The 120,231-nt window shown below is 41.9% G+C and overlaps 3 protein-coding genes across 6 annotated transcripts; 2 read left to right on the top strand and 1 right to left on the bottom strand.

The window, feature by feature from the left end:
• The first annotated feature begins 12,828 nt into the window (after nucleotides 1–12,828).
• Nucleotides 12,829–62,133, top strand: tnfrsf21 (tumor necrosis factor receptor superfamily, member 21). Of its 2 annotated transcripts, none has more exons than XM_079180519.1 (6): nucleotides 12,829–12,977; nucleotides 34,295–35,012; nucleotides 37,553–38,134; nucleotides 48,367–48,632; nucleotides 57,182–57,470; nucleotides 59,747–62,133. In XM_079180519.1, exons 1-6 carry the CDS (start codon nucleotides 12,951–12,953, stop codon nucleotides 59,974–59,976), a joined length of 2,112 nt encoding a protein of 703 aa, XP_079036645.1. In that variant the 5' UTR covers nucleotides 12,829–12,950; the 3' UTR covers nucleotides 59,977–62,133. The 2 variants fall into 2 exon arrangements, with proteins under 2 accessions (XP_079036645.1, XP_079036646.1); XM_079180520.1 differs by lacking the exon at nucleotides 12,829–12,977 and adding an exon at nucleotides 17,805–17,873.
• Nucleotides 62,134–70,319: 8,186 nt separating this feature from the next.
• On the top strand, nucleotides 70,320–104,320 carry LOC306711253 (uncharacterized protein). Of its 3 annotated transcripts, XM_079180098.1 has the most exons (35): nucleotides 70,325–70,422; nucleotides 72,522–72,700; nucleotides 72,854–73,011; nucleotides 74,030–74,124; nucleotides 74,215–74,266; nucleotides 75,915–76,067; nucleotides 77,082–77,246; nucleotides 78,232–78,363; nucleotides 78,450–78,620; nucleotides 78,758–78,799; nucleotides 78,939–79,091; nucleotides 86,156–86,326; nucleotides 86,514–86,558; nucleotides 86,645–86,785; nucleotides 87,194–87,364; nucleotides 89,230–89,274; nucleotides 89,446–89,490; nucleotides 89,573–89,662; nucleotides 90,239–90,283; nucleotides 91,142–91,258; nucleotides 91,835–91,879; nucleotides 92,738–92,854; nucleotides 93,431–93,475; nucleotides 94,334–94,450; nucleotides 95,599–95,705; nucleotides 95,795–95,859; nucleotides 95,950–96,089; nucleotides 96,168–96,380; nucleotides 98,824–98,963; nucleotides 99,799–99,972; nucleotides 100,072–101,442; nucleotides 101,572–101,613; nucleotides 102,519–102,578; nucleotides 102,772–102,838; nucleotides 102,914–104,320. In XM_079180098.1, the coding sequence occupies exons 4-35, from the start codon at nucleotides 74,032–74,034 to the stop codon at nucleotides 102,982–102,984; spliced, it is 4,605 nt and encodes a 1,534-aa protein (XP_079036224.1). In that variant the 5' UTR covers nucleotides 70,325–70,422; nucleotides 72,522–72,700; nucleotides 72,854–73,011; nucleotides 74,030–74,031; the 3' UTR covers nucleotides 102,985–104,320. The 3 variants fall into 3 exon arrangements, with proteins under 3 accessions (XP_079036225.1, XP_079036224.1, XP_079036226.1); XM_079180099.1 differs by lacking the exon at nucleotides 72,522–72,700 and having other exon boundaries at nucleotides 70,320–70,422; XM_079180100.1 differs by lacking the exons at nucleotides 90,239–90,283; nucleotides 91,142–91,258.
• Nucleotides 104,321–108,949: 4,629 nt separating this feature from the next.
• On the bottom strand, nucleotides 108,950–109,798 carry LOC306711039 (trace amine-associated receptor 1-like; the record flags this gene model as incomplete). The annotated part of the gene is made up of 1 exon (XM_079179809.1): nucleotides 108,950–109,798. The coding sequence occupies one exon, from the start codon at nucleotides 109,796–109,798 to the stop codon at nucleotides 108,950–108,952; it is 849 nt and encodes a 282-aa protein (XP_079035935.1).
• Between the last annotated feature and the right edge of the window lie 10,433 nt (nucleotides 109,799–120,231).

The raw sequence follows: 120,231 nt of genomic DNA, 5'->3' as shown, positions 1-120,231 counted from the left end.
TTAAAAAATATATATTTTTTACCAAGAATCAGAAGACAGAATTCAGGTTCAAACGTTGTAGTGAGGTTTGTTGGTCTGGGTGAGAATCAAAGCTGCTATTCCAGTCAGTTACTTAATATCTCAGTGGCTCCATATAATATATATATATATATATATATATATATATATATATATATATATATATATATATATATAACATATGATGCAGAATTTCTTCAATGACTTCTGGCATGGTCATAAAGGGCCCGGCATGATCGGGCACAATGGTATCCTCAGCGTGCTATTCTAAGCGTTCGCACCACGCCCCAGACTACGTGATTGCTGGGAAGGAAACAAAGAGATAAAACTGCTCATAAAACTATCCTACACCTGAGCCTGTCTGAAGAATCGTAAAAAAAGAAATTGAAATCCCTGGATTGCCAGAAAAAAGCCAGTCATTGCTGCGCGGTAAAGGCATGGGGCCTCCCACTGCAAATTGCCCAGCTTATCTCTGTCCAACACCAGAGAATGAACTGTGAAAATAGGAAGTAGTTGAAGGCAAATTCATCCTGTCAGGATCCATTTAAGCAAAGTGTCAACAGTTTCACAAAGCAGCGTAAAACACAACTTCGAAGCAAACGTGTTCGACGGCGCGAGTACCACAAACACACACATACACAGAACATGGTTCATTGTTGGCCAGTGTGAATGCCATGCAGTGGAAGTCCAAGTGCTTTATGGGGACCACAGCAGTCCTGATTTACATCTGGGATTTATGGCATGGCTGCCCATTTGTTGTCTACACGTCTGCATTTCTTCACCAGAAGCATGTCTTTAGAATGTCTCCATTAACCTGAATTAATACGCTTAGATAGTTAAAGATAGCATGACGAGTGTAGGTTCATCTCCACTAACGGATGAGAGTGGATGTGAAGGATTTTGTTGTCAAACTGACATCAAGTACACTGTAAAGAACTAGGTACTACATCTGGGGAAATCAGAGACAGTGTCGTGTAACTTGAACATTATAAAAAAGTGAAATTAGTTTAGAGACAGATGTGAAATTCAACACGTTTGAGGACAGCATGACATTTCCAATAAAAACTTTGTAGTTCAGTGCTAATTGTAAAGAAAATGGGAATGCCCTCTTATAAAAAAGCTATATTGCAGCGATGTTCATTCATTATTTATTTATCATATGGTGGAAACTTTAATGTTTGGTCATGCGTAATGTTATTTGTCTTCAATTCCCTAATCATTGTCTTGAAGTCTGCGAAAAAGCTCTCTGTAGTTCAGCTTTAATTGCAGGGAAAAAGAGACAATGTCCAACTGGTGCACTTCCAATTATTAATCCCAAATGACTGCAGACATAACACAATAGAAACTGGTTATTTATTTGGGTCTAAGTAGCAGAGGAACAGTAATTCCTATGTTCTACATAATTAGTAACAAATTACCTCCAAAGACATGTGAGCTGTAGGGTTCTTTAAATGCCTCAGCAGTACGGAGGCCCAGAGCGGCAATACTTGCAATTATCTTTTATTTTTTCACATGATTAGCTAATCATTAAGGAGTGACAAAGGAGTCACGACTGACGTGACAAAATCGCAATGTTTACTTTAGTTTTGCACTAGACATGAACAGCGGTCTCCATGATGAAAGTCTTGTTTGACCCATCCAACACAACACACACTTTGTAATCTTGAGATAACAAAGAGACAAGAGATAAGATAATCCTCAATTAGTCCCACAGCAGGGACATTTGCAATAATGAACCCTATATCACTCGAAAACAAACGGTTTCTCTCGACCCGACTTGGTGAAGTCAGCGAAAGGATACACGTGGGACTACGTCCGCGTTTGCAGTTGTTATTATTTCTCTAAACGTTAATGGTAACAAAGCTCATTCTCTTGCGTTGACGACATAATTAACTTATGATTCGTTGAGCAAATAAAAAATAAAAAAATAATTGTAAGTATGGGCGTTCTTGGCTTCCGTACCATTGTATCTGTTTGTGTGTTAAAAGCTATTATCAAGGAGCCTCCAATGAAGCTGTTCAGGGCCCAACAGTAACAGGGAGCACACCCAGGGTCTGACGGGGCTGGTAGCTCCCACGTTAATGTAAAATGTATTTGCACTGAGCTGTCCTGTGACTGTCTGAACAAACAAACTACTAAATCACATGGAAATGCAAGGAGCAGACACTGCTACAATGAATGGTAACTGAATGAAAATACGTTTATGTTTATGTATTTATACTGCAGCAAAACATATGAACTATAAATCCCTCCAGACCTGTCTGTTGCTCAATGGGACTTGGCTTCACTGTGTAATCGAAACTGTAAATTGAAACTGCAATTGTATCCTATGGTGCTGTATGCCTATAAGTTCATATGTATAAAAAGATGGCTGGCTGAATAGATGGATGGATAAAGGGATGGAGGGAAGGATGGAGGGATGGATGGATGGATGGATAGATGGCTGGCTGGTTGGCTGGATGGATGGATGGATGGATGGATAGATAGATGGATAGATGGTTGGCTGGATGGATGGATGGATAGATGGCTGGTTGGCTGGATGGATGGATGGATGGATGGATGGATGGATGGCTGGTTGGCTGGTTGGCTGGATGGATGGATGGAAGGAAGGATAGATGGCTGGCTGGTTGGCTGGATGGATGGATGGATGGATGGATGGATGGAAGGAAGGAAGGATAGATGGCTGGCTGGTTGGCTGGATGGATGGATGGAAGGAAGGATAGATGGCTGGCTGGTTGGCTGGATGGATGGATGGACGGATGGGAGATAGATAGATAAATAGATAGATGTACATTTGTAAATTGATTGTCTGCCAAATTGTGTTCATATTTGAGCTTGTTTTCCAAATAAACAATTATAAATAAATAAGCTGTCTTTTGTTTTTATTATTTAGACTCATAGAAGGTAAAACGATGGTGAACCTACGGACCTCTGAGGCCTGTCGTAGTTCAGAAAGTGTCCAACAGGGCAGCAGCAGAAACACATATTTAATCCACCAGTCTCAGCCTCGACGGCCTCTTCCTTTCTCTCTGCTTCAACGAATTCCAGAGACACCGGACGCTTTCTTTCCATTCAGCTGCAGCCGTGTTTAAAGAGCTCATCTAACTCTTGAATCTAAAGGATTAAATCTGTTGAGCTGCCTCTTGTTGCTTAGCTGTGACTGTTTCTGAAGTCATGAAATGAGTTGGACTGATTTGTGTGACCCCTTTTACTCTGTTGAATGTGGCCTACTAGTAAACCAGGAGGTGGCAGCAGAGTCAAAGTAACTAGATCTATACAACAAAGATTTGAGTGAGGACCCTCAGAGCCGGGGCCTCTCCTGATAGATGCCCATCTAATGTACATCCTAAAGGCTTCAATGTGTCCTTAACTAGAACATGTTTCAGTTTGAATATGCAAATTAGGCATTCTCTTCTATGTGCTAATTTGCATACATTTGCAGTGAAGAAATCAGAACATTGGACAAAGCCAGGTTAAAGGTTCTCGCTTTTATTTTGTTGACAGAGGGAAGTTTGGATATCTCTTTGTATCACTCCATAAAACAGAAAATATTGTCAACAGCCATAAAAAGATACATTTTCACCATGTTGTAATAAAATGTTTTATATATCAGGCTATGAATGATATATGAACAAACCTCAGTAAAAACCTTCAGAATATAGAGAGGAATGAGAGTGGAGGGTTTGGTGTTTGTGAGTGCTGCTGAAGTGGAGATTTATAACCTTGTTTTGTAAAACAACAGACATTTTGAAGACACTAAAAGTGAATAGGGTAAAAAAAATGACGAATAGATATCACCATGAAACGACCCCAGTTGATTTTAAGACAATTGTTGTTTTCTATTACAAGTTATATTTAAATATGCAAGTGATGCATTATCTGCAAATAAGGCATTATCTAATGGTAACTTCTGGTAAATGTAGGAGAAATCTACAGACACAAAAAGACAACAAAGTAAAATAAAAGTTGTCTTTCCACCAGTGTGAAAGAAGACGTGTTATGGAAGTAAAATAGCCCAAAATATACATAAATATCCTGGTCACTTTGGATCCAAACATGAAGAGGCAAAACAAATGGTTTGGTGCGGTGCTGTAAGTTGTTTGTCCAGCAGAGATCAGGCTAACCTTGTTATTCAGCAACACGTTTTCTCCCTCAGCTGCTTCCACACGTTTAAAGGGCCCATGCTAAACCCCCCAAATGAGTGTATTCAAGCGTCTATATTTGGATTTGTTCCAAAAACTATTGTAGTGTAAATGGATATTGTTCTATGACTTAATATACCTCCTCGTGTTGCATCCGGGAGTCAAGGATCATTTATTTGTATTATGTTACACGGGGTGGCACAAACAAATGCAGTTGTAGTCCATTTGCTAAAGAAGAAAAACATGATCAAACAAAACAAAAATAATAATTCAGTCCTGCACGGCATTCAAAAACAATTAGCATGAAGCGGAATGTAACAGCAAAAAAAAATAAAAACATCAGGGAATGATAACAGAGATGTAAAAAGTCACATTATATGACTTTGAACGTTACACATTGTTATACATATATATTTATATATATGCTTTTATATATATATATATATATATATATATATATATATATATATATATATATATATATATATATTGTTATTATTATTAAATATGTCCGACAGTGATGTTAATATGTGACTGAAAACAAACTATGTCTTTTATGAAAGAATATTCAATTTCCTTTTTAATTTCACAACAGTGACTGAGATTCAGGCAACGTTACTGATGATGATACATTCTTGTTAATGTAGAGGAACTAAAGAAGCATCTGTTACTTGTGTCCCAACAATGACTCCTGACACGTCAAAGGACTCGCTTCTGTGGAGGAAAACTCTGACACGGCAAACCTCAGGATTGTGTTAAAGGACTATAATCTGTCAAGTCATCACGACTGTGACAAATTAACCAATAAACACAACTTGTCATAAATAACAGACCACTAGAGTGAATTTACTTCCCGTGATCCAGAGAAGCTTTCCTGGTAAAACACCACAACACTATCCACGCCATGTTTGAAAGAAGTGTTGCGCGCTTATACGTGCTGACATGCAGAGGGAAGTCAAGTCATCATGTGGATTTGGTTTCAATTACAAAACTTTCAAATACAAATCTGTTTTTCCAAACGTGATGGTGCAGTCGGGTTAACTCTGAAATCTGCCACTTGCGGATGCTAGCATGAGTGTTTCCCCTTTAGGCCCTCCTGTGACGGAGGAGTCTGGGCTGGAGTCTGGTCTGTTACCAGGAGACTCCTCTCGACAGCTGCTGCTGAAGCCTCCAAGCTCCAAAATGAGGGAGACGAGCTTTTGACATGAGTTCAACAGGGATACACAAAATGACAAGTGGGTGACAGGTAGCTTACATAATGACATATTTGGATTATGAAACAAAGGGCTTTCATGGAGTATTGACTTGTGGAGAGTTATGGAGTGTGTGAGACAAGTTGTAAACTGTCAGTGACGTATGTTAGGCTCATTTTGTTTGAATTGCCAGAAGACCTACGGCATCAACAAGCTTGTAACTTTACATATATGTGGTGGAGCGTCCATCTTTCTCAGGGCAAAGACAAATCTGCAGGTTTTCCAGAGGACCCACAACAGAAGAATAAAATACTAGAAAAAATTGTACAAAAAAGGATAATGCTTCATGTCGAGTCTAATTCAATTCTTTACAGACACCAGTATGGTTTCCGTAAAAATCATTCAACTTATATGGCTTTACTTTACGTTGTTGATAAAGTTATTTCTGCACTTGACAATAATGAATTTACCTGCAGTATTTTCATAGACCTTTCCAAAGCCTTCGATACAGTAAACCATAATATTTTATTGGAAAAGCTGCATAAATATGGATTCCATGACATTGCATACAAATGGTTAAAAGATTATGTCTCCAACAGAAGACAGTTTGTTTGTGTTAAAGGTTGTTATTCAAACAAAGCCAGTCTAATATGTGGGGTTCCACAGGGCTCCATTCTTGGACCATTATTATTCCTTATTTATATCAATGATTTGTCTAATGTGTCAAAAAGCCTTTTTCCGATAATGTTTGCAGATGACACAACCCTACTTCTTTCTCATTCAAATTTCAATTCACTGATTATGGAAGTTAATGCTGGTTTAACTGCCTATGCTACATGGTTCAAATTAAATAAACTATCTTTGAATATCAAAAAATCTAATTTCATTATTTTCAGTGGCAAAAAATCTTACTCTAAGGATTTATCTAAAATTAAAATTGAATCTGTTGAGATGCCTCAAGTGTCATCTACAAAATTCCTAGGAGTTATTATTGATGAGAGTTTAAGTTGGAGTAAACAGATTGACTGTGTTAGTAGAAAAATAAACAAATCTATTGGAATAATAAGTAGGGTTAGACATCTTGTCTCTGCAGACTGTCTACTTATTCTTTATTACAGTATCATTTATCCTTATCTTTCATATTGTAATATAGTTTGGGCAAGTACTTTCCCTACTTCTCTGCAAAAAATGTTGGTCCTCCAGAAACGTTTTGTTAGGATCGCAACCCGATCACAGTCACACTCATCTTCTGCTCCTCTATTTCGGAAATTGCAGATTCTCAATATTTATAACATCAACACTTCCCAAACTTGTGTTTTCATTTATAAGATACTTTCTGGTGAAGGGAATATTCCTGATCATTTCAAGACTTACTACAAATTTAATTCACAGGTTCACTCATACTCAACTCGCCAATCTTCACATCTTCATCCTCCTAAATTACTGACTAGCAGAGGTCAATTTTCAATAAGGTTCAGGGGAACCAAATTATGGAATGACTTTTCCCACTTAACTAAAAAATGTCTCTCTGTAAAATGTTTCAAAAGGTGCCTAAAAGAACATCTAACTGCGGTCTTGTAACAGTCTTTTATGTATTATTGTTCATGTCTTTCTTGTTTTGGCTGCTACATTACATTTGCAGTTGTTTCACTCATAGGGACTTGTATTGCCATTGCTTATGAGCTACTGCAGGTGTATAATTCAACATCACTGAACAAACACAGGACAATGCTCACTCTCACATCCACACACATGCTCGCACACACTTGACACAATTACATTATTTTTTATCTTATCTTTCATTCTTTCTTCCTTTCTTTTGTTGTAATGTAATGTCTTATTCATACTTTATGTTTGTAATTTTGTAAAATTTTAATATTATATAGGTGGAGGCTTCAAATAAGCCCAGTTGGCTTTCTGCCTCCTCCTGCACTGTGATATTCATTTATCTCTGTTATGTTTGTTTGTTTTGAATTTTCATTGTTTGAATTGTGCAAATAAATAAATAAATAAAAAAAAAAGACCCTCAACAGAGGACCCCCAACAGAAGACCCCCAACAGAGACCCGCTGCCGATGCGAATACGTCACAAAGGAAGCGCTGCTCTGAAACGTGCTCACGTACGTCTCTGAACACCCATCGTTGACGAGGTGACATTTGTGAGTAGGAATGTGTCAAAAAAAGGATCACAAGTTAATTGGGCTGCCATTTAATCAGTGGAGAAACGCCTTAGGGTAAAAACATTGCTTTTCATGCTCTGGTCAATTTAGAGATTTGGGGCTATTTTGCTTCCATGACAGGTGTTTTTTCAGACCAGTGGAACGACTACTTTCATTTCACTCCTACTGGGGAAATGTCATGATATCATCTATTTATTCATTTATCTTTTACCCTATTCACCTGTAGTGTCTTCAAAATGTTTGTACATTGACAAAACGTATCATTAAAAGCCAGAAATCTCCACTTCAGTAGCGCTTACATACACCAAACAGAGGGGTTTGTCTATATATCCTTCATAGCCTGATTTATGCAACATTTTATTCATGCAAACATGGTGAAGATTTGTTTTTATGGCTGTTGACAGTATTTTCTAATGTATGGAGTGATACAGTGATACAGTGATACACAGAGATTCCCTTTACAAAAACCTTTGACCCTGTTATGTCAACAATAGGAAACAAGAACCTGCTTTAAACAAGGTTCACATGTATGTTGTGGAAATGTGTGCAAATCAGCGCATAGTACAGTCCAATAGGTTCATCTTGGGGTTATGATTCCACCGTTTGCCGTCTAATTAAGTTCAAGTGACCTGGGGGAGTGTTAACAACCGACATGCTCCTCTGACTGCTCACGTGCCTGATCCCTCGCCTGACTTCTTTTTACCAATGTCGCCTAAAAATACAAAAACCCAGTGGTAATTAACCGGAATTAACTTTTAAAAAGAATTACGGATAAAACACACACTGAACTTGATCCACCAAGCATTTCTTTTTTTTTTTCCAAATCTTCATTTTGTAGGGCTATGGCACTAGTAGGCAATATAGAATTTCCTGGTGAAAGAGGTTCATACAAAGTAAAAAATGAATGCAAAGCTACAACTGAAGATGGAGACTTTTTTTTAATGAAGGTGGACCTGCGTTCCATTGTACCTGTGAGGGTTTAAACAGTTAGATGTGGTGTTGTAACAAAACGGTGGTGTACTATAAGGACTACCATTGCTCTATTCTAGTTTAATTGTATTATATGTATAAATGTACACACACATTGTATATGTTATTTATTAATGTTTTTTCTCCCTCTCATTAATATTCTTTTTTGTGTACATGTGTGTAGTTGTGTACGTATATATGTTTAGGTGTATATATATTTAGATATGTATTCACTACTTATTATTAATACTATTATTATTGCTATTATTTGTATCATGTGCCTTGTTTTTAGGACTGTTCTACTTTGTTAGAAAAAAAACGACCACAGCAGCTATTCAAATGTTTGCCAGGTTGCACTTTTGCTTGTCGGGTGGGCTGCTGTTTGTGAGTGCTGGTAGTAGATGGTTGCATGCTTACAGGATTTGAGCTTGTGTGTGTGTGTGCATGTGTGTGTGTGTGTGTGAAGCTCTTTAAGCATGTTGGATTAAAGACAAAAGTGCACACACTTTTTCTTTGTTTCTTGTTTTCCTCAACACATAGCCCAAACACTCTTTTCCCCATAGCCTGTTTTTTATTTCTCCTCTATGGAAGGCAACTTCACAGAGTAACTGCAGTCTGAGGACATGAGTTGGCCCCACAGGGACCAACTCTTTGGCCCACTGAACACTCTGCTCAGCTCTGCAGCTCTATGAGCGAGCAGCGGCAGTGGGACACATGTGCCCTAATATCCAGAAGGATTGCCCTCACTCTTATTTCCTCTTTTGTTTCCCCTTTCCTCTGCTGTCGTCCTGCTGAGTCACTGACCCACTTCTACCCCCCCCCCCCCCCCCCCAACCGGCTAAAGCAAAGTAGCACATTTCATCCCTTTATCTCTTCCCTTTCTTTTCCCCTCCATCCCTCACTTCCCCTCCACGTACTGGGGCAGATGGCGTGCTGCTCTTTTTTTAGGCTGCTGCTATTTGCGGCGACGTCTGAGGCTATGAACGCGGCGCCTTGAGGCTCTAGTGTCCTGCCTGACGGGGCCAAAACACTGCCCGCATTGTGTGTGTGTGTGTGTGTGTGTGTGTGTGTGTGGATGTCTTGACAGCGAGGGCGGTAACTGGATGGGGGACGGCTTCGCCCAAGGCGCTATGTTTGATTCATTGATATATACGGGACAGTGGCAGGCCTAATATCGTGACTAAAGAATAGCCCCGTGGAAACACTTGTGAAGTAGAAATCATGCAGGTTCACGAGAAACTCCTTCAGCTCGGCCTCCAGCGGGGCCTCCGGCAGCGACCAGTCTCCAGATCCGGGCTTTGCTGAAGCTTTCGACCTGCAGTCGGAGCCCCATGGCGGGAGGAGGAGGGCTCAGCTCCTGGCCTGGAGGAGGAGACACTTCTGCCTGGAGCAGAGCTTCGCCTCGCTGTTCCTCCGGTCCCCGCTGGGAGCCGACACAGACACCACGCTGCTGGAGACCCAGACCCAGGCTGTATTGCTGGGCCTGCTGGAGGCACAGGGAGAACCAGAACCAGGACTGAGCGGGGCAGACTGTCAGACCCCTGCTGCAGTAAAAACAATTCTTTAAAGGAAGTCTGGTGTGAGGAAACACCACAGCTTTTGTCTGCTAAAATCGACACAAAATGAAACTTCTTCGAAGTAGCTTAAAGATTGCCAACACCTCACTTGATTTGATCTTTTCCAACAAGTCCTCATATTTACATAGAGCCATATAACTGTTCCGTATAACTGAAATGATTTCTGTTCTGGAAGTATAGCCTACTAAATCTACTTTACAAGATGGTAATATGTCAATCTGCCATTCAAATGGTAATGGTAAATGGACTTGTACTTAGAAAGCGCTGTTCTAGTCTTCCGAACGCTCAAAGCGCTTTAACACTAAATGTTAACATTCACCCATTCAGACACTGATGGCAGGGGCTACCATGCAAGGTGCCAATCCACCAATTTAATTTGGGTTAGGTGTCTTGCCCAAGGCACATCGACATGAACTAGTGGAGCCGGGGATTGGACCACCGATCCTCTGGTTGGAGGATGACCCTGCTCTACCACTGAGCCACAGTCGCCCCTGGAAGGTTTCTAACATGACAGACCGGGTAAATAAGTTAGTTGCAAAAAGTGAGTAAAATGTCAGAGAGCTAATTCATTTGTCCAGCAAGCAGACGTAGGTGGTTGTTCATCTTTCCATTGGCCATACGTTTGTCGTCTTTTCATTTTCCTTAACAAAATGACTACAGTACCTCAGGTAACACTACAGTAGGTCAATGGGCACAATTCAGGGCACATCAAAAAGGCTGTTAAATTATTCATACGTTGAGCATGACTCTGCACTTTCTATAAAAAAAAATCCAAATACACAGAGAATGGCCTAATGCTGTGGGGGAAACTGGATGACGAGGTTACTGTAATGGCTTCGTAATGGAAACCCCGGCTGTATCACACTTCAGGGGAGTGTGATGGGGTAGCCTATACATCCGAGCTCAAAAAGCCATTACCGCTTTGTTATCTGCATTCACAGGGGCAACCTTAGAAGCAAGTAAAGGGGACATTAATTAAGGGAGAATGGAATACAGTAGTACTGTATTTCACAATAAAGGTAAACCACATAAGGCTTTTCTGGAATCATGTTCTCCTTGCAGAATTAAGGTGAAGTGCTGGCTCAAATGCAGCTCCAGTATAAAAACCTGCTATCACTCTCAAACTGAATGGCTGATTGTCTTAATACAGGCAGAGATGTTAAATAATAATTCCGTCTAAGTGACTAAACTTCCTTGATGTTGCTGAAGGTTTATTAGTGTCAGTAATGTTTGTACATACAATGATGCAACTGACCAAAACACTACAGTAAACCGATCATATTCTTAAATGTTATAACTGAAATAAAGATAAAACAAACTTTTAATTAAAGGCTATTTTAAGAGCCTCGTCATGTTGGGGCCTGAGGTCCATTATTCTATTCAATGTTAGGCCCTTTCCAAGAAAACCCCCGAACCCCCCCCCCCCCCCCCACAAAAACACGTAAGATGGAATAAGTAGCCTAAGCTTTTAATGGAAGATGTCATTTTATCCATGAGATAAAACTCCCAACATGCCAAATAATGCACAAACACAAACTTTTCGTGAGTCACGAACGAGTCCCGAAAATTTTTTTTTAGTTTTTGAAGCATCGTGAGTCGTTAGTCACGTGAGTCGTTTGTCTCCAGCTCGACTTTCGTCCAGGAGACCGTGGTTCCCGTACGAAACTAAAAGTAAAGTTGATATTATGTCACCTGAGTCGTTAGTCAATTAACTCATTATGTGTCGTTAGTCATGTGACTCATTAGTGGCATTAGCCACGTGACTTTTTTGCCCCTCGCTCAACTTTCTTCCAGGAGACCACTTGTTGACAATTTGTCAAGTGAGTCGTCAGTCATGTGAGTCGTTAGCGTAGTTCGTCACGAGTCACTAGCGTCGTCAGTCACATTAATGTAAACCACGCTCTTCCTAAACCTAACTAAGTTGTTTTATTGCCTAAACCTAACTTCCTGTGGAGAAGGAAGTTTATTTTGAAAGGACACTCTGCATGTAACAAGCATATAGATTGGTAGACCAAGGTGTATTGTTTTGCCAAATCGGTGTGAGAATGTGTTGATAATCGACTTGATTCTGACTGAAAGACGTGGAATCATTCGTATTTAAAAGCAGAGTATTCATTTTAATTTGTGTTGGTTTTACAACTTTATTGAAATAAATACACACGTTTTTAACATCTTGTGTACACCACACAAAATAAAAAATGCCATGAAGGCTAACAAATGTAAGAAAAATAAAATAAAAAGTTAAATAAATATCGTGTTAAGCTTACAGTTACAAAAAAAAATCATACTGTTATGTCTCAAAGCACACCAAGGACATGATGTCCTGGGCCTGAACCCGGGTTCACCTGCAAGAACAACGCCCCCCCGTCCCGATATACGACGGGGTTCAACCACACACGTGCACGGCTCTTACGAAGCTGCGATTGGCCAAGGCGCGTCGCTAACGCCCGCCCCCCCTTTGCCTACGTCATAGCAGCAGCGCTGTGTGGCGCTACGCAGCACCGAAGAGAGAGAGAGAGGGAGAGAGAGGCGCACTGCACACTGACGAACCTGGGCGAGGCGAGGTTGCGATTCCCCCCCAGCGTGGCCCTCATCCATCATCGCAATGGGAATCACCAACACAGCGTTCCTTCTGAGCCAAGCCCTGGTCCCGTACTACCTGAAACCGGTCCACCTGGAGACACGGACTATAAAACCCTGCAGTTGAGACTGTCGCTGCACCAGATCTCCTCTCCTCCAGCAAGCCGCGGAGGAGGATGATGATGATGATGATCAGGAGGAGGAACATCTAGGGATGAGAAGTGTTTCTCCAGCAGGCAACTTGGACAAAGACGTTTGCTCGACCCTCATCTGTATTTAGCACACCAGGACGATGTCTGCCCTGTGTGCGTCCGCAGTGGTGAGTACACCCAACCTCCCTGTTTGTTTTTTTTATTCTTTATTTCTAAGGACTCCACCAGCAGGTTCTCTATTTAAAGGGACAGTGCCTGTTTTTTTTTTTTTTTTTTTTTTGGTCCCAGACTGAACTTCAAATCAAGTATCCAGAAATAATATTCAACTTTGCCTGTTAAATAAACTCCAAGAGAGACATCTTTCAGGTTTAAAACACCCCAGCAGTGTGTCTGCCATTCATTCATTCCCTCTGTGGGTGAGCGACACAAAAGGGTCTCCAGTTGGAAGGATGGAGAAAGTCAGCGGCCCATTGTTCACCCTGTAAACACTCTGTGTCGGACAAACAAGTGGAAATGTCAGTCCTCTGGCCCCGTCTCAACAAAGACGCGGTTTGATTTGGAGCAAGCAGAGAGAAAGGAAGTACATTTAATACAGTCACGTGGGTTTTAATCAGCAAATAAATTGATACTGTGATGAAAAAAAGTGAGTTTTTTCCAGTGGAAAAGGACGTTTTACCATCAACCATTAGTTTAATTTATGAGTGGGTGATGGGTGGATGCCTTTGTGCCAGTAATTAGACAGGATTTCCTTCATTCACACGGTGGAGGTGTCCCTTTGTTATGCCAGACGTGTTGAATGTAGTTGGATCTGTAAGCTGCTTGAGCTCTCTTCACTCTCAGACTTTGCCTTCGTCTCCTCACTGTCACGCAGATGTCAAATTCACTTCCTCTTCTTTTTTTTGACAGTTTGACAGTGTTTTGGGGTCAGGACAGGATAATGGGATAAAGATATAATCAAAGAGGCTTGGCTATGTGGGGATTATTTCAACTTTTAATTTAACAGCAAGGTTTGTTTATGGCCTCACATTCGTTTCACCAGCTTCTAAGGACTTGATTTATTAAAAAAAACAACTTTGAATTTGAATGTCTATTATTTGAACATGTCTGCCAAAGCAAAAACACCCAATGTCGTATAACTATATTTTAGACCATATCTGAGACTGAAGTAGCGTTCTGCTACTCCATCCGAAATAAACGAGACAGAGAGTAGCCAACGCGTCGCATTTAAGCTGCCAAGATAATGGTCAGTTATAGAGAAAATAATGGGAAAGTATGGCCTCGGGTCTCAACCTGGTCTCACCTCTAGCTCGTCAAAGACCGACGCTCGGTACCGAGGCACCCTTTAGCATCTTCATGAGACACTCCAGGCTTTCAACTAACTCTAACATAAACCCGTCTGTTTCATTATTAGGCTCTCAGAGCATCTGAGGCAGTATAAAGAGCGAGGAAGGCCGCGTAGGAGGAGGTTAGGGTGGAAGGTTTCGTCAAACAAACACAGGACTTTCACTCAGGAAACCCGCGTGAAACCAAGTCAACGTTTACTTATTGTACCATACTTGTTACGTAAGTTACGTACTGAACTAACGCCACGTACGTAAGTTACATAACAAGAGTACTTATTTTACTGAACACACCTACTTTTCCTAAACCACCAAGTACTTTTGAGGACTAACCGTAACCGAGTACTCTTGAGGCCTAAACCTAACCAAGTACACCTAAAAACTAAGTAATCCTACGTTGGAAGTTTATTTTGAAAGGACGCTTTGCATGTAGCGAGCGAGAACTGTCCTAACCTGACCAGCCAAGTTGTGTGTTACACGGAAACCATTTGAGAAGCCGTCTTTGGAAACTGTGAAAAATGGACAGGCACTTAAAAAACAAAACATGTGGCAAGTGATTGGACGAACCGTCTGTCATTTAAACTCTTGCCTAAGCCAGTCTGCAGAGTGAGAACAAATTTTTCACGGAGAAAAGCCTTCAGTGTCCTTCTCTGCTACTATTTTTAATAAATGAATACTCCCCAGTTCTGATAGAACCGATGCTAATGCAGCAGCTACGCTAACCTCTTCCTCCTCTCCGCGTGGTGTCACACACACCTTAGCCACGCCCATAGCTACCAGTAGCTCCTCAACAGGATGCTGATTGGGTCCGTGCTCTGGCTCGCCGGACGAGATGGATTTTGCTCCTATCGCTTAAAGAAATGCATGACTCAAGAGAATCCGCCCGAACCGCCAAACCAAGACTGCAGAGGCCGACGTTGTGTGAGTTCTACATTCACAGCTCAGTTCCAAGTCGCCAGCAGCAGACTCAAAATATCTACTCCACGCATAAATAATCTACTGTCAGCGATGTCTCTCTCTGTGAGCTGAAATGGGCCCGAGGACAACACAGCAGCAACAGGTGCTGCTGCGCTGCATGCCGTGCGTGTGTGTGTGTGTGTGTGTGTGTGTGTGTGTGTGTGTGTGTGTTCCTTTTAATGGATAGTAATTACAGTTAATGTCTTCTGCCACACACGGATACACAAACATCCCACCCACACTCAAATGTTTGTATGCACACACCTCATTATGTAACACACGTGTTCCAACACACACACTCACACACTCACACACACACGAGACTAAACAGTAGCTTGATTGTTTTCTGTCGTGTACAGTGAGTCGAGTCGTCCCGGGGGGAAAAACCTGCAACAATTTCTGAAAGAACCACAATATTGAGCCGTTTGAATCTCCTGCTCGGTGCCTCAGTCTACTTACTTCCTGCTCTGTGGTGAAGCATGTTGCCCACTAAGCACGAGTCACTAAGCCTCGTCACGGGGTTTGTGTGCAGCGGATGGTCACTGCCGGGACGCGCGGCTCTTCCTTTGGGGCGCGGCGGCCCCTCCGTCCACGTGCACATTAACCGCTCATGCCGTCCAGAAATGTAAAGACAGGTGCTTCCGCCTGTTGCTCATATCAAGTTTCAGGCGGGTGGGCTAAGTTGTCCTGTGTGCTGTGGTCATGATAAGACTCAGTTCCTGTAAATGTTCGGCAGTGGTTAATAATGCTGCATATGGTATTCTAAAATCATTCCAGTATTACGTTGTTATTTAGTACAACAGGGAGGTGTCTCAGTGTCTCACAGCAGCAGATGGTAGAAAGAAAAAAGTCATGATTCAGCAGTTTTGATAACAAAAGCGTTCACACATAAAACCCTCCCGGGACCCTCTTTAGAGAGGTCTAAGTGAACACTTTAAACAAATGAGGAAAAAGAGCAGCATTTGCTGTGAAATAAGAGAAGGGTTTTGTGGGAAATGTGGTTTTATTCGACAGGGAATCAACCAGCTCTTACTGGACCCAACCAGCAACTGCCCTGGCTGGATGTTAAGGCACAAATAACTACATTAAAGGGCTGCTCCAGTGATTTAGTGTGGCACTTCCACAAAGTTGGGAGACCTGCAAGAAACGGATTCAAAAATAAGAATTGTCAAAAAGAAAGCAGCAGAGGCTGAGATATGTCGACTTTTAGTCCCTAATGTGGATCAAACTCCAAAAACATTTGATCCTACAACTTCCAGAATGCAGCTCGCTAGTGTCTTTTGTCTCCCATAAAGTCCCCAATGCCAACTTTTGGTTAAAAATGATATATTATACATTTGTTGCTGAGATAACCCTGATCATCTGGGTTTTTATAAGACATGTTTCTCATTACATGCATAGTGTCTTTACAGAAATAACCTTCCAACGTTCACTTACTTTCTTTGTTTTCTTACGCAACAAAAGCACTCGGTTAGGTTACGGAAAAGATCGAGATAAAATGAGAATGTTTTGTTGAGTGGCCAATAAGTTATTTAACAGCTAGGTAAAATAAGTCAATGATGTCTTGGTTTCATACAGTACACCCATCTCCTGTGTGAAATCAAAGGGAAAACCCTCTACTTCCCTCTGTGAATACAAAGTCAGCAAACTTATCCACAGAAAAAATGGGACCTTGAGAAGTTTTAATTTCATAAGTAAGACTCTCAGAAAAGATATGTTGAGGCTTAGAACAATAATCTTGAAGATTTCCATTCAAATAAATGCCTGTTAAGTCGCTTTCCATCGCCGAATGAGGTAACACATTGAGGATTGAGCCTATGGCCCACTGATGAAAGCCTGTGCGTTTGCAGTGTTACGGACTGGGTGTCTGTGGGGACATTCTCCGGGAAGAATCACAAGCTACGATCTCAGAGAAGTGAGATCCAAAAGCAAACCTGCAATTACTGCTTATCGCCATAAGAGTCCTCTGAGATTGTAACTTTAAAGAAGGGCATTGTTAGCTTGATTCCAGTTGGTCACATTCTCATGTGGTGGTTGCCATCCCAGCTCGGCTCTGACCAGACACCACTCGACATTTCCCGAAATTGGAATATTGACGTTCAAGTACTTGAATAAACGATGGTGGAAATCTTTAAAAAGGTAAATAAAGGATTCATAATGTGCCCCCAGAAACTGATGGGTGACGTCGCAGATGCTTTGCCCCAATCCACACCAACTCCACTGTCATGAGACATTGGCTATTCACCGTAATTCTACTATGATGTGAACGCCTTGGTGTTTGGAAATGCACTCCTCCATAACATCGGTCATAACAACAACTGTCTGATGAAATTAGGCGCACAGCCGTGGCCCATCACATGCCAAAAAATGCAGACGTCTGTCTGACTGCTCACATACAAAAACAGGGAAGTGGAAAAAAGGGGTTCAGCTTTAGGACGCCTGTCACCTAAAAAAAGATTTGACCTATCGAGTCGTGCTCCTGCTCCGATGCCCACGAGCAAACTGGGTCCTGGGCGTGTCTCCGGATGGCCTGTGGCTGCAGCCTGGGGGGTAGAATTACAGAGCGTTCTGCACAAAGTCGGGGGGGTTGAGGTGTTTGTTTCTGAGTGCCTGCGTGTGTGTGTGTATTGTGGGTGTGTGTGCTTAACAGGATCACTGCTCTGCAGTGGTGCAACGGTGCCACAGTGTTGCCTGTGTGATGTAAACAAGAGCTGCCTGGCTGACGGCTCCACCCTGGGATCTCTCCCTTCACTCTGTCCTCCGTCAGTGAGTCACAGCGGCCCATTTCTGTCCGTGTTTCTGTCTTTGAACTTTAACCCTTTCACAGTGTTTTTCAGTTCATGAAAGTTAATTGTTACATGAAAGACTTCTTATTCAGCGTTCAGTTGTACTGTTGGGTTCTTTGTGTCATTTGTGGTTGCAAACAGCCAAGATGGCGACGGTGAAAATGCCAAACTCGGGGCTTCAAAATGGTAGTCCACAAACCAATGTGTAACATGTGCTTCTTCTTTTAAGGTATAAAAGGAATTTAAGGACCAGTTGTAAACAGTTATAGATTCTAGGTTTGTCTACGGAGCCCAATGCTCGCTAAAGGAACCACCACTGAGTCACAGATAAGTTTGACTAAGAGTTGTATTGTGATTATATTCCAAACAAAAATTAATTACATACAAAAGAAATAAACAACGTTTCAGAAAGGTCAGTTCAGTTCATTTTCCATATAGTTCATAGAGTCTCCGTTCAGGTTGTTTCTCATATTGTTCTCCGTTCAGTTAGTTTCTCATATAGTTCATCGAATCAGTTTAGTTTGTTCCTACCACACCTCTTGTGGGAAGGAAAAGGAATTGTGGTCCAAAGGAATCTCCATTTGTAGCTCGCCATCCAAACCTTTACGTGCTCCGGAACTCGGTCACAAAAACCTGACCTAAAAGGCCACAAGGAATGATAAATGAACATGAACTTTTAAAGGATAAATACAAATATCTGTCATGTTGAAAATCATATTAAGACATCAGTCACTTAATTATCAACAGGTTTTAACAACTGCACAGAATGAATTGAATTGCTTAAACAAAAAGAAACCCAAAATAATTACAGGGCTAAAATAAACAAACCTCCATAATCAAATATTAACCCAGCTATGCTAAGCGCTAAGCGCTAAGCTAGCGGGAGCTAGCTAAATGTTAAGCCAGCTGGAGATTACATTTAGTCTTTGTTCTACTCACCGCTGACTGCAGATTTAGTGCGCAAACCCACACGGTCTAGTTACGACACCGATCGTAGCCGCTGCTGCTCAGATGCCGTCCGGCTGAACCAAAGGTAAACAGGAAGTGACCTAATATTGACCCGGATATTTATGGCAGCTGGCGGTCCGTGATTGGCTACGTAATTAAAAATAGTTTCTGGATCAGAGGGTTACATTTTCCCCCCCTAATCTCATGTACGTCCCGTAACATGGAACGGGTTAGGTGTTAATTGCTTGCTGTGGTGTAACACAGGAGGGACCCTCGGAAGCTGTTAGAGCATATGTAAATACATTAGTTAACTCCTGCAATAGTGACTGAATAGTATTCAATACTGGGTGTCCAAGTTTTGTATACTGAAGTCGCTCTGGTGGCTTCCTGGTTCTAGTCGAATGTCTTAGAGGAACCTCGTAATTACTGTCAAGTGAAAGGTTTGAATCATTGTCTGTAGGATGATACGCTGTTTCATCTGCAGCATCGTTAGTTATCAATTCGGGTTCTGCGTCTCCTGTTGCGACTGAGCCCTCTGGGCTGTTGGCTGCATCAGGTAAGTCAGCCAGCTGCTGAGTAACCTTCCCTTGGTTTGGATCATCAGCGGCTGTGCGTTGTGGGGTCTCTAAGGTTGCAGGGACTGTGTTGGAAGGGGCCATAACAGAATCTGTTGGAATGCCAATTATGGTTGTGAATCTGGCAAGTTCTGAGCTGGGTGGCCCACTGTACCAGTAGTTCGGAGTTAATTCTTCGTCATCCGAGAATGTGGTCATATCTATAGGATCATCAGGAGGATCATGATTCGAGCGAAGGTTTGGTTTTGGGGTTTGCTTCACAGATAGAGTACTTTTTGGGGCAGTCAAGTATCCACAAGGTAGCAAAAGATCTCTGTGTAGTGTTCGTAGAGGAATGCCTCTATTCTCAGGTCTAACTGTGTAGACCGGAAGATTACCAGCTCTCTTTACAACAATGTAGGGCTCAGATTCCCATTTGTCAGCAAGTTTATGTTTGCCTCTGAGACGAACATTTCTGACCAACACACGATCTCCCACAGCTAATTCAGAGGCAGTGACATGCCTGTCGAATCTGGCCTTGTTTCTTTGCATGACTTTTTCAGCACTTTCTGTTGCAATTCTGTAGCTCTCTTTCAGATGAGATTTAAGATCTTTAACATACTGTGAATGGGATGTATGTTGACCATGGACAGGTAGTCCAAAAGCTAGGTCAACTGGCAATCGTGGTTGGCGTCCAAACATGAGTTCGTAAGGAGAGAATCCTGTGACATCATTTTTGGTGCAATTGTATGCATGTACAAGTGGTTTCACAAAATCCTTCCAGTGTGTTTTGTCCTGATCAGTTAGGGTTCCAAGCATGTCCAACAGTGTACGATTGAATCGCTCAACTGGGTTTCCTCTCGGGTGGTACGGAGTAGTCCTTATTTTATGCATTCCAGCCATTTCACACAGTTCCTTTATAGTCCACGACTCAAAGTCTGGTCCTTGATCACTGTGAAGTTTTTCCGGAATTCCATAGTGAATGAGAAAGTTGTCCCATAGACATTTCGCGACTGTCTTGGCTTTTTGATTGGGTGTGGGAATGGCCACTGCATACTTTGTGAAATGATCTGTGATTACAAGAATGTCCTTGATTCTGCTTCTGTCTGGTTCCAGTGATAAGAAATCCATGCAAACAAGTTCCAGAGGTCTTGTTGTTTTTATGTTTACAAGGGGTGCTGCTTTCTCAGGTAGGGATTTCCTTTTGACACACCTTTCACAAGTTTTTATCTTCTTGTAAACATCAGCAGACATTCTTGGCCAATAGAATCTGGTTCGAACCAGATCCAGTGTTCTTTCGATTCCCATATGACCCAACTGATCATGTAGACTGGTCAGTACTTGGTGTCGCAATTCCTGCGGCAGCACAAGTTGATAAGTGCAGTGAGATCCCATTTGCCTCTTCCTAACAAGAATGTTGTTCTGGAGCTCCAATCGTTTTAATTCTCGAAGGAGGAGAGGCAGATCAGGAAGTTCATTTCTCAACGTAGGAGGTGGTGTCCTTCCATCTTCCAATTGCGATATGACATGTCTGATGGTTTGGTCTGCCCGCTGTTTTACAGCCATCTCAGCTGCTGTAAGCGGAGACATGATGGAGGTTCCAAACTGACTGTCATTCACAAAACTGTCAGGAAGTGCATCAATGGAATTTGAAAGTGATTGAACAAGGGCCAACTTTTCGTTATTAGAATCTATAGTTGCACTATAAATGAGCTGTCTGTCACAGATAGCCTGAATGGTGTGTTGATCCATAGAGACTAAAGCAGGGTCAGACAGATGATGTTTAATGAATTTCCCAATTCGCTCGCTCTCTTTCTTAGACTTAGCATCATCCGACAGATCACCATGAGGTCTGCGAGAGAGCCCATCTGCATCGGCACTTTGCTTGCCAGCACGATACAGTATTTTAAAGGAAAAAGTGGATAGTGCAGCAAGCCACCTGTAACTGGTTGCGTCCAGTTTAGCAGATGTCAGGAGGTAAGTAAGTGGGTTGTTGTCTGTTACCACTGTAAAATGATTTCCATACAAATAGTCATTGAACTTTTCTGTCACTGACCATTTGAGAGCAAGGAATTCAAGCTTATGAGCAGGATAACGGGATTCGCTACGAGATAGCCCTCTGCTGGCATAAGCAATGACTCTGTCTTTTCCGTCTTGTTCTTGATATAACACAGCTCCAAGACCAGTGGAGCTGGCATCAGTATGCAGAAGGTAAGGCTTTTGAGGATCAGCAAAAGCGAGAATTGGTGCAGTAGTGAGTTTCTGAATTATGGCTTCAAAAGCCTGTTGACAAGCAGATGTCCATCGACCACCAAACAGCTCTTTGGGGTTTAAGTATTGTCCTGGTTTCATTATTGGGTTAAATTTCTTCTGTGTTAGTGGATACCCAGAGGTAAGGTTATGAAGAGGTTTGACAATAGCAGAAAAATCCTTTACAAACCTTCTATAGTACCCAGCGAAGCCAAGAAACGACCTCAGTTCTTTCAAGGTTTTAGGTACTGGCCATGTCGTGAGGGTAGCAATCTTTTCCGGGTCAGTTTCCACACCATTTCTGGAAACCACATGTCCAAGGTAACGAACCGATGATTGGAAGAATATGCACTTCTCCACAGACAGTTTTAGGCCAAACTCCTTTAGCCGATCCAGCACTTTCATTAGCCTTGCTTCATGTTCTTCTAAGGTGGGTGCAAAAATAATCAAGTCATCAATGAAGACAAGGACTTCCTTCAGGTTCATTTCTCCCATGCATTTCTCCATAAGACGTTGGAAAGTGCTTGGTGCATTAGTTATCCCCTGTGGCATGCGATTAAATTCCCAGAATCCTAAGGGACATACAAAGGCAGTTTTAGGTTTGTCTGCTTCCTCCATTTCAATTTGATAGTAACCCGATTTTAGGTCGAGTACTGAGAACCACTTGGATCCAGATAGTGCTGTGAAAGTGTCCTCCAGTTTAGGTAGAGCATAAGCATCTTTGATGGTTTGCAAGTTCAGCTTCCGGTAATCTATACAAAGTCGCACACTGCCGTTCTTTTTCCTCACCACCACGATAGGTGACGCGAAGGGAGATTCAGATTCTCGAATCACTCCGGATTCAAGGAGTTCTTGAAGATGTTTACGGACAGCGTCAATGTCTTGGGGATGAATAGGTCTTGGTCTGTGCTTGAACGGGGTTTCATCTGTAAGTTTGATGTGGTGAGTCACTTTATCAGTTCTGCCAAAATCAAGATCATGTTTGGAAAAAACTTCTGGAATACTGCTGAGTTTTGTTGTAATGCGATCTTTCCATTCAGGTGAGAGTGGTGAGTCGCCAAAGTTGAAACTCATATGTGGCTTTGGGGATGTATGATCGGATTTAACTGGGTTAGTCACCATTTGTTCCTTGGAAATTATAGTCTGAATTGCACTCATCTCTGCAATAGCAGATCTAGCAGGGATGATGATGTCATGATCAGATTCATTGGTTATGACAACCGGCACTTGACATGGCTGAAACCTGGGAAAATCAATAAGACATGACTTGACCATCAACCCACCAGGCAAGGGGAAGGAGGATGGATGCTCAATAATGACATCTCTTTCTGACTGCCAAGAGTGTGTAGCTGCAATCCCTTCCACAACAACAGTTCTTCCTGCCGGAATAGTTTGAGAGGTTTTCCCATGCATCCGGATAATGCCATGATGACTGTTAAGTGTCTGTTTATGTCTAAATTCCAGAATGTTCAACACTGCTCTGTATCCATAAGGAAGCGGGTGACTAACCGATAGGTTGTCTTCAACGTATTTCTCATAAAGGACATCAAGTGTGTTAGTGCCAATAAGCACAGGAGACTGCGACGTCCTAACATCAGGCACCACCAAGGCAAGAGTATGTACATCAACTGATGTACCAAGGAACTCAGGTGGAAAAGCAACATCAAGCTCAATGTAGCCCATATATGGCACAGCTTGACCATTAGCCCCCTCCACTTCCAGGATATTCATTAAAGGTTTGATTTCTTGATCAGATAGATGACTACAGTAAAAAGAATGTGGGACTGTAGTCACCTGTGAACCCGTATCCAATAAACAATTGAATAATGTTCCTTTCATCTCCACTTGTGCTGTGCTTTTGGTGCCAATGAGTCCTTTTGGTAACTTGCACAGATATGAAGTAGACTGTGATGGAGGCCATTTTCTGGGACATTGTTTCACTGCAGCCTCTGTCTGTCCCTCCGCAAAAGCTGCACTTAGTTTGATGGATTGAAGGAAGTGTTCTTCACATTCCACATGTGTTGTTTTTCTTGTAACGCCTTTCGTTTTGACATCACCAGAGCTGGGTTGGCTGCATTAATGCATTGTGTGGAGATGTGACCATCCTCGCCACACTTAAAACAGTACCAAGGCTTTGGTTTAGTTAACTGTTTTGGTACGACAGTTCTTGCAGCTCTAGACTTCGATGCATTTACTTGACACGGTTCATGCCTTGGTGCAGAGTGTGTCTTCCTCTCAGAAATCAAGGCTGTTAGTTGGCTCTGCAACTTGTTCATTTGCTTCCTGAGATCCTCGATTACATTTGAATCGTACTCTGTTTTTGCACCACAAGCACAAGCGGTTTGCGAACTCAAATTAATTCGTTGCTTGGATGAGCTCATGTGTTTCTTCATGCGGCTCTCTTTTGATAGTTGCCTGTCTTCTTCTGTGCGCAACAAAAGTAATAACTCTGCAAAGCACGGAGGATTGCTTTTTCTCTGTTCAAGTTGTAGGTTTGCAATGACTGTGTTATCCCAACATCCACGGCAGAATTGTTTAATTAGATGTTTATCCATTTCCCTTACTTGAATGCCTCCCCTTTTCACCACGGCAGTCCCATTGAGCTGCAGTCGCTGGAGGTAGGCTGAGGGTTTCTCACCCGGGTCCTGAAGTGTACTTAGGAATTGAGCAAAAAGCTCCTCTCCATCTTGGACAGTAGCAAAGGCTGAATCAAGAACCTGTAGGTAGACAGTCGGCAAGGCATCCGGACCAAGGCCTTTGACGACATCAGCTGCAGGGGACAACAAGCTCTCCAAAATCCTTCTGGAGACATGCAACGCAGACAGACTAGGATCAGTGAGAAGTAATTCAATGTGAGAGCGCCAAGTTTCATAGTCTGTTTCATTACTGGGTTTCGGACATCTCCCAGAAAAAGAACGGAGTCGGAGTGGAGACAGTGAGTGAGCACTTATGTCTTCATTTCTCACAATATGTTCAACCACAACTTTTTGTATGCCAGGTGGGTTTAATTCATCTACAGAGAGAGAGACAGTTCTTCTGGTATTTGGGACTCGCGAATTTGGTTGCTGGCCAAGCACCGATCCTTGTGGTAGTGCGGGGTCCAATATTAGAACTGATGGCTCCTCTTCATTGTCACTGCTAGTACTTCTTCGCTCCTCCAGTTCCTCACCAATTCTACTCATCATGTCCTTTAATATTTCTTCAAAGTGTTTTCCACTATCCTTAGCTAGTTGTTTTAACTCATTAAGGTAGTTTGTTGTACAGCTACCACTGATTGCAGCTGTATACTCATCTGTTAGCGCATTTACGCAAAAAATAACATCTGGCTCATCCTGTGAAGGATGTGTGTACGGCAACAGCGGCCCTAAAGCTACTAAAGCAGAACTAGTTGAAAATTCAACGATCAGGTTTTTGTGATATCTACTGCTGGAATCATCAATTGGAATAACTTTCCTAATAGACCCATATCGTTTTAGACACTCAATAATTTCCCCTTCGGTATCTGTACTGGTACCACCACTAATAATCACAGACCTAGTTACATCCACCCCAGACTGCTGAACGTAATCCATCTTGGTAACCAATACTCATTTAGCACAAACTTATCAAGACCACATAACAATGGTTCCACACATATTGGGCTCCTAGCTAGCTCGCCACTTTTGTAACATGTGCTTCTTCTTTTAAGGTATAAAAGGAATTTAAGGACCAGTTGTAAACAGTTATAGATTCTAGGTTTGTCTACGGAGCCCAATGCTCGCTAAAGGAACCACCACTGAGTCACAGATAAGTTTGACTAAGAGTTGTATTGTGATTATATTCCAAACAAAAATTAATTACATACAAAAGAAATAAACAACGTTTCAGAAAGGTCAGTTCAGTTCATTTTCCATATAGTTCATAGAGTCTCCGTTCAGGTTGTTTCTCATATTGTTCTCCGTTCAGTTAGTTTCTCATATAGTTCATCGAATCAGTTTAGTTTGTTCCTACCACACCTCTTGTGGGAAGGAAAAGGAATTGTGGTCCAAAGGAATCTCCATTTGTAGCTCGCCATCCAAACCTTTACGTGCTCCGGAACTCGGTCACAAAAACCTGACCTAAAAGGCCACAAGGAATGATAAATGAACATGAACTTTTAAAGGATAAATACAAATATCTGTCATGTTGAAAATCATATTAAGACATCAGTCACTTAATTATCAACAGGTTTTAACAACTGCACAGAATGAATTGAATTGCTTAAACAAAAAGAAACCCAAAATAATTACAGGGCTAAAATAAACAAACCTCCATAATCAAATATTAACCCAGCTATGCTAAGCGCTAAGCGCTAAGCTAGCGGGAGCTAGCTAAATGTTAAGCCAGCTGGAGATTACATTTAGTCTTTGTTCTACTCACCGCTGACTGCAGATTTAGTGCGCAAACCCACACGGTCTAGTTACGACACCGATCGTAGCCGCTGCTGCTCAGATGCCGTCCGGCTGAACCAAAGGTAAACAGGAAGTGACCTAATATTGACCCGGATATTTATGGCAGCTGGCGGTCCGTGATTGGCTACGTAATTAAAAATAGTTTCTGGATCAGAGGGTTACAAATGGGTGACGTCACGGTGACTACGTCAACTCCTTAAATACACTTTATGGTTTTTACCCATCACAATATGGGGACTGTTTATTAAAGCTACTATAATGTGTAAGTCAGTTAGTAAACAACATCTAGAGCTCGATGTAGCTCCGTTCAAAAAGCTTCGTTCCAAGTGGCAATAGCAAATAATGCACATTTTGTCTAGTAGGAGACTGTCAAAAATACATCTCTTAACCCCCCCTGCCTGCTGGGGGTTTAGGGTTTAGGGTTAAATAATAATCAACAATATTTGTAATGATTGTTAAACTTTTTATAGTCATCGAAATGCTTCTGTTTGTTTTACCGTGACACAGAAGTGAGTCAAAGCACATTGGCACTTTTTGGTGACTATAAAACCTTTAACCATCATCCAAAACATTGTTTATCATAATTTAACCCCAAACCCGCTGGCGGGCCGGTGGGTCTGAAGATGTTAAGGGGTACTGCAGCAATTTGTTAATGCACTTCCATAACGTGGAAACAATCAATAATGGTCAAAAATCAATGCAACAGAGGGGGAGACATCCAGACTTTTCTGATGCTCTCACAACAAATGGGATGGAAAAGGAAACCAGCAGTGTTAGCAGTGACAGGGACCGCAGTGCTGGACACACCGGCGTGGGAGCCAAGAGGGATAACGGCATAGCCCAGTTCTTGTCCCATCGCCTTGCGTCTGGCTGTCTGATTGGCTGCTCGGCCTGTGCACCGGGCAGACGATGTAGTTTATAGGCAGTGCGGCAAGACACAGAGACAAAGTTGGCATAATAAGAGGAAGGCTGGCAGCACTGAGACTGAAATTGATTCATGCTTTGCTGAGCTGCAGAGGTGGCTGTGTAGAGAGCCTGTCTGTCCTGTGTGTGTGTGTGTGTGTAGGCAGTTGTGTACAGACAAAGTGCCAGCGCTGCACTTTGTTTCCATCTTCTGCTTTTTTGTGTCTTTGTTGGCATTTTATTTTCCTAATGGCTGCAGTGACAAAAGAGTGGTTGCATATGTCTGATTGGGAGGGAGTGGTGCTTACAGGCACAACCAGACACGCTCACCGTCTCAGAATATGAGCCTCTGGTTTGCTGCACGTTAGCTTTCTGCACTCCCTCCCTGACGCGCTGAATGGCAGCCGTCGCAGTAGTTACCCTCATTGGCTTAGAATCGTAGCTGCAGACGGAGCTGGGTCGTCTTAGGTCAGTCTGCTTCCCAAACAGCTTCATCTCAAGCCACAGAGACGCACACAGAATGACGTTAGCTGGGTGGAATAGCATGTGTTGCTTCCTTTGGTTGTCCTGTCTTCCGTTGGCTTCAAATATCATAATGTTGTATTACATTGAAAGGGAGAAGAAAATGCATCATTGCATATAAACACTGGGTAAAGTAACACCAAATGGGTGGGACAAGGTACCGTGTAGAAAATATAATATATGAATATGAATAAAATATATGATTAATAATGGACATCTATGTGCGAAGTTGCAGAGAGTGGGGCTCTTGGGGGTTACCGTTGCTGATTTGCTAAAATGAAAATAAAAAAGTCCAGCTGGTCAAAATATAACTTGAAACTAACTTCATTTCATTGTAGACTGTGCTGAGTAAACGAAAAAACCCAAAACAAACTAGAGAGAGCACAGATATCCGCCAGCTGTGTCTGCAACCACCACAGCTGTTTTGTGTGATTGAATGAATAAAATCCATAATACGTCAAGACACCAATGGGCTTTGAGACGTCGTAAAACGTACTTCATTCAAACTCAAAAACAAGCGGCGATGTATGGAAGCAATCGGCTCAAAGTCCATGGATAAGACATTTCATGTTATCTTGCCCAAAACCAAAATAAAACTCATCAAGCTGTCTGCCCACATAGCACTTTTAGCACTGGTTGTTCTGTTAGCTGTTAGACGTCAGCCAAACACACCATCCAAAAACGTACTTACTTACTGTATTCCCCCACTGTATCTGTGGGCGCAGGCTAGCGGCTGGGGGTCAGCGTTGCACTCATTTTCAAGTAACTCAACTTAAAAATAATGACCTTACTGCTGCACACATCAGACCACTGGCCCAAAGCTAATGTGGGTGGGAGTAATGGACGTTTTATTGGTGGTCCTCATCTGTAGATATACACTTTTTAATGACACAGCACCATTTTATCATTTAAAGCAAATTATTTTTGTGGGGCCCCTGACAGCGTGCCATGGACCCCACTTTGAGAATCACTGGTCTATAAAATATGTTTGAGAAAAGTGGCATTCGCTGCAACCATGAGAGGTCCTTGACCATGAAGCCATGAATGAGCATGATGTTAGGCTGTATGGTCCAGCAGTATGCGAGATAAGCTGTTGACAGACAGACACGCGTGAGCACACACGACCATATACATAATCTCCTGGCAGATAATAATTTGTGAGTTTTAGAGGTGGTTATGGGAAGATACATTTTTTTGCCATTAAACAAAGTCAGGCTAGCTGTTTCCCCCTGCTTCCAGACATAACGCTAAGCTAAGCTAACCACCTGCTTCATTGTTAGCATACATACATGTAAGTGGTATCAATCTTCTCATCTAACTCTTGGCAAGACAGCAAAGTCTACTGTGCAGTACCATTTGTTCATGAACTTGCAGATGCAGAAGTATGTTTCAGGCTTTGGAATGAGAATGTTTACCTATAAAATGACTTATTAAGCTCCTTTTGTTGACTTTTGGGAATGGCCTGTTATTTTTCTATGAGCCCGCTTCCCCACACAAAACCAAAAATCTGCACCTCGGGTTCAGTCTCGAAAGCAAGGGTCCTGTGAAGTTCCTGTTTAATACTAGCACGTCTTCTCTTGATGCACCTCAATTACGGTAACGTCGATGAGGGCATGCTATTTCAAGAATACAACTCTACAAACGAGCAAAAAGAGCAGACGGAGAGGGGACCGTCCGTTGTCCCGTAAACAAGCAGAATGTTCCCATTCACTGCTGCGTGCGTCCTCTACCAGCGTCACAGCCAATGTTGCGTCAGTAGGATCAAAGCATTCATTCACATCGACGTGCAGAGTTATGAGCAGCATGTCGAGAACATGCTCCTCTGATGTTTATGGATGAGGGTTCTGGGAACGAGCACAAAGAGCCGAATGGGTGGTGTGCGGTGAAAGGGCAACGGAGCGGCAAAAGAATGGACTGCTTTATTCTTATTAGCACTAATTACAAGTTTGTCTTCTTTTGATTGTTTAATGAAGGGAAGTTTGTGGGAAAAGTTTCTTTATATCCTGTTATCCTCCTTGATGTCTTGATTTTCTCTGCGGTGGATTAAATCATGGTGTCCAAATAATTAAAAAACACAATTCTTGATTTGTACGTGGGGCCAGTTTATTGGCCTCTTAACCTCTCCTCTTCTGAAGGAAACATGATGCAGTGATGCTTTACTGGTATGACCCTAAAGAAATGCTTTTGTTCAGTGCTCATGGATGACCAACATTCATGTGCATCATCAGCTAAATTCTCCCCTCAGTACATCACTTCAAACCCAGCAGAACTGTTGCTTCTGCACAGAAGGGCTGCTAATCTTCATTCACATTTGTCTGAGTACACACACTCGGGGAAGGGAAGAACACTCATAGACACACATTTTTGCACAGATCCACCCGTCTCCATCCTCGTTTGTGCTTCTCTCATACCGTCTGTCGCTGTGTGTCCTCTTCTTCCACTTCTGTGTCGGATCAGACAATCGTAGAGTCGTAAATTCTCGGCGTGACTTGGCTGTGAGACATGGCAGAGTACCCGTTAGGCCTTGAAGTATGTTGGTAGGGATGGAAATCGATCATCTTTATTGATAATGCTACATTGTGAACAAGTCATCCATGTTGAAATCGGCAGGAGGAGAGCTAGTTAACGTTAGCTGTTAGCGGCTAGTGGGCAGCACAGTCCTGCTTGGCTAAATAACAGAGCTAACAGCCAATGATATCGGAGGTTGCATTGAGTTACTTTATGATGCGTTCAAGCTCTATTCAGTAAAAATGAGTACTAGGCAAATATAAATTATACGTTATGTTGGCGTTCAAATGTAAAGACAATTTTGTTTTTAGGGAGAAACTTTTGGACAGTTCATTTTGACCTGTTTAACTTCCTAACACTAGCTCTGAACAGCTTCGAATGCATCATTGAGACTACTAATACCAAGAATATTTAAATGAAAATACAATCATACATCTCCTAATAATTTGAATTGTGTTGTTATGCAGTTGAATACTATAGATGATAATAACAAAGTAGAGGGAAGTATTGGGAGTGTGGTAAAAAAAGTTAGTCTGGTGACGGGCCAGTATGTACTCTTTTCTACACAACAATTTATCAGCAATCAATCGATAAAGAATTGGATTGATGTGTGGTGGTTGTCCGTGTTTCCGTCTTTGAACTTGCCTAAAAAGTCTCTTTTCAGCGTTTTACCTAGCTCCACCCTCACATGTCACTTCTGGTTGCAAGAAACCAAGATGGCGGCGACCAAAAATCAAGATGGCGACAGCTAAATACCAAGATGCTGATTCCAAACTCAAGGCTTCAAAATCGTAGGCCTCAAACCAATGGGTGAAGTCACGCCGACTACGTCCACTTCTTATATACAGTCTATGGTCATAAGGCAAACAAACAATGGTCTTTCACTACGACACAATACACAAGGTAAAATGAGCAATTATCCCTCCCAAGGCTCATTTTCCTTCTCGTCACCACATGTCTGTTGGGTCACGCTATCATTGGGCTGATACAGTGTAGTCAAACGTTGACATTAGCCACAGACTCGGATCAGCAAAGTCAGCCCTCCAGCATTATTGGAGAGGTGGCTGCCTGAAGTTATTGCTCTGACATGACTCAATCACTTTGTGTGTGTGTGTGTGTGTGTGTGTGTGTGTGTGTGTGTGTGTGTGTGTGTGTGTGTGTGTGTGTGTGTGTAAACTTGAGACATGTGTGGATTATTCCCCTAAACCCAGTGAGCTGTCAGCTTCCCAGCAGAGGTGAGAGGGGAGCCAGAAATACACACACACACACGAGGAAAGCCAGACTCATACTGTTTGTCTGTTAAAAGTCTCATTTGTGGTTGTAAAGTGAATGTGCACTGTTAGCAACTCAAATGAAGAGGGGGACGGGATGAGTCATGAAATGAGGCTGGATTAAATGGGTATTTTCCGACAAATTTCATCAAAGCAGACTCATACATTGGGAACCTAAATGGCAGCACTGGTAATGGGACTTTCCAGAATCCATGTAACCCAAAACACACTCATCTCTGCCAGCCTGGCCCATGATGTTTGATACCAAATCCTACAATGAGAAATCTGAGCATTAGTCTTGCTCACTGTGCGTCTGGAAACAGTTTGATTGGATGTGTCAATGCTTTGGTGTTGTGGGTCCTAATTCGTGACCTGATCAGCGTACAAATCCAACATCAACAAAAATGTATGTGGGCAAACGAGAGTGAGAAGGAGTCTCAGTTAGGTTGGGATGGGGCGCTCTTGGTCCTTCTGTCGCTTGCTCCATCCAGCCAGCTGTCCCATCTGTCTGTCCAATCAATCCAGCCATCTGTTCAGCCCCTTTGATCAAGAACTAAACGCTCTTCAGAACTTGTGGTCAGCTTATTATTCAATCTGTGGTTATTCAGGAATAAGGATTACTACTAATGTCGGTCTGCTCTTGATTGCTCTTCAAGCTCTACCCTTTGGCAATAAAATGTGATTTCTGCTTTTGGTTTATTATGGATTATGGCTTGGAGGATCGTGACCATAATGGGATTTGCATGCACTTGCTCCTTATTTTAACATTTTACACAAGATAACTGACAGACACTTTTCCTTGATATTTGCTGTGGATTCTCATGTTCCCTGGAGGATTAAACCCTTGTGAGTTTGGTCGTATTTTGGCATTTTGGTACATTAACACGGCTCTAAGCATTCATGCTCCCAGGGGGAAGAACCATTTAGAGTAATCATTTGGAGAAACGGCGTGCAACTTTCCTAAACGGAGAGTACATTCTGGACTTGCGTTCACCTAGGGCAGAGGTCGGCAACCCGTGGCTCCGGAGCCGCATGCGGCTCTTCAGCCCCTCTGTTGCGGCTCCCCGAGGCTACATCCACACTAATATGTTTCCGTTTTAAAACAGAGTTTTCAGCATCGTTTTCTAAATGATCTCCGTCCAGACTAAAACGCCTGAAAACGAATTACACGAGACTATTCACGTACACTGGGCATGCGGGTGTGTGCCGATGTAAACCGGAAGTAGATTGGTTGCTTCGTTAAAACAAATACGACAGAGTAATAAAGTAGTCTTTAAAAATGAAATGATGTTTGATACTTAAGATCTTCTCTAAAATCTTCCTCTATAAACTCAAACAGACACATTTAGTGGAAAGTTTTAGACGTTTTATTTTTCAGACTTAGTTACAGCGCTGCGGGACTTGCTCTATCTCTCTTTCTCACATCAAATTTACTTTAAAATCAACACTTACACATAAAGATTTACTAGATTATGGGTCATAAATGTGGTCATCACACGTCTCTCACTCCTTTCCTCGGTTTCATTGTTTCTGTTCTCATTCGTAGCTCTGCTGGTGTCTGAAGTCTCTGTCCTACTGGAGAGCAACTACTGCTTTTGTTCCTTTACATTTCATCTGTGGACTTCACAATAGTACAAAAATAACATTATTAAGGAAAGGAAAGTCCTCCGTTTTGTGTCCATCGTCCTCAAAGCCGCTAACCGTGACTTCAGACGTACGGAGCAGACGTCTGAAGTCGGACGTCTACCAGCGGCGTGATCACGCCGCTTGCTAATCGCTCCAATAACAGCTGCTTCCTCCGCAAAAATGCTAGTAAAGACAGAAAGGTGTCGTTAACAAGGTTAGCGACACCTGTAACCAGTTGTTCATGTTGAATTAACCTGGTAGTTGATCGGTAATCAAGGCTGTTGTTGTTTGTGAATTTCCAGGTAAGGGTCACATGATGGGGTGTGACAAACCAGGGAAGGACACGTCGTGACTGCTAAGAGCCAATCAAGTAGCAAACACGTGATCGTTTCCAAATGTATGCATTTACGGCGTCCACATGACAAAGCAACCTCGGAGTTTCCAAATGTATCCGTCTTTGGGATTGTTTTCAAACTCCTCCGTTTTCGGTGCTGTGAAAACTCCAGCGTAGTGTGGACGCTCAGTGTAAACGTAGCAAAACATGCGTTTTCAAATGGAAACGGAGTAGTGTAGACATGGCCTGAGAGGCTTTGACAAAATATAAAATAAATAACGTTTATTTTAATTTTAATTTTTGCACAGTGGACAATCTTTCAAAGGTGATACTGTCACTGACAATAGCAATAAAATGTCACGAATTGTCTTTATACTTGTTCTATAATTTCATAAATACAACAAACTATAGTTTTTGTATATATAATATAACTAGATATAAAACTTTATAAGCTGTGATATCAAATAGCTTTTGCGGCTCCAGACAAATTTTATTTGGTGGAAAATAGGGCAAAATGGCTCTTTGGATAGTAAAGGTTGCCGACCCCTGACCGTATTGTAGGTATTGTGGAACATGGGGCTCTATGTACTATACTATATACTATACTTGTACTATAATAACCCAGTACCAAGTAGTACTCAAACCTCTTCAGTCAAACAATACCTGCCTCAGTACCTACACCAGTGTATCTGTATGGTTTAGCTTGCAGCCAATCACTGCAAGAATTCCCCCGTTTCAATGCGACATGTGATTGGCCTGCCGGCAGTTACAACAGCAAGATGCAGTATAGTGTGATGCTGTGGCATGTTGAAGTTGAGTGGTTTTGGCATTTTACGCAACTGAATGCATCCATTCACATGATAGGTATCGAATGAAGTAGAAAAAAAGGAATCAATTGAAGAACTCTATTAGTATCGGTATTACTTGAGGGTGCTGGTATAATTATACCCAGCTCTAATGGGCCTTCAGTCACATTGCATAGAGATATTCTTCTATCTAAATACTATTGCCTATTTTTATTTCTCTTTAACTTCCACACTTTCTTTTCCTCTCAGCTCTTATGTGCAGTGATGGTTGACATCTCAGCTCGGGTTTTGACCACAACCAGCCCAGCTGACCAATCCATCCTCTCACCCCGCCACTATCAGCACACCGACCCAGACTCGGGCACCCACCTGGTCTGTGACAAGTGCCCGGCAGGCACTTATGTATCCGTCCACTGCACCCTGGTGGCCGTGAGGGAGTGCAGCCGCTGCCCTGAAGGCACCTTCACACGGGGCGAGAACGGGATGCAGAAATGCCATCCCTGTCGAGCTCCATGTCCTGGACGCTTCGTCGAGAAAACCATCTGCACTCCCATCCAGGACAGAGTCTGCACATGTCCCCCCAACAGCTTTTTGTTGGGGGATGGCGGCACAGAATGTAAGCCCCACTCACTGTGCCCGCCAGGGACCAGGGTGAAAAGGCGGGGAAGTGAAACAGAGGACGTACTCTGTAAGCCGTGCACCAAGGGGACTTTCTCAGATATGGAGTCGAGGGTGGTGAAGTGCCGGACCCACACAGACTGCCAAGCTCAGGGGCAGGTGCTGCTCACACCAGGGACAAAAGAGACAGATAATGTCTGTGGAGCCCCTTCTGCAGCCCCCTCTTCCTCGTCGTCTTCGCCTGTCTCCACAACCACCCTACTGGGGCCTGCACAGGCTGTGCTTGTACAGGAACCCATGACTTCTTCATCCACTCCATCATCATCCATGCCTGGACCTGCACATAAAGGTGAGAGACACTGATTGAATGCAAAAACTGTCTGTTTATGACTGCGTTTGATATGGCTTTTAAGATAGCGCATCAAAAAGTGGCGTGATGTCTACTTAGGCTATACCTTGTTGAGATGGGCTGATTTAGGCTAGCGAGGGAGGGAGGAGGACAGAGAACAAGAACAACAAAAGGGAAAGGGGAAAGTAGGGAGGGAGTAGGAAAAAAGAAGGGTGAATGAGGAAGAAATAGTAACATTCCGGAGGTAGGGAGCTGCCACCAGTTTGTTTCCATGCCTACAAATGTCTCTCGTTTTAGGATTCCCACAGTGTCCAACTGGCAAATTCAGCAATAATGCGTAGTAATGCTTCCACTCCTTTAAGCTAAGCTCGGCTGATCCTGACTTCCAGCCCTGTAATAAGTGGTATTTTCTTATCTACTCTCACATATTTGCCTGTTTCTCAAAATGTTTAACCATGAATGCCAATTAAATTAAGGAGGAAAGTACACGCATACTTCAGCTCTTACTAGCCCTCTTACATCAGTCTTGTCTCAGTCAGTCATTTCTCAGAATCAACTATCTATAGTCAGTATAGACATTTAACAAGTGAATGGACAGATTTGTCTCAAAGTATGTTGACACTTTTAATGAAGCGCAGATTTAAAAAAAGTATAAATCTGTTGAAACATTTTTAAAAGGCTGTCAAAGGCTCTCTCTCTATATGCTATTCAGAGCATTAATATAGCAGCAAACAACTATTTGTTAAAGTTTCTCACAAAGAAAACTAATTTCACAAGAATACATTTAAGCACATCATGATAGCTTTACTAGCCGTCCTCCCAATTCAACACAGATTTATTGTTCACTATGTCGAATTATCAGGTCAAATGTTCTGTTGTCCCGGGGAGGAAGGTACACTAGTAGTCTTGAGTCCTGATGCCATGTTCAGGGTACCGTCAGTTCTCGTGACGTCCCTGGAAGTGCATGTGAGCGTGTCCCCCTGGCAGGCTCATGGCCGCCGCTCTCCACTGCACCCATACGGCGGTTACAGCTGATAACGCCGTCCAGACCAACAATGTCATTAGTTTATTACTATAACAAGTTGACTTCTTGCTGCCAGCCAAAACAACAGCCCTAATTTGGGGATTAGACCCGCCTCTGTGTACCTGTCTGCTGATAAAAGGATGAGAGGGATTACCAGCCATCCAAGTGACAATCCTAAAAACAGGCAGCAGCGCATTCATGATTTAATGGCATTATACAACACCTAACCCATTAGCAGCAGTACATGGGCACAGAGTGAGCAGCAGGGATGTGATGGCAGCCACACCGATAATCAACAGCAGTTAATGACGCACCAATATTGACTGACCATTACAGTTTGTTCCCATGTCTGAAAGAGCTGTTGGGACAATCCTAATTGTACTTGTCCCACATCAACAGATTTGTTCGGCTGCGACATAGTTAGCCCATCCCAATCCTTTCTCCTTTTTACGTTTTTTTCAAATTATTCCTGCACTGGAAGCCTAAATGTGATTACTATTGCCCTCGCTTAAGCTTAATCAAAGGGCAGACTCTGGGGTGAGCAAATTCAGAGCTCATCTGCTGTGAAAGTACAAGGTGGAGCACAGTTGTGCCTAAGTGTGGGGGAAGGAGTACAGCTGGATTGTACTTTGTTTAGGGAATACACCAAGATTTTCACTCAAATAAATACATGAAACAAACCAAAAGTATCGTATTTCCATCATGTTTTCTAATGTTTGACTGGAGCTCTTTTTATGTCTCGCTGTGCCATCTTCTTCTGCAATGGTTAAATTGCACCTGACTGGAGAATACCACCAGCTGTTTATCTTGAAAAACCAACTCCTAATATTGGCAAAACAGTAGTGGATGGAAAACTATTACTTAAAATTTTCTTTTGGCAATTTTCTGAAATTTGTTTAAAACCTGCTGTACATTTGGATAGAAACCTGGCTATTGACAACCAACTAACTTGTAGTGAACATGTTGCATCTGTCATCTGTTCCTTGTGCAACTCAATTCCTTGTACATGTCATCTCTTGCCTGGACAGCTGTAAAATCCTTCTGGCAGCAGTAAGGATGCATTTGGTCCAAAATTGTCAAGTCATTAATGCCTATCTATAGAGTGACACCCACCTATTTGTACTCCATCCATCATTTAGGTTTATTTGCCATCTCATTCACCACTATCAAGCAATGAACGTCAAAAATATTGGTCTTCAGTTTGGTATACACTGGGTGGACACCCAAGGATGGAGGGTGTCAGCAGGGAAGCAGATGACTGAGATCACAGGGGGGGGTATTCTTATTCTTGAATACCCCACGCAAGATTGCTTGCGTGGATTAAAGTGTTAGGTTTCCCTTCCGTGATGCCTTCTCTTTTCATTGTCTGGGTAAAGCAAATCTCTGATCACCCTCCCTTTCTTGTCTCTCATCTCTGCACTATCTCGTCTCTTGTCTCTCTGTCCTCTCTCATCGCTCTTCCTCTTACTTGCTCTATCTTCGTCGTCGTCATCGATCCCTCTGTCTCTCATCACAGGCACCTACAGCCAGTCAGCAGCCATTCAACTGAGGGGAAAACCGGGTGGAGAAGACCACCAAGCAGAGGGGCTACTCCTCAGCCTGTCTGGCACTCCCACCCCACCAAATCGCGACCCCCCACAGATTCCACATCTCCCAGCTCCCAAGCAACACATGGACTTCGAGCACCAACGCTTGCAACCCAATTCTGACCCTGTGCCAGGCCCCATCAAGAGTGCGGTGGAGGGTCTGGAGGGTGCAGAGGTAGTCAGGGTTGGTATCAGCAAGGTAGCCGGCCAGGGGAGTGGGGGTGGTGGAAGTGGGGTCTCCAGCTACTACAGGCCCACTCGCAGAGGGTCCCCAAGGCCGAGCACCCATGATCACTTTGACATCAACGAGCACCTTCCCTGGATGATAGTGCTGCTGCTCCTGCTGGTGCTGGTGGTGATTGTGATCTGCAGCGTGAAGCGGAGCTCTCGTGTGCTGAAGAAGGGCCCCATGCAGGACCCTAGCAGCATCATAGAGAAGGCAATTCAGAAGAAATCAACTGTGCCTCCATCGCAGGTCAAAGAGAAATGGATCTACTACTCCAACGGACAGGGTAAGCCTGCTGTTTCTTTGATTTCAACAAGAGTGATTCCATTAAAAGAGTGTATGAGGCTGCTAAAGTGTCTTGGACCACCACAAGCCTCTAGAACAGAACAGATTCAAAGGTTGTTTTCTCAATGGAGTGACGTATAAGGCTGTGCTAATCCACTATATAGAGGATTCTATACTTTCCCTTCCACACTTTAGGACAATGAGTTAGATTTGGCTCAACTTGGAATTCATTGGCTGATTGTCTGATGACGATTTAGCCTCTGAAGTGCCATGGCCAATGTTTTCGGGGGTTCTGGTTTAGCTGGACCAAAACTCCGTGCTGCGGTCTTTGTTTACGTTCCGATAAGCAACTTGGGAATGCGGGAATGGAGTTGGAGTTGAGAGACGACGTGTACGACCAGATTGTTGCACAATTGACCAGTTACCAAGCTAATTCTAAGCTATTGAAAAGAAAAATCGTCGTCAACGGAACACATTGGCCCAAATTAATTCGGCCAATGTGTTCCGCCTATTTTGTGCTCTAAACAGACTGTTTACCTGCAATTTACCCAATTGGTACTATTACTACTCGGACTACAAACGGAAACCAGAATGCTTCCTGTAACAAAATCTTGTCCCGTTGCCCACATATTCTGCATTCATAAGCAGATATCTGTTTATTGAGAATAGATCATGTTGGAAGTTTACCTGAACAAACAGGTACTCAAAAGCACATTCGCAGTATTTCGAAATAGTTTCTCATTTACATCGTAATGAAAATTCTTGACTCTGGTGTTCCAGGTGTTAGTATGAAATAAGATGCTGCAATGGATCCGACTAGAGTACACTGAGATGAATGAGCTGATAGCAACACATTCCTCCCACTGTCCACATACATTTTCACAGTTTGTCCTATTTTTATATGAGCTAGAACTATATTTTAAAGGTGTTTATGTATGATTTTGTTGTAAAACATCTCACATGTCTCAATAGCAACCATCTTTATGAGACTTCTACCAACCTGGTATCACTCCCAGCTCATCATGTACCGACGGTTGGTCAGTGCCCCGTGGAGTCTAATGTCAACGCACTGGGCTTTCAACTAACTCTACTGTAATACACCTACAGTGTATGACATCATGTTTATGACAATGTCAGTAGCATTATGACATCCCTGTTATTTTGTAAGGCATATGCCCTCAAAGAACGTGTCGTAGCAGTAACCTGCCGTGATGTTCTGTAATCTCAGGACTAGTGGTTCTACATGGTCTACATCCGCAGCAAACACGGTACCATTCGGGTGTGGTGACATGCGTTTAGTTCTGCTCCCGAGCCGTGTAGAGCCTTCAGTTGATGCCATCGAGCCACTGTGGGTTTCTGATCCAATCGATTGTGCCGCGCAGCACATGGCGTGGAGGCCAGTGGTTACATAAGCAAGGACGTGACCCTGTTGTAGTACCACCCTGCTGTCACTACCATCTAACCCCAACACACACACCCAGGTTGCATCACTGCTCTCAGTTCTCCAATTTCATCTTGGTTTCTATTCCCTCCACTTACCTGTCTTGTTGTAACTCCTTGTTCTTAGTTGCTTCTCTCTTCCTTTGTCATTTCTTTGTACCTTTTATTTCTGAACATTTTTTCTTCCTGTTTTGTTGTTTCGCTCAAATCGTGTTGTTTCTTCCTCTTATGTTTCACTCACTAAGCTTTATTTTTGACCTCTTCCTGTCTCCAGCTAGCTTACATCCTCTATTTGCCTCTTCTATGTGCCTCATTTAACGTCCTCTGTCTGATTCTTGTTTTGGAAATTTGGGATTTCACTTCTCTCCCTATTACTACTGTTACACCCCCCCCCCCCCCCCCGCACTCGTCTTCAGTGCCCGTCTGTTGACACTGTGGCTATCAACAGGTAGAGTACATGTTGTCCCACAGCTGAGCTCTTGATTTCAATCAGAGAGAAAGACCCAGACCCAGGGGACACCTCCTGCCTGAGACACTCGACTCTCCATTTTGAAACTCTGTATGTGAGTGTGTGTGTGTGTGTGTGTGTGTGTGTGTGTGTGTGTGTGTGTGTTAAAGCCGAGCCACCCGCCACCCTCTCTCTGCTCCCTCAGTGCCTGGCCACAGAGAACTGGAATAATCTGGTTTCAGCTGCATCAGGGTTGTTGTTTGGTTGGCAAGGCACATTAGTGGGTCAAGCGGGTCTCTTACAGGACGACAAAGAGAGATATATAGACAGAAGGAAATGAACAGAGAGTGAGAGAAATGGTGCAACACTGGTGTGTGTTTATGTTGGAAGTGGGAAATGTTGTATTGTGATGTTGCTGGCTAACCACACTGGGGTTTCCTGGTCGTTACCTAGCAGCCCCTGTTAGCCCAGATACTGGAGATGCCTGACAAAGAGAGGTATGGATGTAAAAAGAGACAAGTAACGTTGAAGAAACTTCTTGCACCATAAGAGATAAAGTGCAGGTTTCCGCCAACCTATGGACTGTGCTCTATGCGTAACTTAAGTTTCTGTATGTTGAATACAAATGCCAGAAGAACTACTTTCTCTTAAAGCTGCACTGATTATTCTTATCTTAACAGTGGAGAAAATGACTATATTTGAAAGGGATCAACCCACAGAGAATTATCACTCAACTCTGCAGTTCCTCTCTGCTCAACATCGCGTTTTAGCATCTCTCAGCTCATTGTTTTGGTTTCCCGGCCCACAACTTTACTTGTCTTTTTTTTTTAAATAATGAGATCAAACCCACAGCTCAAATACACAGACAAAGATAATGATATGCTCATCACCTCATGCTTAGTACAGTTGTTGTTGAGAGAAATGTGTAACCCAGAGGATTTTTCCTGGGAAAGACTCAGTATTTGTTCCTCCAGGCTGCCACTATGAGTCAATGATTGTGGAAACATGTCGAGCTGAAACCCATTGCTGTGTAAGGATCAGTGCTGAAGCCTTCATGGCATTTAAAGACCCGTTTTTAAACTGACTTTTGTACATTTCAGTGTGTGTGTGTGTGTGTGTGTGTCACGTTTTTTCTCCCAATTGAATGAGTTATTCTGCGCCCATGTGAATGCATTTACGTGGAGATGTATGTATGCACATGCAACTCAAATAGCCATTTTACACCGCTGTTTACTCTCTGGAGCATAAAACAAAAGAGCTTCTTAATCCTTCCAAGGTGCGTGGCTGGCTCCCCTTGAAGGTTGTAATGCCCCTTTACTAGCGCAGTTAAAACTCTCAGGCAACAAAGGAAAAACAGAAAGGGAAACGTCAAAGCACAGATCACACACATACAGGACTTGGCGTTTGCTCTGAGCCGGGTCAGGAAGTAGTGAAAACTGCTAGTCCTCCACCGCACGGCCAGGGCCACGCGCCAGATTTGTATTGCGCAGGATCTGAACAACCTATTTATTTATCTGGAACAAGGGGCGCAGCAGTCCAATGAAACAAAAGGGAATCACAAGAATGTCGTACAAAGGTTAGCTTGAGGCTACAGTAAGCTGACCTCGCTTTTATACCCTGTGGTCCTACATTTTTTTTTGTCCTCAAACAACTGTGTCATTTGGTTACTTATGGTGTTTTTATGTAGCTATTTTGCAATAAGATGATCATGGCCACTTTAATCATTGATCGGCCAGGTGTGCAGAGGAGAAAAAAGCAGGATTTGATCCGTCTTAAATTGTTTGTACAACCAAAGTCTGCCCCCGCGAAGGCCTTCAGGGAGAGAAGTCCAGAAGTGTGCTCCCCTATCCCCATTTATTTATCTCGTCAAGACACATTATTTGGAGTGAGAGCGAGGAGGCGATAAGACGCCGCACCCAAGAGGAGGCTATGACCGCAAGCGTTTCGCAGCGCCTTTGAGCGTGGCTGCACAGAACAGATATAAACAGATTGGCCTGAAGCAAATTGAACCTTTAATGGCACATAATGGTGGTTTTACCTTTTTTCGGTATGAGATTGGAATCCAATACAGTAAACATTTTATCGTCCCTTTGTTCTTGGTCAAAGTTACTTGCTTGGTAATGCAATTGCAAGCAGGAACTGTTTCGATAGCCCTTGTTGTTGGTGGAGGAATCAGAAACTTGAGAATCTGCTGCTAAAAAGGTATTAGATTGTTAAAAACTAGAAGTTAAATAGTAAGTAAAGGTGTACATAACTGGAATTTGTTTCATTTTTGCTTCAGATTAGCCTCGAATTCTCATGAATACAAGGTAAAGATACAGCAATTACTTGAAATTATATCTTTTATTTAAAGTTTTAAAAGTTGATTTTTACACCTCAGTACAATTGAATTGAAACCAGTGGCAGTCTTGAAGGTAGCACATCAATCCAAGACTTCATGGTCTTCTTTGGAGAATGTTAATGTAATGTTTAGTGAATTCACTTTGAACCATAAACATGGAAAAAACCATATTGGTCCTTTTGAGAGAACCTCAGATAGAGCCAGGTTGCGCTTGGTGTGTTCACAAGGCGTACCATTCACAACATACTGTATATTGCCAAAGTCAGATTCAGACTGTGGAGGAAAACATGAAGGAAAACAACATTCTACCTGCCCACCATCCTCCCTCGTTAAACATCCACACCGCTAATAATGCCAAGTTCCACATCCAAGCCTAGCGGGGAGCCACATGTTAGAATATACTGCGCTGTGCAGCACTAGGGTGGGCCGAGGTAGCCTGCCCTCGGTTCAGCCTGGGTTTGATTGTGAAGAGCACAGTTTGGGGCGGGCTGTTGCCTGGTTGGAGGTATACCGCACTTGTTATGATCCCACAAAGCACACACACACACACACACACACACACACACACACACACACGTTTCACCAATTTAATGTTGTGTGTTCCGAAAGTGGAAGAAATGTGAGCGGACTATGTGATGTGATAAACAGAATGGTATTTGTGAGGATGCACACGGCGCCCTGCTTTACATCATGTTACACGCAGTAAGAAGGCGCTGGAGTGAGACGACTTGTTGGATCCATAGGTTCTTATTTTTTATTCACGTTATTCGCGTGTTTAATTTTTACGATGTGTTGGACACTTATGCTGCAGCACCCATAAGCCACCGCTGCTGTTATAAAGAAACGGAAGAAAATTGGATGTGTTCAGAATGCTGTGTCATTGTCATTGTAGTCATCAAAGAAAACTATCCTATCTTCCTATTACGGAAGCAATTCTGAAACTCATCAATGTGTCCTGTCCTAACTCAGACGTCCTATCTTATCTTAACGAATGAAATCCTAACTACGTCTGTAGATTCCGTTCTTCACTCAGCACGCGTCCTGTCATGCCTGTATCTATGTTTAGAATGTAGGCCTACACAAGACTGTAGCTGTAACCTCAGTCTGGAGGTCAGCCAAAAACAAGTGCGTTTCTGATCTGTTGACCACCGGCAGAGCCCCATGCCTTCTTGTTGGCCTCTCCAAAGCCAGACGTAGCGCGTCGATACATGATCCGGGAAATTGAAAGCGTCGTTATACTGTTTGAGTAGCTTTTCAGTCATTATAGTTCAGTGTTTATGATATACTGTATATATATATATCTATATATTAATATATATAGATATATATATGTGAAGAAGACTACTGCTTGCCTATGTTTGGTGCTGCAAAAAAAGACGCTTTACTCTTTAGTTTTAATGGACAGATGGAAAACGCTAATCAAGTGGTGTCACAGCAGAAGTCCTTATCACCTGCACTGCCAAACAAGATGAGTCATTTTCAACTGATCAGGTTAGGACACAACACTTTGTTTTTCGTTAACATTTGTTGTGTTGGAAAGTAACACCAGTGTCTCATTCTGTGCCGTGTGCAAAAATGACACTCGCGTCGTGTAGCGCACCCTCAGGACAGCTCGCAGTGTGTCCCCTCCAGGCAGCGGTATCCTGCTTCATATGACATTGTGATAAAACACGTCAGTTTGAATAAATACCAGCAACAAGCAGCTGTTTGACAGTTTTTTTTCTGCTGAGGAGTGCACACGCTAATACACACGGATAATTCCCTCTGCAAACACATAAACACATCCGCAGGCCGACGCACTGAATCATCACGAGACTTATATAGGTCATTTAAATGTGCTCAGCTCGCAGTGGCAGCGAGGCATGCAGAGCGGGGGGGGTTCTCCTCTGTCGCCGTGTGTTATGGCGAGCGAAGTCGACAGGCTCCCGGCCAAGAAGGCCGGCACGCGAGGTCCTCTGGGTCCCTCCACGGTTCGTGAGAGTTCATTAATCTTGAGCTGGAGGAGGGGATTGTGTGTGTGTGTGTGTGTGTGTGTGTGTGTTCTTCAACACCTTTGAGTATTTAAGCAATTTTGAGTGAGGACACTTTGCAAAATGAGATAAAATTAAGTTGGTTTGAAGTCCTACAAAGGGTCAGTTAAAGACCGGGGCTCTGGTTTAGGGTAATTTACTTTCAAGGTAAGGGTTAGTCGTCAGGTTAGTTTAGGATTATGACTTGGGTTGAGGGTTAAAAATAGGATTAGGTTTAGGTTAAATGTTGAAGCTAACCATGTAGTGATGAGGGTTCAAGTTGGGATCAAAGGTCGAGAAGAGGAGAATGAGTGTAAACGGTGGAGTTGTAGTGTGTGTGGCATGTCGGGGTATTGTCTAAATGGGTGCCAACGCCATTGGGCCAGAGTAACGGGAGTGATTCCTCTTCTTATGCAGTGCCACTTTTCATGTAATACCACCTGTATAGTGGCACGGAAGCAACCACCAGTTCTGAAAAGTGATGGCAGGGCCTTAAACCTGCATTCTCTCTAATGGCCATCAGGGGGCAATTTAACTGGTTGCAAAAAGAAGTCTGATTGCGTAGAAGTCTATGAGAAAATGACTCTACTTCTCTCTTGATTTCTTCCCTCAGTAAACATTGTAAACATGAGTTTATGGTCTCAATCTCTAGTTTCAAGTCTTCTTCAATACAGCATGATGTTCATTGAGTAACTTCTCTCTCAGCCTATGTGTGCTTCTCTGTGTGTGTATATCCATGTACAGGCAATGTGTTTCTGTTTCTGTCGAGCCATGAATTACCACTACTGGCTTACATCCATTTAATCTCTCTGAATCATCCTGGATTTATACACTTAGCATGTTTTGCCCCAGCAGACATTAATCAGGGATCAACCTGATACTTATCAAAAGTGGTGGCATGGCATTAATTCTGTGCCGATGCTCTGGAAGTGTAGCGCCACGTAGTACGCAGCAGGAGGCTTCAGTGAATTTACAGAACCAGAAAGAATTTAAGAAATTGACCATTTGTCTGAGCTTTCCTACTGCAATTACAGGCATCAACCAATCACGTTGTGCGGAATATTCAAAAAGGTTTGCTACAGTACTTTATTAGGAATATAAAACAATAACACGGAGGCTCTGCGGTCCCGAACCAAGACGGCAAACCGTGGCTTATGCATGCACGCACAGTGTCACACAAAACATCCGAGGCGCTACCTTTTTGCTTGACAAACACACGAGTCAGCATTTATATTGCCAGCCAAGTTATTGTCGAGTCACGCAACAGTCAGCGAGGAAGTGGAGCAGAGAGTGCCCAAACAGGGAGCAGAGCGTCTGAGGGGGGGGGGGGGGGGCCTGCTGGAGGACAATCAGTAGTCACAGCTCCAAGAGAAACGTGGTGATGTGTGTATGTGTGTGTGTGTCACGAGAGAGATCGTGAATGGCAAGTGTGAAGGTATGTGAGATGCATGAATTTACTGTGACACACTTACAGTAAGATGAACAGAAAAGTCCTTTCCAACACATTCTGCAACAATAACTTGCTAAAATAGCGCAGGATTTCCATGGCAACTTGCACCAGTAATCAGATACCTAAAAAAATGACCAACTTTATTTAAAGACGTTGAACTAACAACGAATAAAGAGAAAAACTCAACCCAAGTGCAAAGTCCTCCTAATAGTGTCTTACTGCAGAACTTCAGGCTCCATTAGCACTATAGTAAAAAAATATCACATGGGTGTTAAATTAGACAAACGTTTCCCTTCCTTATCAATACATAGTGTTTACATGCCACTGTATTGTATTGCACAGCATATTGTTTCATCATGCTTATTGGTAATTAATAAAGTAGACTACTGAGCATATATTTAATGCAATGTATCGCGTCCATTACATAACCCACATCAATAACACTAAGGCAAACAATAAAACCTTCATATTTCGATGTGACTGCAACTTGTAAACTTGTGTAATGTGTAATGTAACGTTAAGCAGCAAACAACTTCTCTAACCTTTTGAGTTTGTTAAGGTTTCGCGAACATATGCTAGCTATGCTAATATTGTTAGCAAACTAACGTTAGCACAACGACAACAGGAGAAAAAAGAAAAAAGCTCATTGTAATCATTTAAGCCAACGTTTTGCATTTACATTTTGTATTTATTATATATATATATATATTTTACTGATTAATGGTAATTCATTTGCTCACATTGCACAGATAATGTTTGATGTTGGATGTTACAGTGATCAGATCCGTCGTAACAAAAGTAAACCTTTTTTCCCATTTTTTAGATAATCTATAAACATCTATTCATTGGTTTTAAACACGTTCCTTGACCCCAGAGGCTGATCGCTGTCCGAACAATAGCCAGTGGCTTCCAAGATTTTCTAGGACAGTTTTTCTATCGCAATATAGTTAATCATAACCCCGCTATCATGATACGTATCGGATCGCCAGATTCTTTCAAGTACTGAATGCAGTCTTACCTGGTGCCAGTGGCGGGCCGTGCGTTTTATACCTTCACTGCTGTCCTACAGCTGAAACACAGCTACGGTTATTATTTGTTTATATTACGGCATTTGGTCAGAAAGCAAAGTTTAGTGTGACCTCATTATGGCAGCAAATGAAAACAATGTGTCCAAGTGCAATAAGATATGCTGTATGTCAGTGGTATTTTATTCCTGGGCCTTCAGTGCTGTCCTACTACAGTTGAACCAGCTCCTAATAACCTCAGCTACGGGTTATTTGATTTCTGTAAAAAACGCATATTCACGTAACAATGCAACATTTATCAAGTGAAATAAAATGTTACATGAAGCTCAACACCGATGAGGGCTACAAATACACTAACTGCAGATTGTAGATACATGAATACGCGCATGATGGGATGCTTCGTCATTAATGGACAATGCATATAGTCAAATAAATCCAGCAAAACTGTGGTGCTGAAACATGCAGTCCTCCACACACTACAGAGCACGGGACTAAAGAGATGACACACTAGTTGCACAAGCTGAGACAGTGTGATTCCAGACACACTCTCATTCACACGCCTTATGGAAGTTCAGTGTAATTGACAGAAAGAGAACAATGGTGTATTGTGTGGCGCATAGCATGAGGGCTCCATTAGTTAGAAATGAGGCAATTGTTTGCTGCTGCATCCTGTTAGTTAGCACAGCGTACAGCTACATTCTTCAATTAAGAGCAAATCCAGCAATCATCTGAGTCTCATTTTTTTATACTGAATAGTGGTTCAACAAATGATCACAAGCCTTTCTTCTTTCAACCTTAAAGGGCGGCTTTATTATTATAATGGGGGTTTTTGTGAGTTTTTTTAATCATTCTATAATTTCCCAATGTTCCTTCATGTTTTCAAATCCCAACATTTTGGTTGAAGTAGGGTCTGAAAACTTTTCCCCACGTGACCCGATGTAGGTTTACGCATGGAGACGCTGCTACATATACAGTATATATTCGTCCTTATAGTCAATGTACCGGGAATTACCCACAAATCATTGCAATGTGACGTTAAACACGGAGTAACCAGTGACGGCTGAGGACGGCTCACGTGTGTTCAGCCTGGAGTATTACATTTACTCAGAAACATTAAGGATTAAAGATGGAACACAAAATAAACAGGAAATCAGAAAATATTTATTAATTTATTCATCAAATATTTGATTTTGTCATTGAAGCTGTTTTGACAAAAACCAGTAAATAGATTAAATGAAGTTAATTCTCATCTTGTGAGGAAAGAGCCTGAAGACGTTCAAATCAGGGAGTACAAAGCAAAGCGCTGTCCCGTTCATATTTACACCATCTCAAGCCCTCACAGTCTCTCACACTCACCCACTCACCAGGTGACGTCAGTGAGTCCTTGAGGGTTCAGGGTTTGAGGCTTTAGGGGGGACGTTGGGATTGGGCCTGAGTTTCCATTTGAAAACCCTGGAAAAGAACCCAAATGTGGTCAACTTTTTAAGCCTGCGTCCTCTACCTTTTCTTTCTCTGCTCAGGAGTGGATATCCTGAAGCTGGTGGCGGCCCAGGTGGGCACCCAGTGGATCGACATCTATCAGTCGCTGGCCAATGCCACGGAGAGGGAGGTGGCCGCCTTCTCAAACGGCTACTCGTCGGATCACGAGCGGGCGTACGCCGCGCTGCAGCACTGGACCATCCGGGATGGCGACGCCAACCTGGCCAAGCTGATCAATGCCCTGCACAGACAGCGCCGCATCGACGTGGTGGAGAAGATCCGCTGTGTCATGGAGGACAACCCACAGGTAAGGCCGGATGGATGTGTGGGCAAGACTGTTTTGAACCAGCCTGTTTTCAGAAGTGTGGCAGGGGAATATCTTTGACCTCTCCCTGTGTACACATCTTCTCCATCTTCAGCTCCGTCAACATCGCTGGCACAAGCTGTAGTACACGCTGTTCTTTGCATCTCCCTCCAACTGAAATCTAATCTGTGAGGAAAGCTGCGTGTCCCGCTGGAGCCAGTCCCTGTGGTTTAGCTGCATTCCTCACTTTAAAGCAACGGCGCACATTGGGAGAATGATTTGATGTTGAAGCAGTGATTACACTAAGTGTTGCAGCCGCTCTCTCTGCAAAAACTACAGAGTCATGGAAAATGAGTGTTGGGATGAGTGAGGTCGTGAGGGAGGAAGTGGTGTGACTTTATGTCTGTTTGAGGACAGAATGGACAGCCCAATGGGACATTTGAATCAGTTTTTTTCTGTTATCAGTCCGTTTATTGAGATACACTACATTTCTCGTGAACATGTGTACCGTTAGTTAGCCAAACACACCGTCCAAGACACTCTGGGCACTAAACAGCAGACGGGGGTCGGCGACTACCCTCTGATGTGTTATCAGTAGCGGCCCTTACCGTTAAGAGGAGTGAGTGAGGAGTCAGCAGGCAGGCGATAACAAAAGGTGTTTTGAGAAAGTGTGAGTCGCCGCAACCACGAGAGGTCCGACAGCATGCAGCCATAACTTGGCCACCCAAAATATTATACAGTTTGCTGCAGCAGAATGCGAGATTAGCCGTGGACAGACACATAGTTGCACACATTCACTCAGGGACGCACACACACACATATGCAACCGATCGCATGATCCTCTTGCGGAGATAATTACATAGTTTCCACATGTAAACAGTTTGGTTTCATTTTGAATGCATGGCTTTATATTTGACTGGAAAGTGCTTTGAGAACTCCATTTTGGCCGACCGTCTACCGTAAAAATATGAAGCAATTTAATCCAGCAGTCTTCAATTCCTTTCTAGCAGCAAGGCCACGGAGATGGCGCACATCAGGACTCTCCACGCTTCGCGACCGTAGGTCAGTTTATGCGGAAGTTAATGTTGAAGTTAGTACGTCACAGTTCTTTGCAATAGCACACATAAATGAGTCCGCAGCTCTGACCACATCCGCTCTACTCTCATTCTATTTCTATGCTCCAAACTAAAAGTAAAGGTTGATTACTTTGGTTGATCAGTGATAGTGTTTGACCACACAAACCACCAACGTTTAGACTTGCCTCCTCTATTGATTGCCTCTACAGGGGACGAGCTAGTTTCACAAACACAAATCTCGTACTTGTCTTCCTCCTGCACACATGTGTTGACATGATGCAGCCTGGTGCATGCGTGTAGCAGGATGACTGCTATTGATTACACAACTCACATGTCCAACCTCAGTCATGGGCCGTCTGGTATCAGCCTCGTACTGTAATCTGCTCAGAACACACACACACACACACACACACAAACAAAAAGCCATAAACAAAGGGGATACACCAAATCCTTCATCACCATTTACTTACTTCTTACTCTGTTAACTTTCCAGTGATTCATATCTTGGTGTCCTTGACGGCACTGTCCACGGTCAGCGATGCACAGTCACAGCCTTGTTTTGAAAAAGCTCCAGCTGTCTCAGTGTCTCAGCTCTTTAGTCATCCGTTGTAATTTGTCCTTTCATCGCAGCTTAATAATGAGCAGATCATCTCCGGCGATATTTTTTCTCTCTTTGGATAAGATAGCAGATAATGAAAATGTCTGGCGAGGGGGGGGGGGGGGGGGCATGGTGATTAGGGCCCACAGGAAGTTGGAGCAGCGCTGTTGGAACAATATTCATGTTTAATCAACTTGATTTAAGACGGACAGAAACACAGTATGGCCAATAGTATGTGGACACCCCATGTGTCTCACACAAGACGGTGTGTCTTGTGTGGTCTGGGGCTGTTTCTAATGGTTTGTGTTTGTCACAATGCTCACATGCACCAAGCCAACTCCATCCAACACCTTTGGAATGAGCGAGAACACTGACTAAGAGCCGGGCCTCATCACCCTACATCGGCTTCCAAAATCTGATTTGAAAAGCCTTCCCAGAAGAGCGAGGGCTGTTATAGCGTCACATTACTGCCCGTGGTTTTTGGAATGACCCATTGAACTATTACAGTACATGTGGACGTAATGTTCAGGCGATTTTCTGGTTATTTGCCTAATTTAACTGAAAATACCGAATAAATGACAAGTACTGATTGCAAACCGAGGTTTTTTGGCATGACTGAATGAGAGTACTGATTCCCCAGATCAGCCAATCAGGAAGTAGTCTGTGAACCAGTTCCCAAACACACACATATTTACTTAGAGAAACAAACCGTCACGAAGGGAGAGAACGAGCAAGACCTCATTGTTGGTGTTTGTTCATTCAAGTATGAAACACACTGTAGCTTCAGCTAGAGAGAGAGAGAGAGAGAGAGAGAGAGAGAGAGAGAGAGAGAGAGAGAGAGAGAGAGAGAGAGAGAGAGAGAGAGAGAGAGAGAGAGAGAGAGAGAGAGAGAGAGAGAGAGAGAGAGAGATGCATTCTGGGTGTGCAGTCTTTCTACTCCCGTCTGTTCACAGTCGCATACATTCCTGACGTGCAAATGTATCATTTAAATTGACAAACCACATTTGTGTACATCGTGACACATTTCAGAGGGGATTAAAAACGATTTGTCTCACACCACTTACTAGCGTACAATCTATTTTTCTGAAATGGTCCACAAGAAGGGGGGGTTTCCCTATTAGGAATATAGAAATGGCAGCAAGTACTCAGGGACTGCCACAACTGCTCTGACCGATCTGGACCTGGTACCTCATTCAGTCCTTGGTACCATCATTTCACAGAGTAGAAAGAAAACATCCCATTCACTGTATCGATGGTATTCCCATTGGAACAACTGAGTGTCAGCTGGTTGATGGATGTTTCTATTGTTATCTCTGCTGCTGCAGACCGTAGAGCAATAGATGTGATTCCCTTTCTGCTCACTCTCACGTCTGTTCCCCCGTCACTGGGAACCATGAGGCATCTGCTGAGGAAGTGAGGTTGCAAAGCAGACGGATCCAAAATAAAACCTTGAGTATGTGCAGTCCCCACAATTATACTGACCTGTATCCCAAATGTTTACCCAGTACCAATAGCACTGCTATCTTGTGTCGTGTATGTGACAAGAAGACTCATTTTACACTTGGGAAGCAACCAAATGTATTCCGAATAGTTGACAGGAAGTTGACTAATCTTAGTCTCTGTATACAAATAACTTTTAGATTATAGTGGACTTCTTGTCAAGTAAAAACAACACGCGCTTTATTCATGCGATAATTAAATGTTTAAAAGCTGCCTGCTTGCTTTTCTAGTGTGATCAGTACGTACAAATAAGTGATTAAAGAGAAGCCATGCTGTTTGCCTTCGATAAGTCTTCTGAGTGCGGCTAATGAAAGCATCATGTTAGAGACGGCAGCAGACCGAGTGAAAAACAATGACTCATCAAAGGGCTTTGCTGTTCAGTCTTTTCGGTTTATGAACAACATAAAGTCAAAATTCTTCGTGTAAGTCCTTCAAAATACCAGAAAAAGATTTAAAAGTGTGAAGAAATAATCGACCGCCACAAGAACAGCGATAGAAAATATCATATTTGCTGTTGAAGCGAATGGGTCAAAGCTGCCTTCATGATCCGTCTCACTACCGTTATTTTAAAACATCAGCCAAGTCATTGGATTATTATGAGAATGTATCAAATGTATAGTCGTGATGTTTTTTTGGTGTTTCTCGTCAAATCCGGAGTTTAGCACAGCCGGAAGTGGGGAGTGACCGTCAGCAACCTCCAGGTCTGAAAAGTGAAAAAGTGAAGCCTTAAACATGCATTCCTTCTAATGTCCAGCAGAGGGCGACCCCCATCGGTTGCTAAAAAGAAGTGGGATTGTATAGAAGTCTATGAGAAAATCTCTGGATTTATTCCCTCACTGTAAAAAACATGAGTTTATGGTCTCAATCGCAAAAAAAAAACAAGTAAAGTGACACGAGAGCGTGGAGCTAGGAAGTGAGTTTGGTTTTCAATGAGTACATTATTCACAGGACACACGGATACACACAACACACAAGCAGGGAGTGATACACCTCCTTCTCTTTCTCTGAGAGGGGAATTCACAACAAACTACAACACACAGGAGTCATTATCCCTTCCTGCCACAATGATGCACAATCAAGTGCAATTTCTTCCATAATTGGGTGTTTATGACTCGGGTCCTATTAGACGCCTTTCAGTCCCTTACATAAACAGCCCCATAAGAGGATGAAATGAAACCACATCCATTACTTTCTGGAGAAAAGGACAAAAAAAGGACAAAATTCCCAGAAACTGCATTGATTCTTTTAAAAGTAATTCAGAGAGATTATCTGCACGTGTTTGTGAGTATGTTAGACATTTTAATATGCACTAATGCAGTCTGGGAGAGGGCTTATCCGTTTGAAGATGTACTTACAATGTCCTAGATGAATTAGTGGTAAAGGCTGAATGTACGGTGACATCATAGATTCTCTAAAAGTGGGGTTGATGCTGTGTCGGGACAAGTTCCCGACTTAGCTACAGTACATCTTAGTTAATAGCTCATCTGTTTAGAGTAATTACAGCTGAGTGAGATACTTTTTTTTGGATCTCATTAATCAACACATCTCTAGTGTGTGTGTATGTGTGTGTGTGCGCGTGTGTGAATGTGTGTCTGTCCCCTGTGCCCTTCACTCTGCAGCACTCTGCCAACTCTAACAGTGAGGCTGGCTGGCTCAGTCTGTATATGTGTGTGTGTGTGTGTGTGTGTGTGTGTGTGTGTGTGTGTGTGTGTGTGTGTGTGTGTGCATGTGCGTGTGCATTGAAGTCCCTGTCCCCAGCAAGGCATTGTGTTGTGCTGACAGGAGCAGTCAGCAACTCAGGCTGATCTTTTTCTCTCTCTCACTCACTCACACACACACACACACACACACACACACACACACACACACACACACACGGCAGCCTGGGAGCTTTCTGGAACAGCGGTGCCGTTCTTCCTCGCAGTGACCCCTCAGCGCTCCAGCTCCGTCCTCGGTAGCTCGGCAAAGAGCCGCTCAAGGCTGCCAGCGTGAGGAAACCAGATTCCATGCGGTGTGAGAGGCCCTCAGACAGAGTGGCATACGTACGCAAAGTGCTCTACCTGGGTGGGCAGAGGGGTGAACGGGTCAGAGTTTGTCACTGGTGGTGTGCAGGGCTTTAAGGACGCGTTTTAGGCTTTTTGCATGTCATTGGACACCACGTTGTTTCTGTGAATCTGTCGCAGTTGGGTTTTGGCAACAAACATGGGAGAAAACATCATGGTTGGGCTAAAAGTAAGCATGTAAAGTAAGATAAGCGAAAAACAATGTGGCATCACTGACTTTGGGACCAGTCTCCTGGTTGAAAGTCCTGTGTTTGCTTTGTCTAATCCACCATATGTCGTCTTTTTCACTTTGGCTCTGAGCGTAGCATTTTCCCGCTCATGTGTTTACATTGCAGTCAGTACAGACTACGTGACATGTATGCCGCAGTTATTGCACGCTAAATGACTTACAAATTCTTGTGTTATTTGCACGCCAATTGCTGAGCGACACAAACCTTATTGCAAAGCATCAGAAAAACAACAAACCAAAAAAAAACTTCTATCTCGGGTATCCATATAACCCAGTACCAAGTAGTATCAAATCTCCTCTTGACATTCTGTATGCTTTTGCTCGCAGCGAATCACCACAATTGCCATTGACTGACTACTGCATAAGCTACAACCCATACAGCCGGGATAGACTGCCGGCACACGGCTCTGTAAACAGGGATTTATGAGTGGGCGGCTGGCAGCTAATGGCGTCGTCATTTTTTTAAACAATAACCAGCCCTACTTCTACCTCCACCCTAATAGAGAGGACATGTCAGCTTTAAAAAGTGCTTTATTCATCTTTATTCCTTGATGTTTAACCACTCGGCAACCTCCGGTTTTGCCGAGTGAAGTCAATGTGGAAGTGTCTTAAACCTTACATTCTTTCTACTGACCAGCGACTCCTCTGGTTGTATAGACGTCTATGAGAAAATGACTCTACTTCTCTCTTGATTTATTACCTCAGTAAACATTGTAAACATGAGTTTATGGTCTCAATCTCTAGTTTCAAGTCTTCTTCAATACAGCATGATGCTTCAAAACGGCAGTCCACAAACTAATGGGTGACGTCATGATGCTGACGTACACTCTTAATGGTTATGGTTTAAACTGGTCTTTTTGGGTGAATGCATTGGGTGCACAATAGCACCTGATCCAGCTGTAGTAGCAGTAGTGTGGTCAGCTCGGCTATAGTTTCTAGTAGTCAAGAGAAACTGGAGTTATACAGGGCAGATGAATATTCTGCACTGGATGAATGTGAAATGTGTCACTAGAAAGGTCCACGCACACTCAGTCAACGTCTTCTGGGAGTACTATTACCCTTTCACCTTCGTCTGTGGCGAGAAACTAGAAGGCAGACATTGTGGGTACGTGTCTGTGTATGTATGTATGCACGCCTTTGTGAGCTGGACACAGCTTGTTTGTTCCGTCACAATCACGTAAGTTGTGTCACGCTGCAGCCCAGTGACCCAGACATTATGGAGTAAAGAAAGAATAAACACCAGAGAAAGAGAACTGGTGATTCAGGCCTGGTGTTGAGCTGGGCAGAAATCCATCATAACAGGTTGAATCCTCCACAACATGAAGACGGATTTATCATCATGAGGAAAGAACATTTATTTTTCTTTGTTGGTTCCGTTTTCCATTTCCAGTGTTTGACCTCCGCTGCTGCTGCGACCTTTAGGGCAGACTGGGCTCACGCTGAGGGAACCGAGACGTGCTCTCATGATCTCATCCGCAAACCAGTCGCTACTGGTTCAGACCGCAGGTTCATTACCACACCAAAGAGAGAGAGAGAGAGAGAGAGAGAGAGAGAGAGAGAGAGAGCGGGGGAGAGGAGGGGTTGCAACAAGAGAGGAAGGAGAGAGGAAAAGAGAGGCTGACGCAGCAATAGGGAGGGAAACTGAAACAAAATGGGACAAAGGGAGAGAAAAAAGAGGGGGACGAAAAGATGAGGGAGGAAGAATAATGATGGAGGAGGAATAGATGGAATGAAAGAAAGAAACGTTGAACTACAAAGAAAGAGTTAGAAGAATAGATGAGTGCACAAATATGAAAGGATGCGGAGCTAAACAGATAAAAACGTGCTGAGAAATATAAAGAAGAAAAGATGACAAGTCTTTTTTTGAATGATGATTAAGTTCAGTCGCGCTTGTTTTAACAAATGAATACAAAATTCAAAAAAGCATTCATGATGTTTGTAAATTGAATATATTTTTATTCCGTAAAATGGCATTACATTTGGTAAAGAGCGCATTATGACTTGAATTCGAAAGTTTAGGGACTTGAGGCCTGCCTCTGGACTTGCCTGTCTTAACTTGGGACTTGATTCGGTTCTAGCTTATCTTGACTTGGGACTTGACTTGAGATTAGCTTGGGACTTGCCTGTCTTAACTTGGGACATGACTGGGGACTCGCCCAGCTTAGCATTTCCATTTCTTAACTGTGGCCGACATTTTGGCAGGCAACAAGTGTGTAGGCAACAAGTGTGTAGGCAACAAGTGTGTCTGCTTCAGGTGTCAGACACTGTTAGCATATCAAGTGACCTGGAGTGTTTTTGGAGACTCGCTCCCACATGTCCCACATGTTTTTACCCAACAAGGCATTTCTGGTAGCCAAGACATAAAAAGACTGAGGTTCATCAGGGCCGACGATTGTATTATAATTGTTTGTTATTGACTTCTATTAGTTCATGCCAACTGCTAACAGTCATGATGAACCATAAGTTCACACAAACTATTCAAAAGATGTATTTGTACCATCCACTCCTGGCTTGACTTGGGACCACACGGCTAAGTGGATGGTGAAGCAAAGCTAACAAGCTACTATAGCATCCACCATCTTGGACTCTCCGTCAGTTCAGCCAAAGGTCAACGCTGTAACGGCAGCTTGCTATTGGCCAGGCAGGCAAATCCACTGTTCAGATTGACTACATCTGAATTGATTTAGCCTCAAATAGATTTTTAAAATGCTGATAGTGTGTATAATCATCTTGATAACTGGTATAAACCTCGGCGTGAGAGTCCTGACTGCAAAAGACAGGCGATACATTTAGAAGAGGAAGAAAGACAAAACGGGGGCATCTCTTTTTTTTTAATAATGACGACATCCTCATTAAAAGAAGGAGGATGTGAGGATGGAGAGAAAGAAAGAGGAAAAGAGAGTTGAGAATGACAGCGATGAAGAAATGAGGAGATACAGGACAAGGATGTGGAATTGTGCCCAGTGGGCAGGAAATACCAGCCTGCGTATCTGCGTGTGTGATTATTGGTTCGTCACACGCTCATGTTTATTTTCTCCTCTTGTCCTCACTCTCCACTCCTCCCATCTTTCTGTTTCTATCTACAGTTTGACATCAACCAGCTGATGACCTCAGTGAATGTAAGCCAAAGCCTCAGTCCCATCCACAAGCCGCTCGAGTCTCCCAGCAGCGTCGGCAGCAACAGCGGCAGCGGCAGCAACAGCAACAGCAACAGCGGCGGTAGCGTCGCCGGGGCCAGCGTTATGGGCGTGGAGCAGTCGCCGCTGGACCGCACCAAGGGCTTCTTCCCCGACGAATCGGAGCCCCTGCTCCGCTGTGACTCCACCTCCAGCAAAGACTCCGCCCTCAGCAGGAACGGCTCCTTCATTACCAAAGGTGAGAGAGTCATCCGTGAAGCAGTGTCAGTGCCCAGAAACCAGGGCGGCTCTTTTGTTATGACTGTACTGTTAGCACAGTTTAAAAAGTACACCTTTATCAACCACGACTGCAATTATAACTGAGATTGTAACATTTGTGAAGTGCCCTTCCATCCTACATCAAAATCACCATCAATGAAGAGGAATGGAGCGTCTTGTTTGAGACGCGTCAGGCTTTGAACTAACTCCAATTTACACCCTTCCGCCTCACTACGAGACGGTCTGATCAACTGACGTAGTGTAAAGAATGTGAATGTCCGAGCATCGAGGTTGCATGGGTCAAACAAACTGTGTCTCATTTGAAACCAAAAAGTTAATGTTGACTTATCTTACCGTACTTTTGTTACGTCACTTCCACACTTTACTAACGCCGGTTACGCAACGCACTTACTTATTTCAACACGAACCACGATCTTTTCCTGAACCTAACCAAGTAGTTTTGTTGCGTAAGTAAACCTAAAAACGTAGTTCCTACGTTAAAAGTTCATCTTTTAAAAGACACTGTATTCATGCAACGAGTGGAAACTGTACGTTTTCTGTGAAACACGGAAGTTTAATTTGAAAAGACATCATGACACGTCCAAACCTGATGCTACAGGGGAATCTAGAGCGTCATAAATTGAAGCGTGAGGCCAAGCGTCGGTATTCGATGAGTTGTCAGTGGGATTGTGTTGCTAGCAGTAACCACAGATTCTTCCCACTTTAAGAAAGTGTTTCCATGATAGAATACTACCGCTCTGACTGTGTGGTGAAAACATACTCATTTATGAATATGCAATATAAGAAGCACACAACTTGAAATAGTGACGATTGTGACACAGGGCCCTTCTTCATGAAAGGGCCCCTGGCGTTCAGGAGCAGCTACACATAGATAGAATAGAAATAGAAATAATTTTCAGATTTCAAATGTTCCATGCTGATGCAAGTCTGTGTTTTATGTCTGACAGAACCAAAAAGATGTGGAAAAGTTTCATTGTGTCTCTGTTACATCTTCACTGAGTGAAGACTAATAGGCTTCTATTGTCACATCAACCTCTTGCTTAATGGAGCATTTCCATTTATTAACTGTGGCCGACATTTTGGCCGGCCAAGAAGTGTGTTTTAAAATGCTTCAGGTGTCAGACACTGTTAGCATATCAAGCGACCTGGAGTTTTTTTGGAGACTCGCTCCCACATGTCCCACATGTTTTTTACCCGACAAGGCATTTCTGGTAGCCAAGACATGTGATTGTTCTCAGAGAAGAGACTGTGGTCTGTTAGCAGTGGCCTGTGTGAGTATCAGCCGTTTCTTTCCATCTTCACACTCATTCAGGCGTCTTGCACTCATAGAGAACTGTGCGACAGCGGTTCAAACGTGGACGTGTGGATGCTGACTGCCCTCATGTGGTCCCTCCGGGTGTTGTTGCTAAGAAAACCATTTTCTTTGCATTTCCTCATGTCTCATATTGTAATAGCAATAAGGCTGTATTTGAATTATGTGCTAAAAGAAAAGTGCAATCTGTAGCCACAGTGTATGGGATGTTTATACAAACCAGCGTGTTTTACTTTAGAGATCCCTGTAGATGTGATAGATGTGTGACTGGGGTTCATCAGGGCCGACGATTGTATATAATTGTTTGTTATTGACTTCTATTAGTTCATGCCAACTGCTAACAGTCATGATGAACTTTGCACACATGTTCCTACTGTTTGCTAGCTGGCAGTTATCCAGCTCGTCTGCAGGGTCACCAACGTAACAATAAGTTCACACAGACTATTCAAAAGATGTATTTGTACCATCCACTCCTGGCTTGACTTGGGACCACACGGCTAAGTGGATGGTCAAGCAAAGCTAACAAGCTACTATAGCAACCTCCATCTTGGACTCTCCGTCAGTTCAGTCAAAGGTCAACGCTGTAACGGCAGCTTGCTATTGGCCAGGCAGGCAAATCCACTGTTCAGATTGACTACATCTGAATTGATTTTTGCCCCAAATTGTTTTTTTAAATGTTGGTGTGACCTGGCCAAAAACATAATCAGAGCTGTGAGAATGAACCAAAACAGTAAAACCAAAACAATGATCTCTAAGATGCTAAAATGCTTTGTAGAGCTGAGGTAGACAACAGAATTGAGCGTGGGTTTATCACCACAAGTGAACCCCTTTCACGTAGTCTTATGATCCATTGTTAATATGAATATATTGATTAGATTAGCTTTAATCCCAATAACCGTTCCCCCTCTCCGGTTCCCCTCCAGAGAAGAAAGACACCGTGCTCCGGCAGGTGCGTCTGGACCCCTGCGACCTGCAGCCCATCTTCGACGACATGCTGCACATCCTGAACCCGGAGGAGCTGCACGTCATCGAGGAGATCCCGGCTGCCGAGGACCGGCTGGACCAGCTGTTTGAGATCGCGGGGGTCAAGAGTCAGGAGGCCAGCCAGACACTGCTTGACTCAGTCTACAGCCACCTCCCTGACCTGTTATAGTGCAAGGAAAATACCACGCTGATGAGAATCGGCACAGGAGTAAAACAAGGAGTGTCTCTGTGGGAGGGATGCCTCAGATCTGATGGAGTCTGACATTTCACATTGTCACATAATTTGAGCTAGGTGTTGTAGATGAGGTGGTGATCTATTCCCCTCAATGACTCATTCAAATCTTTGCTGGTACTTTACTCCTCTTTACCCTCCTCTTCAGTTGTCTTGTGTGTGTACACACTATTCCTTCAAAACACCTCCATCCTCTACCAAGATACAGGGTCAACCCTCAATGTGACTACAGCACACTGAGTGTCACACCAGGAAGTACTTATGTACTATGTGTACAGCCTTGTTTAAGGTAGTGTCAAGGGGGTATTTTGACCAGGCCAATAGGCTCAAGGGCAGCCAAACTTAGTTTCTACATCTCAACTGGCCAATGCCTTCACCTTTAAGGTTTTACTGGTGTTTTTTGTCGGTCGTGCCAATCGTCCTGGCTTCCCCTGCCTTTAACATGATTTCAGTGTTGAAACAAAAACAAAGAATAAATCTAATTTAACATGGTGGTTATTGCTAAATGACTGCAATGAAGGAAACGACACACAGACAATGATACATAAGCTATAACTCTAAATGGCACTGGTATTATTCTTAGGGTTTTGAAGGGTTTAGGAATCTTGTAAACCACATTCACAGATATTTTGCCCAGGTATGATTTGGAGGAGCTGGTCCCTTTTTGTTTTTTGCCTGTACCTGGAGCAAAATCATCTGTGGGTCATTTTAGCTGGTAACCTACCAGACCAGCAGGGGGCAGTGTCAGATTAGAGGGCTGACCTGCTGCTCTGGAACCAAAGCCATATTTAAAAAAACATCAAAGTAATCCAATATTACATTAGTCTAGTAATATTCGCCTAATCTAATATTATGATTTATGGTTTTGCCTTTGAACTTTATGTTTTTGGACAAAGGGGTCCAAAACTATCAATGAACTGAACAGGAAGGGAGCAGCGTTTACCGCCACTGCCTTTGCTTCTCTGGAACCAAAGCCATATATCTAAAAAACGGTTTAGATACGTCGCTTTGGAAGCTCTGTCGCTGTTGGACTCAAGGACAGTATAGAATAAACACTTCTACCAGTACGCACATCCAGATCTCTGCTAGCTAGCCCTGTTTGCCTCAACAAATGTAGCGTTGATAAAGTGTTCTTGATACATTTGGGAGCTTCATGTACGGCTGAGTATTTCAGTGCTTTTTTTTTCATGTGTGATATGTTGCGGATATGTAGTGGATATTAAAATCTAACAATGATGCACTAATTCTATTTTCTAGACTGAGGCTGACTGTATTTTTCCTTTTATTCTGAAATGCACATAACTAACATTTTATTTTGTTGTCATGTTTTCTACATTTAGTTTGATTACGTTATTGTAGCACCTCTTTGTTATCATTTTGACTTCATTGTATCTGGTGTTTTCGCTGGCATTCAGATGTATCCCCCCCCCCCCCCCCCCCCCTCGCTTGACTTGATGATGATGACCTGGCCGGGATGTAAGTTATGCATTACTCCATACTTGAAGTCTACTTGTGTTACTTGATTGAAATGAGATAGAAATAATGTGCTCTTTCAGTTCCTTCAAAGTTCCAAGTTCTTAAAATAATAATAAAAGTGAAAAGCACCACCAAAAAAACAACTCATCGCTGTTTGGAGAGGATTTTGCAGGCGCCATGAGAGCAGCAAATGATGGACTTTGTTTTCACCAAACCAGTTACTATTGAAGCTCCCGTGGTGCTAGATGTGAACTCTCACCGGTTGGCCTGTTGCAGGGGGTCTTAACCCCGGACTGACTATTTCAAGTATTCCAGACAGAGCGAAGGGGAATGAAGGTTGTGTTGCTGTGGATTGTGAGAGGTTGAAAATGATGATGGTGATGTTGGGGATGAGAATGTGTGAGCTTGCTCTCCACGACGCTGTGGAGACTCAAACTGCAGGGTGTGAGCTTTTTTCCTTTTTTTTTCTTCTTATCTTCTAAGGAAGTCTGACAGCATGACAGATGAGGTGTGAAACACACATGTGGCTCGAGTGGATGATTTCATTAATGCGTGTAACCAGTATGTTTACTACTATGTAACCTCTTAAATTCAACCAATTAAAGCTCAAAGCATTTGTCATAACTCTGTGTGTGTGGTTGTCACTCATTCAGATTGTTAACAGTACTATAAACAAGTAAAATGTAAGTGTAATGTAAAGTGTCAGGTGTATTTAAATAAAGAAACAGAAGGGATGTGCAGGGGAGTGTAGCGGAAGGAAATTGTCCTGGGGATGACAGAGTCAGTGAGGGTCCCGGGCTTTGTTGATGAGCCCCACAGCAGATGGGAAAAAACTTCTCATGTGGCGTGAGGTCTTGGTCCTGATGGACCTCAGCCTCCTGCCAGATGGAAGGGGCTTGAACAGTTTGTGTCCAGGGTGAGAGGGGTCGGCTACAATCCTTCTTGCTCGCTTCAGGGTCCTTGAAGCGAACAAGTCCTGGAGGGACGACAGATTGCAGCCAATCACCTTCTCAGCAGAGTGGATGATGCGCTGCAGTCTGACCTTGTCCTTGATAGTGGCTGCAGGGTACCAGACCGTGATGGAGGAGCAGAGGATGGACTCAACGATGGCAGTGTAGAAGTGCACCATCATTGTCTTTGGCAGGTTGAATTTCTTCAGCTGCCCCAGGAAGTACATCCTCTGCTGAGCCTTCTGGGTGATGGAGCTGATGTTCAGCTCTCACTTGAGGTCCTGGGATATGATGGAGCTCAGGAAGTGGAAGGACTCCACAGCGTCGACAGGGGGAGTCACACAGGGTGATGGGGGCAGGTGGGGCGACGTTCTTCCTGAAATCCACAACCATCTCCACTGTCTTTAGAGCGTTGAGCTCTAATTTGTTCAGACCGCACCAGGTCACCAGATGGTCGATCTCCCACCTGTAGGCAGACTCATCCCCACCAGAGATGAGTCCAATGAGGGTGGTGTCATCCCCGAACTTCAGGGGCTTGACAGACTGGTGACTGGAGGTGCAGCTGTTCGTGTACAGGGAGAAGAGCAGAGGGGACATGGATGTGCTTAATATGTGCGTCCACCACGAAAAAGGATTCTAATTGATTTTCAACTTGCAATATTTTATTCCCTGAGCGACACGCAAAAAAAAAAAACAATTCGTGTCCATGTACACAAAACCAATACATTGTTGTTTCACGACCTGCCATGTCACTGGGCTGGTATTTCCTGCAGCAGAGGCGAGATGGGCATCAGGTCAAGAGTCGGTACCTTATACTACCATAGACTGTATCTAAGAAGTGGACGTAGTCAAACATACGGTTTTGAAGCCTAGTTCGGCATTTTAGTCGTCGCCATTTTGGTTTCTGTTGGTGTGGTCATACATGGGGCTAGACTTTTTTAATTTTGAATGTCCACCCTTTTATACTGGAAACAAATACAAACAAAAAGCACAGCAGCTAAATGAACAGCAGTTAAATGGCATGCACTCATACATAATGTTCTACCTACATTTCTTTCTTTTTCTTTTTTACTTCTCCTGCTCATTCCTATAGTCTAAGAATAACTTTTATATACGCACATCATATCAAATGTTTCCCATTCCTCTACACACCCAGTGACTCACTTTCAACGTGACGATCTATGGCAACCATTAAAGATGGGTTTGGCAATTTATTAATAGATGCAACTATTCATTAAGTTCATGTTGGGGCAGTCATTTTGATGCAGCAGACACTGTAACGCTTCAAAGCTGAACCCAAAAACAGACAAGCAGCTAAGATGAAAACAAGTCTTTGATCGTGAGAAGCAGTTGGTGGCTGGCTGGAGATTAGCGCTCCATGTACCAAAAGTTAATAAAAAACACGACTGACCGTGACAAGCTAATGTTTCCTCGGCAAGTGTACACACAATTAATCTTGTGCAGAGAAGGAGACTGTTTACTGTAAACAGCTACCTAATAACATGGCCACACTTTCACTAAATGATAGTATGTATTATTTTAATTACATACAGGCAAATATACTTCACATTGCCTTTTAGTTGACAGTTAAACATTTACAACATGCGCTACCATTGTTGTGTGACATCCGACACGCAACAATGGAAGCGCACAGACAAGGTTTATGGATTAAACCTGAGCTCTGACCTTGAGTGGCGTTTCATTGCAATTTTTCTCGCAGGTTGGAAATGTTTTCGTTCCCAGTTGAGTATTGTTTGATGACAGGTGTGCAGAGAGAGAGCTAGAGAGAGAGAGAGAGAGAGAGAGAGAGAGAGAGAGAGAGCGAGAGAGAGAGAGAGAGAGAGCGAGAGCGAGAGCGAGAGAGAGAGAGAGAGAGCGCGAGAGAGAGCGAGAGAGAGAGAGCGCGAGAGAGAGAGAGAGAGTGAGAGAGAGAGAGAGCGAGAGAGAGCGAGAGAGAGAGAGCGAGAGTGAGAGAGAGAGAGAGAGAGCGAGAGCGAGAGAGAGAGAGCGCGAGAGAGAGAGAGAGAGTGAGAGAGAGAGAGAGCGAGAGAGAGCGAGAGAGAGAGAGCGAGAGTGAGAGAGAGAGAGAGAGAGAATGTTACTAAAAACGTATCAACTGTCACAGAGGTGGGACCGTGACAGACACAGATTCCCTGATGTGCTCTCTCTGGTTTCGTTTCACAAAACATGGAAATTAACTGTAACTTTCCTAAAATAATAATTTGTTTTTTTTCTTCAGATGACATAAATTACATAACTGATCACTTTTTTTTGCCATGCTAGTTGTTTCTTACTGTACAGCAGTTTATTCTTGGGGTCCGTTGTCCATGTATGTCAGACATGTTGGTAGGAGGAGGGTTTAAGGCAAATGTAGACTAATCTGGGTACTGCTAGAACTTCCAACACGTTCTCAATCCCAGGGCGTCACATGCAGATGCTCCCAACGCGTTACATACTGATGCTTCGTCAAACCCATTGTCGTCATTTTCTATCACGCTGTGTAGCCCAGCGCACGGTTGAAAACACATTGTTAACATTGTTGTCAATGTGAACTCCAACAAAAAGTTACATTGTAGTTACTGGAAAGTCCCAAATGTCTCAATGACAAAGCGTCGGTATCACATGCCGAGGGACGTGAAAAAGGGTCAGTACCAGAAGTCAAGGGCCGTGAAAAAAAGCATCGGTATCGGACGTGCATCTACCTGTGTCTGAGAGTCAGTTTCTGTCTCTAGTGTGTCCCCATTGTTGTAAATCCCTCTCTTTCTCATTTAAATAAAATGGGCAGTATAGAAGGTCAGTGTGGCTTTAGTTACAACAACTGAGGTGGGTGCAGTTTGGGAATGAGGAGCTGCCGAGAGTTGGAGTTGCAAAGATGTCTCTGATTCCCACCAATCCACAGATGAGTGGAGTAGAATAGAGGACATGCAGGTGATGTAACATATCCTCTGGCAGGCATTCTACAGGCCTAACAGCATTCAAGGACCGTTAGCATTTGTTCCTGTTTGCACAACTTCTGTCTCAACTGAGTTACCAATATGTGCTTCTCTTTGATTGTAAATTCAACAATTTAATGTGTGTCATCGAATTGAATTGTTCAGATACCTGATTGATACTAAAGTACAGGCATTGGACACTTTCCTGTTGTTGTTTGCATATAGATCAAATAACTGCTAAAGTATTAGCTAGTTAAACATGTGAGCAATGGTCCCATAGCTAGCTAGTAGTGAGTTGAAAAGCTTACGAAAACAGACCACAGTAAAGAAAATAACAAAAATGACTTCACTTTCACTTTTTCACCACATAGTATTCATACGCCATACGTCATAGATCTCATAGCGTAACACTGGTGAGAAATGATGAGCAAACAAGTCATCAGATCCAAACGTTTTGGATTGTGGGCCAGTTTTCACCAACAAATCATCAAATTCAACAAACACACTTCCCCTGTGAAAAAGTCAAAATCTTTCTAATGTTTCTAAATCCTTTGCCACTGACTTGCTATCTTCTGTCTTCTTGGTTTAGCTATTCGACTACGGTAAATGTTTTCATCAACTAGTAATCAATGTAGGTCAAGGAGTTCAAAATGTTCAAAAAGGCAGCGATATTTAGTGTTCAAACTAAGACAGTCCAACTTTATAAGAAAAAGACTCAATCCATATTCTAGTTTATTTTTGAAATTTCATAGTGGGCCATTTAAAAAAAGGGCAGAGGGCAGTAGTTTGGCCACCCAAGGCTCAGATGCTTCCAACTAAAAATGTATCCGTGATCACGTACAGGAGGCCAACATAGATATGACACAGACATTCATAGATGCCGAAAGTCACCACTTAACGCGACCACTCGTCTAACTGAAACACCTGTTGCTCTCCAACAGTCTGTTAGAGTCTCGATTCTGACAACAGAACATGCAACAACCAGACATTTTGATGCTACTTTTAATTTCAATGAAATGTTTAAAGCTTGCTAACTTGTCCGGATGAGTGGTGCAAAACGCGACTGCCGTTGCGAATATATATTTGTATGGGTCTATGCATTTGCAGTGCAATAAAAGCACAGTGCTGTATCTTGTTTCCTTATGCTGGAGCTGTATGAAAACCATTTTCACGGTCACCCATCCATCCATCCATACGGCGCTCCAACTCAGCTGTGAAATCTGACATAACTAGGACTTGTCATACTGGATTCTTCAAAATGCGGGTCTGTATGTTTGAGTCTGACAAACTGGAGATTCTTATCATTGGTGCGCTTCTTTAGTCTGTCTGTCACTAGAGAGTTCAAGTTGGAAGTGGTGATGTAACTTGAAGCAGATCGTACTTTCCAGAGCCACATCAGCAACGTTGGCCTCTTTCTGTATCTCAGAATACTGCTTTAGGGGGCGCAGCAGCAACCTGCAGCTTCACCCTCAGCACTGGTGACTTCAAGACATAGAAATGAAAACGACTTAAAGCAAACTTAAAGCTACTACGAGGTATTTTTTGGGTGTTTATTTTTGTGGTGCCTGCGGACAAAAGCGGTAGTGTTTCTGAGCGCCGGATTCCCTTTCGAAAATCTGTAATTTTACTGCAGCAGGGTCTGATAGTCTGCCCCACTCAGTCCTGGTTCTGGTTCTCCCTTGCCTGCCTTCCTTCCAGCAGGTCCATCAATACGGCTCCCAATTGGCTCCCAGCGGGGACCGGCGTAGCAGCGAGTGTACATTCTGTTTGTGTTACTGATGAGAGGAAATGAAAAGAATGAGATAGTCTGTTAACTCCTTCATGCATTTGTTTGGTCTCATTTAAAAAGTATTTAACATGTGAATATGTTTTCAATAACCCATGCATGAAACAAACATATACCTCTTCTAAATGGCTGGTTTTCCTATTAATGGCAATAATATAAGATGAAGTGAGAATGTCAGTTAAAATGGTCAGGAGCACACACACACTCTTTTGTATTCTCACAATTTATAGATAAGGCCTGTGAATCGTGTTTGTCATTTTTAAACAGCGAGTCAACACGGATGGTAAACACGGATATAGAGGCATCAGTAGTGGTTACATAACCAGTTTAAAGTAGCCTCATGGTAACTTGAACCAAAGCTGAACTGAAGTGTGAAATTGACAAAATGTGTGCACAGCAAATAGAAACGAATGAACTGTCAACAAATACTAAATGAGTGTAAACCAGGGGTGTCAAACTCATTGTTGCTCATGGTTGCCCCCAAAGGGCGGGGGGTGGGGGGGGTGCTGCTGCTGCTCCTTCGTCGTCGGCGGGGAGGGGGGCTGCTGCTGCTGCTGCTGCTGCCACATACGCTGGTGGAGGTGTGTGCGTGTGGATCGGGGAGGAGCTCCGCCGTGCGCGATTTTATTTAAATTTTTTTTGCTGCCGGATTCGCGGGCCACATAAAATGACGTGGCGGGCCGGATCCGGCCCGCGGGCCGTATGTTTGACACCCCTGGTGTAAACTATAGAACCCAGGTGTGTGTGTGAAGGTGGCTTACCGACATACCGAGTCAGCTGTGTGGCACAAGGTACTGCTACTGGCAGAGCATATTGATGAAACACATTTGATAACTATGTTAGATTGTCAAAAGGAAAGATACCACGTGTTTTACCACCTGTACACCACCACTGCTCAAACCATGGCCCAAAGCTGCAAGACCAGAAGTAGAAATGTTTTAAATTGCACTGACTGGCAGGAGGTGACGGTGCTGTCAAGTCACAGATTCTTACCAGCAGAGCTGTGAAACCTGCGGAGCAAGTTCTCCAGCCTTGACTCTGGCTGGTGGCTGTTTCGTCCTTATGTGTGCTGAGATTGACTAAACCCAGTCCTGCCTAAGGGTATTTCATCTCCAGACACATCGAACTTGAAGTCAAAAACTAATTCTATGTAATTATCAAAAATGTTGTGAAAAGTGAACATAGTTTGGAAGATAAGAACTGTCACATTTTCATTTCAGTGATTATTTCGCAACCTCTACAGAAAAAAAAGGAAACATTATACGCATCACTTTCATGTTTTATAATCTGGTTACACTTTTGATTATTTGTTTCGTTCATTTACCCAAAACACAATTTTAAAAGATCGTGGTTTGGGTTACAAAATAAGGTAAAATAAGTCATCGTTGACTTGGTTTCACCCGTTGTGAAAACATATTACATCAATGTGATCCATAAATTTACACCTTTAAATTATTAAATCTCCAGTATGAAAAAATAGTTTTTACCAAAACTGAGATTTACATTGGCTTTTTATTTAGGTAGGCTTGTTTATTACTTTGAGTTTGATGTTTAGTTCCAGATTCATATCCTGTTTGTTCAGTCTGTAATAGACTCAACAATTCAGATTGATTGACTTTTTTCACGGGGGGATTGAATGGTAGCAGGGTATCGGATCATTCATTCGGCTATCGTCTTTTTCTGTTATTATTATATAGTTATTATGTTTTTATGTCGGCCTTTAAAAATCCACAATGGGTGGAAATCATTCCAATAATAGAAATAGACGACTCCCAGGAATGTCACTGCCGTGCAGTGTTTACATTGTAGACAAACACATCAGCAAGGGTTGGGTACACAGAACCAGTTCTGAGTTGGAACAACAGGAATTAATTGAGTCGGGTTCATGACAAAACTTATCGTGAGCTGAAGACAAAAGGTCACTGCGTAGCGTCACACCGTCAGCAACTATCAGTGTCAGGAAAAACAAACTTTTAGTTTCACTTGGGACACGAACGTTTGTCTCCTGACCAAAAGTCCTGTGTTTGTTTTACCCCCATCCACCAGCCTCCCACCTGCCCTCTGTGGACTTCTCTCCCTTAAATACTACGCCTGTTGCTTTGCGTCTAATCCCCATGCGGATGGTTTAACGTTGGAGTTATTTGAAAGCCTGGTGCGTCTCACACTGTTCTTCTGATTAGTATTTGATGCCCTGGGAGTAAGACATTCAAAACCTGCTTTTTCTCATTGCCATCTTCTTTGACAGTCAAACATACATTATTGACAATATCGGTGCACCTGGTGCACTAGCTTTAGGTTCCACCATTTCATTTGAGTGTAAAATCCATCGACCGTAAACATTCACTCTATGGAATGAAGATAAAGTTCCCTGGCACGTACTCCATCCTGCAACGCAATGTGTCACATTTAATAGGTTGAAAAATGCGCCTACACCTGACAGTGATGATGATGGGAAAATGATAGCTGAAATTCCAATGAAATGCAGACTAACAATAACAAGTGAAAATAAGTGAAGTGAATCAATGGACCAGTGTCAGCCAGCGTCTATATCTTCAGTCTCCAGACGGGCTTTCCCTGGGCATTGTTGAGATTTGGGCGGTGTGCCGCCTGCTGTCGGCTTGTGTTAATTGTTGAGTTAAGTGTCAAGAGCGGTTGTGCTCGTCTTTGTGTGTTTCCCAGCAGCCTTAATAGTTTTAGACGTAATAGCTTTGCTAGATACCTAAATCCTTCTTAGTCACCTACTCAACTTCTGTTGATTCATGTGAACAGAATGAAAGTAATTCACCTGCGCAACAACTGTCTATCTTTGACACAATGGATTCATCTAGAATTCTGAGTCACTGTTGGTCTCTTTGTGCTGCTTGTGTTATCAACTCAACTGTGTTTAACAACTTCCTGCTCATGCCACTTTAAGAATATTCTCTCCTGAATTGTTTAAGGGAGATGAAAAAAAATGTCTTTGATGACCTGTTATCTTAACTTATCTATTTTTCATTGCTTCACACATACATACGGATACAAAGATGAAGTAGCTGATAAAATCAGTCAAGGAAGCTGAGGGAATAATTAAACCTGTTGAGCTACCCTTACTATATTACAGGAAGTGAGCTGCGCAGCATGTTTCCCATAGTTCCACTTGCCTGTTGACAGCCTCAACACTACACTGCTGACTTCTGTGTTGGCGTGTGTTCCCTGAACACAGGAGTGGATATATACATAGAATGCAAGAGAGAGGATGGTAAGGAGCTACATTTACATGTCTGTGGGGATTTAATTGAAGAGGCTTTTTTCAGTGTTTGTGTTTTCAGGTTTGAGCTCACTGAGGCTGGCTGTTTACAGGCAGCGTGACCTCTTTTGTGATTGGGTAGAAATAATTTGCCACGGTGCCTTTTCAACAAACCGTAGCTTGGAAAATGTGTGTGTGTTAAATGAAGTTTATTTTGTATTGTTGGCTTAGTGTTGGTCCCAATGCTTTTGCAAACTGACAAAGTCAAATACTAATCATATACAATTAGTCCTTAACATTAAAGAGGGTCAAAAGAAATGACATTTATTCGTCTTCGGGGGTCAAAATGTGTTTCTGAAAGCTGGAATATACTCAGTGAGTGTTTGGTGTGTGACATTTCGGCGGGTTCATAGTTTTCATTAGCTGTGCAGTTCTTTTCCTAGTTTTGACCAATTATTAATCTAGCAGAAATAAAGGTGTCATTTTCATGGCATTAACACTAGTATTTTTAATACTTGACTCACTCTTTTATTTAACAGTGTAGAAAATGGGTCGTATGAACAGGAACTGGGACAGTGTTTGATAAGACCTGATGGTTAATTCTATGGATTGAATAGGCTTGAGAGAATAACTGAAGTCAGTTGGGATGATTTCGGAAAAAAGGAAGAAATCGTCTACAAAAAGAATTCCAACTTTGCAGCAATATCTTTTGAGCCAGATGCAACCTGGTGAATCTGACTGACCTTAACATCCCCAAAGTGAGGAGAAGGCATGAACAGATTCTGCATACGAATGCAGAATGTTTTTACAGAGATTAGGAGACAGGTGACTAGTCAAAGGCATGGAGGATGAGACATGATGACGTGTGTTCAGCAATGGAAACCCCTTGCTCATCCAGAACCTCTCAAACACCTTGATACCATGCGATGACAAGTAGCCCGCCGCACAGTTCTTTTCCTTGCGTACAGCGCTCCAAGGATCATCATGCTACGGAGTGGGATTAACTGGAGCAATCTTTGGTTTGGCTCCCAACCGAGTCCTTGGATTCTTCCCTCCAGTTGGGCGATCTTCTTGCCTTAGTTCTTTGTGTGCTTTGTTCCCAGTGTGAATGTAGAATATGGGTCCTAAAAGGGGTCTGGCTGGGTCAGCGCCATGCAAAACCTGCCATACGTTGTCCAGTTGTCCGTTGGTATACTCTAGACTTTGAGGGGCATTGCCTTACCCGGAGATCAGAGTCTTCTCATGAAAATGTTAAGTTGAAGTCACCAATACTTGCTACACATGACTCTGTATGGAGTTAACTATTCAGTGTCTTTCATAAAGCAAGTAGTGAATGAGGGAACAAGGGAGTGATTCTGGACAGAGCCCTCTGTTGCAAGCTTTCTTACCTGAAAACACTGGCAGCCAGACGCACTAAGCGGCAGCCTTTTCAGCCAATGACGGCCAAATATCATCAAACCCACAGCATCTTTTACTGCATTTTGTTTTGTTCTGATCAGATTGCTGGATGTTGAATTAAGGATGCCTTGACATGATTTTTGAGAGACTCTTAATTCACAGACTTTTAGATTACGTAAAAACAGCTCCTTTGTTCAGAGCAGTACTTAACAAAGGAGATGTCACCTGAGAGCCAACCAATGTTCCCTCGCAGTTCTAATGACATGTCACTGTCCCCGCTGTCAACACATTGTGTCTTTGTGCCATGTTAAATGCAGCACTATGCGTCCTCTTTCAGCATTCACTTGGCCCAAACAAGCACATTAAAGTGGCAATAGACAACTTTCCCCCCTAGACGACCGGATTGCTTTCCCTTTTCCCCGTAGCCTACTACGAGGGACAAATTTAGACAAACGAGGGAAAAAGCAAAAAACATATCAAAATATATGATATTGTGATTCATTGCTTAGCTCTTCTGGCAACAGCACAGTGTTTTTCCCTAGCTGCAACCAACGCAACCACTAAGCTTTATTCAAATGAATGCACAATAACGTCACCAACGGGCAAATGAGCGTTTGATAATTATCTGGCGACATGTATACTTTTGGATCTAGTCCCAGCTAATTTCTTTGGGAAAGAGTTGCACAGGTCACACAGAATGTTGTTTTCCACAGTTACTCCGGTTGTTCCAGCGTTCACCATTTCCACCGTTGGAGATGATAACAAAGAACTATTGATACTCTTTGGTGACTGGGGAAGGCTACGACTGCTACCGGGGAAAACAAAACAGCTATCCTCTAAATATTTTGGTTGCACACAAGAGAATTGCAAAGTGAAAGCCAACCAATTAAAGGTAACCAATCTAAATGCCATTGGTGTCATTATTCCACAGCCATTACATTGTGAAATCAACATTGTTACTTCATAATGATAAGTTAAAGAACTTTTTTTTTAAGTATCTTCATCTAAATAACTGCATGTCTCAACCACTTCCAATTGTGAACAGGTCACCATTCTGGCATCCTAAAAATGATAAATCTTCCGCGGTTGTGCCATCTAGCCACACTGGATCTTGTTGAGCGACATCCAACACGTGGAAGCTTTTCTGTCCGGCGCAGTTAAAGTCAACTTGAAGAGGAAAAGTCATTAAATCCGTGTTTAGAGGTAAACGATGCAGGGTTTGTGTCTATTGTCTCTAGATAAAAAATACATCTGATACCTATGTCACACTACCTATGTCGCACAAGCAGTTTCAGGCGTCAATGTTTCCTGGTTTCACCTAAATACCAAGAAACACAAAGTTACCTCAAACTCACTGACATTTTAGATTTGATATTTGTTTCACTTGACTGAAAGCAAACAAACACTTACAGTGACTTATAATCACATGATAATGCATCATGAGATGAATATAATGAATCATAAAAAAGATGAAGTATTACAACTGTGGGAATTATGATCCTTGCACACACGCATGTCCCGGAGTCACCATCAATTATGAAGTATTTTTATACTTGACCTTATAAGTCATTGTAAAATTATTTTGAATGAGTTATGATTATTCGTAACACTACTACACTTTATTACTACAATAATACAGTGCTATAAGCAGATTATAAAGCATCATACGTATGTTTATAATGCCCATGCGTTTCCAACACTCGCTGAGTCATCGGCAGCTCCCTCACAGCTTGTCCCACGTTATACTGAGGATAGGGGGTCTAGCTAATGTCTTTCCTGGTTCCATTTGTGGTGATGGAAAACCACCAGGCCATCAGGACTCGCAGGATGTGCTGTAACTCCAGCACTAGGAATGCAACCCTGTGATTTCATGTCACCGATGAAACAAAGCAACAGCTGACAACGCCTCTTCCAGTTAATTGCCCGTGGTTGAGATTACCGTAAGTGATGCTGCAAACAGTTTTAAGTACCTGCCCACGCAGGTATTGCAGCAATGAAATAATGACACAAATATTGTCATGTGGAACCAGTTAGCAGAGACAATAGACATGCTCCCTATCTCCCCTTTAAACCCTCAAATAATGAATCCTTATCTCTTGGACTGTTTAACAATGCAAACAATAGGCTGTGAGGCAATGCAGCCAGTATGCTAAAGCTGAATAGAATCACTATGCAACTTATTGTTATTTTTTTTTCTGTCCCTCCCAACCTTTCTTGAAAGGAATGGCAATAACTAAGAACGGCTTGGTCATCATTGCCCTTCTACTGACAACTATTATTTTGGAAACAGGGAACTTCCCGGGTCACTTCTTACCGGTAGGTCCACTGCTGAATGGAAAATATTGGATCAGAGGTTTTAATTAATAATACAAAGCAACTCTCTGAATGTGTGCTCTGTTTTCTCAGGTGCACAACGAAGAAGAACACTTTGTATCTCACATTAGGGAGAAAAGGGCTGGTGAGTCCCATTAATGAATATGATATGAATATAATATGAATATTGGGAAATACACTTATTTGCTTTATAACTCATATTTAGATGAGAAGATTCATGAATACAACTCTAATGTTTGTCCGCACATGTGGAGCTACAGCCAGGAGATTGGATCGCTTTTGACATGAATTTTTCTAGTATTTTTCTTTTTCTTTTTTTATCACCTTGGTTTTTTTGACTAAACAAACACTATACAGCATGTTAATCAGTCAGCTTTATTTTGTGGGCGGTCTTTATGCTAAGCTAGGCTAATTGTCTCTTGGTTGTAACTCTTCAATGTGCCGACATGAAAGTGCTGTCAATCTTCTCATCTAACGCAAGAAAATGAATACGCGAATTTCCCAAAAATATCCATCTGTCACTACCTTGTATATCATGCATGCATGGCTGTCATGTGTTTTTTCTTTTCTAATCTCATTTCAATCTTTGCAGTAACTACAGACCAATGGAATTACATCATTGAGGTTGTAGTGAATGCCTCTAATGTAGGTCCAGGACATTTGGATAGTGCAACTTAGTCTACATGGTGATTTATTCACGCACACAAAGGGGATTTCTAATAACAGTGTTACCGATGGGCTCAAATTTCAACATAAATAGGCTATAAATTATGATTTATTGGGAGAAACCAAGCCATTCTTGTAAAAGATAATCAGAATGGAATGATCCTTTGTTTTATAACCACATTGTAGTCCATATTTTTATATTAACAATGGATCACATGAAGACTTGTATATGAAAGGGGTCGTTCATAGAAATGAATCAACAGAGAATTATAATCACCAGACTCTGAACTTCCTCTCAACTCTAAAGAACGTCTTGTCTTTCAGCTCTTTGTTTTGGTTTCTCCGCTACCTCACTGTTCAGTCTCACCGCTCTCTTCGGCATCGTTTCTAGATGCAGCAGGCAGCTGTTTTTAGCTGAAACATACATACAACACATAGCTAATAAACTCACAGTGTATACTACTTGTCCAACACCAAACATAAGACGGACAAAGTTCGTGATTAGCTGGTGAGCAGGTGGAAAATGTAGCAGCTACAGAGCCTGAGTTAATGGAGAGGAAAACAAAGCTAACATGAGAGTGAATATTGGACTTAAAATGAATTAGTGGCACACAAACACCCTCCAAATGGCTGTGTCATGACAAGTGACAAATGTTATGTTCGCATCACCTTTCATTAAGTTAATATGGCAAAGCTGACATGGAGCTAGAGTTTTAATAATCCGTCTATGGCTGGTTTCTGCTGCCCCTTTATAGTTAAAATGTTTTTGCAGGTTTAAAAACACTGTGTAGACACTCCCACCATGTCAAAAACAGTATAAATGAATTAATGAAATTGATACAACACAAAAATCTATGTTAATGTGGAGGTTTGTATTACACTGGCCCGATCACTACTTTAGGCAGAAAGACATGATCCCTCACTGGCTTCCCACCCCATTGAACTAGGAATTACTGCTAGGTTCCTGTCTTATCAGCTGAATGTATATGCCAGTGAAATTTGAGTGTCCCAGTCTGTAGACTTAAAAAATGCCAAATGGATATCTGCTTTTGAGGGTTGCACTGATGAATAAAGCTCATTGTACAAACCGATTGTTTTTCATACAGCGCTGCTAACTCAGGTTGAGTATGAAGTGGACGTGGAGCTGAATGTTACCGACATTGAGACGGTGGACTACCTTAGGAGCCTCCTGAAGACCAGTGCCTTCACCCTGGCCTTGGGTCCCACTGTCAACGTCACACACATTGACATCACCACAGGTGAGAATGGAGCTTCCTCTGGTCGGAAACACCAATGGAGGCTCATTTTTGTGAATCAAGGCGCAGTAAAGTCTGCAGTGTACCTTTTCACAACAGTTGACAGAGTGATTAATTCCATTCAATCCATTCCGAATGGATTTCTGTGTGTGTTGCTATTTTCTTTCATGAAGACATTTGTCATATTAGAGATAATATTACAGTTTGTTACAGGAAGGCCCCTGGTTATCCTCTGCATTAATGCACAATGTAATGTCTCACCTATTAACTCCAGATATCTGGAAGATGTGATAAAGGAGCTGAAGTCATGCACCTGCTCTCTTGAACCCCCCCCAATCACCTTTAGACTGTTCACTTGTTTTTAAACTATTTATTGAATATAATACGCTCCTTCCTTGTTACAAACTGGGACTTTCCCCTTATCACAAGCAGAGAGAGGCATGGAGTTTACTTTAGCACTGGTCAAACATTAAATGATGTAAAAAAAAGATTATTATTTATTTTATGCCAAACTTGGATTGCCTGAACGTATCTATATTATTACCTTTTGGTTTTGGTTTCGTTACAATTTACTTTGTTTGAAACTGAGACCGAAATCCGTGAGAATCGTAATTGAGAATGAAGTTTAGCTGGAAGGGTATCGTATCGAATCGATGCTGCATCCTACAATTCACTAAACCTGTTTTTTGTTGCGTTCTTTGGGTGGAAAAGGAGTCCTATCTCTTATTTTGGCGGGTTATTCCCACATTAAAAAAAATTACATATATGCGCTAATTTTGCTGGTATAACTCAACAACAACAACAAAACAACAGGGAACTATCAAGGCCTGTGCACACACGCACAAGTTACAGTTTAACTAAATCAAATCCTGCAGTCCGCAGAGACCAAACATAGATGAATGATTGATCAAAAAGCTGTGTCTCATGTTCCTCGTAGTGTTCCACCAAGAGTGAGATGTATGAAACTGCAGATATTTTAACACTTTTACTCACCTGTGTGTGTGTTGTTTTGTTTAGTGTGTTTCCCAAACGGTACCAACTTCCAGTGCAGGTGTGAGGAACAGCATGTTTGGTCATATAACAACTGTATCACATACGGAGCCTGTGACGAGATCATTGGGGACACGTGCAGGTGCATCAACAGTATTCCTACCAATGGGCAGTACTGCCAGCCACAGACAGGTGATTTTAAAGGTTGCTTTATGCTTCATTTAAGGTTAATTATTAAAGGTGTTCTTTTCCATTTCAGCTGCATCTTGAAGTTTTCGTTCTATATGGAATTAAATGCATCTTTAAGTATTGTAATACAATGTTTTTTTGGGGGGGGGGGGGGGGGGGGTTGCCTGCTGGTAATAATCCTCGGCCTCGTGTCATTTTAACATTTTCTTTTTGCTGAAGTTGACCTCATCTTATATATATATATACACTACCGTTCAAAAGTTTGGGGTCACTTAGAAATGTCCTTATTTCTCAAAGAAAAGCACTGTTTCTTTCAATGAAGATAACATTAAATTAATCAGAAATACACTCTATACATTGTTAATGTGGTTAATGACTATTCTAGGTGGAAACGTCTGGTTTTTAATGAAATATCTACATAGGTGTATAGAGGCCCATTTCCAGCAACTATCACTCCAGTGTTGTAATCGCCTTAGAAGACTAATTGATGATTAGAAAACCCTTGTGCAAATATGTTAGCACAGCTAAAAACAGTTATGCTGGTGAGAGAAGCTATAAAACTGGCCTTCCTTTGAGCTAGTTGAGTATCTGGAGCATCACATTTGTGGGTTGGATTATACTCTCAACATGGCCAGAAAAAGAGAACTTTCATGTCTATTCTTGTTCTTAGAAATGAAGCTATTCCATGCGAGAAATTGCGAAGAAACTGAAAATTGACACGAAATTGTCTGGGTGACCCCAAACTTTTGAACGGTAGTGTAGGCCTAGTGTAAGACTGCGCACGTGGAGAAATCTTAACAAAAAGATAGCGTGGCTGTTCATTCCTGAGCATTGAAAACAACAAAAAAAGAAATGAAAGAGTTAAGATCGTTCAGAGCTTTCAGCTGCATCTCACAGTCTCAGCTCGGGTGTCATCACATGACCTTGATTTGGATCGAAAATAATCACAAAGAAATTATCTTTGTCTCTTTTCCAACTGTACTTCCAGTTTTTTATGAATACCTGATCTTCATTGAGGTGAACACCACGGACGCAGATCAATTCAGGAACACCCTAAACAATATACCTTTCCAAGTCGAAAGCAACCAATTACTCATCACAGAGGCTAAAGTCACGACAGGTAAGAACACGGAGATTCTAGTTCATGTCTATCTTAAACTGTTTTACCTTTTCACAAGAGAAAATTCAGTGTTTTTTTGCTTTTAGTTTGCAGCCAAGACCTCACTGGGATCCAGTGCCAATGTGAGGATGACTACCTTTGGCCTTGTGACAAGTGTGCCACCTATGGGAAATGTGATGTTAATACAACCAGCACATGTGGATGCATTAAAGCTTTTCCCATAGATGGACAGTACTGTCAGTCAATAAGCAATCAAAGTGAGTAATATGATCGCTTTCTGATTCCAGTTTTAATGCCCAAAATCAAAAATGTCTAATGTTTTTAAATCCATTTTTACTTAATTTGTAAATCAATTGACATTAAGAAGTGACATATCTTTTGTTTCTCTCTACAGACTTTACGACGTGTCCTCAGACAACAACGTCACCGTCAACAGGTAAAGCTGAGAAGACGCTGCTGTTTCAATCAGAAAAGAAAATGCAAAACCGAGAATCTAGTCAACGCTTTTCTTTTCTCTCCACATGATCAAACTAATGCAACTAATTGCTCTTTTATTTTCTTCTTTTTATTTACAGTTCCACCAGTTCCACTTTATGAATACATCATTTCCGTTGAGTTGAACATCTCAGATGTGACACTAGTGAATCCACTGCTGTCCATTCTGAGAAACATCAATTACCCTGTCAGCATCAACGGCGTGCAAATCCATGGTATCAACATCTCTACAGGTAAAGATGGTCGCTTCTGTCGTTTTGGTTTACTTGATTCAAAGTTCTTATAACCTTCTTATTATTATCATGTGAAATGCATGTGTCTACATTCATGATATTGTGTCCTCTCGTTTCCAGTACTGTCCTTGACTAAAAAGAAAAAAAAACATTTATTTTGTTCATGCAAAGTAATGTCGGCCATATTGTTCAAATTAACATCCAATTATCAATAGTTCACAGTTAGAAAAACACCCATGACATATTTAGCTGCCACAACGTGAAATTCATTGTTTTGGTATCCAGGCTGCTCTCTGAGCAGCGGTGGTCCTGACTGCTGCCTTTCCTGGAGCCACCGTCGCTCCAACATCCTGTTACTCTGTGAACACAATCAAGCTTTTGTGTTTGTAGGGAGTGAACTTTTCTTCACCTTTTGATTTAAGGGTTACAACTCATAAGTGCATATATATACTTTGTATTGGTGATTGGTTAATACATCTGAATTGACTAGATCAGATTAAGGAGACAAATACACAAGGTCACATTCAGTCTAATACAAGAACACATTTTCCCCCTTGAGTGACTGTTGTCACTCACTCTGGAGAATGCTAAAACCTCCCGCTGGTCTTCTGGTCCACGTGCTTGGCGCACAGTAGAGAACCACTCACGCAAATGGTTACTGGCACCTTGTGTCTGAATGCACAAGTTAGTTGTTGTCTTCAGAGGTTTGTCATTCTTAGCCATATTCTATTGATCAACTATTACGGTCTTAAGTTAACACACAACTTAACTATAGACTACCTATATATTATAATTATTATAATAATAATATATTATTATTATTATGTAACATTTTAGATGATTACATATTAACCCTGTTTATGTCACTTAAGGTGACCAACTGTTTAATGCTGAATGTGCTGTTTTTTAGGCCTTATACACCTAAGAGTAATGCAAGCAGATTACATATTGTTATTACTGTTACATCGTAGGTGGTTAGCTATATGACCTATACGTGTCATTACATGAGGGTTCTAGGAGTAGTTTGAACTACCTTATGGTCACTCCTTGAGGGTGGCTTCTTCTGCCCATTGCAGTGCTTTCGGTTGCTGAGTAGTTTGAGTACCCAGGTATTATTTCTAACTGGGGCAAGGGGCTGCTATTTCTTTACGTGTGTCATAATTCATACAGATTCGCTTATGCCTGCTAATTATCATCATCATCATTATCAAGTGGCAGTCAATCTCTCATACTCAGTCTGGTACATTTTACTCAATTGTTCTACATGTGAAACTATGGGGAACGGGGGAGTTGAGTACAGAATGAAAGTACCATGTAGTGGAACTACACAGCTTTTTATCTCATATGTAGTGGTCACTAGTAGGCACACTCTGTTAGGACCATGACAGCCCTGCTGCAACTCCCTTCTCTGATCATATTGACACCTGAGGCTATAATATTTAACTTGGATGCTGGGGCAGCATTTACTAATGGAAATCACCTGTTCCTGTCCCATGATGTCCAGGGCCTTGAATACTATTTGGCCTCCTGGTAGACTGTCTAAATCAGGAATTGGTGCTGGGCATCCACAGTATCTATACTGCGGCATGACCGGCCTCCTGTTACCGGCCTAATTGTTTGGGAGTTTGATGGAGTGAATGTCTCCCTAACCCTTCTGGACGTTTCACATGGATTAGTCCCTTTCGGCATCTGCAACAATTGTAATGTAGTTAGTTGGCAGTCAAGCATTGGTGCACAAAAAAGGATTGTTTCGTTTCATGTACTATGGATAGATTTCCAATCGTCCTTCTTGAAATATTTCTGACAGCCACTCCGATGGTGACACTATGTCTTCACAACAGTTCCTGCATGTTGCTGGACATGAGTGCTTGATGGCCAGTGTCAACCTTTGCAGTCTGACTGGTGACTGTGATGACCAGATTGGGATATTTCCTTCAAGTTCAATATCCAATCTGATGTGTCTTTCAAGTTTCACTGAGTATCTTGTGACACTCCGTGTGTGGTGGTAAGGGCCATTCGTCAGTACAGTTGTGAAATGTACATTCCATAAGTGGACCCCTCTGCTGCATTGTAAATTGTAGCTTTGCCACCCAACACGTGTTGCATGCTGGTGAGTGGTAGAGCCTGTAACCGTTGTTATGTACAATTTGTTATTTCCTCAGTTTTCACTTGGGCTCTGTTACAATATCGCCATACTCTGAAGTCTGGGTCACTGCGCTTCAAACATCTGTGAGGCCGTGGTAGGTGGGATTGTAAAGTGAGCCAGTGGTCTATGAGTTGTGGATGATCACTTCTATTTCTTTATCTGATGCTGTAGTAGGAGATCTGCCGCTATATAGATCTATTCTGGTTATGGAAAAGGGGCATTTGCCAACACTCTAAGCAGGGTGATGTAAGTTTGCAGTCCACATTGGAGACAGGTCTGTCGGTTCCTGTCCATCACAGGGGGATTTTCTTGTTTGTCTTGTATAGTTGACTCTGCTCCTTCTCCAGATATTACTCTAATACCCAAGTGCTCCAAGTCTTAGCCTCCAGCAACCTCATGGTTCTTCCGACGTGGGCTTGAATCCTGGTCTGTGCCCTCACCTGGGGTTGGTTTAGCTTCATCGTGCGGTCTTCTTCAACTTCCTTTTCCCTCGTAGTTGGTAACGGGGTAGTTGCCTTGGTGCAGTGCGTGATGTATTACCAATGAGTTTTCATTTCAACCTTCACTGCTGTTGGTGTGGACAGGACCAATTGATGTGGTCCTGTTCATTTTGGCTCATCCCACTTGTGTTTGTAGTTTTTTATTTTTGGACAGTAGCTTAGGTTACAAAGTATACATTCACACCAGCATATATGGCGTCCACAGTTTTTCAACGTTGGGTAACTTTGTACAATTTGGGAGAGTGTACACATACACAAATAAAAACATTAGACAGGAGAGAGAATGGGATAGAGGTCAATGAGGCTTGCCAAGCTAAAACAACATTACAGGGTCTTTCATTCATTATTCCACAAAATCTGTTCGCAAGGGTTTTACGTATCTCACCCACTTTCTCTGAAGGCGAAGGGAAAAAGTGATCCTTTCCATAACATAGATGTTGTTTACTATATCTATCCACTCCTGTATCGTGAAGGGCTCAGGAAGCAACCAGCACCTTGTGAGCACTTTTTTACAAGCTGCCAAACAGGTATTCATCTGGACGCCCTGTTTGGAAATCAAATTTTGCAGGGGCAGGTCAGTGTTAAGTATGCTTTTTAATGTTTTATGAAACTCTGCCCAGAAAGGTTTTATCACTGGACATAAAATACATGCCAGTGATTTGCTTCCCGAGCCCCACACCGTCTCCAACATGTAGCCTCCCCTCCAGCAAAGCGTGCCTTCTGCTTCGGTGTGATAAAGAAACGAATAACACACTTCCATGCAAATTCCCACCACACTTGAGAATTGGTGCATTTCCATTGAAATGTACACACGTCTAACCAGTCCTCGTTTGATATTGAGAGGTTACCTTCTCTTTCCCATTTTTCCGTAACATATCCTGCAGTGTGGGATTTTTTTGTCATAAGGCCTTTGTAGGATCTAGAGAGAATTCCCTTATTTGGATCATTTTGGTAAGCACCCAGAAATATTCTCAGCATTAGCATTGGGTCATCAAGGTCTGTTGTATTTCTAATGTTATGTTCAAAATGATTGCGTATCTGGAAGTATCTATAAAAATCTGATTTTTCAAGAGAATATTTTTTTCCTCGGGTGTTCAAAGTCCTTTCCTGTCAGGGACTAGAATGTTGTTGTACCTTTTGGAATCCAGGATTTAAATCTATGATCCATTTAATTTGGTTTGAACCCCGGATCATAGGCACACCATTGAAGTATTTGTAGTTTATGATCTAGTTTATATTCTCCTCTTATCACATTCCAGATTTTTAAATGGAATTTGATCCATGAATTTTGTAAATTGTCTATAAGTTGTGGGCCAATACTGCATGAATAGACGGATCATTCATAATAGAGAGTTCAACATCTTTCCACCTGGCACAATAAATTGGGGTACACGCGTTAATTAAGGGTTTAATCTGGGCAGCATAGAAGTAATCCTTAAAATTGGGTAGAGCCATTCCTCCTTCCTCTTTTGGGAGTTGTAGAGGTTTGAATTTAATACTTGTTTTTTTCCTTGGCCAAATAAATCTTGAAATTATTTTATCCAATTCAGAGAATTGTTTTGGGTGAATTTCTACAGGAAGTGCTTGAAATAAGAACAGACATCATGGGAGAAAATTCATTTTTACAGAGTCAATTCTAAGGCTTAGTCCGAGGAAAGAAATAGAGTTCCATCGATGTATGTCATCTTTCATTTTTGTTAAGAGGGGGGTGTAATTTATCTCTGCCAATGTTGAGATATTTTTCGGTAGGTGCATTCCTAGGTATTTCAAGGAGTTCTGGTCCCCGTTGAGGTGAAATTTCTCTCTGTTTTTAGGAGTTGTACAATTAAAAGTCAACATTTGTTTTTTTTGCAGATTTAGTTTATATCCTGCATATCTACCAAATGTTTTTAGCAGGTTCATTAATTCAAAAAAAGGAGTTAGAGGGGGCACTAAATAGATCAGGGGTGGCCAACCCGCGGCTCGCGAGCCGCATGCGGCTCTTTGCCCGGTTTCATGCGGCTCTTACGTTCATATCGAAGTTTGTATTTGTGTTTTTTTAATGTTCGTGTTCGCTTCGCTTGAGTTAAATACGGTATTTTCGTCAAACGCGCATGTGCGGCCACAGATTACGTTCCTCGTCGACCCATTTAACGCCGAGACGGACTGTTTGAAAGCCCCGCTAGTCACAGATGAGGATGCGGCTGAGTTGGAAATGATCGATCTTTGTGAGGAGGACCAACTCAAACCTGCTTTAAGGGAGTTCTGGAAAAGTGTGCCAATGAAAAAATACCCCAATGTCAAACGGGCTGCGCTTAAGATACTGTCAATGTTTGGGTCAACATACGTCTGCGAGTCTGTGTTTTCTACCCTGAAACACGTGAAATCAAAGCATCGATCTGTTCTGACTGACACCCATGTGAAAGAATTGCTTCGAGTGGCAACAACGGAATACAAGCCAGATTTGAAGAGGATTGTTCAAGGCAAGGAATGCCAGAAGTCCCACTAAGTAACATGCATAGTAAAAGAAAAACACTATTGTAAATTATTATATTTTTGTTTGTGGACTTAGTTGAACTGAGAGTTTGTCTGTGTGAGACAGTGTACACCAGGGGTCCCCAAACTTTTTCCTGTGAGGGCCACATCACTGAACATATCGTTTGACCTAGGGCCCGATCATGGGGGGGGGGGTGCTACTCGCAGGTGAGCGACTGTTGTCGTGCGCGGGGGGGGGGGGGGGGGGTGCTACTCGCGTGCCACTCGCAGGTGAGCGACCGTTGCATCGTGCACGCGGATCGGGGCGGAACACCGCCGTGCGCGATACAAGCTCCCGTCTCTTCTACTTCTTCTACTCTTCTACTTCTACAGGGTGCGCGCATGACAGCTCTCATCTCGTTCGCCCCCTGGTGGTTGGCTGATTAAAATTCGATTAATTGTGCAGACTGAAAAAAAAACATAATGCGTCTCTGGTATTGTTCAGGGGGCCGGACCAAATGTGGAGGCGGGCCGCATCCGGCCCGCGGGCCGTAGTTTGGGGACCCCTGGTGTACACAATGTTCATTGTTGAAAATGACTGGCCTGTGGTCTTAGGAGTCAATTTCTGTCATTATCATATTGGTGTGTGACATTTACAATAAATCTGGCTGAGCAAAGGTATGTGTGTGTGTGAGGAAGGGATAGGGTGATGTTCATGTGTGCCCATGTGTATGATGTGGCTCTTTGCGGTAACACAGTAAAAAATGTGGCTCTTGGTCTCTGACTGGTTGGCCACCCCTGAAATAGATCAAGATATCATCGGCATACAGGGCCACCTTGTGGGTGTTTGTAGGTTTTAACATATAACATAATCACCAGGTTGGACTGCACTCCAACGATCTGGAGGTCATCTGCAAAGCGCCGTGGCCCACGACAATCAAACAAATTATTATTAATTATTAATTATTATTTTTGGGAATGGCTGGTTATAGCCGTCCATGATTCTCAGACTATACTCTCAGGTCTCAGCCACTCCGCGATCTCATCAAACCCACAGTTCAGAACAAAACAGTTCTTCTGCAATGGACCAACATTGAGGAAAATACTTTCATGCTATTTAAGGCTGATCTGTTAAGTGCACAGGCTCTGATGAACACAGACTACTCCAAACCTTTTCACTTGTTCGTAGCAGAAAAACAAGGATTTGCTAATGCAGTCCTGACACAACAACAAGGAGAGCACCAGCAGGCCACACAACTCAACCCAACCTCCTGAGGCATGCAACCCTGTTACAGGGGATTGACGCCACATTCTACACACTGCACCTTTAAGTTACTCAGTATATACAAAAATATTTTCCATCTTGTGATGTATTTTAAATATTTTATACATTAAATTTATACCACATAGTGCATAATTGTATTTTATTACATATATGTTTATTTTTATTTTTTTTCATCTCCAAATTTGGCATGCATCATTTCTCAAGTTCCATGATATAGATATGAACACATTTTATATATAATTCACAGATGATTGAATTGTTTTAGTGTGTGAAATATATTTGACAAAAGCAGCACTAACTTCAAAATGCACCAGCAGCTAATCATGACACTCAATGGCAACATCAGATGATGACTCTGACTATCAAAATGTCAAGAAATCTTTTAACTGGCGGCTCAGGACAAAACAAGGTGTTATCAGAGTTTACCAACTCAAACTGATACGGTGTCTTTACCAATCCATGAAGTCAGGTGACACAATGAACAAACAGCTGGTAGGACAGTTCAGCAGCATGAGATGCTCTTGTGAATGTCACATTGAAAATATTTTCAACTATTTTTAGTGCTGGGCAAGTTCAATTATTTTGTGTAACTGCAAATATTATACAGGTTTTCAAGGCTCTATTTACATAAAATACATGTCTTTGAAATGTTTTACACAATGTATATGATTGTCTCCAGTTTGCTACCCGAGCAGCGCTGGTTATCAGTGCAGATGTGAGGACCAGTATCGTTGGTCATGTGACCAGTGTCTCCTGTACGAATCCTGTGACAACATCACTGAGGACTCATGTGGATGCATCAGTGCCATTCCTCCTGATGGACAACACTGCCAGCCTGCTGATCAGCACAGTAAGTTGATCACTATCAAACATCAGGTTTTGCAAAAGGAACAAAGCCAGTTGAACAACGAAATCTTATTTATGGCCTGATAAAAAGAGAGAGGGTATTACTGATTTGTTCTAATTTGTATAACCGGTGTGTGATTGTGCATTAGTTCTTATTCAGCAACATTTTTTCGCTTTCTTATCCCTGACAGACTTCACCTCCTGTCCTGTTACAACAACACCACCAACACCAACAAGTAAGACTGAAAAGACCACAGTAATCCTATTAATCACAGCACGGATCAGAAATAATGAAACATAATTCTTTTTTCTGTCTCTGCAGCTCCTGCAGTCGTCTATGAATACGTGATTTCTATTGAGCTGAACACCACAGATGTTGCTGTCATAGAACGACTGAGAAACATCATTTACCCGATCAACATCACAGTCGACATTAGAGTCTCTGACTTAAATATATCTACAGGTCAGAATAATGCATTTTAAAGATCCAGTGTGCAACATTTAGGGGTAGCTTTTTGCAAACATGGAATAATATATTAATCCTACAACCTACAAACTGCACCTTTACGTTATTCAGTATACACATTTTTTCCACCTTGTGATGTATTTCAAATATTCTAAACATTGAATTCATTGGTGGATTCCAACTTTTTGTCTAGGGTCCAATCACATGCCAAAGAACTGTGTGTGTCAGCAGCATCAGATGCTCTTGTGAATGTCACATTTAAAATATTTTAGATAACATCAAACACATAACTTTGTTTTCTGTAACTGCAAATATTATACAGGTTTTCAAGGCTCTACTTACATAAAATACATGTCTTTGAAATGTTTTACACATGTTTTACACAATGTATATGATTGTCTCCAGTTTGCTACCCGAGCAGCGCTGGTTATCAGTGCAGATGTGAGGACCAGTATCGTTGGTCATGTGACCAGTGTCTCCAGTACAGATCCTGTGACAACATCACTGAGGACTCATGTGGATGCATCAGTGCCATTCCTCCTGATGGACAACACTGCCAGCCTGCTGATCAGCACAGTAAGTTGATCTGTAGTAGAATATGATGTGCCTCATTGTAGAAACCCTCTTTCAACTCGTGCCTTTGTTTAAAAATCAAAATGAAGATAAGACACTTTGAATAACACACTTAGTGTTGCTGGGTATAGTTTAACAAATGCCAGTACAAATACCAGTGCTTCTAAAGTGATACCGGTACCAGTGGGGTGCACTGCACAGCGCTAATACAGATGTGGTCCCCCAACCTACGTGGCGGGACCTAATTATCGTGGAAGCATAGTGCCCACCCTCCAATTCCTCCCAAGTTAAAACTGTTAGTTCAGTCAGCACCATTCTCGTTGCCTGGAGCTGCTGTGGTATTGGGCCAATCACCTGTCTTTTAAAAAAAATGTGTGGGCACAAAAAGGACGTTATGCAGGTAGTCATTGGGTCACAGAACATTTTACCCAGGAGGGGAGCTAGCCAGCTAGCGTCTGGTGGCCGGGCCTTAGCACATGAGGTTCGGCCAGGCAACGCACGAAAAATCTGTTTTGAAAGCCACTGCACTGTGGGCCTGCCACATGCAGGGATAGGCATCGGGGTCAGGTGCAATGTGAGCCAGGAGGCAGGCATGGGCGTGGACCTAGATATTGTTGGTCTCATCTCAATGCATAGCACTGGTTCGGGAACCAAACTCCTGAAGGAGGGCTGGACTCCATCCTTTTCTGAAGTTTCCCAGAGTAAGAGGTGCCTAGCAGGTGCCATATGCCTTTGACACTGGTGAAGAAAGGAGCAGAGCTAACTAATCACCACCTGGTGACGAATTGAATCAGATGGCGGGGGGCGGCTGCCCGACAGACCTGGTAAACCCAAGTGTGTAGTGATAGAGAACTGGGAACGTCTGGCTGAGGCCGCTGCAAGGTCTTCAACTCCCACCTCTGGAAGATTTTTTTGTGGATCCTCGGGGAGACTGGAATCTGAGTGGGCCATGTTCAAAGCCTCCATTGTGTAGGCGGCTGCGAAGAACTGTGGTTGGATGGCCACGATGGCCTGTCGTGGCCGCAATCCAGAACCCGCTGGTGAGGATGGGTAAAATGGAGCTTGAGATGTACAGGATGTTTGGTGCAGCGTCATGTAGTGCTACACGAGTGGTACCGGACCGTTTTGGTGAAGAGGGAGTTGAGCCAGAAGGCAAAGCTCTCGATTTACCAGTCCAGCTACGTTCTGATTCGGTAGTGACCCAAATAATGACATTGTGGATACCAGCGGATAAAATGAGCTTCCTTCGTAGGGTGGTTGGGCTCAACCTTCAAGCTCAGACAGACAGCTGAGGTGGTCTGGGAATCTAATCCGGACTTTAGAGGTTTTCTGGGCACAGCCGACTGGTAAGAGGCTCCTGGGTAGACCCAGAACACACTGGAGAGATTGTGTATCTCATCTGGTCTGGGAACGCCTTGGTGTTGCTGGGGAGGGGGACGTCTCGAATACCCTCCTAAGCATGCTGCCCTCGCGACCTGGCCCCCGGATAAGTGGAAGACGATGGATAGATGGATGGATGGATAGATAAATGCAGACAACAAAGCTATGATTTATCAAACATATATCTCTTCCAAATGGCTGGTTTACCGATTCAATATATTAAAAGGTGATGTGGAAATGGTAGTAAAATGGTCAGGAACGTTAATGCATGCTCTTTTCTAGATTGTGAATTGGGTCACAATAGTTTGTGAACATTAGTAATCGTCTTTTCCTTAAATGAAAGATGACTCCACTTTTTGAAATGCAATATCCTGGAAAAATGTCGCGAGTTATAGTCAAGCAATTAAAGTGTACAGTGGTAATTACCTTTGATTACCCTATATTTGTATCTATTCAGCAGCAACTCCTCTCTCTCTCCCCGCTCACAGACTTTACAGTGTGTCCTATTTCAACAACAACTCCATCACCAACAAGTAAGACTGGGAAGACAGTATTCAACTTATGACAAGCACAACAAGTATTTACAAGCGAGTTCTACTGTCAGCAGTAACACACTGTTATATATTGAAATACTTTCTGTTATGAATTTTCACTTGAAGGATTTCACTTTCCAATGTAACATGATTATAAAATCATATTTCCAGATACAACAGCAGCAGCACCCACAACAACTACAACGATTGTGACAAGTAAGTGTTGGAAAAATAATAGTTTCAGCATACAAATAAAAAACAACACAGTTAGTCACATCAGTTGCTACCTCCACTCTAGCTCCAAACCCCACAACGGCTACAAGTACCAAGGCTACAACCACTGCCGTGGATACCACCACAGTTCCTATCTCCACCACTACTGCTCCAGGTATTGTTTCATTGCCCAAAAATGTATGATCACTAAATGTATCTTGTACTATCAATTACATTACTTACATCAGATGTCTTAAACACCACTGTTCCAGTTGTTTCATTTGATGGCCATTAGAACTGAGGGTCAAATGCTGAAATTCAAACATGATGTTAGGATTGCTTTATTGGATCAAGGAAGAGGCAACGACATCTCAGTTGCTCTTCAGCAAAGCTGCAGAGGAGGCCTCAAAGAAAGCTGGATGTCAGGCACTAGAATACCATTCATACACATATTTAAAAAAAAACCTTACCTCATTGATGCATCACTTGCAGTGCTGTATAAATGTTGTAAAGGCAACTGATCAGGGCTAGAATACTGTTGCCTTATACTCTCAGCAGTAACACACTGTTATGAAATGTCTCTAGAATTCTGACATCGCCACCATCAGCTGTCTTTACCAGTGATATTTAGAGTGTGCTGGGACATCTCATCCCTGGTTGACATTTGTTAAAATACTTTCTGTAATATTTCTTCACTTGAAGGATTTCACCTTCCAGTTTAACATACATGATTATGAAATCATATTTCCAGATACAACAACAGCAGTATCCACACCAACTACAACGATTGTGACAAGTAAGTGTTGAAAAATGACGGTGACAGCACAGAAATAACAGATCCAGGCAAATTGAACACCTGTAACTCAGTGGCGGGCCGTGCATTTTATACCTGGGCCTTCTGTGCTGTCCTTCAGTTGAACAGCTACGGTGCAGATACATGAATCCGTGCATGACGGGACGCTGCATCATTAACGGACGATGCATAGTCAAATCAACGTAATTAACACAATGACAACAACAAAGTCATAAGAACCAGTCACATATATTTATGTGACAACAAAGCATGACACATCAATCCAGCAAACCTGCAGCGGATCCACGCATTCCACCACACAAGAGCACGAGCCATTCAAATATTATTCATAAAAACGACACGACAGTAGTAACGTTACTGCAGATGTAAAAAAAAGAAACGCAGTTTGTCACTTACCGAATGTAACTACAACAGATGTGACTACTACAGGACCTGAGACAACAACTGTTACAAATCACTGTCCAGAAATGATCTGATTTCATTTAATAACAATCAAAGCTACCAGGAGGAACTTTAATTCTGTGTTGAGTGTTGCGGTCGCTGTGGACAGAAGCAGTAGTTTCCGAGGACCAGAGTCCCTTTAGAAAACCTTTCATTTCACTGCAGCAGGGTCTGACAGTCTGCTCCGCTCAGTCCAGGTTCTGGCCCACAGTATTTAAACTGTGGGCCACTTGCAGTGAAGTATAAATGTAGTTAAAGAAACCGATAAGGGCTAAATGACCCTTAGCTTCTACTGTCAGCAGTAACACACTGTTATATATTGAAATACATTCTGTTATGAATTTTCACTTGAAGGTTTTCACTTTCGAATGTAACATGATTATAAAATCATCTTTTCAGATGCAACAACAGGCATGAACACAACAACTCCAAACACCACAACGGCTACAAGTACCAAGGCTACAACCACTGCCGTGGATTCCACCACAGTTCCTATCTCCACCACTACTGTTAGAGGTATTGTTTCATTGCCCAAAAATGTATGATCACTAAATGTATCTTGTACTATCAATTACATTGCTTACATCAGATGTCTTAAACACCACTGTTCCAGTTGTGTCATTTGATGACCATTAGAACTGAGGGTGAAACGCTGAAATTCAAACATGATGTTAGGATTGCTTTATTGGATCAAGGAAGAGGCAACGACATCTCAGTTGCTCTTCAGCAAAGCTGCAGAGGAGGCCTAAAAGAAAGCTGGATGTCAGGCACTAGAATACCATTCATACACATATTTAAAAAAAAACCTTACCTCATTGATGCATCACTTGCAGTGCTGTATAAATGTTGTAAAGGCAACTGATCAGGGCTAGAATACTGTTGCCTTATACTCTCAGCAGTAACACACTGTTATGAAATGTCTCTAGAATTCTGACATCGCCACCATCAGCTGTCTTTACCAGTGATATTTAGAGTGTGCTGGGACATCTCATCCCTGGTTGACATTTGTTAAAATACTTTCTGTAATATTTCTTCACTTGAAGGATTTCACCTTCCAGTTTAACATACATGATTATGAAATCATATTTCCAGATACAACAACAGCAGTATCCACACCAAGTACAACGATTGTGACAAGTAAGTGTTGAAAAATGACGGTGACAGCACAGAAATAACAGATCCAGGCAAATTGAACACCTGTAACTCAGTGGCGGGCCGTGCATTTTATACCTGGGCCTTCTGTGCTGTCCTTCAGTTGAACAGCTACGGTGCAGATACATGAATCCGTGCATGACGGGACGCTGCATCATTAACGGACGATGCATAGTCAAATCAACGTAATTAACACAATGACAACAACAAAGTCATAAGAACCAGTCACATATATTTATGTGACAACAAAGCATGACACATCAATCCAGCAAACCTGCAGCGGATCCACGCATTCCACCACACAAGAGCACGAGCCATTCAAATATTATTCATAGAAACGACACGACAGTAGTAACGTTACTGCAGATGTAAAAAAAAGAAACGCAGTTTGTCACTTACCGAATGTAACTACAACAGATGTGACTACTACAGGACCTGAGACAACAACTGTTACAAATCACTGTCCAGAAATGATCTGATTTCATTTAATAACAATCAAAGCTACCAGGAGGAACTTTAATTCTGTGTTGAGTGTTGCGGTCGCTGTGGACAGAAGCAGTAGTTTCCGAGGACCAGAGTCCCTTTAGAAAACCTTTCATTTCACTGCAGCAGGGTCTGACAGTCTGCTCCGCTCAGTCCAGGTTCTGGCCCACAGTATTTAAACTGTGGGCCACTTGCAGTGAAGTATAAATGTAGTTAAAGAAACCGATAAGGGCTAAATGACCCTTAGCTTCTACTGTCAGCAGTAACACACTGTTATATATTGAAATACATTCTGTTATGAATTTTCACTTGAAGGTTTTCACTTTCGAATGTAACATGATTATAAAATCATCTTTTCAGATGCAACAACAGGCATGAACACAACAACTCCAAACACCACAACGGCTACAAGTACCAAGGCTACAACCACTGCCGTGGATTCCACCACAGTTCCTATCTCCACCACTACTGTTAGAGGTATTGTTTCATTGCCCAAAAATGTATGATCACTAAATGTATCTTGTACTATCAATTACATTGCTTACATCAGATGTCTTAAACACCACTGTTCCAGTTGTGTCATTTGATGACCATTAGAACTGAGGGTGAAACGCTGAAATTCAAACATGATGTTAGGATTGCTTTATTGGATCAAGGAAGAGGGAACAACATCTCAGTTGCTCTTCAGCAAAGCTGCAGAGGAGGCCTAAAAGAAAGCTGGATGTCAGGCACTAGAATACCATTCATACACATATTTAAAAAAAAACCTTACCTCATTGATGCATCACTTGCAGTGCTGTATAAATGTTGTAAAGGCAACTGATCAGGGCTAGAATACTGTTGCCTTATACTCTCAGCAGTAACACACTGTTATGAAATGTCTCTAGAATTCTGACATCGCCACCATCAGCTGTCTTTACCAGTGATATTTAGAGTGTGCTGGGACATCTCATCCCTGGTTGACATTTGTTAAAATACTTTCTGTAATATTTCTTCACTTGAAGGATTTCACCTTCCAGTTTAACATACATGATTATGAAATCATATTTCCAGATACAACAACAGCAGTATCCACACCAAGTACAACGATTGTGACAAGTAAGTGTTGAAAAATGACGGTGACAGCACAGAAATAACAGATCCAGGCAAATTGAACACCTGTAACTCAGTGGCGGGCCGTGCATTTTATACCTGGGCCTTCTGTGCTGTCCTTCAGTTGAACAGCTACGGTGCAGATACATGAATCCGTGCATGACGGGACGCTGCATCATTAACGGACGATGCATAGTCAAATCAACGTAATTAACACAATGACAACAACAAAGTCATAAGAACCAGTCACATATATTTATGTGACAACAAAGCATGACACATCAATCCAGCAAACCTGCAGCGGATCCACGCATTCCACCACACAAGAGCACGAGCCATTCAAATATTATTCATAGAAACGACACGACAGTAGTAACGTTACTGCAGATGTAAAAAAAACAAACGCAGTTTGTCACTTACCGAATGTAACTACAACAGATGTGACTACTACAGGACCTGAGACAACAACTGTTACAAATCACTGTCCAGAAATGATCTGATTTCATTTAATAACAATCAAAGCTACCAGGAGGAACTTTAATTCTGTGTTGAGTGTTGCGGTCGCTGTGGACAGAAGCAGTAGTTTCCGAGGACCAGAGTCCCTTTAGAAAACCTTTCATTTCACTGCAGCAGGGTCTGACAGTCTGCTCCGCTCAGTCCAGGTTCTGGCCCACAGTATTTAAACTGTGGGCCACTTGCAGTGAAGTATAAATGTAGTTAAAGAAACCGATAAGGGCTAAATGACCCTTAGCTTCTACTGTCAGCAGTAACACACTGTTATATATTGAAATACATTCTGTTATGAATTTTCACTTGAAGGTTTTCACTTTCGAATGTAACATGATTATAAAATCATCTTTTCAGATGCAACAACAGGCATGAACACAACAACTCCAAACACCACAACGGCTACAAGTACCAAGGCTACAACCACTGCCGTGGATTCCACCACAGTTCCTATCTCCACCACTACTGTTAGAGGTATTGTTTCATTGCCCAAAAATGTATGATCACTAAATGTATCTTGTACTATCAATTACATTGCTTACATCAGATGTCTTAAACACCACTGTTCCAGTTGTGTCATTTGATGACCATTAGAACTGAGGGTCAAACGCTGAAATTCAAACATGATGTTAGGATTGCTTTATTGGATCAAGGAAGAGGCAACGACATCTCAGTTGCTCTTCAGCAAAGCTGCAGAGGAGGCCTAAAAGAAAGCTGAATGTCAGGCACTAGAATACCATTCATACACATATTTTTAAACTTTACCTCATTGATGGCTTCAGAGTCAGGGGCTTGAATAGAAACAGAGCAGCAGTTGCACTGGGGTGCATGGCCTCCAACAATATATTGGGCAGAAAACAGGCCCTTGCAAGTAATTCAGACTAACGCCTCAGTCACTCCAAGTGGCTTTTTACATGTAAGTGAAACCTCAATGAGCGGCTTAATTTAAAATGTATATTCAAGCAACTTTGTAGGGGGCTTTGAAAGGAGCCATTTTGCCACTCCAAAGCCAGAGACCCCTAGAATATACCATTTTCCTCACGTGTGATGGGTATGCAAACTTTCCCAACTTTCTGAGCATGTTAAGCCCCTCGAAAAGGTGATTTATCTGCAAATTTAATAATTCCTTCCTTTAATAAGGTCCTCGCACAGAGGTCAGTACTCAAGCCTTTAATATATACAGTACAATTAACAATGATAAAATGCTACGTTATGCTACAAATACTGTTCAAGTATTGCACATATTGCATTGTTCAAAGTAGGGGGCTGTACTTTCCCATACTCTGTGTGTGTGTGTGTGTGTGTGTGTGTGTGTGTGTGTGTGTGTGTGCCAAATTGCACTGAATACTGCTTGATATAAATTCCACCAGCCACGTTACAACTCGAAACTTCAATGGTAAAGCATGTTTTACGAGGATAAGAACGCTTTTGAGGGAAATGGTTCCATTGATCTGCATTTGTATTCAAATAGATCCTAAAGTGAGCCATGGTTCACTCTCTTGTGTTTTTTCTTTTGTGTCCTGTCTCCCTGACATTTTTGTACTGGTGTTTGTCAGTTTCTTTAAAGCATAAGCATTTATCCATAGCTTTGCTCATGTATTTCATCTCTTTTAAATACACAGAATTCAAAGTGGAAATGTCTGTCGAATTGAACAAAACCTACACAAAAGATCATGATAATAAATCAAGTCTTGCATACAAGAAACTTGAGCGGAGTATTAATCAAGTGGTAAGTGCATTGATAACACCATATACAGTTGGTCCTTGTATTTTCAGTTCTTCATGTTCCGATGTTGATATCATTAATCTCTTCCACAGTTAAAGAACGAGAGACAGTATGGAGGAATCACAGGGTATATCGATGTTTTTGTGACCGGATTCAGGTATTGGCAATTTTTCTGTCAAAATGTATGTTTGGAAGCAGGAATCCGTACACATTTTACTCAAACGCTGACTTGTGTTTGTTCTTACAGGGAAGGAAGTGTAATAACAGACTTTAATGTTCTGACAAGTCAAATTATTCCGTCTGAAGTGGCCAATGCAAATAGAAACCTTCCAGGAGCAATGGACAGCATTGCTGAAGTTATTAGCCCAGTTACTGCAGTGTTCAAGAGTAAGTTCAAAAAAGCTAGTAATACATTTTTGTTTACTTGATTGAATTCTAAACTGATATCTTTACATTTTTCCAAAGGTCCAAATCCCATCAGCTTTAAAGACCCAGGCACCATTTACACTGGCCAAACCATGACGCTGATGTGTCAGGACGATGTGAATGAGGGAAACATTTCTGGTTCTGTGTGGAAGCTTAATGAAAGGAAGATTAAAAACGATGAAAGGATTACCATATCTAATTCTGGTTTGACCTCCAATCTTACAGTTACCAAAGTCGTCCGTTTTGATAAGGGTAAGTCAAAGCTAGCTGAATTTGTTGACTAATAAGAAATCAACTACCACAATATCACTTTGCAATTTGTATAAAGCAGTAGTTACCTCACCACTCAAAGCTGGATTCTACATTCCATATTTATGTGAATTGAGATCAGATATATCAGTTTGGGGATGTTATTCCTGTTATGTTAGAATATTGTCAACAAATATTGAAGTAGTCTTTTCCTGTTAGAGTAAAATTACTTTTTTTGTTTTAGAGAAATTAATTCCTCTTCTTGTTTAAGGAAATATTTGGCACCTATGTGTTAGGTGTTGATGGTAAATGAAGTGAATCGAAGCAAAAAAACTGCGTGCTATATTGACCCCAAAAGCGGAGTTGTCCTGCTGGCGGAGCCATGCTTGCAGTGCCTACATGTACCAGGATGCATTGCGAGCTAGCTTCTGTCCAACAGTGCCTCTATATGCCCCTTGTCCCTCCACTCAGCAGCTGGGATGCAAAACATAGGAAACTTCTGTTGGTCCTTTGTTTAATCCTGACGGAACATGATCCCGAAACCTTCCAGAATGAGATTGGCAAATCAAAATATTTAAATACATCCATTAATACAAAATAATATGCAACTCTGTGCTTAATGCAACTTATAGGGGCTTATACTCAGGCCGAAAGCCCCATGGGTTCTATTGGAGACTGCTCTGACACCGGCAACAGCGAGGGCTCCCATTGGTTAGTTGACTGTTAGTTGACTGGTGTTGAGGCCTTGAGTTTGTTTTGGCCGTCGCCGTCTTGTTTTTTTGCAACCACAAATGACACGAGAGTTTGGAGCTAAGCACGACCAAACAATGAACAAAAATTGCTCCAGGTATGGGTATGAAGGATTAGTTAGAGTAGGCAGGTGGCACCTTGCATGGTAGCCCCTGCCATCAGTGTATGAATGGGTGAATGATGACCTTTAGTGTTAAAGCCCTTTGAGTGGTTGGAAGACTAGAAAAGTGCTTTACAAGTACAGTCCATTTACCATCTTACTTTCATGAACTGAAAACAGTGTATTTTAGTCTTAGAACTTTAACCCACACACAGTGTCAAACAACTCCCACAGGACAACGCTGTGGTAGCGACCTGTCAATCACAAGGTAGCCCCTCCCTAAATCATACCCTTTTTTATAGTCTATTTGACTCTAAATGGACCATCATTTACTAAATGAACATCATGCTGTATTGAAGAAGACTTGAAACTAGCAATTGAGACCATAAACTCATGTTTACAATGTCGACTGAGGTAATAAATCGAGAGTAGTCATTTTCAGACTTCTTTTTGCAACCAGGATTCGCCCCCTGATAGCCATTAGAAAGAATGCAGCTTCACTTTTCAGAACCAGAAGTTGCTGCAAGCCCAAGAGCTACTGAGAGTTTGTGCTGTGCGAAGAAATTTGTAATTATATATATATATATATATATATATATAGTATATAATTCCCATCGTTGTGTGCATAGTGTTTACTCTGCTCCATTGTCATGTCAGAAGAAGCAACAATATCTTCTATCAGTGCGCCGCACACAGCGTTGTTTATTGCGTCACTTGTTTAGTTTCAGCACAGCAGCAACCTGTGTGTAGTTTTGATGCGTGCAGTGCACAGATGGCAGATATTTGCCTTCAGGACTTTCTGCCACAAATCTTGCAATGTTTAGACAATAATCCCACTTGGTTAGGTTTAGGAAAAGATCATGTTTTGGGTTAAAATAAACAATTTCTGGCCAAAAGCCCTCAGGGTGAATATAGCACGCATTAAGGAAATGCTTCAATGGACTACATTTACCATCAACACTGATTGGACATCCACTTAAAAGGTGACGCTAAGTCACTTTTAGCAAGCATACTAGCCACAACAGTCATCTAGAAAAATAATGTCAATGTATCTGTAACGGGTGTGGTAAGGACCCAGGAGCAGTGCGACAGACACAAGGGATAGTTTGAATCAAAGCATTATTTTCCTCTGGACACACAACAGGTAGAATAATAACAGGGAAACAGCAGCAGGATCTCGTGGTCGGGGACAGAAGGCTGACTGAATTACCGGGGCCGAGGCAAGGCGGGGTAGTCCAGAACAGGCAGGGTTGGTAACAGGGAATCAGTCCAAGGGTATTCGCTAGAAGGTCTTTAATGTAAGCAGAGAACGATCTGGCAGTGAGTGTGTGTGTGACTGGGGTTTAAATAGTAGGATGCAGCAGAGTGAGCAGGTGAGAGTGATGAGCTGATGAGGTGGGCGTGACTGACAGGTGCACTGAATAAACTGATTAGGTGAGTGAGAGATGGACAAAACAGGACAGTAGTGGCAGAGCTGTGACAGATTCAGTATCAAAATGTTTAGTAACAGCTATAGTGAAAAGTTGACTATTACAATTTTTCTTTATTTTACAGCATCAAATTGCAAACATTGACACTTGCTTCTCTTAATCCCAGGACTTTACGAATGTACTCTGGAGGGCGGAATCATAACTTTCAGCCAAAAGAGAGATGTAACGGATATCAGACAAGCTCACAATACACAACTGGAAGGTCAAGTTGTAACAGCAATCAACGAATTGTTAATTTTTTCGGAGGTAGGTGATCAATTATGCCATTTCACCAATATGTAGATACAACTTCACTCAACCTCTGGTCTGAGCCATATCATCTTCATGATATAGTCGGTCAATCAGTACCTCGACATGCTCACTAGTCCGTTTTATGTTGCACCCTGGTTTTAATCAGGTTGTGGATGTGATATAAAAACATTCACTAAGACAACTGGTCGATGATGATTCTACTATTATAGATGTTTCTGATTGTTTTTGTGATGTAAGGTATCTGTTATGTACTGAGGTACAGGTATTATCAGTAGCAGACTTGCCAACAATGTTTATTTAAAGTTATTACGAGGAAATTAATTTCATGTTAATCGTGGCGGGTCCCTTGTTGACAAAAGCGGTGGAGTTTCTGAGCACCAGAGTGCCTTAAGAAAACCTCTCATTTTACTGCAGCAGGGCCTGACTGTCTGCCCCACGCATTCCTGGGTCTGGTTCTCCCGTGTCTCCCCTCCAAGTTAAAACTTTTATTTATAGCATTCATTTGAGCTTATCAATTTTGAACCAGGACCTTCACTATTTGGATGAAGACACTTTTGAACAATAAGGTGTGTCAGATGCAGTAGGCTACAGCTGTTATTACAATGTGTCAAATACATTTTTATTAACATTCAAGTAAATATTGGATGCACCCAGTATGGCAGATACCCAAAATAACTGAGACATCCTTAAGACCAGCCAATTCTTTTAGCCTGCTCTTGCCGCTTGTGGCTTGAAAGGTGCACAGCTGTTGACTGTAGCAGTTTCTAGTGACCAGAAAGAAACATCTCTGCATTTGTCATGAAAATGTTTTTGTGTTTCATTCTTTTAGGGTTTGGGTTTGGATAAGGAGAGAGTGCCAGAGTTTGTGGAGAATCTAAATATGACTGTCACAAGTGAACGGGATCAAGTTACTAAGTCATCTGCAACCATATCCGCTATCGTTGACATCATAGGGAACATTGCAGCCATTATCAGTGATGAAGTCAGTGAATCTGTCATAAAGGTATGTTAAACCTTCCCCTCTGTAGCCTGTTACTAAAGGTTATGCGTGTACTTTTTGAAGAGGCCCCACCCTCATAATGAATTGTCTCTTCATCTGCAGGATGTACTTGGAACAGTTGATGTCATCATTGGTGATGATTCAAAAGTCTCCTGGGATTTTCTGAATGCAAATGGACCCAGGAATGCGAGCTCAAGCCTTCTGGGTTCACTGGAGTCCCTCGCTAGTGGATTGGTGGAGGAGGTTAACTTTGAGACTCCACTGATCCTGTTAAACAGTGCAACATTTAACTCCTTCAGAGCAAATCTGAATTCAAGCGTTGTCTTAGAACTACCAGACACCACCCTGAACAATGCCTTTATCACCACCATTACCTTTCGCACTCTTAACAATGTTATGCCGGCGCGGAACTCAATGAGTAATGAGTCTGACAATGATAAGGCCATCAATGCTGCTGTCGTGGTAGTCCAAATAAATGAAACAATTCAGAATGTTACTCTGCGCTACACAAAGCTGAACGAGAATCTGTCACTAGTCCCACAGTGCGTCTTCTGGAACTTTAAACTCTTTAAGGATCTGGGCGGTTGGGATGATGAGGGCTGTACATTTGTTTCCGACATAAGCGACACAGTAACCTGCAACTGCAACCATCTCACCTCCTTCTCAATTCTGATGGCGACCGACATCCCTCCAGAGGTGAGAGAGGCCTTGGATATAATCACTTATGTTGGGGTTGCGATATCTCTGGCAAGCTTAGTTATATGTCTAATAATTGAAGGATACGTTTGGAAAGCCATTACCAGAAATAGCACTGCCTTCATGCGTCATGTTTCCATCATTAACACTGCCCTGTCTCTGTTGATCGCCGACATCTGTTTCATCATCGGAGCCTCTATTGCTAAGAACCCCCTCGAAAACCCAGGGGAGGACTTTACGGTTCCACTTGGACCATGCAGCACAGCAACATTTTTCATGCACTTTTTCTACCTCGCTGTGTTCTTTTGGATGCTGGTGTCAGGCCTACTGCTCTTCTACCGGACGGTTATGGTCTTCTCCCACATGTCCAGGTCAATCATGTTGGGGATTGGCTTCCTATTAGGCTATGGGTGCCCTCTGATTATAGCTGTTATTACTGTTGCTGCCACAGCACCAGGAGAGGGATACATCAGGAAAGACGAGGCTTGTTGGCTCAACTGGTTTGAGACACATGCCCTGCTGGCCTTGGTGATACCTGCCTTGGTAATAGTTTCCATCAACCTTGTAATCGTAATCGTGGTCTTGTTCAAAATGCTGAGAAGAGGTGTGGGAGACGCTGCCCAAACAGATGAAAGGCACACACTGGTGGTCATTCTAAGGTGTGTGGTCATTTTGACTCCTTTATTCGGACTGACCTGGGCTTTAGGAATCGGAACCATGATATCATCAAGAAATAAGGGAATCCACATTGCCTTTGCCTTCTTCAATTCACTACAGGTATTTGCCATTATTGAAATACAACGTTGCAATTTAATAATTACATGGCAGTATTTTTGTGTAATAAAACACTTTGTGTTCCGTCCTTTCGATACTAAAGATATTTGCATGTCATCTGTCTTTCCTCAGGGTTTCTTCATTTTAGTGTTCGGGACACTGTTTGATTCAAAGGTAAGTTGGCTTCAAAAAAATATTTTTTTAGGAAATGCACTTATTTGCTTCTGAAAGAGATCGATGAAAAGCAGTGGAGGGAGTATTTAAATCCTGCATTTCATAAATTATTCTCAAACGATAGTACAGTAGTATTGTGACTCAAATGTACTTACAGTATTACAAATAAAAGTACTCCTTATTGAGCAGAAGGGTTCCTATCAATGTTATTGATATGATTATATATTCTCTAATTACATTATCATGATAAAGCAGTTTTGTTTTTTTACTGTTGTAGTTGGCTGATGTATAGCTAATTACTACTACTTAGCTATTCATTGTATTTTCTGTGTGTAATCTGCGAAGTAATTGGTAACAGTACAGAAGTACAATATTTCCCCAGGATTGTAGTGGGGTTGAAGTATTATGTAGCACAAAATGTAAATACTCAAGTAAAATGTTGAGGTACTTGTTCTTAACTTAAGTACAGCACTTGAGAAAATTAAAAGCCTCGGTTATACTCCCAAACTGGTGCATTCAGCTGCAGACACAACGTAATAGTTCTGTTTATACTGTAGCTTAGCTTAGCAACAAATTGCCATTACCCCTACACCCACTGATGATAAAATGTACATCATGTGGACTCTAGCGGACCCTTGCTTACTCTAAAAGTAGAACTTCGGCTTGAGTGTGGACCTTAGAGACAGGAGGCAATTAGCTTAGCATAAAGACTGGCAGCAGCTAGCCTGGCTCTGTCCAAAGTTAAAAAATCTGCCTGCCATTACCTCTAAAGCTCACTTAAAAACACATCATTGGAAAGCGAGTAAGCTTATTCCCCACAATGTCAAACTGTTACTTTTAAGCGTTAGTCTTGCTAAATCTGACATAAATCTGACATTGACATACATTTGATTGTGCCTTTTTAGATCCGTTCTATCCTGTCAAGACAATTACCTACATCAAGCACAGGCTCAAATAATACAAGAGTAAGTATTTTTAATTTTATTTCCCAAACTGTTATATAAACTCTGCTAAGTTCACGCAGGTTTTCCTTGTTCCTAATGATGCAGGCCTGTAGTTGAATCTACAGGCCTTTTAATTAATCAATCAATCTCAATGACAATTACGAAAGTCTTTTCTGCACTCGCTTGCTTTTACATGCATTTTTTTCTACCATAGAGTACCAGTGGTGGCATTTCCTCTAACAGTGGACTAAGCTGGATAAATCGACTGCGTGGAAGAAGATGCAAGTAGTTGTTTTAAATTTAGCAATTTTTCCGTCCATTTGAATGAGCTGTTAACAATTAGTTTTGTCTTTCAGATATGTACCATGTGTCAGAAGCGGCAAACTCAAGAAGCACCGGTGCAACGGAGTCATTCAGCAATATCTGAGTCAACGCATCAACTGTTCACATAAAATGTATTTCATTACTGACTTAAAAGATCAGCCAGTCATTGTTTATAATAACAAACTAAAAGGCATAAAGTTCACTTGGATGTTCTCAGTTTCCTAATGAGGAGCCCTAGAAAAGCAAGCGTCACGTGTCTGAACGTAAAGTTTTGTGAGATTTGATAGTGAATAAAAAATTGTGAAATGTTACTTTTGAAACATGCCTTGTGCTGCTAATTTTCAAGTGTAAAGTCTACTGTTTCTTCGTTTGGTAAGAAGCACAAAAGCCAGTCGGGGGGTGGTGGTGGTGGTGGTATTTTAAATATAAGCTTTAAAATGTAGCATTCTAGTGTCCTCTGAGAAGAAAATTAAGTAATGAGACATTTACTGTCAGCAAAAAACTAATTTATTCAGTTATTAATCAGTATTTCAGCTCTATTATTAACCTTTATTTAGACAAAATCCATTGAGACCGAGGGCTCATTTTCAAAAGTTTTAATCATATAAAAACAAAGATAGCAAGAGTAGCGAGAACTATCACCTATACAAAATGACGCTAGCGTAAGTTCATGCAGGACACGAAGTTATACGCCCCAGCTGTAACCAGCTGACAGCCAGCCGATTGAATCATAGCTTCCAATCACAGCCACTCTCACTTCAAGGAGATTTATTTAAATATGGCTTCCTCCTCACTGATTCATTCTACAGCTACACTGTTACAGACCGCACTGCTGGCGAAGCTTCGCCTCCTCCACCCCAGCCTCCTTTCTTTTTTTTTAGTTCATCTTCTGGCAAATGGTTGAAATGTATTTAAAAAATATACTTCTGGCTCAGTCCTGTAAACCCAGGGGGGTTATTGCTCAGTGCTCCCCGTCTTAGCTCAGTAGCTGCTGGCCAATCCGGGGAGCATTCAAAGAGCGGAGCCATTATCGGCAAGTTTATCGACCCGGTCGCGGCTTTTCTCTGTCCTGGCCCCACAATGGTGGAATGAACTTCCCACTGACGTCAGGACAGCAGAGTCGCTGCCCATCCTTCGGCGCAGGTTGAAAACTCACCTTCAAGAAGTGCTACCCTAAGCCTTCCTCTTAGCACTTATTATATTCATACTAGTTTGTTGCACTTATTATATTCATACTAGTTTGTTGCACTTGTTTTCGTTTGTTTCTGCACTGTACTTTTGCTCTGGTTTCTGCTCTTAGATGCTTGTTTGGGAAAGGAGATGTACTTATGACCTCTGGTGACTAGTAGTTCTCTTGAATACCTATGTTGAATAAACTTATTGTAAGTCGCTTTGGATAAAAGCGTCTGCTAAATGACTGTAATGTAATGTTTAACTGTATTTTGTTGCAATAAATGGTTAAAATCTATGACGAGAGTGTTCCTGACTGAATTAAAGTGATTTGTTTTCATCGCAACCTGTTACTGTATGGCTTCATATTAACTTCCATGGTTACTGTATGGCTTCATATTAACTTCTACTGTTACTGTATGACTTAATATTAACTTCCACGGTTACTGTATGACTTAATATTAACTTCTACTGTTACTGTATGTCTTAATATTAACTTACACTGTTACTGTATGTTGTGAAGTGGAGCTTCTAAAGAGGACCAAGACACGTCTGGTTTTGAACGGAACACTTTACTTCTGAACTGCAGTCTAACAAATTGTTCAAGTGAACAGAACTCCACATGTGGATTTTTCTACTATCATTCTCGTCATTAGCGATTAGCGTCAAGAAGCCATGTATCATGCAACTTCCTGGCTTCAAAGTAAAAGCACTTCCTGTTTTAATGGAATCAACAATCAAAGTAAATCAGATCAATTAAACAATTTACAACATTCTCAGTTGTTCATTACTACTCAACCCATTACTTTAACTTATCTCTAATGGATATATCAACTGAACAGGTCTCCTCAACAAACTGCCTGTAGAGGTATGAACAGTACAGGAACAAATGAGTCCATCCCTCCCAGGGAACAGTTCTTTTATCCTGCCCATCTTCCAGTTCTGCCTGGGTGTGTTGTCCTCTCCAATCAGGATGACATCTCCCACCCTCAACACAGTGGGTGTGGGTGTCTCACACTTGTGAGCTGATTTCAAGTCCATCAGGTAGTCCTTTCTCCAGCGGTTCCAAAAGCTGGTTAACAGCCTCTGCCGGTACCTCCATCTCTGGCCCATGTCCTCTCTGCTCACGTTAGTTGCCTGAGACGGTGGCAGCATAGTCTTTGGCGGTAGACAAGTTAGTCTTTTCCCAACCAAGAAATGAGAGGGTGAGTGGTTGTGGCTCTGATGCATCCTCATGTACATAGGAAAGCGGCCTTGAGTTCAACACAGCCTCTATCTCTGTGAGCATGGTTGTCAGCTCCTCAACGTTCAGTGATGCCTTCCCCAGGACCCTCTTTAAGCAGGTTTTCACGGATCTCACAAGTCTTCCCCAGAAGCCACCCCACCAAGCAGCTCGCTCTGCAATAAACTTCCAGGTGATCCCCTTGTCAGTGAAAAACTCTGAGCTCTGATCCTCTGAATGACTTCCATAGTTCCTTTAGATCTTGTTCTGCTCTTTTGAATGTTTTGGCATTGTCTGAATAAACAACCTTGCACAGTTATGAAGGCAAATCACTGTCAAAATCCGAGAGCACAAATGAGATCCATACCCGTGCGAAAATCAAACAGCCGCGTGCGTATTTTACTTTGACGAGCGCTTTTATATCACTCCGCGAGCAAAATTCGCTCAACAAGCTTAACACTGCTCCCTCTCGAGTCTTTTTTCTGCTCGCTTGCGAGTTGATTTTCTTTTTGACAGTAAGTGGGTGGACCCAGTCTCCCTTGTATCTCTACATCTAATTGGTTACAATCCTCGTCTTTGGATGAACCGGATATCACTGACACAGACATCAGGGGGAGATTTTCAGATTGCACTACAGGTCAGGGGCAAATAATGTACATTTTACTGCACGTGTACTTTTACTTTCTGCACTTAAAGTACATTTTGCTGATAATAACATACTTGACTAAGGTTTTGAATGCAGGTATTTTACTCATAATGGATTATTGTTTCATCAGTATGGTATTAGTACGTTTACTGCAGTGAGAATCTGAATACTTTTTCATCCACTAATTACTTGTCAGTGATTTAACAGTTTAATATACAAACAGTGGTCCCTAATCTTGGCTCCAGATCTTTGAGCAGGTCCAAATTGTTGCTCATATTATATACAACTACATTATATCTCTTCTGTAAACACAACAGTATGATTAATTATGATCATATCATGTTTTAATCAATTAAGATCAGAGAGTGTCTTTGAGCTGTTTGTCACAGTTTGACTATCAAACACACATTGTCTGTAATAGAATGATGGAGTGAATTTAAACCAATCTGAGCAACTTGACTTTAACACATTTTTAATTATTGTATTTAACAACGCTATTAACATAATTTGTATTTCATCAGCCTCTACAGTCTGAAAAGTTTACAGCTTTCAGACAAATGTAGAACATCCTGAGATGTAGTGGAGTAGTGTTTAGTGGCGAATTGAAAACCACCTCTAACAGACCTGGCTTCTGCGTCAGAGTGATATCCGGTTTATCCAAAGACGAGCATTGTAACCAATCACATGTAGAGATACAATGGAGACTGGGTCCGCCCACTTACTGTCAAAAAGAAAAACTACTCGCGAGCGAGCAGAAAAAAGACTCGAGAGCGAGCAGAATAAAGTTTCGCGAGCGAGCAGTGTTAAGCTTCTCGAGCGACTTTTGCTCGCGGAGTGATATAAAAGCGCTCGTCAAAGTAAAATACACGCGCGGCTGTTTGATTTTCGCGCGCGCATGGATCTCATTTGCGCTCTCGGATTTTCGACAGTGATTTTGAAAGGGAAATATAATGTTTTCGGTAAACATGTCAAACTAAAGATCTGATTGGTTGAACGATATGACAATCAACAATATCGTCCCCATTCACTTAAACTGCAAAGGGATTCACTTGTGAGTCTGAAGGCCTCGGGTCTCTCTTCTTACCTAGAGACACAGAGGTGAAATCTGATTGGATAAAAGCTCTACTTAAAACAAGCTGCACTGGAAGCAGAGCAACTCAGGAAGACAGTAGCTGTACAATGAGAAAATAAGATAATGGGAAAAATATTTTTATAAATTATAATACATGTATTTAAGAAAAATTATAAAATAGCTATAACTTTGTGATTCTGTTTAGGCCAGCAGAGAAGGCTTTGCTGGCCCCTGACGGCCCGCCACTGGATGGTATTGGCAGTGGAAACTAAGCAAACCAAGATGGTTTTGATTTGTTGTATTTTGTTTCTGTTGAGTTGTGTTTTTCAATAGTGTCTGATAGGTTTGAGGAGAGCATAACAGCTGTTTACATCTAACTGTGAATAACAGGTTTATTACGACCAAACCAGAGTTGGTGATTGTACACTGGAAAGAGCCAACCAACATATTTTTAATGAATTTCATTGGTTTTTTGTTTATTTGATTTTTAGTAAAAGTAAAATCAATATGTTTTTTAATTGTCAACTGGCTTTGAGGAGAGCATTTTATTTGTATGTTTTGTACATTTAGAATTCGTAATTGTAAAAATCCCTGTTGATTGTATGTATTTTCTGATAGGCCTACAAGTATATTGTTTTGAGGAATGCAAAATCTAAATTCCTACTAGAAATTGTAATGTACTAAATGTATCTAAATAAAGTAAAAAAACAAACAAAAACACTCACCTCCAATGCTTCTACATTCGCTAGGCTGTTCCAATATGTAGCCTCTGTAGAACCCGACTTGGAAGGAACTTAGTGACCCATGATAACAGTCCTATAAATGGTTGGAATAGTTTTTGTTATGTGGGCCATCACTATTCCCTTCAAATGCCCCTGAATCTGAGTTTATCTCCATTTCTGGTTTCTGCAATTGGAAAAAAGCATTTTATGCAAATGATGGCTTGAACCTTAATGCGAAGTCCAAGGAACATAGCAATGCTTGTATTGGATGGAAGGAACTTAAAAGGGTCATGGAGACGAATTCTTCCATGATCCATGCCAAAAAACAAGGCAGGTAAAAGAAAATAGAAGAGAACTGCAAATACAAAAAAACTGTTGCAGATGTACTCTAGCTAATTGCGACGCAGAACATTGGGGTCATGGAAAATCTGAAAGTCGCGTGACAGTCAGCCTGTTGTAACTTAATGGACAGGCTTCCCGTGGTCTTATTTGTTCTTCAGGACATCACACATGAGATAAGTGGGGTCGGGGCAATCGATCCACGGGGTCTACTCGCACAGATGGATCTGACATTCATGGGACTATTGGCAGTCTTTCGGATGATAAAAAGCTTGTTTGTAATCGTAAGTTGAATTGTGATTTGGAAGACCTGAAACAAGAGGCTCATGGGAAGAACAGAACAAGATGCAGTCATAAAGCCATCTACACCATTTTGACTTTGTAATTTTTCTGGAGCCCTTCAAAGATATTTTTCATTAACTATTCCGGCTTTTGAAGATTGCAGTGGTCATACCAGTAAGCAGTGCCTCACGCGAGATACATTTATATCATAATGTCTCACCTGAGGACAGCAATGGGTAATAATCGTCTGAGCAACCTTGGAATTTAAAACATTGAAGCAAGAAGGGCACAAGTGCTTGATATGGACAAATTTGTCAAAGTTTTAATATACCAAACAATGTTGCTCCACATAATAAAACCAGTAAGAGTGCCAGTATTTGATGCTAGTGAAGCTACTGCAGAGAGAACAGACTTTAACCAGCAACAGGAAAAAAAAAGTCTCAAGAAGGACATATGTTTATAGGGTTGGGTAACGAGGAAAACAATTTCAAAGTTGTATCACAACATTTTCTATGTATATATTGTTAATTAATATATGAAATGCAGTGGAATAGAGATGCTGACCTTGGGGGTCAAACTACATCAGTGTTGACATGCCAGCACTTCAATAACGAGTCAAAGGAGCTTTGAATGAGTAAAATCACCTTGAAATATTTTCCCTGAAATGATCATTCTGAAAGACGATCGAAACCAGGTGTAAAAGAAAGCATACACGAATGGATTGAGCATTGAATTTGACCAACCAAGCCACTTAAACATTTCCACCACAGGAACTGGTATATTGTAATTACTCAAAAGGTAAAAGGTTATACAAATAAAGAAAGGAGTCCAACAGATTAGAAAAATTCCCATCACAATAGCCAGAGTTTTGGTGGCTTTTCTCTCCATCTTACTGACAGTTTCTCCAGACTTTATGCTCTGACAGATTGTGCTCTGGATGCTGCGTGCCTGTCTCTGTGCCACCAACAAAATCTTTAGATAGATGGTGAACATTCCGATAGCCGGGAGGTAAAACGCAAAAATTGATCCGATAAGGGAAGTGCTTGTTTGTGAAAAGCACAAACACCTATTTGGTTGCCCTTGGTTTAGTCCCCGAATCGTGCTTCCAATTCCAATTAGTGCAGAAACAGTCCAGGTCACCAGGATCATGATCACAATAACATTGGCATTTATTTTAGCTCTGTACCTCAGAGGCTGACACACAGCATAATATCTGTCAACAGAAATGCAACACAAATTCAAAATAGAAGATACACACAGAAACACATCAAAGGTGCCTCGTACCTTGCAGAGTAAATCTTCAGGATACCAACATGAGCATACAGTCAGTATCATGCTAAAAGGTAAAACTAAAACTCCAACAAGTAGGTCAGCCATGGCCAGAGAGAGGATCAGGTAGTTTGTAGGAGTGTGGAGCTGTTTGAAGTAAGTAATGGAGATTATTACAAGAAGGTTTCCACACATTATAAGAACAGATAAACAGCCGACGAAAATGCATGATACAGATGAAGTTGTGACTGCTGCTGTACCATACACATTTGCTGATTCATTACAGAGATCATCGGACCTGTTGAAAAAGAATTTAGGTTCCATGTGTAAATGATCATTAATCAGGAAAAATATAACTATCAGTATTCAGAGCAATTATCAGTTAATGTTAGTGCTCGGTATGATTCACACTATGTCTATTTATACTGGTCTGCGCATCGGCACTGATAGGGGTTCTTGGTCTATGTCCCACTGAGCAGTATTTTGAAATTAGATTTATTTCTTCTGGGCTCATTAGCATATCAGGTTTAGGGAGTGGCTATAGGTCAACATGATGATGATGATGTTCAAACTCTCTTAACACCATTTAGAATTATTTATTGAATAAATCAATACAACTTTAAGAAACTATTAAAATAAATCCACACAGTAGATGGGCCATGAAGCAGCATGAAGATCTTTTCAAGATCCTATAAATCCCGGCTTTTCCACCTGCTATTACTTTTTCACAGTACAGTGGCAGCAGGATAGATCTTCACTTTTTGCAAACTATAATGGGATATAAATTACACTTTAAATTGAATAAAGTTCTTTTTTTTCTGCAATTGATACTAAATATAAGAGCCCATAATGTCAAAGAACCCCCTTAGTTACATATTGTTCAATTTCATATGTATTCATAGTCACTTTAAGTACTTCTTAGAAGCACCTTTGGCAGCAAGAACCTAGCCCTATTTTAAGGCCTCTGCTCGAAGATTTCATACCCATACTTAAAGGGGCTTATCTCTCGAACTACAAGATCTAGTTGAATAATTTCAATGGAATAATAACACTAACACTTGTGATATTTGGTAATATGTCTACATATCAGTGTATATGTTACTGGTAAATGCTGAATGAATATAACACACAGCTCAAATTGAAAATGTTCAGGTTCGCCTGAAAAGAATGCACTTTTATTGATATTCTCGATTTGAAATGATACAGATACACCCAAATCAACCCTCACAATTCATAGCACAACAGGCACAAAAAGCACAAAAAATAATTGGCTTGATAGAGTGAAGTATGCCTGAGAAATTAAGGTTTTTGTACAGGTCAGCCGAGGTCAGCCAACATCAATTCTGATTTTGGAAGCAGTACTTTCAGCTGTTTTATTGTACTTTTATATACTATATAACTATATATGTCACTTCTTTTATCACTTTAATACTTTCTTTAATACTGCAGTTTTGGCATCATTTTGAGAGCCTGGGCCCTATATAAACCTGTAAAACATGGCTCATCCTCATCTGAATTTCAGTTTTATAGAATGCAATTGAACCTTACCAAAGCCTGTGATTGGCCGATTTGTGCATACGACATAGTGTTGAATGCGGAAGACTCTTAACGCGTGTAATGATACGTTCTTTGAGTTGGTTGACAGAATTTTATGCCTGTAAAAATACAAAACCCTGGTGCTCGCCCCCAAAGGTCAAACCCATTGGCCAAAACTGAAAAGATTACCCCTTCTTCATAGAAGCTCGGTGAGACTCTTTCAGAGGTTTTTGATTTATCATAAAATATCATTTCATTCGTTCTCAGAAGTGATTTGTACTACATGTGTGTACTCTGTCGCCCACCCCTCTCGGGTCCAAGATGTTCAACAGTTTACTCAGAACTGCTGGTCGGACGGTTTATCTGCTCCGACTGTTTGTGACTGGTTCTGGGTCCTGTTTACAAATGGAATCCTCTTGCGCAACAGACCTTTCACAATTTTATTGGCAAAGGAAACTGAAATACATATCTAGGTGCCTGTTAAAATAATCTAAATTTATCAAAACTCGCTCTGGTCAATCTACATCTGTCCACTGCAGGCGCACATTCTTCAACCTGGATGATTAATTAGTATTAATAAGTATAATATTATAACATTAAATGATATGTTAATATAATATTAATGTCAGGGTCTTGGGTTTTCTTTAGTTGGTTTCCTGTTATTTTTTAAATTCAATGCGCATGTGTCATGTTTGGTTTCACTTCCTGTGTGACTTTTTGAACATCCGCCTCGCATTGATTTGTTTCAGTCTCTCGTTAGCACTGCAGTCACCAGCACTCCTCCTCACCTGTCCCCACTTCTGCATTGTCTACATTTTGGTCCTTCCTACTAGTGCGGCTCCCCGCATTGTGACAGTACAAACCGACTAACTACGGACTCAGCAGACTCTCCGCCAGCCTCCAAGCCTGCATCCTGGCCGACTCACAGCCAGCTTACCTCCAAAACTATGCGGCTTGGCTTTATGAGTCTGCAGCCTGCTCCAGCCCCAAAGCTGCTCATGGAAACCTGCCTGGCACTGGGAGGACCTTATAGACTCCAGCTAGCTCCCCTCTATGTTAGTCTTCAACCAGTTAGCCTCTTGTTAGTTCCCTGAATGAAGCATGGGTTTAGGAGACATTGTTGAGAGATTGTAGAAAAGTATGAAAGCATAAAAGTATAACCATCTCAACATCTGGCTTGTTTACTTTTGATAACCATCGTAAAATATAAACTGTTTTATTTCATATTATTAAATGTGATTTAACATATAAAATGTTTTATTTCATGATAGAAGTGATAGAAGCATATAGCCTGCTTAGACATTGTATGTAACATAGTCACTTGAGCCTTATATAGTGCATCTGGTTCCAACAGGACCAAACCAGTTACAACCAGTTACATTCTGTTGCTAACTCTGGTACAAGATGTATCCTGTATGTGTGATGCATGTGATTAGGGGAGGTACTACAATTTAGAGTAGCATAAAAGAAGCAGAAAACTGTGAAATTCTGCTTTTTTCCCCAGCGTAGGGACTGGGAGAGACTTCTTTAATAGACCCTTAGGGGTCTTACCCCCTCAGCGGGGAACCCTTCTGCTATCCCTCAGCGATGGGATAGAAGACAGCATGAAAAAGAAGAAAAAAGACAGAGAGACCCTGAAAATGAGCAGGATTGTTAGCATTAGTTTTAGTACCACTGAGTGTTTCATTGAATTTAAATTGTTCTATGTGTTCGATTTGGAAACATTTGAATAAAACAACATCCTTTACATTTGTAAGTGACTGGACCCAAACTAAAGACTCTGTTTTTTTTGGAACATTTTGACCCTCTTTCCCTGTCCGTCAACCGGGTGATACAGAAGTGACGACTGACTCTACCAGGGAAACTTAAAGGTGAGTATCCTGGGAGAAGACTTGGCAGTGTTAGTCATAAATGGTGAAAAGTTCACAATAGGCAATAGTAAAGTACAGACGTTCTACATAACTATTCATACTGGGTGTTAGGGATACATCCTACTGTAGAGCGTCCTGAGAGCGCCTAGGGCAGGGGTCGGCAACCCGCGGCTCCGGAGCCGCATGCGGCTCTTCAGCCCCTCTGTTGCGGCTCCCTGAATCTATATCCACACTACTACTGGAGTGGAGTTTGGAGTTTTAAAACGAAAAACGATCTCCGTCCACACGGCGTTTCAGCATCGTTTTCGAGATGATCTCCGTCCAGACTAAAACGCCTGAAAACAAATATCACGTGACTATTCACGTACACTGGGCATGATGGTGCCGGTGTAAATTGTAGATTGTGGTTGCTTAGTAAATACGACAGAGTAATAAAGTAGTCTTTAAGAATGAAAGCTTGTGCTTGATACTTTGCTCTGCTGGTGACTGAAGTTTCTGTCATTCTGGAGAGCAATCAATCTTTAGTTCCTTTATAGTTTATATGTTTGGACTTCACAATAGTTAAGAAACAATAATAAGAAAATGAAAGTCCTCTGTTTTGTGTCCGTCCTCCTCAAAGCCTCTAACCGTGACTTCAGACGTCCGCTCCGTAGGGCTGATAACACCGCTGGACACGCCGCCAAAAATAAAAAATGTTTTAATAGTTTGTCAACTAAAATGTGCGCCACATCCTATTACGTCGCTGTCAAGCACCTTCCCCTGCAGGTGGCTGATCATATACGATTTGCAGACCTCCGCCCTCGGTAAACTATTGTAAACTATTATGTTGAGCACATTAAGAGCTCTCTAGGAAGCAGTGTTCCTGTGTATGTGTTTGGGGCTTTTATTGTGGAGGATGAGATGGAAGAAGAAAAAGAGGTTCTGGTGAAGTGTGGGAGAAGTAAATAAAGTTGCTGCCGTGTTGGTGCAGATTATGGAGCCCTGTGTTTATTATTGTATCATTATCATAAAGTATTGGTGCAACATTAACCCTCGGCTACACTATGAATGGATAAATCCAAAACAGGTAAAATAGCAATAAAATGTCAAGAATTGTCTTTATTCTTGACATTTCTATAGTTTTTATATATATATAATAAATACAAAACTTTATAAGCTGTGATATCAAATAGCTTTTGCGGCTCCAGACGCATTTTATTTGGTGAAAAATAGGGCAAAATGGCTTTTTGGATGGTAAAGGTTGCCAAACCTGGCCTGGGGCGTAGCCATACAAGACTCTCAGGAAGACAATAATTCCGAAAATCCTAACGATTTACCTACGGGGTGAGATAAAAGGCCGACGGTATTGTTGTGATACCTCCGTGAGGAAACTGACTCATGCAGGAAGGACAGCCATAAGGAGTGACCACCGTGTTAGTGCGGAAGCCTGTCCCACTTTCTCCAGAGCGGGTCTGTTCACTACAACATCAATCCCCCAAGCTGCTTAGAGACCAAGAGTCTCCACGGCCCAGTGACCCAAGCCTGCCCCGGTTTTAGGGGTCTCAGTCGATGCCAAGCCAGCTCCTTTCGGGGCTCTGGCAGACACCTGCTCCACATGTTCTGTCCGGAGTCCAGCCGATACTCGTTTCCGCTGGGCCGCAGCAACCTCCTGTTTCTGTTCGGCACTCCACTGGTCCAACCTAGAGCCAGGTCATCAGTTGCCATCTGCTGTTCCAGTGTTGTCTCACTTTTGCATCCATGTCTGGTGGGGTCATGTCTCCGTAGCCGACCTCCAATGCGGTTCAGCCAGTCAACTAACTGTCCTTGTTGATGCCATAGCAGAGCTCCAGTTGCCAGAATCCAATCCTGAACTGCAGCAAACTGTTCCATTCCTGCCGATGCTGGCGTCCAGAGCGTTCCAGCTCTTCTGTCTTGTCTCCTGGTTGCTCTCCAGAGGGGTCCAGTTCTTCTGTCCTTCCTTCCGCCCGTCCGGTCGTTCTCCTGGCCACCCTCCAGAACAGCTCCGCCCATCTGGTCATCCTCCTTTCGGAGATGTTTTGCCTGTCTGTCCAGCACCGAGATTGCCAGGTCTCTTGCTTCACCCCTACCCAGTCTTCAGGCTACTTACCACTGGTTTTACTTCCTGTGTTTTCTTGTCTTTGTTGAGTGTTTCTCGTTAGCCCTGCTGTCACTTCTCCTTCTGCTCACCTGTTCCTACTTCCCCATTAGTCAGTCTGTATTTATATCTCCTCTGTTCCTTTCTTTTTTTTGGTTCGTCTATTGTCCTAAGTACCAAGTAAACTTAAGTATTTTTTACACTGGGTTTGAAAGACTTGAGGGATGTGTTTATCGACAGTAGAATATAAACTGTCATGGGGACCCAGTGTAATTATACAATATGGTTGTACTAGTTAGGCATGTCAACTCTAATACATAAAAGTGTGATGATAATACAGTACATGCTTTGAATTCCTTTGTGCAGTGTTCTAAGCATAGACAGTATGTGAGAAGTGTATGTAGTCATCGTTACGTCACCTATTGGTTTGTGGACTTCCATTTTGAAGCCTTGAGTTCAAAGATTTTGCCGTCGCCATCTTGGATTATTGTCGTCGCCATGTTGTTTATTTTGTAATCGATGAACGGAAATTACCATATTTGGAAAGCGGAACAGAAATGTAGAGACGCTGTACACAGCTCTGGTAGCGGCAGCAACCTGCCAAACACAGTAACTAGTGATTGAGACCATACAATCATGTTTGAGAAGTAGGGTCATTTTCTCATAGACTTCTATACAATCGAACTTCTTTTTGCAACCGGAGTCGCCCCCTGATGGTCAGGAGAGAGAATGCAAGTTTTAAGACAGATCAGCATTGGCTTCACTCGGCAGAACCGGAGGTTGCCGCCTGGATCTAAGCAGACAGGATGGTATGCAGCATATGATAGAACTCTCATTACAACAGTGACTTGACTTGAGCTTTCTCAGCCGTCCCTCCTAAACTTAGTTATTATGATATTGTGAAACATTTGGCCGCATTATTTCACTGCGGTTACGTTCCAATGCTTAAATAAACACACCCACACCTCCACACAAAGCCAAAGGTCACGCTTCACAGCACTCTGACTCCTCACACGGCAGAGGGAGAGAGAAGCAAGGGAAAAACACAGCGATGTAACCAGGCGGCAACCTCCAGTTTTGAGGAGTGAAGCCAATGCGGAAGTGTCTTAAAACTTGCATTCTCTCCACTGAACAGCAAGGGGCGAATCCTCTGGTTGCAAAACAAAGACCAAAGAAGTCCGAAAATGACTACTTCTCACTTGAGTTATTTCCTCAGTAAACATTGTAAACATGAGTTTATGGTCTCAATCTCTAGTTTTAAGTCTTCTTCAATACAGCATGATGTTCATTTAGTAAATTATGGTCCATTTAGAGTCAAACAAACCATAAAGCAGGGGATGCTTTAGGGTGGGCTTACTGTGATTGACAGGTCGCAGCTGCTACCAGAGCCGTAAACGGCGGCTCTACGTCACTCCTCTGCACATATCTCTTCAAATATGGTAGTTTCTTTTCACTGGATGCAAAAAGCCAACGACGGCTGTAATCCAAGATGGCCACGGCCAAATTGCAGAAATCGATGCTTCACAACGTGAGTCCGCAAACCAATGGGTGAAGTCACGATGACTGAAGTATTTCTTTCGTAAACTGAAATCAAGTATTTCATATGTAAATTTATTTTTTTTATTTCAGTTTACAGCATACGTTAGGGGAAAAAAACTTCAGACTAGCATACCCTATTATCCCAAAGCGTGGAAGCCGGTCCTGGATATTACTCACATTATCATAGTGTAAGTTAGTGTTAGCGACCTGGGTTAATAAATATTTATTGCAAGATGCAAACAATGTAATCGTAAATACATACCGCTCAGCCATTCATTCCTCCATAATGTGTATGTGCCAGCAAACTAAGAAACATACTGACAGGCACTGAAGGCCCGTCAGCAATCATTCTTTCTGGCCCGGGTCCGAGCGCCCTTTCAACTTAAGTCGGAGTTTTCGATAGCGTAAGTAACTTCCGTATCAGTTCTTTGGCAAAACGTTTGTCACACGTTGATGACATATTAAGCCGGCTTTTCCTCTGTCCCATATTGATGACGTATTGAAAGCGGGATTTCTCATTTTGCGGTTGCAAACAATGAGCAGATTCGGCCAGCTGCCATCGGGACATGCAACTGAAAAGAAGTGCGAACAGTGGAGATCGATGTGCTTGGTTAAAATGAATAATTAAATAAGTCAATGTAAACTAATATGCAAAGCTCTTGGTTAGCTCCAGTCGTACATTTACAATTGTTTTATATCCAGCCATGTTCTCCTGAAGGTGAATCTGTTTTTGTTTTTTTTACACAAATTAATGGCTGAGAGGTTTGTTTTACGAGTACATTGTTTGCATCTTGTATTAAATATTGATATGTTCTTTATCACTTTGTGTTTTGTCTATTTGCCTTTTCTGTTGAGAAGATAACTGAGACTTTTGTGGGTTTTGAGGCCTTTCAATGTCATTTATAAATGCTTTGTAAGGCATTGATAGTCCTCACTTTAGATAAAGTCACAAAATACTTAACTAACGACTAGTAGCTGCCTGAATTAATCATGAATTGCAGTATTAATACGTGTTTATAAAGCATTTATTACCATAGTCCCTATTGGTGCATATTTAAATCATTATATATATAAAAAAACATGAATAATGTACATCTAAATAAGTAATTGGTTTGTAATATTATAAATACATCATTTATAAAATATGAAAACACAATCACGAAACACATAATAGACGAGGTTATGAATCAAGAATAAAACATTTATAACTTTTGTTATAAATTTTATACCAATGAGTGTTAATGTAGGAACAAGGCTTTAGAAATGATGAATTAAGTGTTTACTCATACTTAACTAATGCTTCATAGCGTGTTGTTATTATAAAGTGTTACAGCGACCTGAGTTTATACTTCAGCAACTCCATCTGAACTTGTTATGCTACATGGCCTTACATTCCCCAATTGATTTGACTTCAAAACATTTACGACCACATAATATTTCTGTGTATTCTGTTCATTTCCGTATTTATTTCCTGTTGCAAATTAATAGTATTTATCAAGATCTTTTGATGACAGTGTTGACTCTTAGATTATCAGTTCTCCTCCAAATTTGTGTTTGGTAAGTCCGGTAATGATGGGCACAACTCTACATTAAGGCTAAGTTATTTCAGTTTTTTTTTCCATAAAGATTTTAGCTTCTATGGCGGAGCAGCCCCTAATAGTCAGGCAGATTGGTGTCAAACATTTTGAACCACAAATAAGTTCCTCAACAGTTCTGTTTCATTCAGGCATTTAACTGTACAAAAGGGTTTAGTTGTATTACTGAAAGTAAATATTTAGTCATAAAATCCAACATACAGTATATTCAGTTAGTTTAAAGTCATATGCAATGATATTATGCAAACTGACATCTCTCCCATTAGGGGTATGAATGTTGAGTTTTTGGTCTCTGAGCTGCTCTGGTGGTGCAGAGCTCGGCTTTTCCCCAAGGTGCGCCGTATAAACAAACTATCTAATTGTAACTAGGCAATTAAGTAATGTTTATGTGTGAAATGTTTCCAACAAGGTTACAAGCTGGGAACAAAAAAAGAGCAGCTGAGTAAGAACAACAATGACATGACATGGTAACAGCAAAAATAACTGCCATCACTATTGTGCAAGAGTCAGGTTTTAGTTACAACTAAACTTAAAAAGGAAACGTTGCTGATTTTCAACGCACTCTGCACACCACCCACATTGCAATCGGTTGATGATCGGCAAAGTTTCCTTTTAAGCTTGATAGCAAAAAACTATCCATCAACTAACACAAGGGCATCGATAAATTACACTACAAGCGAGACAAAGGTTTAATTGTCTCCCCATACTCTTGCTCATGCCGCTCCCTCTCTCACACAGATCAATGCTCCAGCCTTGCCATAGAGCCGTTGCACTGATCAGGGATCAAATAAAACACTACAACAGCTCAATGCACCTTTTGTATGATCGTATGTTTTAACATCGCTTTGTGTGGAGCTGCTTTTTTCTCAGTGCAACTTCAAATTACAGGTTTCAACCCCAATTCTGTACCGACACGGTGTCAAGCACGGTGTCAAGCCTCTTCTCCCACTTTTACGCCATTTTAAAGCCCATTTTAAGGTCAGCAAATACTAACAAGTTGCTTGCACTAGTCTTTGTGCTATCATGAAAAAAGGTGCCTTTAAAGTCCCTGTGTCTATGATATAAACATTTCTGATATTGGGGATCCTTTCGATGTAAATCTCACAATGTCAAGACCTATCGCTTTAAAGCTGCACCAATCACCATTTCTATATTATCAATGGATCCAAAGAGATTCTGGTGTGACAGCTGTATGGATTGTATTCAAATTAATTTGAGCAAGCTACACGTTAGTTCGAATTTGTTCAAACTTAACTTGTAACCAAAGACATAAAGACACTTGTTTTGGCCCACTTTATTTTTCTAAATTGAGTGCATGCAATCAATTAAAATTGAGTTAAGGTTAGTAAAAGTGTTAACAACTTTCCTTTCAGTGTCCTGTAGCTGACCATCCTTCTGGCAAAAGACTGAGTCCTTGTCAGAAGAGTACTCATAACGTTGTTTTCAACTAAGTTCTGTTTAGGTAAGTTGTGCTTAGACTCCAGAGCAGTTATGTTAAGTTTATATAGTTATTCTAATTTTTCACTTGTGCTTGATTTTGTTACCCATCTTAATTCTTGTAAATATTTTGGGTGAATAAAATCCCGATGTTTTTCCACCTTTACCTGCTCTCCCAGCTTGATGCATACCCCGGTCCTTCACAGTATGCAGATAGAAATACATGACATTTTGTTGTACACTTGCATATGGGAGTTATTTTTATTCAAACTCAATTTCATAGTCTCTTGTCTTTTTTGATAATGCTTGCACAATTTGCTTTATGTTCCACCAAATAAAAGCTGCAATGTGAATGTAACAAATACCATGAGTTTGTATAATCTCTTATTTTTCATGTATTATGTCCAGGACAGTCTAATATAAAGCATGATGTTAAGAAATAAAAAAACATTTTACTATCTTAACTAGGTCTTTATAATAGAAACAAATGTATATACAACTTCGTCAGTACTGGTCTAAATGTTACTGTACTGTCCTGCATACACATAGTTGTTT

Source organism: Pholis gunnellus, assembly GCF_910591455.1.
Source record: "Pholis gunnellus genome assembly, chromosome: 19".
NCBI classification, from domain to species: Eukaryota; Metazoa; Chordata; class Actinopteri; order Perciformes; family Pholidae; genus Pholis; species Pholis gunnellus.
This window is presented reverse-complemented; position numbering and strand designations above follow the sequence as displayed.

What these genes read in the sequence shown, in the direction of transcription:
- tnfrsf21 (XM_079180519.1), top strand. Translation starts at nt 12,951, where the DNA reads ATGTCTGCCCTGTGTGCGTCCGCAGTG. An exon ending in CTACTACTCCAACGGACAGG is followed by an intron (nt 38,135 to 48,366) that starts GTAAGCCTGCTG and finishes TTCTCTGCTCAG; the next exon opens with GAGTGGATATCCTGAAGCTG. An exon ending in CGGCTCCTTCATTACCAAAG is followed by an intron (nt 57,471 to 59,746) that starts GTGAGAGAGTCA and finishes GTTCCCCTCCAG; the next exon opens with AGAAGAAAGACACCGTGCTC.
- LOC306711253 (XM_079180099.1), top strand. Translation starts at nt 74,032, where the DNA reads ATGGCAATAACTAAGAACGGCTTGGTCATCATTGCCCTTCTACTGACA. An exon ending in AGAGGCTAAAGTCACGACAG is followed by an intron (nt 78,364 to 78,449) that starts GTAAGAACACGG and finishes TTTTGCTTTTAG; the next exon opens with TTTGCAGCCAAGACCTCACT. An exon ending in AACAACGTCACCGTCAACAG is followed by an intron (nt 78,800 to 78,938) that starts GTAAAGCTGAGA and finishes TTTTATTTACAG; the next exon opens with TTCCACCAGTTCCACTTTAT.